Here is a 144,179-nt window from a genome sequence, read left to right as displayed (position 1 = left end):
TGACTTATTAGTTAAGACATCCCATAAGTTTTAATGGTGCAACAACCATGCACAAACTTAGTGATGATTTACAAATATCTGGTGCCACCTGATCCCGAACAGTGTAAGCCTTATTCTGAGAGGCAGCTGAAACCTTGTAGCACTGAAACCATCCAGACAATTGCAGTTGGAAATAGTTCTTGTTTTTATGTCTTAATTCTACAGACCACTCTGGTAAATAAACAGGACACCTTGCAATGTGCAGTTGAGTTTAATTAAATTGTTGCTGAAACTAGACAAGCTGCTGTTTGAATGTGTGTTAAATGAAACTTTACAACAAAAAGCAAGCGTTCTGTCTCAGTGTGTGGAGTTATTACAAAGAGATAAACTATCTTTGGTCCAATTTTTCACATGCAGTACTGAAAGACCACCCTGCATTGCCAAGTCCACTGGGAAGACTGTGATATATAGAAAACAAGTGCAATAAAGCCATATTAGAAAGCTTTGCATTGGTGTGACTGGGTTTGCGCAGGCTCGGCTGAAATCCACCACACGTGTCATCTTGACTTTTCTCTACAAACACAGACCGTCTGTCACCTTCACTGAGGTTACAATCCAGCCTGATAGACAGAGCAAAGCCCACCAATTTGTCAGCTCTTGTATTAAATAAGACATTAACCATTGAAGTGCAGCTTTAAACTGCCAGAGGACAGACTCCCTTTTTAAAGACTGCATCAGTAGAAAGTCTAAATACACTCAGGTGAAATGTCGTTAAAGGGTTCCCAGAGTTTCCTCCATGGCGAGTAAAGATGAACAGAGTAGGGTTTTTAGGGGCTCCGGGTATTACTTGAAGTATTTCCCTTTCAATGCGGGCCTTCCCAAGTTCCTTGTCCTCCAAAACAAATAAGATGATCACCAGGTAGCCCTCTCCCAGTGCATTCTGGGCCCTACAGGTCCTCCGTGTAGATGATACAAGGACTAGTATCCTCACTCGACTCCAGCTGCACCGTGGAGACAAACCAGCGACGGGAGCCCGTGGCGTTGTAGTTGAGCGTGGTGCGGTAAGTGTTCTTGGCGTGCTTCGGGTAGATGATGGTGGTGCTCTGGTAGCTGATGGGTTTCTGCCGCGGCTCCAGGTACACCTGGGACTTATAGCTCCTCCAAGTGCAGTTCCGCACCGCCACCACTGTCTCGCTGAAGGAGGTGGGCGTGGGAACGGGGGCGCAGTACACCTGGTCACGGTAGTGCTTGTCGGAGTCATACTTGACCTCGGAGTTGCACCTGGAAAGAAGAAGGTGGTAACGCTTTAGGAAAACACAAGTTGGCCACTGGGTGGCAGTGTTGACAAGAGAATAAGATAAGATAGAGATAGTGCAGGAAATTGCTAAAAAATGATTAAAATAATAATTAAAAACACAACAGTGTAATAAATATGAAGTGTTTAAGATACTGACACCAGTGCAAAACTTAATGGCTATAAAAGTAATCTACATTAAGTTAAAAAAGTAAAGTAGAATTGAAAATTAAATTACAACAGCATAAGAATAAAAAAGTAAATATGTAAAGTATATAAGAAGTAATACTAACACCAGTCATCATAGAATAGCAACTAACGTAAGATACATTTAGTAAAATAAGTAAACTTAAATAGAAAAGTGCATGCTATTGAAAAAGTAATAAATTGCACATTATATTGAAGAAGTAATATCAATATTATACCGTGCATATGTTTATAAATATATATTTATATATATGTGAATATTGATCAAAATAAGTGAACTAAGCCTCATATTGCAACCAATACTGTGTCTTTATGTGTCGAAGTTCCCTTACTTGATTTCCTGCTCTGGTTTAGGGTTGACCTCGATGCTTTCGCCGAAGAACACGGGATACATGCGAGTCTTTGGGTCTGTGCCCGTGGAGTTCAGCAGCAGGTAGGGCAGCTGTGCAGAGGAAACACAAGAGTCACAATCTCACAAAAAACATCCGTGAACTGCTGAACTGTTAGCAGCCAGCCTGCCAACGTGTCCATTCAAGAAATTCCAGTAAAAAAAAAAAATCCCAGCATGGTTGGGGGTTTCAGCAGAGCCAGCAACCCAAATTAAAAACAGTGCAGTCCCCACCCTCTCCAGGAAAACATGCTCCTTGATCCGCCCTCATGAGAACTCGCCTTGTCCGTGGCACGACTAATACTACAACAACAAGAAGCACAGCAGACCAGGGCAACACAGATAATTGTGTTAATTCAGATAATTGCTCTGTGTGGGTCCAACCCAAAGAAGTGTTGGTGGTAAATCGTGTTTTTTCTGGCTGGCTAGAGACGTGTGAACTTGACAGAGCCTGTGTGTGTGTGTGTGTGTGTGTGTGTGTGTGTGTGTGTGTGTGTGTGTGTGTGTGTGTGTGTGTGTGTGTGTGTGTGTGTGGACTGGAAATAGGCTTACAGATGTTAGGCCTACAGTAGTTAGAGAAATGTAAAACTAATATTAATACGAGTCTGTAGAACGGCTGGTGGGAGATGATGCCGTTAGGAATGATTACAAGGTGATATTAAAAGATTGCAGGGAGGTCAGAGGTCATCTCACTGAAAGTCTCGATTTTTATGGGTTCACATGATCAAGCATGCATGTGTGGGAGGGTGTCTCTCTTCCTCAAGTTCATCTTAACTTGTCACACATTGTTCACACACACACACACACACACACACACACACACACACACACACACACACACACACACACACAGAGACAAAGTGTGATGATTTCTGATGCGTAAAATACTGTTAAAACCAAAGATATTAGGTTCTTTTTTTTAAATTAGTTTAGGCTCTAATAAGTTCCTGTATGAATAATATAAACCAATACTGATTGCAACTACTGAAGTTCTTGTGGGAATCATTCAAATATTACTGTGTATTCGTTTGTATGGGATTCATTCAGAGCGTCTGTTTTAAGTGGCGTACCACACCAGAGTGGATACACTTATATTGTACTTAACTAACTGTATGAACCAGGTCTGTTTTATTACCGACCCTTGACCTCTGAGTGTCCCCTCTGGAGATATAAGGGGACAAACAGAGCTGCACCAGTAGAAACATAGAAACTGTCACACACTGTGAAGCAAGGTTGTAATTGACCGTTTGTGTGTCTCTGACCAATCTGAATCAAATGGCACCCCAACCACTACTCCGACACCTCTCACATTACACATGAGAGGCTGTCACATGCTGTGGTTTGGCCGCAGTTAAGAGCACATGCCACTACAGGGGACGAACGAGAACAGGCCAAGGGCACAGCAGATCGCTGTGTGAAGCTCGTCTTACCTACAGCCTACGATCATCACGCACTATCTGAGCGGTGGAGCTGAACTAGCACAGCTGCTAGTTTTACCACCCCAGACTGAAAAAAAATCATCTGCAGGCTTTTCATTTTCTGCTGCTGGTACTTCATGACCTAAAAAAAACTGTACGACTCTGTGATTGTCTTTCCCTCCGCTGCTCCGGCATGGAGAGCATCCCAGGTATTTTACCACGGTGTGTTTTGGCAACTTCTGCAAAGCAAACATTCGTGAATGGAGGGGAGGTCACCTCAAGGCAGTGGATCCCCCAGTATGCTCACAAAGCATAAACCCCACTGGAAGCACATTTCTGCCCAGGAAAAATAGTCTGCAGCTGAGCAACCCACACAATGTACAATGCACAATGCTGCTGAGAGGAACGCCAACTCAAACACACTCTTCCAACTGCTGGCTGTTTGGGGAAGTGAACTGACTTTGCATCCTGGTGTTTGCAAGGACGTTAATGTAAGAGCATCGGTATCACACAGTGAGGCAGATTTAGAAAAATGTCATAAGATCTGCCTCCTGTCTGTCCTCCTTTTTAATCCACCGACACTTGACCGGTATCCTCGAACAGGACATGAACACAACCTTCTGCAGCTCTGAAACGTCCCAGATTACACCAGCACATTCCTACATCTACTCCCTCTTGTTAATCCGTTCATACATGTATGTTAAGACAAGGATAATTATCCCACATCTGCATAAATTGAAAACAGACAGGGTTACTCCACGTTTAATTTAGAAGTGAGAGGTCATCAAGAACTTATGCAATGGCCTGACGCCGCGCTAACAAGCCCCTGCACCCCAAAATAGAACTTGAGGATTGTTGTTAGGTGGCATACAAAAACAACACATAAATAGATTTGGAAAGAGAAAAAAAATGTTTATATCTTCTCTCGTCCTAACAGTCATGTAACTTTAAAACTCTAAAAATCTATATCTGATGGAGAGGTGTGATTGTTTCCATACACACAGGCCCACAGACGGGATTAGGAACACATGCAGGAGCAGCCCCTATCAGGACTGATCTTTAAAAGGGAAACCACAAAGCAGAGACAAACTACTAATCTGAACCTTCAGAGGATTAGAGGATCTTTTCTCTTTCTCTGTTTTAGACTTCAGCAAACCAATGTCACGCAACTCCCAGGATGCAGCGCTGCATTTCTGAGGCCTCCCTCAGACACTTTAAAAGCCACCCGACGTGCGCAGACATGTTCTGAAAGCTTTTGAAAATGGGAGTGACCTGGAAATGATTTTCAATTAAATCAGCCTCGTCATGTGTGACACAAATCACTGGGAGTCAATGAAATGCATTTTAATTATCATCAATCTTAGTTTCTATGGAATATAACCTATTATGTAAAGTATCATGTCTGTCCTCTGAATAAGCACTAACGTTGCCTTAGGGTGACATTTAAATCACAGTTGTTGCACATATTGCAGTTTCACCTTTAGATATAATTATAATAAGTATTAGATTTATAATTCTCGAGAGTTATTTGGATTTTTCAGAAAATAATTCAAGAAATGAAAGGAAAGTGTAATAAAATGCAATAAAACAAGTTAATAATGTTTTATTCAGGACTTGCTGGTGTCCACGGTGAGATTTGAGTTTAGACTGAGCTCGATTTTTAATAGTGTTATTATAAATAGGGACACTTTTCATTGGTGACTGAGTCCAAACATATTCAGTTTAACATGATATAAAACAGAGAAAAGCAGGAAATCTCCGTTATTTTTGCATGAAAAATCAACTTTAACGATTAATCGATTATTAAAGTAGTTGCCGATTATTTGTCTGTCGATCAACTCATCGATAAGTCGACTAATATTTTCCTTTTTAGCTTTTCATGTAGTAGCGTTGGTATAAATGTTCACAGTTTGCTCGAGACACTTGGGGCCCACCAGGTAACAGATGAGTGGGACCAGAGTCACAGTTATGAAACGCAAATACTGAAGGTCCCACACATAACATGCCTATGGGTCCCAAGTTGGGGGTTGTCAATCAACCAGAGGTGATTACCAAGTAAGGAAGTAAGAAAAACTGTAAAAAAAACTATTCAAATGAAACAATCTGAGAATGAAATATCACTATTTGGTTAAATATCGGCAACTATTTTGATAATCGATTAATTGTTAAAGTAATTTTTCATGCAAAAATGGCAGAAAATGCTGTTTTCAGCCTCTCAAATATGGAGATTTCCTGCTTTTCTCCATTTTATATCACATTAAAACGGAATTGGACTGACGAAACAAGACATTCAAAGACATCCCCTTGGACTTCAGAAACTAGGATGGACACATTTCACAACTTTCTGACATTTTAGAGAATAAACGATTAATCGAGCCCTAGTTGCGAGTGGACTTTGCTTCGCTAAAGGTTACACGTCAAACAGATTAAGAAGTACTGATCTAATAAATAACCAATTTGTCTTTCTGTTTATTTAAAGTGGTTTCAATCAACAGTCTCTGTGGCTTATTTAAAGGTTTTATAGAGCTTAATTTCTATCTCACTGAGATCCTTCAGCCTTCTAATCAACATGGCTGACATGACGGAGCTTGAAGAAGAAGCCTGACAGTGTCCCCGTGTGAATCCATTATAACATTTCTACTGTCTCTTCTTGTAGGTGGCGAGGCAGAAACCTGATTACACTAGACTTGCTTGTGTACACACCTTCAGCGAGATGAGTGAAGTAATTAATGTTGTAAAGCTTTCTGTCATCACGCTGGGAGCCCCTGAAATCCTGGAAAGGACCCCTGGGAGTCCCTGGACCCCAGATTGGAAACCCAAGTGGGCCTAATTAACTCACTCACTGACCTTCATGACACCATGTAGTTAGGGCCCAGCTGATGCCCCAAACATGTTTACTGTCTTATTGAAGGAGTGACATCTTCAGCACAAGTACAGCATCAGAAGTTTAACTAAGGAATTTCTGACAGAGAGAGAGAGAGAGAGAGAGAGAGAGAGAGAGAGAGAGAGAGAGAGAGAGAGAGAGAGAGAGAGAGAGAGAGAGAGAGAGAGAGCTTCCAGATGTTGTGTGATTGGGACTGAAGTGAAATCTGTTTCTTGCCAAAAAAACAAAAATGCTCTCAGAATTTCAGTTTCTCTCGCAGCAGCGTCATTATTTATCCATTAGGTCTTTTTATCTTTTTATCCTTTAATCCAGTGTGTCAATGACACCAAACACACCCGAGTCACAGCTTTCAGATTACGAAATACTTTCAAATCATACAGTAAATACAGAGATATGTTTCTTACCAGTTTGCCTTCTCTGCTTTCCTTTTTATAATATCCATGATGGCTTTCGACGGGCGTAGTGCAGCTGCCGGAGCGCGACTCGATCAGACCCGGAGAGAGGGAGCAGAAGGGCGGACTGGGACTGGGGGGCAACCCCGAATCCGGACTGTCGAGCAACCCTTCCCGATTCTTTCCTTTCAGGCTATCATCCATCGCTTGTAAATGTAGGTGCCCCACCATTTCTGGGACGACTCAAGTCAAAAAAACACCCCAGACGAAGTCGCACCGACAAGTTGCGCGCTCCTACTTCGAAAAGACACAATCCTGGGCGAACTTCTGCGGACTTCTGCAAACAGAGGAGAGAAAACAGGAAATATGGATTTAATCATTGCCCATACCCTGCGGATAAATCTCCACAGAGTGCTATGAATTCAGCCTTTATTTCTCCTAAAACTTTACTGTACCTGTGCGTAGTGAAGTATCCACCTTTTAATCCCGAAATATATTCCAACTGGCGTGAAAAATCAAACACCAATTTAAAAACAAACTTCAAATTTGACACCAAAGTGAAGTCTCCACTATTCTTAATTAAAACAACTAAACACAAACGTAGTAAAACTCTCGCAAAAACCAAAAGTCGACCGTGCGTCTGGCACCGATCAGGATGAGAGCTCCTCTGCTCTGCGCTGCTCTGACTGTGTGTGAGACAGTGTGTGCGTGAGTTTGAGCATGTGTGTGTGTGTGCGCTCTCTCCAGTGGAGAGCTCCTTCTTAATGATCCTGCCAGGCTTTTTTTTCTTTGCACCTGGATCCAGTCCAGCCCTCATGATCTGGATCACTTCCATGTACAACCGACAGGGGCGAGCACGTCCTGCTGTTGTAGGGTGAAGTGTGACGGTTAGGATCTGCTGAAGTGCCCTCGAGCAAGTTATCCAAACCTTCTGGAGCTGGAGGGTTGGTTATATCAATAACTATAATCAGCAGTTAGTTAGTAATTGGCAGTTAGTAATATATAACCAACAGTAAGTTGGCTACATAATAATAATAGTAATAAAAGTTATTAATTAGTCATTCAATTTGGCACTTTTTATAATTAGCAGTTATTAATTACATATAAATGATTAGCAGTTAGTAGTGATCCATATTTAGCAGGTAGTTATTAGTTATATAGAGTTAATAATATGTCACAGATGTGTTAATAATTAGCAGTTAGTATTATCATTAGTTATTACCAATTAATAACATCATTATTCATAGTTGGTTAATTACTGTATAAATGAGTTAGTTAATAATAAGCAGTATATAGAGACATTATTATTCATAATCAGCAGTTAGTTCTGAATTGTTCCTCCTCTTCTTGTGTAAGACAAACGTGTGTTCACACTGTAGAAAATGCAAATGTCTTGTTCTGTATAAACATGTTGGTGAACTCTTAGTAGCCTATCATTAGTAAATATATACATTGTTAAATCCAACTTCTAACCAGATAACAAATCAATAAAAAGTAAGACGACGGATAAAGAAAACTAACAATACTAAAAGCAAATAGTCCGTTAGTGTCTTCACCTGTGTCTCGTCGTTCCTTCACTTCCTGGTGTATATAGTCTGTGTTTTGTTTGTCTCTCGTTGCCAGTTTGTCTTCGTACTTTAATGTCAAGAGTTCCAGCGTTAGTCCCGTCTTCCTGTTTCCTGTTTCCCATGTGCACCCTGATACCGTCTCTGCCTGATCCTTGTCTGCCGTGCTGCTACGCTGAGTTCCGAACCTGTTTCCGTGACCCGACTCTGCCCCTGGATTATCCCAGCATGCTTTGTATGTTTGGCTGCATACACGTGTACCATCGGCACTGCAAAGTTTCAGTAAAGTCTATTTCCATTTCCATTGTTCTGCCTCTGAGTCGTGCTATTGAGTCCCACCCTCCTGTCTTGATCGTACCGTTACAGAAAGTGCAAAAATACTACAGACAGACTTAAGTTATAAAGTGCACTGGAGAGATACAATCCACAGCTATACAAAACAATATCATCTGCGTAACGTCGAATGTTAGTTCCACATGCATTAACACGTGCATTTTAACTGGAGCTCATCTCATGGCCACAAAATAATTACAAAATTAGCTGGATAACTAAGTAAAAGCTCGAACTTCTTCCCGTCTTGAAAGTTATCCAAATGTTATTTAACGTTATTCAGACGCAATCCTTGTGTGTGAGAAAACCCCGAATGTTAATCCTTTTTTAGTTTCAGTCAAGAAATAATCAGTCAGCTGCCTTTGTGGAGTTTGTTTTGGTTCAGAAAGTATCTAGTCAAAGGATTATTAAAGGATTACTACAGTTATTTTTCATAAGGCCTGTGTGTATATGTGTCTTTGTGTGTCTGTAACCATCCTGCCTGGTGTATTTCAGGACTGGGTGGAGATGGGTGGGAACGCTGGGCATCCAAATGAGTGTATGGTTGTGAACACACACACACACACACACACACACACACACGTATTCAAACACAGAGCAGACCTGAGTGAACAAATGAGCCGACTGCAGCCATCACAGCATGCAGAGGAGAAAGAGTTGAATCCTCCACATAATGTCTGAGCTCTCGGTTCATACGCACGCTCTTACCAACAGCAGCGCTGCCAAAAGGGAAATCAGAGCATAAATAAGAGCCAGTGCGGAGCAGCACAGAGCGGACTGTGTGTCTTAAGTGGTTGATTGTATCTTTGATGGTCCACCAGCTCTCCGTGGTGATTACCACAGATTGCCAGGAAATCATGCGTGATGTTTCTTTTTGTTTTTTTCCAGTTCTCATAAAAACTAAGATAACTCTGAGTTCGCCTTTGTTGTCTGGAAGATATATTTAATTGCATTCCTGTTAAGCTTGTGCAGCTGTAATCTTGTTTGCTGAGAATTGTTTTCCCTCCTCTGTGTTATTGTTTTAAAGCCTCGGCAGGAAGCTGCGGAGCGGCGCTGGGAGTTTTACTGCCGTTCCCCGCGTCAGGTGTGTTTTCGTGTCATCATGTCCATCTTAAAGAGCCCATCATGTTGATCCTCAGGCATTCAAGGGATTAGTGTTGAGATCTGGTACAGATTAACCATAAAATACTGGGATACAGATGATGAGCGTGTTTGTGGGTGTAGGCATGTCTGTGAGCATGCCGACGGGAAGAGTTGCTCAACTGCAGTCTCACTGACCCGAAGAGACCCGGAGAGCTGTCAAAATGATCAGAGTGACCATGCTGAAACTTTGTTTTCGTCTTTTATACATACGTCTACTCTGCACACACACACACACACACACACACACACACACACACACACACACACACACACACTCACACACACACACACACACACACACACACGTTAAAGGGTCTGTTTCACACTGTTTGGTCTGTTTTCACTCTCCAGAGTGGAAGTGAATGGATTTCATTACAGCATTGAGAATATAATATTTAAAACAAATCAGTCTCAGTCTGCCCATTATACGATCTAAAGCAGGGGTCTTCAACAGGGGGTCCGCGACCCCCAGGGGGTCCGTGGAGGTACAATACAATACAATATACACAGTAGGGGGTCCCTGCACCACGATACACCAGAAACGTTGAAGACCCCTGGTTTATATGTTATATTGTTTCTATAAAGATATGTTTTTTTACTTTTTATCTTGAGCAACGCTAGCAGTGGCGTTCATGTTCCCCAGAGGAGCATTGTGATAAACGTGGTGATACCCTGATTTTTCATTTTAGCTATAATTTGCTTTATGACCAAATACCTGAAAAGGCTCAATATTAGCATGCTCAGCTAATATGGCGATTATTATACAGTGCTTGCTAAACATCAGCATATAAGCATTGTCATTGTTAGCATGCTGATTTGAGCATTAAGCTCAGAGTTAAGTACAGCCTGACGGAGCCGCTAGCATGGCTCCAGACTCTTAGCGTCGTCTATTGATGCTGCACGGATCATAATTGATATTCTATGCAAGTCCACTGTATTGGGATGGAGGCAAACATCTCTGTGATATGATGGATATCTCAAAGCGTAGCTAAATACATACTGCGTGCATGGCTCGATACTTCAAAGCCAACTACAGAAAAGGTTTTGTTGTTATTTAGATGAACTGAGCACATATCTTGTTAGATTGACAGGCAGATTCTGTTGTTACTATTACAACACTACTTTTTATCAATGGAAGAATATGACACACCTCACGCAGAGTGTGTTTCACACGTTCACATTTGTGACAGCTTCAGTTCACACCTTGAAAGATTCACCTGAGATATTTGTTCTGTCTGTTGTCTGGTTTTTATTGTGCATGTGTCAGCGTGCATCACCTTGGTTTCCCTCAATTAGCAACAGAGTCAATTTAGCTCTAAGCTGGTCACAGTTTAAACAAACAAATGAAGAAGTCATATGTTGAGCAGGTTCACTTAATGCTTTCTCCATGTGCTCTTATCCATCACAGGCTCCGGGAGAATCATTATTCTTTGAACAACTGTGACAGCTTACCTGTTTTCTCATTCTCATTCATTCAGTAAAGTATCTTTGACACGATATAACAAACCTATGACCTTTACATTATGGATGGTAGATGCGGGACATTATTGAACAGACACTTTTACCATTTGGGAGGGCCATCCCCATTATGTGGGAGTTGATTGAAGAGTTCTGCAATCAGGATTCTGCTCCTGAGAGCTTTGAGATCCCAGGAGGCTTTGAGGCAGACACAGAGGGGGGAGGACAGCCAGGCCGTCTGCTGATGATTCATTTTTTAGTGCTCTATCATCCTTCCCCCTCATAGAGCAATCACACACATCCTGCCACACTCACACACATAGACAAAAACGTGAGGACACAAACATGTTCGTGTGCGTAGAAGAAATTCACACACATAAACAGAGAAACGGAGACACACACATTCCTGATGTGCAGAACTCTCTGGCTCAGTTTCACTGCATTCACATAACGTTGCCAAGCCAGCTGTGCAAACTGAGTATGGAAAAGAAGGAGGGGGGGTAATACAGGTGTGTGTGTGTGTGTGTGTGTGTGTGTGTGTTTGGTTGCATGCAACAGAGCAAGTGAGGCAAACAGACACAAAAACAAATACACTCTTTTCGCACCTTATGACAGATTTTTCAAGTCTGCCTTTTCAGAGTGAGGAACAAACATTTTCTGGAGGTGTGCAGTGTGCCGTGCACGCCGGCGTGTGCATGTGCCGTCTGGAATAGCTCTCAATGTAAACAAACCACAGAGAGGCCGGCCCTGGCAGGGAGGTTGTTTTGAGCCGGCGGGGACGTCACTGTGGTTTCCACACACACAACGCTCTTCTTCACTCCCAGCCATGAATCGTCTCCATCTCACAGATAGGTGAACATTCTCCAGTTTGCTTTTCACACAATGTACACGTAAACACTGGCCGCTTGTTCGGCGTGCTCACATGACCCACACCTCTGCTCTTTTCTTCTTAGCCTGTTATATATATATATGTTATATAGTTATGAACATGCTTTGACTTGATGATGGATGAGCCTGGCATATTCCAAATATGACATCCAAACCTTAGAGTTCAGTCCATAATGCACCTCTCGTCTCTGGAGCCTGGCTGCATCTGGTTTTAATGTGTGGAGACCCCGGACTGGAGGAAGAAGACAGTCCTCACCCTACAGCTCCCTCTCTATCACCACCAAGCCTTCTCTCCTCCGTTCCCTCCCAATCACATATACTATGAAGATAGATGGTGCAATGCTGCACCCAGTCACAGCATCACCAGACCGTGTTACATCTGAAAACAACCCTTAATGGCTGCCTATAAAATGCTTCACTTGGTTGCTCATTAGATAAATGTATTTAGTCAAGTTTAACGTTGCTTAAAGAATGACAAGCAAAAGCTTAAAGTGTTCATTTGTAACATTTTGTTTAAAAAATGTCAATTTTGCAAACTATACTACCGTTATTCAATGTGGGGCCACCACTAACTTTGCAATTTTTCATTCATCAGAGGAGACTCAGGAGGGGGCCTTAAAGAGACAGGCACAAAACGGAGCTCTGCGTGAGAAAAATAATAATAAATAATATGTTTTTCCATGAAAGTACGTAGTATGTATGAACCTGAACCATTGCATGTCCCCTTCAAAATAAAGGCTTTAAATGCATATGAATAAGTGTGTGTCTTGGGGGTGACACAGTTGTTTTCCACAGTTCATTGCCACCGATCAGTCGCTGTGTAGCTCAGTGCAGCCTGCACACTCTGTGACTTACTTACGAGACCTCCCCGAGGCTCCACAGCTGTTGGCCTTGCATGCTAGCAGCTCATCCACTCTCAGCTGTAATCAGTGATTCACCTGCATGCCACTTCCTCTGACATTTTCTCTTCCTCACAGCTTTGTGTGAACAGTCAATAGGCAAACACAAGAACGGGTTTTGTTTAATGTGTCTGACTACTGACATGCTCGGTGACGCACATCCAGTGTATGGATCTATATTTATACGTGGATCTATATTCTTCTTGGATAAATATGCAGAGATAATGAAAAACGCATGAAACGTCACCAAAAAAAAGGCCTTTGTGTGCAGACAGTCGATAGTCAGTCTCTGATTTAGGTACGGTTGGTGCACATGAATCACAGATCTGTCAGACAAATACCAGGGAGTGGGAGTGTCAACAGTATCCACCCTGAGAAAAATGAAATGTGAGAGAGATACAATCTGTGCTTTCAGTCAGTTTGTCGATTTTCTGTGTTATTTATTGACTAAACAAGGTGTACAGTGGTCACAGGGAGAGCCAGGCTCAGCAGGGGAACAAACACAGCCATGTGAGCGAGTCGAGGAAGACAAGAAAGGTCACGGCAGGGGTAGAGGACGATGAGATAAGAGCTGTTTATGTTTCTTGTCCCATTCATCTCCATTGAGAGGCATTCATCTCTACACTTAGAGACAAAAGGCCCTGCCCTTTGCCCTGCTCTCTGTGTCTTTAAAGCATAAACAAGTCCCACTCCCGGGTCCTGAACAACAGCCCTGCCTGTTTGCTCAGTGTGTTTGCTCAGGACTGTGGTTTGGGTTTGAGTTTTAGCGCCGCAAAGGTAGTTCAAGGCACGAAATCAAACGCAACACTTTGAGTTCAATGTCAACGTGACAGCAGCTCGCCACAGAAACATGATATTTATTACCCCCGCCATTACACCAAAGTGATTCAGTCCACATTGTAGGAAGAACAAACAAGCTGTGACTTCCTCTTCAGTGTCAAAGGGATTTATTCTCGACAGTATTTTGTTCACCATGGAGTTCGCTCTCTGTTAAGTTGCCACTGCCCCGTGGGACTCTTTAATCTCCCCAAACCTCCATCTCAACGTGATGTGTGCGTCTCTCAGAGGTCATGAGTTCTGATTGAGAGCAGCTCTAGCGCGCTGCCATCAGGGACGGTTGTGTTTCCCATGGTGCTTTGTGTTTGCCTTGTAGCCTGCAGGGGTATAATGACAAGTGTGGACCACCCATGTCTGCTTTGGCCTCAATGTTATTTAAGGAATTCCCCCCAGCTTCAGTGTGTGTGCGTGTGTGTGCGTGTGTGTGCGTGTGTGTGCGTGTGTGTGCGTGTGTGTGTGTGTGTGTGCGTGTGTTTGTGTGTGAAAAAACCATAAGCCTTAGTTAATGTTTGCATGTATAAGTCAATGTGATTAACCTTTATTTTGAAAGGTTGACAGAAAGACTTAAAATGATTATTGTGTAATAACTGATGATTGATCATTTAATGTTTTTATTGCACAAAACAAACATTTATTCCAAGGTTGATGTGGGTATTGTTATTATTATTATTGGTTATGTGTGCAGTGACTAGTTAATATTTGTAATCTTCTAAAGTGACTCAGGACTAAAAGGTGCTTATTTGTGAGTATAATTACATTACTGTGTGTTGGAAATAATATAAATGTCTATGCATCACTTACTCATGCTTCATTAAGAGTTTAGCCTGTTTATTAATGTGAATATCTGAATAAAATATATAAATATAATTGCCTAATTCAATTTTAGTCTGTATATTATTATAATATATATATATATATTATAATAATAATCGTTTATTAAGTTATTATACACATGTACAAATCATTTGTAGTGTAAAATGTTTGTAATGCCCTTTTTTAAGATTCAACCTTAACGTACCATATATTTACAGGCTGGTTTAAATTATTATAAAGGTATTTAAAACTAGTCATATTGTCTATGACAAGTTAAGGTTAGTTAATATTAATAAATGTTAGGTAAATGTAATTACTGAACACAATAGCTTAGCATAAGTATTTAGCATTATCTCATAATTGCCACTTATGAACACCTCACTTACTAATACATTACAAGCCATTCATTAATTGTTTATATAGATTGTTTTTACGAAAGCCGCTGCTGACTTGAATAACTCAAACAGTATGATCTGAGTCTTGCCAGATCCTTCTCCCTCGCTGGGTACAGTGTTGCACGCAGTATCGTAGATCTATAACCACTCTCCGTGCCTCTGTCAGAAGCGATCAACATTATCATGCCCGCTCATTCCACTCGTTCTCTCTGCAGAGACTTTAAAGACACGACCAGCCAGAGGAGGTGCCGGGTGAACGAGGGGCAGGTTCCAGCAGCTTCCCGTCCCCCCAGAGGTCAGAAGATCTGCACCCCGACGATGACGACGACGCGCTTCCTGGCTGGGCTGGTTTCCAGGGGTACAGACTGCCGTCCATGTGTTTCTTTCTGCAGTGTCAACGCCGTACATGTGTTTCCAACTTGCCGAGCATCCTGGGTGAGACGTTCAGGAAGCCTTTTGTGTGGGGAGGTTCACTCTTGATGTTACATAGAAACTCAGGAAGCTGGATTTATTGGAAATGTGGTCTAAATTTAGGAAAACACTGGCATGCATTGACATTACAACCAGAGAAAAACGATGAACAATAGCCATAGTAGGACGTCTTGTATGTTTTCTGAATAATTCAGATTTAAGTTCATCTTTATGTTGAGTTGTCACAACATTTTATATCTATCTATCCAAAGTCACTCTCATTCAGTACCTCACACACTTTCTCTCTGTGCACGCCCACACATCTTCAGTCTGACACTGCCTCTCGAATGAAGTGCTGACCTTTGAACTCTCGGTGATGGACCTCTCTCCCCTGATTGACCCTTCCTTCCTTGCTTTCTTCCTTCCGGGCCCAGTCATGTCATGTGAAGTGGGTGGCCATATTAGGAGACATCTGTCTGTGGTTTCCAGCACATGTCAAACTTCATACCTTTGTTTGTCATGACAGTGGAAGGGTGCAGAGACACTTTCAAAGCTTTACAGTTGCATGTAGGACTGGAGGTGTCTGGGAAAAGCTTTACCAAGTAACAACATGAAAGGAAAGCAAATTCCTCACATTTCTTTCCCATCACATTTTCAGCTCAGGGATCCAACGTGAAAACCTCTTCTCATCTTAATATCTCATCACTTAACGTCGTTGATGGAAATCTTTTGAAAAGTCAGCGACTGACTGTAAAATGATTAGAGAATTTATCAGCGCTGAAAGGGCCTAAAGGATCTCGCTGACTCAGACGTGTCTGCTGTGACACACGCTGACAGAGGCTCTGGTTTTCTGCAGTCGCTGTCTGGCCTCGAGCCTCAGGGAGGATACACACACACACACACACACACACACACACACTCTGAGTTGTTGCTCAACACAGCTGTGGGTAAACAGGCTGTGTTTATTAGATGTCCGTGTCTCAACTTGTACACACACACACACACACACACACACACACACACACACACACACACACACACACACACACACAGAAAGGTAACAAAGTAAAAAATACAGAGTGGGCGTATTTGCAGTGCCACACCAAACGCTCTTGTCACAACTTGTTACACTGAATACAATTGCTCTCTTTCCCACATACAACATAACAACATGCACTTCTTTTCCACTGAGCTTAGAGACGTGCAGTCGTGTGGAAGTACGATAAGTAATTGTTACATCTGCATGAAGACAATCTGATCAAAAAGACACATTTAGATTTTCTTTTTTACATTAAACACAAAGCTGCTGAGAGAATCTGAGCTTTATTTCAGCTGATTATTGTGCAGGATGTTTGTCAGCACACACAAAATAACAGTGTTTCATATGTTCTTTAAAGAAGGAGTTATGAAATACTTAGTACACACATCAGAATGAAAACAAATATAAGGAAATGCAATGCAACAGCTAAAAACATCCTCCTGCAGCTGTGTGTTTGTTGGAATTACAAACCTACAAAGATATTGCACCAATCAAATGACCACTGCTGACATTATCAGTGGATACTGCATATAAATGATAAAACAATTACATTTTCTACCAAACAATGTACAAACATTCATCTTATTCAACCCTTATTATTCAATACTTCTGCTAAAAATGTGGATCAATGCAGAGAAGAGTGTTATGAGTAATCGTAGGTCGCAGAGACATGCATAGGAAGTTTAAAAAAAGTATGTTCACGCCTTAAGATGAATCAACAATTAACAAATCTTTTCTGGACAAACCGCTGCTATTTATTTCCTATAAATGATCCTTCTGTGATTAAAGGAGTCGAAGATGCTACTGAAGCTAATTTCTTACACAGGATACGAGGACACATTCATGTTTTGGCAGCGAGTCCGCTCAGCTGTGCGGGGCTGGACTGAGGTCACGTCCTGACCACTGTCCCACCAGTCCTCGCTGACCCTGACTGACCTGTGGGCGGCTTTAACAGGCAGCCAACAGCAGCAGAACATAACAGCTGCTGCCTCATTCAGCCTCCGTACGCTGTCCGACTATACAGCAGATCAGACGACCAGCCCTTCACGAGTCACTCCCCTCCACAACGGTAACATCCATCAGTCCCTGAGCATCCAAAGAGGAAAGTCATAATGAGATCTGTGCATATGTAAGCCATAAATAGCCTCGAATGTTGTGGCAAGTGCAACTCTGCCGTGAAACCGGGGGCCCTGTTTGAGCTGGAGAGGAGGGATTTGGAACGATGTGTTGCTACGCGCTGTGAGCCAACTGGTCCATTTTCACAGGCTGCTTTTGTCCCTCGCAAAACCCCAAATACCGCAAAGAAAAATGGGATGGGGTGGAGTTCAAAAGACCGCTGAAGTTTTATGTTCAATGGAATTAGAAATGACTTTTTAAATGGCACTCTTTCTGCCCTACTGTAAGAACTCGGTTAATGAATTGAATCTGCAGTTGCTGGCATGGGGTGTTCATTTTTTTTATCTGACTGATTAAAAATGTTGAAGTGATTTACAGCTGCAGAGGGAGTCTGGCTTGTTTTGTCATGTGGGCGTCTTATTTTGATTTCAGTTCCCCTCATCTGTGTCATCACTGCATCAAACTGTTACCATCTTGTTGAATGTATTGTGCTTGTGATGAAACATTGCATTTGAGTTGTGACTTGAACATACTTCAACTCCAGCGCTGCAGGCTCCTGCAGACTGACAGATCGACAGTTATCATGGCACTTGAGGTTTGAGATGAGAGGTTTATGTAGTCAGCACATTCCCTTCTTCGCTTTATGACTATCCAGCATTTATATCCTCTAGGGAAATATCATTTTTGCTACAAAAATGATTTCTGTGCATTAATGTAGATTTACATAAAGGCAGAAAAGAGATTACGTTCAAGGGGCACAGATTCAGACTCAGTTTGCAGGCTTTGTGTATGCCTTGTATTGCACAGTATTTAGGCTGTCTGGTGTTTGTACATAATGCTTTTGGAACACTTCCTTTGTGCAATTTAGAGTCCTTATGAACATTTTTGTGGACAGGAATAAGGGAAGTGGTTGCACTTATCTCCAGCGGTGGACTCACCTCATTAAGGTTTAAAACAACTGTGAATGTGTTCCACTCACTTTCGTCTCATCAACTCATCCACTGCAATTATAATACTAATGATGAGACAACTACAAATAATACAGCGTTTGCAATGCAATAAAATGCAATGCAATTTATTAAAAAGTCTTTGTCTCTAATATGTCAACAAAATAAAGCAATAATCTTGAACCCGGCTTCATCCAATGTTGTGGAATCGTATGCAAATTAACACATATTTAATAAGATAATGCCTCATTTTCATATTTAAACATAATATTTCAGAAAACTTGTAATAGAAAAGATTATTCTCTTAATGAAAGTAATCAACTGGGGAAGTTTCATTGTGATATTTATTAGTTGAAAATGTTACCCTATTCACGTGACGTGTGAGTTTGTTATTTCCTTCGAGGTAAAGGTTTATGGGAACACAAAGACATCATTGAGCCAAAAGCTGCATATGTGTATTTCCCTACATTATTTACATTGAACTGCTCAAAGCTAGTTTACATGTGTTTGTATTCAAATGTGTTGGTGTTAACATTCACATCATGCACACCCCCACCCCCCAACACTAAAAGAGCCGTGGCAGGAAACTGGTGAGTCAAGGGATTTTCTGAAGACACATTCTTGCCCCTCTGCTCCCTCAGCACTGAGAGGCCATAAACATGATGAAGATTTACTACTGATGCTGCTGATGGATGTATTTAAAACCACCACTCTTCCACTGCCAAATCACTGAAGTCTCTTCCTCAGGGTGCAGTTGAGTAAGGTCTGTCTTGTCCACAGTGATTTATCTGAACTGAGTTGACAATGTGATAATTGATAAGGAGCCGAGCAGAGAGGTTGTCCCGTCCTTCTGTATCGCCCTCTACGTTCACATCTTTACATCAAATTCCTGAAATGAAGCTTGTATGTGAGCAACACACCCTGCGATGCTTCTACTGGCACTGGGAAAGTAGTGTAGGACTATTTTAAGCCCGTTTACAAAACCTCCATACATGCTAATTTTGGTGGAAGACTATATAAGAAGAAGTGGATGTAGTGAACGTTTTAAGCCTCGGGTTTAAAGTTTTTGGCCGTCGCCATCTTGTTTTTTTGGCACTAAGAACAAGTGACAAAAACGCTGAACAAGACATTTTAGGCGACCAAAATCAAGCCCTAAAGCGTACCCTGCTTTCTTATCTATTTTACTCTAAATGGGAACACAGATTACAAAATGAACATGATGCTGTACTGAAGAAGACTTGAAACTAGCGATTGAGAACATAAACTAATTACCAAAATATTTACTGATGTAATAAATCAAGTGAGAAGAAGGGTCATTTTCTCATAGACCTCTAGTCAACCAGTGGATTAGAAGGAATGCAGGTTTAAAGTACTTCCTCCTCGGCTTCACTTTTCAGATTTGCTGCTTTTTTAACCTTATTGTAATTAGTCAAGTATCACAGATTAGTTAAAGGTCAAAGTTCTGCTCAAGGGGGGGGGGGGGGGGGGGGTGGAGGGAACAATTACAGTTAAACACACACCTGCCAATTATTCATTTAAATATCGAGCGGCATGTCATTTCTTTCTGCACTGACAAGAATGTTGCATGAATGTTCTTCTGTAATAGTGGGAAGTCATCTTCATGCGGTTGGATTGTTGCTCACTGCTACGCACAAATTTGATGGCGTGTGTGCATTCAAACATGCTAGCACAGGCATGTAGAGACTGGCGGTGGCTGAGCAGGTCTACTGTTTTAGGTGGGTGCTCGACACACACACACACACAAACACACACCCTTGAGCCGCTGGGTGAGGGTGGCTGACTGCAGACTGTGACTCACTCAGCAAACGTGACACCTGCGCCATCCAGGCCGTCACTTGTCACTGAACCACACCCTGCTTGCGCATAAACTCTGCTTCTGACGTAGATCCTGCAAAGTGAGTCCTGCCTGTCTGCCTCTCGAGGCACACAAATACTTTTTAGGCTCACCAGGTTTTTTAGGAGCATTTAAACTGCTTACTTTTCCATTGATTCATTTATCGATTTCCCCGGTCATAAATGGGCCAGGGCTGAATATTTCCTCAACATATGTCGAAATCCATTGATAGCATGTGGTTCCATTTAATGTAGACACGTAAAAAACAACAAGCAGGAAGCATTAAAACCATGTGAGGCTGGCTGTGCAGCTCTGCAAGGGACCCACTTCTCAATTCAGCCTGTGTACTCACAGCCCAAGACAGGGACACACACACACACGCACTCACACACACACATACCTGTTGAAGCAATTGCAATTAGACATGCCTGTGCTCCATATTGGAATAATAAATACAGCCCAGTACTGCAGTACTATACCTAGTTAATACTTCTCTTTCAGTCGTCTGTGCTTTATTAGAATAAACAGAAGTGGTTTGCAGGTTTGGGAAAGTTGACGTGTGGCAAACAGACGTATGAGTTTAAGCAGCGTTTCCATATATTTCTTCTGGTTTATTTAACTTTACTGCAGCTCCAGTTAAATACACAGAGCAGTGCAATCAGTGTGAGACAGTTTAGATAATAACTGAGATGTATAGTTCAAAGAATGGTGGTGTGCGCTCCTGACTCTATTTTAAATGTGCTGATATAATACACCCCACTCATGTGGTTCTCCGAGGTGGGGAAAACAAATGCTTACTTGAACTGCTGTTTGACCCGGCTCTGCCTGTGGACATCATTTATTTATGACACCCAATAGTGCGGACGGCTCTTAGCGAGATTCCCTCCATGGTAAACAGTCATAAAAAGCCCAGGATTTAGTTGCACAAACACAAATAGCTGACTATTCATAGCACTAATGAGAACTAGCAGGGACACCAGGAGGCCCTGAAACGTACAGTCGCCACTCGTAGAGTTATGGCACAACTTGGAGTCCCAGCTGGGGGTGTTATGACACTCCTGTATAACGTCCTCTTTTCTTGTTTTCTGTCTCCTCCCCTCATTCAGCTCTTCTGTTCTCTCTCCACTTTGTAATCTTCCCTCAAACCAACGTTCACTCTTCCCATCTGTGCTACAAATGGACGACATTTTCATCGCAGTATCACTATGAACTCTGCGTGTGCCTGTTTGTACACACACACTGATATGCCCTCACATAACCTTGTCATGTGACCCGTGTTGCCAATTGGATTATGAAAGTGTCAAGTCTCTCCCTCATAGTCAAAGCTGTTTTTTAAGTAAGTCATTTACTTGCCATTACCCCCCACAAACCACATTAGAGTGGTGTGTAATTTAGCAGCGCACTGATTGATTGGTCTGTTTATTTTTTCGTTTGGCCTGACAGGAATTTCAGACTTCAACTTTCAAATTCCTTGCAGATGGCCAGCCGGCCTTTTGAAGCCCCACTGTAATTAACCTTTGGAGGAGAATAACAAACCGGTACACAGGGGCACTGTGGCCTGGCCCAGCTGCTTTGATATGGTTCCTGTGTTTGCGCTGCCATGCACTGGATGGGAGGTGAACTCTGCTGAGGGGCACGTCACACCCCATGGGGTCTGCCTCCTCCTCCCGCCGCACCACCAGCAGCATGGAAAGAACTGTTATCGCCTTTCTGAAACATTGGCAACATTTACTTAAACAGAGGAGCTTGGCCATCAGCCACAGTCTTCGGAGCGAATATCATACCCTGCAGTCAACTCTCCCTGTTGCCTCAACTCACCCGTGAACATAATATTCCCGTTGAGCTTGACCTGATTGAGGGAATGAAATACAAGCAGCTGCCAGCCTCTCCCTCCTCCCTTTACTTCTAATCAGTTAATATATTCAGATCAAAAATCAACAGCTCCACAATCCCAGAAATACATCTGACTTACCAACGTGTTAAACCTGCATTCATTGATTTAATGGCTAGAACATTTATATAAAAGAGCAGAACTTATGCAAACCTGTAGATCGACGGGTGCGTAGGAGAAAACCAGGGGTCGTAAAAGCTATTGCTAAACATTATACTTATTATAGGGACTGGTCCCTATATGTATCAATGTATTATATTGTATAAGATGATAATGTGTTTTAAACCCTCACAATATCTCCATTTATTGAGCTTCACTGGAATAAAGAAAACATTTCCACTGAAAGATCTCTTGATACCTGTAACTCCTGTTCAGTATACTGAGAACACTAACGTTTTATTCTTCCTGGTGCTTAAGATGTCTCTCTGAAAACCAGAAAAGGCATATTTAACTCAAACAGTTGGGTCTGGAGGCTATGTTGGCTTTAACCTGCAACACTGTGGTGGCTTTTAATTAGCCGGGGCTTAACTGGGAGCTCCATCATCAACAGAGCGTGTCCAACACATGGCTGTTTTTCTGCCCATTAGACCTGCAGCTTTCCACTCTGCAGGCCCAATGGTGTAGCATTGCAGACACCATGTCAGTAATTAGTGGCAGTCAGTCATCTCTGCAGCCCCTGTGTATGTTACAAATGTGTGAGTAAACAGACCATTGAAATATAGATTTGCTTCTTGCACAACTGTGTTTTAAGTTGAGTAATATGTCAATGCTTGTGCTCTTGTGCAAATGTATTTACATTCCTTGTACTGCTTTGTCTTTGTCTTTTTATCACTTGTACTTTTAGTTTAGGACTTTGCTTTGTGATAGGTAATGTGATCCAAGCATATCATTTACTTCATTTTCTTAAAAGATGCCGATGTGGTTTGTATTTCACACCAATAATATAATGGGGGATATTTTTTGCTGGGCCACTTCTTAAGATCCTATCTGCCAGTGGCCTGAATTCTCACCCACAGTGCTACAGTTGTTTTTCTCCCCCTTCAACAACGTCTCCATGTGCATCTCAACAGGCCTGAGGAACAATGTTGGCCTTGTGAAGGCTTTCCATGCGTTTTCTGTTAAGTACGTGGCATTTCAGAGGAACAGACTCCTTTGAATGCTTCACAATGGCATTGGATTTTGTGTGTCAAAATGTGGGCAAAGTGGACTCGGGTTCATTTTCTGACAAAAAAAACCCCATACTCACTTAGATTAGAATTTACTTGAAGTCTGACATGTATGCACTTGGCTGCTTCCTTCTCCTCAGCAGGAGTGTTAAAGCATGTGTATGCATTGTGTGTGTGTGTGTGTGTGTGTGTGTGTGTGTGTGTGTGTGTGTGTGTGTGTGTGTGTGTGTGTGTGTGTGTGTGTGTGTGTGTGTGTGTGCAGTGGGAAGGTTTCCACTGGCCCTGAAGTGTTAGTGGTGTTAGGTGGGAGGCGGTGGAAAGAGGTGCAGCGGCTGTAAGCTGTGGACAGATCGGTGCTCCGTCCTATCTGCTGTGTATAGCTGACATTCTGGCTCAATGGGCCATTTCAACACCTCGACACTCTATCCACAGGGGACAGCAGACAGAGCTGCAGACCTCTCTCTCTTCTCTCTCTCTTTGTCACTCTTCTCTCTCTCTTGTCACGCGCTATCGCGTAGATCTCTGGGACTCCGGAGCGCTGCTACTATAGTCGATCTCTAGAGTCTAGAGTCGCTCTCTATCGAGTCTAGCTCTGATAGGGGCTCTAGAGTTAGGATCACGCCTTCTTGCGTCTCTCCTCTCTCTCTAGATCTCGATTCTCTCTAGAGAATTCTCTCATCTCGCTAATCTAGATACTCATCTTCTCTCTCTCTCTCTCTATCTCTCTATTCTCTCTCTTTCTCTATCTTTTCTATCTTCTACTCTACTCTTCTATTCTCTCATCTTAATTGTCTCTCTTTACCTGTCCTCTCCTCTAAAGGATTCTCTCTCTTCTGCTCTATCTCTTCTCTCTCTCTCTCTCTCTCTTCTATCTCTCTTCTCTCTCTCTCTCTCTCTCTCTCTCTCTCTCTCTCTCTCTCTCTCTTCTCTCTCTCTCTCCTCTCTTCTCTCTCTCTCTCTCTCTCTCCTCTCTCTCACTCTCTCTCTTCTCTCTCTCTTCTCTCTCTTTGTCTCTTTTTCTCTGTCTAGAAAGACAAATGTGCTTTTTTCCCCCTTTTATACACATTTCTGAACCGCTGTTGTTTTTTGGTTTATTGTATTTATTAATTTCACAGGTACAATGTCGTACAATAAACATAATTTTCTTCCCTCCCCTGGTCCCACATAAAGATCCTACAAATACAATAATAATTATAATAATAATAATATTAAGTAAAATATATATATATACTGTATGTTTGTAAAAATACACAAATAAAACTAGTGTGATATTATAAATAATAAAAATACCATAAAATAAATAAATATTAATGAAAATAAGTGAACAGGTGTTTTAATGGGATTTTAAAGGAAACCTGCTATCAAGAACATTATGATGTATTATGTATCATATAAATTTAGACTACAAGCAAAGCACCACCTGACTGCAGTTTCAGTTTTAGTGTCTTTCAGCTTGGTTTTATGGCCCACTACTTTACTATTTGGTTTCGGTTCACTCTCACAGTTCTCATCAGCGTAGTTTCCAGACGCAGCTGTTTTCAACTAAAAAGTTATAATAAATTTACTGTACTCTTCCTGCTCATCACCAAACTGCAGACAGACAAAATTAGTGACTATCTGGGGAACATAGTGCAGCGTTTAACAGCTTAAGAGCCAGATGTTCCCCTCATTCGATGGTGGAGACCAAAACAGAGCTAAAAAGAGAGAGAAAATAATAATAATAATAATAATAATAATAATAATAATAATAATAATAATAATAATAATAATAATAATAATAATAATAATAATAATAATAATACAAAATAAATGCAAATAAATGTGTATCTGATCTGTTTGGCATATCAATTTTAAATTATATATTTTATAATTTATTATTATTTTTCTCTTCTAGATGAATGACACATTGGAGAACCATATATGCCATACTCACAATATCATGTATAAAACACAAAAACCAAGTATTATTAGTTATTTCTATGAGACCTGAATATAAGGTGCACATGAGTAATAGCTGATGGAGGCCAGGAGAGAGACACGGGCAAAGAGACGGAGAGGGAGTGCCCTTCTGCTTGCTCTTCGCTCTTTTTATAACTCCCTGCGGGTACACGCAGGCTGGCTCCTGCGTGGCTGCCCAAGGCGTTCAGTTACAAAGAAGAATTTAATGTGTGCAAGCTTACATCAGCGGCCACTCGCTGCGAGTATATGACTGAGTGCAACCTGATGTTGTGACAGTGTGTGCCACCTTTACTGGCCGCAGGGTCACAGAGGGTGCATTTTTGGGAAGCGTATATAAAAGCAGTTATGTGGGCTACTGAAAGGACTATTGCATGTGAGCTATGCAAGTTTGGTATGTATGTTTTCTTTGGTTGCTTGTTTACAATGGGAGTGTTAAGGAGCACAGGTGTATAATTTACACTTTTCAACAGTGTTTCTCAAACCTATCTCTCTTAAACCTGCATTAATTGATGACTTCGCCCTCTTGTGTGCAGCACAATTAGCTGTTTGCGCAACAGATTGACGCATATAAAGTTCATAAGGCAAACGTGTCAGCGAACAGCTAACCATTTACACATCTAGCAGACACAGGGCAACATTAACTTCCATTTGGAGCCGTGTTTCTCAACACTTGATGAATGTAAGTCCGATATTTACTCGTCTTTTAGCTCTGTTTTGGTCTCCGCCAAGCTTTTAAGCAGTCCACCATGTTCACCAGCGAGTCTCTAACTTTGTCTTTCTGCAGTTTGATGCTGAATAGGTGTGTACAGTCAGTTTACCCGAACTGTCCGTTCTTAACATCCAATATAATTTACAGAATTACTTACCGGTTCAACTTTGATTTCTTTGTATTATAGACGTGTGGGCCCAAGGGTTTCCTGTGCAATGAGGGATGATTACTGACATTTCCATTGCACATCATTTCTTTTTTGCCACCAAACAAAGTGGTTTCGATAAGTGTCTGATTATCTAACCTGTTTTTCAGACTTCGTTGTAGCAGAGCCGACTAGTTCCCATCTCAATTGTTATATAGTGTGGCGGTATTACATTACATTACATTACAGTTCACAACAGAATAATATTATATTATATATATTTTTATTGGCCGAGCTGCAGTCGAAACTGGTGGGTTTTCAGTCTGCGACAGAAGGTGTCACAAACAACAGAAATATGCCCAAAACAATTATAGCCAAGTTGTAAAAAAAGGTTTTAGAGTAAGACAAGCAGGAAGGAGGAGCAGGTCGTGACCATGTGCTTCAGAATGTTAAAGGCCAACGTTTTGACAGGCTGAAGGCAACGTAGGTGGTCTGAGCAGGGCTCGGGTTCTGTACGGCTAATGTCCTATTGCAAAGTCAGCAAACACCCTCTGCCCGCACACATGCAAACACCACTTTACCTACACGCACCCACAACCACCATCAATCTCCCCATCTAAGGCACCGACACCCAAAAATCCGCTGGTGTACTGTCTTCACTGCCACCTCATCGCTCTATTTAAGCCTTTTTAAACTCTGCTTTTCCAGACTCACTCACTCCTTCATTGCAACCATTCCTTTTCTCTCACTCACTGCTTCTCTAATGTACCCCTGTGTGCCTAACAGGAATCCACTGCATGGCTCCACTGAAACCAAATCCTCAGAATGGGAGTGGGAGAGCGTGCTCGGGGAGGTCGCCCAGGTTTATGGAAGGTCACGGTGGAGCCCACCTAGCAATCTGGCCCCAGCGCTGATCAAACACATGGAGATGTGCTTTGATCATGTGCCCCTGAGGCGCTGCTCCATCCAATGTCCTGCAACAAGGTCTGAAGGTACGCAAGCATAACAAGGAGGAGGGGGGGGGGGGGTCCACCTCCTGGCTCGGTGCAACAGCTCCGCAATGGATCCTGACCTCCTGTCCCACCTCAGTCTTGTGACTACAGGACACGGGGATGGTGGTGGGCATTTGAGCCATGCCTGGAAGGTGACTCCTGGTGCCAGTGTTGGGTTTCAAACTCAACCTACAAAGTGAGAAGCAGAGGCCGTGAACTTGTCAAGGCAGTGAGTGAGATATAGGGGGGGAAAGGGGAGAGAGACAGTAAATGAGAGTGACAGAGAGAGATTGGAAAGAGAAGAGAGAAAGACTGAAAAGCAACTTCATAAACACCCCCGCTGCTTGCTATGCATGCTGGGCATGAATGTGTTTCAGCAGAGCGCTCGAGTCCTCCTCACCACTACTGACAGCCCACAAAACCAAAGACATTAATTTTGGGACCATGATGGATTCTGGCACTAAAACTTGAGATTTTATTTATTTTCAATTGGCTACATAACTTGTTATTAAGTATTGGCACTGAGCAAACATTTTTACCACACAAGCTTGGGTTAGGCTGCTGTAAAGGGTTAATGATTTGCAATCTGGTTGTACAAGTGGCACCTTTCTCACCAGCCATTACTCCATGCTACTTATGTGGAATAAAGTGTTCTCATTACAAAACTCTTGATAGAGGATAGACTCTGCTATAATCGGTGGAACTGATATTATTCTGTCACTTTAGATTTATTGTCTTCTTTAATGCAAAGCTGCCATTGTCCTGTATCATAACAGATGCTGGAGATTAGAGATCCCTAGTCCCAACAGGTTGATTGAAACACTTGAGGTGAATCCACTCCCAGCCGCCAAGCAGGAATGATAGGAATGAACTTCTCACCCACATCCTCCATTGTATTCCTGGGAAGCTGGCGGAGGACACATTTGTTTGAGAGGAAAACTTGTAGGGACTATTTAAGCAAATCCCTTTTCCCGTTTAGAAACCTGTGTTTAAATTTTGATGAGTTTAATTTCTCTGTAAAGTCTTTTAATTAGCAATTAACACAAAAAGAACAGCTGAGGCTGATGGTAATACCTTTAGTTTAGCATAAGTTGTGGCAGCATTAAACCATTAAACCAAAGCATTAAACTAGGGACATGAATGTGTGAGCCACATTTCATCTCATAGTAGAAATCAAAATCCTTAATGTGAACTTAACACACAATAAAGACAAACTCTGACCGGCTTTGGGGCTCTAGATATAAGTGTTTCAGATTCATCCTCTGGGCATCAAACAGAGACAAGACAAAGACATCTCACTAAAACCCAAAAATGTCAACCTCATGGTGGCGCTAGAAGAAGTCAGAGCATCACCAGTCAATAGTTCTGATTAAAATATGTACTGTATGTGCTGATGTCTGCTTGTATAGCATCTAAACCATCATTTTTTGCACACACAGAGTACACACTGAATTGTGTTTGAACAGAAATGAACCACAGCGTCGGTGTCCACTTGCACACAGAACATTCTGCTCTAATGTGTCTAGACAGCGGTAGAGTAGTAGATGTAGTCACATGTACCATTTATAAACAGCGAAGAGACAGAGACATGATAGCGTGATACAGCACTGTTGGGCTATTGATGACGGATTATATGACAAGCCGATGTCTCTGTGTCTCACACAGGGGCATTCCTGGCTCGCCCTATCACACTCCTCCCTTCATCCCCCGCTATATGTTTGTTGCTGGGCCTCCCCGGTAGTTGCCAGCTCAAATAGGCTAAACTTAACTCCCAGCCTACTATGAATTTTGAACATTTATTACCACACCCTTTCCTTGTCAGTGTCGCCTCCCTCTTCTCAAACACATGTGTTTCTGTGCCTGCCGCCAAACCAAAGCAGCAGTTAACAGAGAGGCTGCTGGAAGGCATGAGAAGTACAGAAAATAGGGCTGGAACATGTCCGTTAAATATACAATACAAACATAACGCTGGGAGGGTGTCCACCTAAAAATATCCAGGAACTCCTCCAACTATAGGACCAGTGGCACCATCCAAAAATACACGATATTGTTAGGGGAGGCTGCTGCGTGGGAGCAAGTGTGGATACACTGTAGTTTCTTGAAAACAAGTTCAGTAAACGTGCAGCTTCTAGAGAAGATAAATCACGCTTAATGAAATTTCCACAGCTCCTTGAAATATGAAGCAGTGTGATTATCCATGTGTGTGTGTGTGTGTGTGTGTGTGTGTGTGTGTGTGTGTGTGTGTGTGTGTGTGTGTGTGTGTGTTAGAAAGACAAAGGTGAAAGTGTGTTTACATATCCCAGGGTTGTTATCAACAGTGTCGACTGAGAGGGAAACCTAATCTCACCTTAACCTTGAACCTGCGTGGGACAACCCTGTTAAAACGCACCCTCCCTCAAAGTAAGTTTGACACATTTAATGTAAACACTTCTTATCTTTAGCTTTTCTTTTTTTAAAGTCGAGGAGAATCCAATCCTCCAATAGTCAGTTTGTTCCAAAAATGTGTCAAATCATTCCTGATGCGTCCAGATGATGGTCTACAACAATTAAACATTTGATTTTGTGCATGATTTTAATGCACTTTGTCTAAAAGGCACAGGTCTCTATTTATATGACTTGATTAGAGGGAGTTTTCACGAGTTTACTTTAGGTCTAGGTACATAGATAGATCCTCTTTCTTGCAGGAACTGGTGCGTCTTACATGTCTGGCAGCAGCAACAGCAGTATGTTTGCAATAAGTAGAAGAATAAGTAGACTAAATGAAAAGCACCACACACAGAAAGTGAAGAGTAACAGTCTGCAGCCCGGCGGTAAGGCTGTACTGCACTACCTACCTGTTTCAGAATCAATTCTAAGGTCCTGACATTAGTTTATCCTTGAATCCTTGTATATACCAAGGTAGAGTTTATATATATATATATATATATATATATATATATATATATATATATATATATATATTTATCTACAAACAATTTTGCGACCTCCGACCCCCTGGGGATCGCGGACCCCCTGTTGAAGACCTATGTACTATAGTATGAATGGCTGATATCCATAATAGATTATAACAATATTAAAATCAGTACCCATATGTTATACACATACACTATATATCAATTAAAACTGCTCCATTCTCTTCTACACTCTTATTTATTTTAATTTCTAACTTTAGTGGAGATCATTTGAGAATTATTAAACTTAATTTTGTTTTCAGTATCTAGACGTCTGAGGTCAGAAGAGCCTTCCACTAAATCACTACAGGTCTTGATTACACCATCTCAGAAAGGAGTAACCACCCAGTTGTGGCATTGTGTGGGTTCTCAAAACACACACCACAGTCCTAACTATACGGAGTTAAACCACTTTATCGTCACAAAATACAACGTTTGAAGAGAGTTGCAGCAGTGCTTGGATCGCCTGTATCAGGAAAGTCATAGCTAGTTAAAGGCTAAAGTGTAGAAATATGTTTTAGCTTTCTTTTAAGCGAGTTGGCGTCCCTAATATCTTTAGGCAGCGTGTTCCAAAGCTTTGGGGCGTAATTGACAAAGGCAGAATCCCCGATTTCCTTTCCCCCGTTGCTGGGAACCTCCAATAAACCAGCAGCAGATGACCGCAGTGTTCCTGAAGGTAAATATTTAACAAGGGAGTTAGCAATGTAGCTTGGTCCTCGCCCATTTAGGGCTCTGTATATAAGAAGGAGGACTTTAAAATCCATTTGAAAGGCTACAGGAAGTCAGTGCGCAGCATCTTAAACTGGACCAATGTGCTCTCCTCTTGGTTTCTTCCACATGGACAAGGAATATATATTTGATATAACTTGTGATGTGCACTGAGGTGCCTAAAAACAGCTGCATTACTGTCAGAAGTGGGCAACAGTCTGTCAGCAGGGTTTTATTTAGACTGATGTAAAGCTATATTATATATATATATATAGCCTGAGCTGGTGGGCAGTAAGAAATCAAGTGCCGATGACAGTCATGTAGTCGACCAAGATTTAGTGCTTTTCTGGGAATCGGAGCCTTTTATAAGACTGGGAGAAAAGTGACTGTGCTTCCAGAGAAGACATCCTCATATTTCTCTGTCAACACCAGCTTGTCCGGTCCAGCCGTGAGAGCGGACGTCCGGTGGGCCGGTCAGGCCCTGGTCATCCAGGGGCTCGATTACTTGTCTTCCACCGCCGGGCAGAAGCTGCGGTACCTGGGGGCTTCTGTGATGTTATTCTCTTGTATTTGGAGAGTAAGAAATAGTTTGTAATACGGAGAAAGAAAGAGAAAGCAGCAGCTGTGCAAACATGGATTCCAGCTTGTCTGCAGCTGATGGGGTGTGAGTGTTGGAGGGTCTGTGGACCAGGGAGGCTTTCTCCTCACTACAATACGCTCTCTGGTCTGCCGGTGTGTTGCTCTATCCTGCAGATCCTGATTTAATCTACACTCTACTGTACGGGGAAAAGTAGACTTCCTCTTGCCATCGTCTGAGAACTCCACGTAGCAGCAGTCTCATTCTAGAAGAGAAAGGTTGGTCATATCCACTGACCCATTTGGATCTGATTATTGAAATATGAAGTTAAGGTCAGGAGGAAATAAAAAGTGCACATTGCATTCGGATTCTTGAGAAATCTTGAATGCCTCTATAACGGTCAAGATGAGTCCAGGTGCAGGAAGAATGTCAGGAACCTCAAGGCTTTCTCCGGCATCTTTTTCCTCCCGCTGATTGCCAGAATAACTGTGACCACCACAGTGCACATTTTTCCTTTAATAATTTCCATGCGTCTCGCAGGGATTGAGAAAATTGCTGTCATAAGTGGTACACAGACATATGCTGTTCCCTCCATGTTAAAGTAAACACAGAGGAAACTCACCCTCTCTTTTGTTTACCCTGCTTTTCCAGTCGTCAAACAAATACAGCAAATTGGTCTTAATCAAAACATTGTGAAAGTGCAAATGATTTTTGAACGCAGCTTTCTTGTCATGAGCGGTAGTTTCAATTTGAAACATGTGACCGTCAGTAATGTATAGCATCTCTGTGTCCTCTAATTCTTTAACCCACAAAAACGTTTCTCTTTCTTCATTTCCCTCTTTCTCTCTCTGCCTCTCATCTATGCAGCCTCTCATTTCCCCCCCGGCCATGGCCATTAATTAGCACTCGCTCATAGGAAACAGATGACTTTTAATAAATTAGGGTCATGTTTTGAATTGCTTTAATACTTCCATTCCAGTTCCTAAGCAGCAACATGAAAGCATTCCTCTGCCAGTTCAACCCAATGGCCAGAATTCAGAGCGATTTGAAGAGTGGCAGGACAGCTGGGGTAGGAGCTGTGACACACACACACACACACATACACACACACACACACACACAGGCCCTGTGTTATCCTTTGGGCCACCACAGCTCACCATCTTTGACTTTTTCCCATGCGCAGTCCCTTGTTTTAATAGCCAGGCCGCCTGATTTATCAGACACTCCAGCCTACATTTATAATAATCAGTGCCTCTATCTGAGGGCAGTTCCTCATAACAGTTTCAGCACTCAAGATTAAGCCCAGGCCCCCATTGCCATATCTTACCTTACCCCAGCTTTCCCCTGGAGTCAACTCCTTCCAGACATTTTGTGGTTTCATCTCAAGTTCTCCACTTCAGGGAGATTTTCCTGATTAGTGTCACAGAGCTCAGTGGATGAAATGGCAGAGATTTCCCCCCTTTCTTCAAAATGCCAGGCCTTCAGCCTCTGTACAGCCAAATTCTTACGGTCCTCCATCATTTTACATCTATAGGATTTGTCATGCATGGCTTGCCCAGCTCTGGTCCTAACCAGGAGCTAAACAACTGCAACTCTAATCCTCCTTAAACAAGTCTCCCCCAATGTCACACTGTGTGTCCGCTCACTTTCTTAAGCGTTCATTAAACTGGAGTTGTGTGGCCTCCCGTGATTTTTTCCTCTCTCTCTCTCTCTCGGCAAATTCTGAGGCACAAGCGTGAAACTCTGTGAAACGTCTGAGTTGGACGACGGCCCAATCAACCCTGAAGGATTTATGTGCCTAGATGTTCCCTTCGATGCTAAAGAAAAGCAAACAAACACAAATCAGTTCTCGAAAGAGGCTAACCTCCAAACCACTGTTGTGTATTTTTAATGCACCTCATAAATCCATGTATTCACTCCTCCTTTCCCACTTTATTCTGGACATTAGTGACAAATCTATTACTGAAACAACTGAGTCATTACCCCATTTATTTTATTTGTAATCCACTTGATTTTAACAGGTCAAATTGCTGTATTAATGTCCAACTTTCTTGTTGGCTGCTCACAGCGTAACTAATCTGGGTATGGCTGGTGTTCTACTTCTGCACTCAGTCGCTTTCTCTCCTTTTCCATTTTTTTCATGAGGAAAAAAAACCCACCTTTATTTCAGAACCAGAGCACCAGGGGAGCTCGGTCCTCTGAGAGTTTCTCTGCAAGTCTTTACTTTACTTGGTCACTGAAAACACCAACTGCAACGGTTTTCTTCTCCTAATGAGACAGATAATTTCTTGGCTCACGCTGAATGTGGGTACTCTTTCTGACTGGCCACCTTTGGCTTCATGCTTTTGGCATTTTATAATACCACAAACCATAGGGATTAGCTTTAACTGCATAAGCCATTGACATTTGACTTGGTTTACAAAGCGTTATAAAAGTTTCTCTGTTTCTTTACTTCTCTGTTCCGTGTGATTCGACAGGCTCTCCACAAAAACGAGTCTCCATGTGTTCTTGATGGAAGTAATTGAAGGGAAAGCAGTGTATTTAACACCACTTAAAGGTTTATATTAATTACCTTACCTCCTCTGCAATGCAATTACACCATCCAGAGGATGTGAGTTGTTGCTTATGGCTTCAATGTTGTTGTTTCCATTGTTATGGCCAGTGCCTGCTTGACTTTCCAGTGACTAAGTGGCCTCGTGGTTACAGAAAACTCACGGATTAGATCCAACCAAGCAAGTTGTAAAATTCATCTCTATGCAGATGATACTGTTTTAAACTGTGTTGCTGAAATTAGCCACAGAGAAACTACACTTCTCCTTTCATGCACTTCAACATGCATTTATAAATCTTAAAATAAAACTTCATGAACATAAAATGTCTGCTTTTCTCCAGACCCAGACATCCAGATAACAATACTATGAATGTGCGAGTCAGAGAAACAGCTTCGAGTGCGAGGACCGTAGACTACATTTAACATTTACTGGTGATAATTCTATATGAAAAAGTAGTCCCTGTCTCATATCTCATTCTCCAGGTTGTTGGTCCATAAACCGTCTCCTGTGATTGGAACTGATCTGTGATATGATATATATTTTTGATGTAATAATCTACAGATGTCATCTGTCTGTGATCGCTTTGACTGAACCTGTACTTAACGTATTGTCAGTTTTATGTTTTATGAATTGATTGGACACAAATGTGTGCCAGTACATCTTCTTATTCAGACATTCATTTCTTTCATTAAATTGTTTTTTTTATGACTTGAAAGAACGGTATGTACCAGAAAACAAATAAAGATGGAGAAACTATTTTGCTAATAAGAAAGCATTTAAATTGAGCTAAGGGATGTTTACTCTACCCTCCATGCCGGTGCTCCTCGCTGCTTTCTCTATAGCTGTAAGAAGCATTTCTTGCTTCCCTCTTTATGCATAGAGCACATTCCTGCAGCCTCCTGTTCCCTGCTGCTGTGGAGGAGAGGAACTTTAACTGCTCTGCGTGGCATTTTACAAAGCAGGAACACACACTTTCAGTCGTTAACTTCACCATTTATTGCCCTAAAGTAGCCAGGAGAAAAAGGTGCCATATGCAGGCCTTTTCATTGTCCGTGTCCGCTGACTATTTTACACATATGGTAAAGTGGTTGAGAGAATACAGGGCTGAACTGTATGACTAAGAATTTGAGCTGGTTTTTTTTTCCAATCATGAGATGGAGGAATGCTTGCACAGACACCTACTTTATCCAATCAGATCATTTCTACATTCTGCAGTTGAGGAAGTGAGTGATGGGAGCACGATGAGGTGCTCAGGGCACAATTGGAGGAACTGGTGTAGCTCTGTACCAATCACACGAGCCGGACCAACCAGGTCTGTTGTCAGCCCCACACCCCACACTAAACAAATATACAACCCAGTCTGGTCCTGTTTTGCTTCCTCTCCCTTCCTTGCAACCTCCAGTTGCTCGGATGTCCTTGACTTTGTTCCCAATGTCTTCAACGCTAATTCTCTGAGGTTAGGACAATAAACACGGCACTGATGGGCCCAAACCCAGAGGAGGCCACACTTCCTGTCTGCACGAGTTGGTCTCTGGGAGAAAGACCAGAGGATTGACAGGAAAGAAGGTCAGGGAGACAGAAAAAGAAGGTGGAAAGAGAATATGTGTGTGTGTGTGTGTGTGTGTGTGTGTGTGTGTGTGTGTGTGTGTGTGTGTGTGTGTGTGTGTGTGTGTGTGTGTGTGAAAAAGAGAGGAATGTTATGCATGAGTGTGTATGTCTGTCATGCTGTAAACAAACCTGTTCTTTTCATCTCTTTCAGTCTGCTGGACTTCCTACAAACAACAACTGTTTCCATCCTTTCACCTTGAACAGAGCTCGTTTATTATCGGTCAAACTGCGGCAGATTTGGCTTCTGATGAATTCGTTGTTTGTCTTTCAGAGCATAAAGTCAAATCCTATTTCTGTCTAGAATTCTCCCACGCCTGACACTCCTTTTATACTTCAGGGGTATCTTTTAATATCTTAGATTATAAAGTGTATATGGGCTCCACCTTATTTTTGGATGGATGCAGTTAACTGTTCTTTTAAGGCTTTGTGAGCCTGAACAGAGCTCAAACATGTTGCAGGCTGCGGGCTGCCTCTTTTTCTCCTTCTGTCTTTCTCTCTGTCTTTGAGACATCTGGCTGCAAGCATCTTTAGGATTCCATCAATGCCACAGCAAGGGGGGAAACCCCACAGCTGAAAAGAGCAGCCTCAGCACTCTGAGCCCGAGCCAGCTCGTATCAACTCCAACAACCTCTCAGTCATCTAGCAGAGAGCTCTCTGAGCTATAGATCTGGCCCTGCCAAGAGTAGAGGAGCCAGAGGAATGAGGGGTGAGGTGCAAAGAGGGAGCTCAGTTTGGTCCTAGTAAAAAAAACTAGGGGGTCGCTGGTGTGCGGGAGGGGTTGTGTGTGTGTTTGCCGTCTTTGAATGGCAGATAGGCAGTTCCAGCTGTTGTGCTTCATCTAGGCAATTAGCTGTAATCAACTCTCTGAGCTCTCTGGGTGTTCTTAGACACTTTCACACGCTGGCACTCCACCGGATATCCCTCATCACCACATCCCAATCACACACACTGAGTTCTACCTGGAAACCAGAGTAATAGTGCGAAGCTTTGACCCCCTGTAGAAGTGGAGAATGTACAAGAACATGGGTATTTGTGCACATGTGTGTGTGTGTGAGAGTGATGTGCGGTGGTTGTTTGTAGCCAGGTCTCCATGGGCCTCTCCAGCCCGTGGCTCTCGCTCTGTTCAAGCCTCACCATGTGTTGCACACATGTTCCCATCAGCCCTGTGAATCAGTCTTTGTGCAGCGCAGCATCCTTCACAGCAGTTACTGTATTTCCCCTTGTTATAAACACTGACCTGGTCCACCTTTCCACCTGCGTGAAAGCACCTTCACCCCAATGTGCTGGACAAAGTAGGTGGGTATGCCCATGGGGACCTGTGCACATACACATTGTGGAGAAGTTCATATATGAGAACAATGGCATTGACACAGACGCAGAGAACAGGTTATCCTCTACCTTTCCCCGATCTACTGTGACTGATCCCTGTTACCAACGGGGATTACGGGATAGTCCTGTGAGCTCGCTGTGCCACTTCTCCTCCCCGCAGTGTGTGGGCCGGGTTGGCCTGCTGAGGCACCGCAGGCAGGGACGACTGCTGCTCTGGGCAACAGCTGCCAAACAAAATGGAGCTGCAAGAAATTCCACTCCAAGTTCCCATAAACAGGACTGAAATATATGATTTACATATTGCGAGGAGAAAAATGCACCTGCAGGGTTATCGTGTATGTTTACACATGTGTGAACAGAATGCCTTTAAATTCACAATTTTACCAGAATTAACACATAATTCATACCTCAAAATCTCATGCGTGCATGTTGGAGTTAATGGCATTCAATATTAAATCAAACAAATATCTTTGAGTTTGCATCCCCATGAGCAGGTCAGACACAAAGCTGGGAGGGATTCAATGCTTTGCAGGATGGGTACGTGCTGATATAGTGGCCTGAACCTGGTCTCATGGCTGCAGCTACAATGTTTATTAACGTGTAACTGACTGTATTGGTTACTGTTAGTCAGCGGTTGTCAAACAGCCTCCTTAACCTGAGCTCTTTGTCTCATGTCTCCAGCTGTCTCACCCTAAACCCCACTCATTCTCGCCTACACACGTACAGATAGACAATCCCACAGATAGAAACAAATCCACACACACACACACACACACACACATGCATATACTCAACTGACCCTTGGCCAGAATGAAGCTCAGCACATTCTTGCGGGGCATGTTGACACCCTGGCAGGATCTATGAGGAGGTTCTGGCATCAGGAGCATTTTGTTATTCCAACGTTTCTGCTTTTGTGAAGAGTAACTCCCCCATCTCCGAGCCACAGACCAAATAAGAATTCAGCCAAGTATTTCAGTCGCACCACATGCAACATTAGTGGATTTTGGAACTGTACATGGATGGACGTATATTATTACTTCTCTGGCTCAGTCGAGTTTACTGCCCGATGTATTTTCATATATTTATGCTTTAAGGTTTTACTGCAGTGCAAGGACTCTGCAGCGTGCAGACTACTGAAGATGTGGAATTCCCAGCATGGACTGGGCAACAGGTATACTCTGGACAGTCACAAACACATTCACACCTGCTTAATACATAAAATCAAGTATCATTAAATTATAGTTTACGCTGCAAGGATGGTTTTGCCAAAGGTAGCGATATCAAAGAGCAATAATATTTGGACTGTAGGAACCTAGAAAAGAATACTCGATTTTGCTTTGCACCCCTGTGACATTGTTGGACTCATAATGGACAGTTTAAAAAGGATTTGAATCGATGCTAAAGAACCAGAAATATCTTTTATTTTAGCATTACAGTGGTTTGCAACTGCAGCAGGCTGTACGCTACCTGCCCAGCAACAAACAGCAGACATAGTGGAGCGTTTAGCAGCTGAAGAGCCACATATTTCCCTCAGGAGATGAAAGAGAGTGAATATTGGAATTACATTAATCAGGGGGTCAGAAAAGTATCTCTAATCCACCGTGTAGTTTCTCACATATTTCTATCTATGTTCACTATTTTAAAGAACCAAAAGCAAGTGAATCTACCTATAAACTATATATTGAGGAAAATAAATGAGTAAATAAATGACAGATTTGCAATTTCACAACCGCTGCCATAAATGTCTCAGCTTTCGTGCCATTAAAACTCTAAAACCATTTGCTATTTCCAGCAACCCAGTGTGACTCCTTCACAGCCCGTGTTCCACTTTTCCTGATGTTTCACTACATTTCCCGCTCCGTGATGAACCTGCCTAATTAGTGGCAGCTTGTTGTGACCCAGGTCTATAAATAGGATTCCTTGTGCCTCGGGCCTCCTCTTAGTCAGGCCCTCTTAGTGGTCCTAGAATGTCTTCACCAGTGTGGGGCACAGGACGGCTAATGTCAAACACATGTGGAGAGGAAAAGGGGTTTACAGCGAAGGCAAGCAAAGATGCTTCATCTTTTAAGTGATAATTACTTGATTCCTACTCTGCTTCTCTCAGCGTTAGCCTTTGATCTCCTGCGAGTCAGCCTGCAAGACAAGCATAAGATTACAGGAGAGAGTAATGAGTCTAAAAGCCCCATACTTTACTGTTACATGTGTAATTAGGGAATCTCTCTCCCTCCCTTGTTCTCTGCTTTTTTTCCTGCTTCTCTCTTCCTATTATTTATCCTTTGACACTTGTTATTTCGCTCACATTTTATTTATTTTTGCTGCGTGTGTGTGTGTGTTTGTGTGCACATGCATGCCTCTTGACACATTTGCCACTGACTATGGCATGACTCAGATGCCAGTGGAACAGGGTGCGTCTCCCAATGCCAACTGCACATATTTTCGAAGTCAAGATATGCAAGTGTCTTTCACAGAGCCCCCTCACTTGTCAATGGAACAAGGGTCTGTAGGAAGGAAACTGAACTCCACTTATGAGCATTGTAGAGCTATTAACAACATTGAATGGAGTATTGTACTTTATGAGTATCCACTTTGATATGTATCTGAAATGTCAGAGTGGTTCTGAAAGAAAAAGCATCTCTGTGATGAGAATGTTTTTCTGTATCAGCTTTTTATAAATGGACTGAATTTAAGAAAGACAACTTAAGAGGCGATTCACCACTGCAGGCCTCCTCCCCCTGTCCTGCCTACCTCTCTCCATCCCCTGACCACTTCCTCCTGCCTTTGAAGCCGAGCGCCCTTCTTTGCTGCTGCCAGACAGGATACCCCACATCCTGCGAGAGACAGGAAGGAGCCCCAGACTCACAATCTGTGCTCCAGCAGCCTCCAGCAACCCCTTCACTTTACAGACTTGCAACAGCAGAAATGGGAACGCCAACGAGAAACAACAGCGAACACATTCTTGTCAAACTGAAGCGAAACTACTGCATCCCAAGGAAGTTAAAACAAAAAACAGACTGAAATCAGTTCTTGGAGATGCACCTCAAATCTGTGAGGATCTCAACAGCTGACACCAATTTGCCTGAGCCTCTTCTGGACGGGCTCGCCCATGCTTCAGTGAACACGGGCCAGACCTCCATCTGATGCAGACCTCGTAGTGGTTTTGGTTGCTGCACTGATAAACCACATGCAGATCAGGAATTTGGTTATTTTGGAGCTTTCTTCAACTCATACAAATGCACAGTCAGGGTCGGGCACAGGATCAGCTGAGATGGCTGTCGAAATGTAGGCTACTTATGGCAGGTGACGACGCTTCATCCATCCCAGCTGTTGGACCTGTGAAGGGAACATTTGCATGTAAGATAAATGCTTTATAGTGTAATTTGTACTCCTCAAAGGTGGCTAATGTTCCCTCCCACCACTGAGCTCCAAGTGTGCGTTGTTTAAGATCAAGCTTTATTTAAAGGAGACTTTCTTTTTAATGTTGACATGTATTTAGATTTTACTGCTAAATGTGATATACTGCAGCCTCACCCTTCACCACCCACTCGGTGAAGTTATCTGTTTGGTCCCCAATGCGGAACTTTGCAGTTTGAGGTCGAAGGGAGTCAACCCGAGACCTAACGCCCCACCAAAACTCCTCAGACTTGTCACTTGTTTTTGGACCGGCATGTCAGCTTGTCAGAGCATTTCTTTTTAACGCTGTGAAAACAGGCGCACACCCAAAATGGTTGGCCTCCTCCCAGAAAGTAGAGAGAGGGCGAACGTTGCCGTGAACAGAATAGCGCCACAGCTCTGGCCGAAAATGACTGATCCCTGTCCAGCGGCGGCAGTCTAACCCTCTTCCAGGAGAAATCCGCCTCCCCACCCTGTCAGCTTTCAGGTGTGGGAACCCCGTCTCTGCCAGGAAGCCATCAAATGCTGTAATTCAGACCGTTGCAGTACGGAGGTCTGAGAGCTGCTGTACAGGAAGCTGGCAGGGAAACAGATTCACACGCCACTCCCAGCTTTAAATGGCCAAGCTGGGGAGAGAGATGGCAGGGAAATAGACTGATGGGATGGACCGGCCAAACTGAACTCAGTGCCTCAGTGGATCAGATCACATGCTTTGAATGCTTTTGTTTGCAATGTCCATTTATATCTGCTTTTGTTTTGCTGTTTGCTCTGTGCTTCTCGTCTGTGAGGCTCTATGTGACTGAATTTGCTGCCCAAGGCTCTTTAAGTCTCCCCATGTGCCCCAAACAAAGCAAAGCAACCAGCTCCTGTTCCCGGTGACCTGTGGACAAAAGAATAAACTACAGTCTCAGGGCCTGTTACTCTACTCCACCTTCCTCTCCTTTAAGGGGCGCAGAATGCCTGTTTCATTGTGACACACACTTTCATTTTCGTTATGGCGATGACAACCTGTTTCAGAGTTGACTACATCTGCCTTAATTCCCAAAAGCTCTTCTACGTGTATGAACTGCACATGGAGTCATATCTGCTGTGTTTTGCTATATTGTGCAACGCTTGCCTTGCAGTGATGCTAGTGTAAGTCTAGTCGTTATAATAACAGTGAATCATGCACTTCTTTTTAAATGCAGAGCTCGGCCCTGAGTGTGTTTGTGAGCAGTGACAGGAGACATCTAGTGGCCTGTTTGGATTTTGGCACAGAGAAATTAAGTTTACTATATCATTTTGAACCAAACAAATAAAGGTTCTCAGTTAGTTTTCTCTTCTCCTCTTGAATAAAACAAAGATCCAGCAGGCAGGAGGTTTAGTATGTCCTAAAGGAGTTGTTACCCACCAGCATCCTGCCAATCAAAATCCATATCTTTGCCCTGCTTGTTCACATTATAACATTTGAGCCTCCTTGATATCGGTATCACCACCAAGCAAGGAACAGAAAAGTGACACGGCAGGAGAGTGCTGCTCTGAGCAATGGGAGTCAGCGAGGGGACTTTTAATACGCTGGCACATGGAGTTAATGTAAGCTAACCCCGAAGTTAAGGTTAAACTAAGCTCCCTGCAGACCGTGCACCCCACGCACTCTCCGTCCTTTCATCACGCTGATGGTTGCCATGCGGATTGTTTCTGCCACACATTATTCGGACTTCTTGCTCTAAAATGCTTGATTTAAATTGGCTTTTTAGATATTTTTGTGCATATGTGCAAATTTAAAATGCTACATATTCGTTCCATGTGGACACGTACAGTATAAGTTCTGAACTTAAGTACAATTTTAAAGCTACTTTACTTGAGTATTTCTATTTCCTGCTACTTCATACTTCTACTCCACTACAATTCAGAGGCAAATACTGCAGTTTTATTTCTCTTAGTTTCTTATAAGATTCAGATTAATAAAACAAAATAAAATCAACAAATAATGTATCACGTGTTATTACAGATTAAAACTGGGCAGTACACAGTATTTAGCTCATTAAAGCTCATTAATGCTTCAATATTTATAATCCAATAATATAAAAATATATTATATAAGTATATTTTGCTGCTTATACATTTATGCTTTTACTTTGCATGATTTTTACTTGTAACAAAGTATTTCTACACCGTTGTATTACTACTTTAAAGATCTTTGTCCACTACTACACACAGTGCTACAAATACACACGTGATGTGAAACAGAGAGTTCAGAAAACATCTGAATACTTGTGACATGTAGTTTTTCAAATCGCCCTTTAAAGCCATTAAAACTAAGGATGGCTTCTTCTCGGTGACAGAGGGCTGTTTGTTGCTCGGCCTCACGGTCTCTCTGCTCAGCATAGAGGCAGCAGTACCACGCGGTGGAAGTGGGTCAGTGCTCAGTCACACGGTGGCTGTAACACATACATCACGCGTGCACCTGTACAAACATACAAAGGGAGGGAAAGCAGAGGAGAGCTGGAATAGCGTCACCTTCCAAACTGGAATTTAAACCCGAATATAGGGCCACTTTTTACACACACAAAAAACTGTCTTCTGTGCCTTAACCACGGGTGCAAAAGACACGTCTGGATACTATAGGCTGACGTACTTATGAAACACATGACAGAATATGACTGCTGTTTGAGTAAAGTACATTGTGTAGTCTGTGGTCACTGCTGTCCTGTTTGTCTGACTCAGAACAAGAACTCTCGCCTGCACCAAAGCCAAGACCGCAGAGGCAATATATTTAACAGCCTTATTTGCATTCAACAGTTTATGTTCTATAGCGCTTTATAGTTCACAGCCTATAGCTTTCTGTGACTCAGCAATGTAACGACTCGTACAGATGAATGCCGATGCCAAAGCCTGTGTGGTTTTGAGAGTGTATGTTTAGGCATGTCTGGAAGGAGCAGGGTGTTATTTCATGTCAAAGGTCTCAGAGAAAAACATTTCTGGACACTGTGGAGGTGGTGGGAGACAGGAGAATGACGGACGAGCTGTCCTCTCTATCGGACAACATGTCCCACCCCCCTCCAGGACACTTTGTCCGCACTGTGCAGCTCCTTCAGTGACAGGCTGCTTCACCCGCGGTGTCTCATGGAGAGATACTGTAGGTCCTTTCTTCCTGCAGCGGTCAGACTGTACAATCACCACGACCCCTGGGAGACCGCCACACCAACAAAAGTCTATTCCACCACTGTGTGCAATAATCTATGCCTTGTGCAATATTCACTTTTTGTAAATAAAGGATTTCTATTATATCTAATAAGAGATGTGAAGCTTAAGTTATATTTCATTCTAGCCAGAGACAGAGTGGAGGGAAAACTAGTTATGACAATTAAATAAAAGAAACAAGTACTGCTAAGTTGCTTTGAAGTGAAATCAACTTCCCAAAAACACAAGATTAAGAGTCCACAGCCATGCTGCTAAATGCTAACACACTTACTAGCATTTGCTAATTAGGGGAACTTATTGGACAAATTAAAAGTTTGAACTGAATACGGCACTAGATGATTATTACAATTCGTTATGAGGGGAAACTGAACGTCTGTACCAGATTTCATGGCAATCCATCCAATACTTGTTGAGACATTTTACTCAAAACCACAAAAACTTGCTGGAGGCACACGAGGAAAAGAAAGTGGATGACAAAAGTCAGGAAGCTTCATCTTCTGGGGAACATGAATGTCTGTAAAATATGTGCCAATGCAACAAGTAGATAAGTGAAAGCTTTGACCGGCTGGTGGCACAGACTGGATTTTAAGTGTGGACCTTATTTTCTTTGGCAAATAAGCACATGTCTATGAATTAGGGGCAGCAGTCTTCATCTGTATCCTGCGTTTAAAGAGCCAACGTGGGAGGAAACCTAAGTCAGTCCTTGGCAAGCCTAAGATAGTTTGCCAGTGTCTTGATTGGCACTAGTTTGTTGGGAATTTAACAACTTTACCTCAGTGTGTAAATGTTTTTACAAGTTTAATCACATTGTCTGAACGTTTGTGATCCCAAATATGAAAAGGTGGCTGTCTCGCTGTCTCTCCCCCACGTCTGTCTTAGTCCCACAGCATGGGCTGTCATGTATGACCTCAAGTAAACAACTTCTTCAAAGTTTTGCTCTTTTAATGCATGACTAAATTGCTGCAGGCCTGTAAACTTTAACAGCTGTTTGGTTGCTCATTTGCACTTTCCTGTGTGGCTCATGTTTAGAGTGGAAAATGTCCCTGACAGCTTGCCTGTTATGAATCTACTTGTTCCCATTAAACCTTTCTTTATTTCTGCGGGATGTTTTTTTCCAGCGCTCGGACGTATAGGCCAGTCTCGACATTTGTTCTCATTGAGGGAAACTTGTAAAGAGAAACTCCTGTAAAGTGGTTCAGTAAAACAGTTTATGACTGCTAGTTGATTAAGGAGCTTTTATTCTAAGAAAAATACAGATCATTATGTTGCATCAATTTGATTGGGTGCACCTATTAACGCAACACATCACCAGTGCACTCTGCATGCTAAACAGGCATCAAATAGAGACTAAGAGATAGAGAAATCTAATTTTCCCACACCTACAGTATGGTGAACGCACTTTTTTTTGCAGGGTCTATTTTGTGTGAGCTGTTGAAGGGCGATAGTTCTATAATATTACCAGTGAACTCCTGAATAAGCAGAAAAAAACTGCTCAATTAGGGCTTTTTCACCTGAGCAAACAGCTGCTGAATACACAGGTTGGTGTTGGATATTGGCTTCCCCTTCCCCAGTTTTAGAGTGAAAGGTAAATATTCCACATTGGGATGTTGGCAGCCCCTGAAACAGTCCAGAGCAAAGCACCCTTCAGTCCTAGATCTGTTCAGTGCAATGAGAATTTTACCCAATGTATACATCTAAATATACTGAAAGTGCCAGCTGTGCACACAAATCACATCACCCTCAAATCCACAGTTTATATACTTCCACAGATCTTAAATACGCTGTCCCGTTGAAGCATTTACGCCTTGTTTATCAAAGATGTTGAAACGAGTGCATGGTGTGTACACTTGTTGTCCCCGTTGGCAGCCGCAGCCCTTCATTTTCAGTGCGGTAATAAGCGAGTTTACCTGCAGTAATCATCAGCGATGCGTCTGCGCGGCTGCAGCAGATGTGTCCTCTCCGCCCAGGAGACAGACTTGCTGTGGGACAGAGGGGAACTAGAAGAGAGTGTTTTAAATGAAGCCTCTTGTACAAGAGATACTTTCAATATAAGAAATCCAACATATTTCCTCTCCTCTTCCTTTTATTAGACTACTTTTAAAGTCTATTTTTCTGAGGTAACTCTGAGGTTATATAAGATATATATACCAATACTATACCATATAGGCCCATACTGTAATGCTTTTGTTCTTATCAACTTAGATCAGCTATTGATGCCTTCATTTTTAAAAGCCCATACGTGCTACAGTTCAAAATACTCAAAACCAGCAACACACACACACACACACACACACACACACACACACACACACACACACACACACACACACACACACACACACACACACACACACACAAAGTAGTAGGTAGATGTTCCAGACAAGGTTGTGTGTTTCATAGTCTGTACTTATTAAGTACTATATTTAGCTGTATTCATTTATTTTGTTCTTTGTGGACACGTGTTCTGTCTGACGGCCTCTGAAAGCTGCACTGGATGTCAGTTAAAGGAACAGTTGGATGAGAGGAGAATCCAGGAAGATGAATGAAGCACAAAGGTGAGTTCATTATTAAGTTTCAGAGGTTTTGTTACCTTTGGACTGAGCCAACTGTTTTCCCTGCTTCAAGTCTTTTTGCTATAAGCCAAGCTAATCACTCCAGCTACATATTAACCGACATGATTGAGTACACTGGGTATCGGTTACAGTAAAAGCACAATGAGTAGGATTTACCTAAAAAGCTATGTAGCCCATAGAGTCATACAAAAATGATCCCTCTCGACTATATCACAATCCCTTTTCATTTTGCTGTGTTTGGGACGTTTCTGGGTGTCAACCTCTATAAAAACTAATCGACCAGGTGCATTTTAAGCACCTATCTAAGAGGAAGCTACGAAAACCACGGACACAGTGCAGAAAAAACGCAAATAATGCGAATCAAAGCACCGAGCGGACAAAGCTCGTTCAAAAAGGAGAGTAAAGCTGGAGTTCTGGCGAGTTCAACTCTAACTGAATGTACAAATCCAACTAAATGTGAAACAAATAATAAAAATCTGATTATTTGCTGAGAGTTGGAGGATAAGAGTAGCATCACTCACACCTTTGTTTGCTGAATATGAAGCCAGAGCCGGGAGAGGATTACTCAGAAGCTAAAAAACACGTCTAAAATGTATTTCACAGTATTGGCTCCGACAGTAAATCTCCATCTAACTTGAGTGCCATACCAGAACCCTGTGAGGCTTGGTCTTTATATTGCGGTTGTGTAGTTTACACCTTCCATGTCACGCCGTGGCCAGACTGTGTGGTTTCTGTTTATTTATGTATGAAAAACACAGGAATATGTGGGCTGAATTAAAGAGACAGAGGCCCTGCAGACCCACTCTGAGCCCACCGGCAGCAGAACCAACAGGGCCACAGAAAGCCTCCATTACACCACAGCTTTATTTTTAGCCAACATTTTCAGCTCAACAAAGAAGTCATTCAAGTTAATCCAGGAGCAAATATTTCTCAGCGAGTTATAGAAATATATTGTGGCATGTATTGATATTTATGCTACTGTACAGTCTGAAGTCAGTGTGTGTGTTACATCAAGACAAAGATAGTGAAACATTTGCTCAAAGCCTCTACATGAAGTATCAGCTGGAATAAAATAAACAACGATCCCGCTCAATGGATATGACCGCTCCTCACTACTTCAACATTCGAACATTCTTCAGTGGCATTAGAAAATATTTGGAGAGGGAGGAGAGAAGGAGAGAAACCGAAGACATAAACACGTGGAGCCGGGAGAGCTAACAGGCACAGCACGACAACCTGCCAACAGGAGCTGTGGCTTCCAGGAATGTGCACAAACACACCGTCTCTCTATTGCCCTCAGCGCCGGATATCATCTGTGCTCCCATTTTCTCTTTCTGTCTGTCTCACCTGCAACTCGCAGACGTTTGAAAGTGAAAACTGATCTTTTTGAGTGGAAAACTGCTGAATGCAAATATTTTTCCGCCAATATATGCTACGTTTAGTTTGACATCTTTTGAAATATTGTCATTCGCTTTCTTGCCAAGAGTAAAATGAGAAGATTTATACCTCACTCAGGGGGAAATATAAAGCTAGAGCCAGTTGCTAATTAGCTTAGCTTAGCATACAGACGGGAACCAGGGGGAAAACAGCTAGCCTGGCTCTTTCAGAAGGTAACTAAATCCACCTTCCACAGCATCTAAAGCTCACTAATTAATGGGCTGCATCGTGCTTGTTTAATCAATGCACTTGTTTCTAGTCTTTGTGCTAAGCTAAGCCTTAAAGGGACAATTCACCCCAAAATCCATATTTGTCCTCACACGCCGGATTCAAACTGGACACGGAAGCGCTGTGGTATGTCAATTATCACGTGTTCACACCAAGAAGTGCAGAGGCCCTCCTGAGCTCACCTGAGTCAGCTCACATTACATCTCAGCCGAGCAGGACGCCATTAATGTTCACAGCCCGTGCTGTCACCAGCATGAGCCTCTCGTCCGTGAGTGGATGCACGCTACCTTCTGCACGGAGATACAGTTGGAGTTCGGTAGAAAGAAAATAGTTCCCTCATGAAGGAGAGAGACATTGCTGAGAAGGTTTTTTAAAGTATCTTTTGGCGCTTTGAGCACCACAAGCCGAGTACCATGTGGTTCCGTTATATTTGAGACCAAAACACACCAAGACAATCTAGATTACAGTAGCACTACATGTCAGAGGAATGCTGCTTGTAGCCTTATATTTACTGGAAAGACATGAGAGTTCTTCTTCTATAAATATATAGACAGGTTTCTGACGTAGCATTTTAATCTACAGGAGATCAAATAAACACCCTACAAATTAAATTCTTTATAGTTTCACCACAAACAAATATAAAATGCAAAATATATCATAAAAGTTCAATTAAAACTTCTGGTCTAACCTTGCTCTCCTCGTCTATTTTATTAAGTAATTACCATTTTTGGGGCAGAGGCTGTGATGGCAGCATGTTGTTGTTCCTGCCTCGTTCACTTCACCTTGACGGCTCACCAGCTGCTCGCTCAGCAGTGAGTCGACAGCACAGACAGCAGCTTAGTTTACACAACCCCCCAATTCCAATTTATCCCTCCATCGAGTTTGTGTAATTTATTTCATGCATGTCACCCCTGTCAGTATAATTTCCTTCCTCACACGCCACAACAGTAGTAACTTTTGGTCACAGACGATGACAGTTTTAGACCTTTGTGAAGTGATGTGCACTGTGAAGTCCACAGTTTGTCTTCACACCAGATGTCCTGTTGTCTTTGCACCATGTGTCAAGTCTGACCTTTTATGACTTTCAATATAATCCTGCACCACTGTCACCCAGGTTAATGTGTTGCATTTGTTACATTGCTGCAGGATATTAAGAGGTGCAAGTCAGAACACAGTGTTGTTGTTCTATAAGCATGTGAATGTGAACGCTGCCAAGCACTTGATTCAGTAAAAGCTCTGTTCCTCCCGGAGCGAAAACAAGTACAGAGTGATTTATGTCAAGGTGTGTTTATCACAGATATTGCTCCAGGACAATAAAATGGTATTTTAAAATTACAAAATTGCATGTGTCATTAGACTCAACACCACAGTGGTTTAGTTGTTAAAAGAAAAATCTGAATGAAAAGGTTTTGAATTATACAAGGAAAGGCATATATTTAGTCAATCCAGCAGGTTCAAACACCCCATTCAAATTGTTGATTGTTTTTTGAGTAATGTAAACTCTAAGTATTTCTGGCAAGGTGCCATTCATGGTAATGAGTTTGAGTGAGTGGCAGATAAAGACTCTTTTCATTGCACTGCAGCAGGCCCGTCAGAGAGTTTCAAGACAGAGCTGTGCCCCTGCCTGAATGAAAATACAGCATGGAAAGAATTTCTTGAAATGAAACTCAATCGCATTTGCCACGAAACAGCAGAATATGCACCGGAGGAATCATCAGCTGAGTCTTGAGCGACTTGTTAAAACAGTCCTTGAAAATGATAGAATAGCAAGCTAGCAATCAAAGGTAGACACAAACAAACAAACACGGGGCATCTCCATGAAAGGAAAGGTTATGTGGATTTGAGATTTTGAGACCTTGAAATGTTCTTTTGTCGCCTAGGAGCCTTATCTTCGAAGGTTGGACTGGCAGCCAAGGACGACAGTGCCGTTACTGAAGATGGTGTGGCGGTGGCGGCCATAATCCGTGGCTTTCCTGTACTGACTGGTCTCTCAGAGCCCAGTTGGTGTTGGGTTTCCATTCAAGCAGCTGAGCTAGGTTGTTTTGTGGTCCTCTTCAGTCCTCTTTGAAAGAGGATAGTCAAGTAGGGTCCCTCCATGAGGCCCTGAAGACCCTGCCACTGCAGACACACTAAAGAGGGACGTCCCTCTTTGCAGGCCGGCAGAGAGCAGCTGGAAGACTCTGGGAGACATTGGCAACAGGTGAACACAGCAGCAGCGTGAAGGATATCTGGCAAGTGTCTTGGAAGGTCTTGAACCAATGTAGGATCTCAGGATGGTGTCAATATGGGTGAAATATGTCTGACTCAGCAGCAGAATGAAACCAATGCGGGCTGCCTTAAACTTGTATTCTCTCTATTAGCCAGCAGGGGGGGGGGGACTCCACCGCAAGAAGAAGTCAGATTGTATAGAAGTCTATGAGACAATGACCCGACTTCTCACTTGATTTCTTACCAATGGGTGACGTCATGGTGACTAAGTCCACTTCCTATATATATATATGAGCTCAAACAGTGGGAAGAAATAAAAGACTCTGGTTAAAAAGCAAATGTTTTCAGTTCAGGAAGGTTCAGACAGGGTGGGGTGTGTGGAGCTTGTGAAGCAGCTCTCCTGCTGGGAGACCCACAAAGAAAGGTGAAGTTTTTCACTTACCCCTACAGGGGAAGTGAACGACTTTGGGAAGGGCCTTGACAGCTTGTTGATTGGACCTTTTCGTCAATCTGACTGATCTAGTGTTTCTTGAAGCGGGGAAGGCCTCAGGGTTGAAATGGTTTCGTTGTATTTTGCCTGGCCACACAGATGGTGGAAAATAGCTCTGTAGTGGGTTTTGCTTGGCTACGATGCTCTGTTTTACTTGGAGTCCTGCACCAAAGGATGAGTCGCCCAGTTTGACTGGAGGAGACCCAAGGCCTTTGGAGATCACACAGGCACTAAAATCCATATGTGAGATGTATAAACAGCAGCCAGTGTTTATTTACAGCATTTGAACATTCAGCATGTACCCCATGCTAGCTAGCTAGCTCCACACTCTGGAAAGAGGAGCTGAAGTCTAACATATGCTGGTAAGGGCATTACATGCAACACAAACTGAAACAAGTTGCATGAACATTTCTATGTCAATGCAATGCTATTTTAGTGTAATATAATTATTTTGGTTTAGATTTTGAGATCATAGGAATTCAATTATTTAAAGGAGGCTCATCCAGACCACTATCAGCATCCATGTAGATTAAAGGAACAGTTTGACTTTTTGGGAAATGCACATATTTGTAGAGTTAGATGAGAAGATCAATACACTCTCATGTTGGCAGCTACACTAAACATGAAGGTCGGGCGTTGGGTTCGGGTCTGGTTTAGAGGATTTCATCTCTCACAGGATTAAATTACACCTTCTTCGACCCCCAGTAGAACAAAGTCCAAAGTCTGGTACTCTCAGTACACTTTTAAAGACATGCCGCATACACACAGCGGGATTTACGACATTACTCTGCGAAGGATACATTGCTGTGTTTCACAGATCTCATGTATATGTATAGATGTATCTTTGCAAGGACACAAGCAGCCACAAGGACATTTCAGACAAATGACAAAACAAGTGTTTCAGAGCTTCTGTAACCTTTTCATTGACATGAAAGTTAGGTAGCCACTTTTTGGCACTGCTGGTGGCTAAAGTTGTATGGATGATTTGCTCATCTCTCCAGTGTTCAAAGATTCCAACCAGAGGTTTGAAGATGGGTAAACGTGGGCACATGAAACGGAGAAGTCAGCAGAATTCTCATCGTTATTGTGACTAGACACCAGGATTAAATTGAAAATCTACAACCAGTCTTTTATTTCACTGGAAAAACTTATTTGAGCTGTATGTCAGAGCAGTGATTATGGCGGTGCGCAGTGGATAGCTGAGGTGGTCGAAATAGGAGCCTGGAGGATTCTATGACTGCTCTGAATCCTGGAAAGACATGTCTGCTTCTGCTCTTCTTGTGGTTGTCGAGCAAACTGTGATAATCCAAGAGAAGAGTGTCCACCACAAACCTCAAAACGTTTTTGCACATAACCTTACCACCCAAGTTAGGCCAAAGCATTACTTTGTGAGAACAGCTCTGTACTTGAGGCTATACAGAGGTATGTTTCCTCTTATAGTCTCTGCACCTGAAACCTTAAACCTAGGAGCGCAAATGAAATCTAAGCTTGATAAATGAGTAGTGCAGTATACTGTTGTTGTTGCAAAAAGAACATAATACAGTCAGTCAATCATAACACTAATTTCTAAACTCCCTAAAAGTAATTCTACTTCAAAAAGCATTGACATAGGTGTTTTCACTTTCCAGTTATATGAAGTATACAGTTGGTGTCCCTCAAGGATCAGTGAAAGGCCCCTACATTATATTATAGTCTGTAGATTAATGATCTTCCACAACAGTCAAGGGATAGAAATGCGAATGTTTACCGATGACACTGTAGTATACGCACATGAAACAACTGCTATGGAAAGGTTCCCATTGTGGCTTGATCTAATATGTTAGTTTTAATATTGGCAAGACGAAAGGGATTCTATAAAACCCCTATACAGCTGTTTATGAAAGGTTTAATATACTCACTGAACTTAAACATCTGGATCCTACGGCGCAAACATATGCTCCCGATGACAACTGATAGCGGTCGTTTCATCGGCTGATAACATTCAAAGCTGGGGCTTTTAACAGTCACATCACAAGCACGGCATACAGCTTCTGAAATGACAAGAGTATTATCTTACATGCTCCTGCATTCTCTAAACTATTATTTTAGATGGCAAAATATGTAGGCTTTCAGATAGAATATTAAAAGCGTATTCCCTTAATTGCTATCCTTTGATTTATCCTGTGAGCCTTCATGTTTCCTGTCTATTTAGCTCATTTAAACTGTGTTTTATCACAGCGTGTCTTGTACCAGTACGCGTGGAAGGGTTGTACCATGGCACCCTTTTTCCCTGCCCGGCCTGGCTGTGCGGGCACCTTGAGTTACAGCCACTTCAAAGTTTGGTGTTAGTGGTCCATTAACCAATAGTAATTAAAGTGTCACTTTAAATGGCATGGAGTGCACTGCTCTTTCTTGACTGTAAAAAAAAAAAAGAAAACTGTAAAATAAAAGAAAATGCAGCATAGAAAGCTTGGTTTCCTGCAGTCCGCGCTCATTACCAGAATAAAGGCAGAGATATTTTGGCAGTAGCGTTGTAGTGATTCCATAGCAGGGCTTTCCATGTGGGCCCTATGTAACATGTTGGCTATAATTTCCTCTCTGTGTTCACCTATGTTTTGTCAGCTCGTAAATTTGTCATGAATTAATTGGAAGGTACAAAACTGTGTCAGAGAAGCTGATTGCTGTTGAAATAACCTTTACTTAAAGCGCTCATTTCACATATGCTGGCCCCTTTCTTTTCAAATGGCCTCGTATAAAGTCCAGATGCTACTGGCATTCATACTGCAGATACTGTGTAAGGACTTGAAACGACAAATACTTTCCATACCACACAAGCACAGAGCAAATCAAAATATTATAAGTCTCTGGGTCCATTTAGCATTTGACAGAGAGAAGATTTTAATGTCTGTTCTAGACTCAACATCTGTCGAAAACATGATGCAGCGGGAAGAGAAAGTCTGTACCCTTGTGTGGGTAAGTATGTGCATGCATGTACTGTCAAGATATTATTATTATTATTATTATTATTAAGTACTCTTATGATGGCAAATCAAAGAATTCAGCTAAGGTTAAAATGCCGGCCAATTGCATTTAACATGATTATACTATATATCCAGTATTAAAGCATAAAGTTAAAATAGGTTAATGCCATCGGACTGTCAGTTGCTTACTTTGAAGTTTTCACGTAAATGACAGTCAGTTCAACAGACGAGCGATTATGACTTTCTTTGGACAGACAAATAAAAAAAGGTCTTGGAAAATTAAATTAGGTTTTCAGAGTTTTAGAGGCATTCTGCTTTGCCAACCTCAATATAATAACTGTAAAACTATTACAACCTGAGAAGTGTTGGTATTGGCAGCTTGTCAGAGCAGGGGCAGTAAAACAGTGCCACTTGAGACCGGCTGCCATGTGCTTAGCTTTCATTTGTTATTCCATGAATCTGTACTATCTGTTCACAATCCAGAAAACTATACCAATGAGACACATTCTAGATTGATATAAATTAGTTTTGTGACACTCACTGATGTGTCACAGATGCCCAGAAGTTGTAACAAAAGCGTAATAGTTCACTCTTATTATTTTTCCAGCAGTATAACATATGACGTTTTGGGCTGACGTCCAGCACCCTCGCCACCGTCTGTATGGCATCACTTGGAACATTTTTGAGTGTTTCGAAAGAATGTATTTCCTGGCTTTCTTCATGAAAAAGCAGAACAGACTCGGCTGTAGATTGATATTCTGCTCTTTATGAAGAAAGCCAGAAAATACATTTGTACTGGGCTGTAAATCACAAACACATTTACGAGGCCTGCCGGATTGTTAGTCTGGTGTTGCTGGTCTTACCATGCCTATACCTTTGCACTACCATCATTGCCACTACTACCTCACGTTTTTGTATATGTGTATGCATGTGTATCTACTTGTGCTCTACTTGTACATACTTTCTATTTTGTTTTATTGTATTTTAATTCTAAATATTTTAATATTTTAAATAAGAACATTATTTGTGTGTGTAACGGGGACTAATCCTGTATTGTGTGACAATAAAACTAAAACCTTTAGCCTGGTTAGAGGAAATTAACACCTCAGGTGGAAGAAAAAGCTTTGGCCAGTTTGCATGAAGGACATTTCTCAGCTGGATCCGTCCCAGCACCGGATCACCCGTAGGCAAAGGCCAAAGAAACAACAACTTAAAAACTGGTAAAAGTCACAGCAGGAGTCCAGAGTCAATCCTGCTTGTTTTATTTGGTTGGTTTCTCTCGTTGAGCTACTTTTTGATATATGGAGATCTCTAGCAGCGTGTAAGTAAAACAAATCACCATGAAGGTAAAGGGTCTCTGTTGGGGAATTATTTTTCACCTCACTTTTCCTGAAGGTAACTTACCTTCTCCTCAACCAGTTGCTTTCTGCACTCAGCTGGGAAGCGTGCCAGAAACACTAAAAATAAAGAAATGAGAAGAATTTAATCCCTATCACAAACATGCCAAAACCGGGGAGAGATTAAAGGCTGCTTCCGAAAAATAACATTTCTGGAGGTGGACAATAATTCCATTTATTCCACGAGATATTTTCTTTTTACACGTGAGACTCTTTGTTACTGTAGGTTGGGAATGAAAACTGATGCTTTTGTTTTTGTTTTGTATCATTTTACGCAGTAGCTATGTCACTGAGGAATTTCTCTTGCCAGAGATAATTTAAGGGGATATTATAAGTCAGAATGAAAAGGCTACTGTTTCCCATGTTTTCATACCTCAGACGAGGAAACTCAAAGTCAAGGTGTTGATACCACGTAAGATTAGATTAAATGTAATTATTTCTCTTTTAAAAAAGTGCATGGGGAGCACTACATGGTACAAAGTATTATGAATAAATTCTAATATTTTTTATTAAATGCATATACTGTAATAAACATACATAACAAACCATTTAAATGTGTAGATTTGAATAAAATAAGCATAAACTATTTTATTTTTTTAAATGTACAGTGAAATTTACAGTTATAGATTTATTATTACTTTATTATTATTATTATTTTATTATTATTATAGAGGTTTCTTTTGCTTAGAAAACAACACTGCACATACATTTGACATATACACTTTGATGCTGATGCTGTCCATAAGGTTTTGTTTGATAACGTTCTTAATTTATTACCCTTTAGTATATTTCTTAACTACATCCATTTCTGTTCCTCACTGACAGACGTATTAAATCATTTCTAAAAAAAACAAACAAAGCTAAATCATTTCTCAAAAAGAAATGACACACACACAAACACTTGTTTGCAGTCTGGCATCTGACATAAACAAAATCGTTGCCAATTCAAATAGATGCATATCCACTTGAATAGTCGCTTTAGGTGTCCATTATTTACCTAACCCCACGCTGCAGCAGCATGCACAAGAATGCATAAGGAGTCCAACTAATTTGTAGGCAAAAAGGCTTCAATCGCAAACTGCACATTGTAGTTTTGGCTCTTATATAGCACCGACATATGCGTTGCTGAATGTTTAATTTTTCTGTTTATAACAGAAAGAATTAGCAATCTCCATGGACAAGAAAACACTAGAGAATAGACGCATTCATAGTTAAATATATAATATGCATACATTCATGGTCAATTAAAGCAATGTATAAAATAAGACAAATTACTGTGAGATTTGCTCAAAATAAACTAGATTAAAAACATAGTAGTATGAGATTGAGTGATGCTGTTGTAGTAACCCTCCTCTGCCACTGAAGGGCAATACTCCCCTCTGCTGTCCACCAGCTGTACTCTGTCCAACAGCTTTCATCTATTTTCATTCATTTACTTCATTCTGGTAGTTTGGCACAACATGCACATTAAATCTGACACTTTACAGTGTAATAAGCCTTAAGAAGTTGTCAGATATCTGACTTATTGCAGAAATGCTATATTCCGGTGCTGGCACTAGATGGCGTGAACGCATCACGATTGAACAGGTGACATATTCTGTTGCTATGGTGATGACGCTGGCGACTAAAAACTGTGGCACGTCCCTGACAACCGCTACTTCAACATTTCATGTCATTTAACGTTAGTAACGCCTGTGTTGCTGCTTGTGTTGTACTTTTAATTGTATCTTATTAAAGTTGTAATTGTAATAACTAATGTTTAAATGACATTATTAGAAATAACCGTGATTGGATGTCTTTTAGGCCAACGTTTAATTTCCCATGATGCATCGCTTTATTTTGTCTCGTAGCTCAGGGAGATGATAGGAAAGTGACACAGCCACCCTCCCCTCTCACCCGACCAAGGCGAGCCACTGACAGCATCACCGACATGCCCCGCAAGGCAGAAAGCTCTTAGCCGGTGAGGCTGGTCTGTTCAACTACAATATACAATCTTTCACAAGATATTCGACGGCTGCTTATTTTTAAAAATAAGGTAAGCTCTTCATAAAATAATGTAGCCTCGTTAGCTGTTCAGCTAGGCTCCATACGTACGTTACTTCCTGTGTGGAGAGATTGTTTAATTCAAAGGCATTTCTCAAATTCCTGTATTGTATTGCGTGTCTGAACACGGAGTATAGTTTATATGGTAACAGGCGTTTTTCAAATCGGCATTCATCCAAGCAGGTTGACTTCATTGACATTGTATTTTGTCTTCATCAGAAACATCTTCAATTGTTTAAATTGGATGGCAGCTGCTAGTATGTGCCCTATGTTGCTAAACCCTTGGCTTTTATTGAAATTAAGCCCCGTTTGGTGGATTCAACGAAGCCGAATTCATCAGAACACATCCACAATGCCAAAACACATTGTTGATATTCTCCGATTAGTGCATTTCCTTTTGTTTATAGCAGGTTATTATTTGTGTGACGGATTGTAAAGGGAGTTTGGTGTGACGTTGTCACCTTTCGATAGAGAATAGCTCATATTGGGGCTAGCTTGTCTTCGGTTAATGAAACTGGTCAGCTCCTCCCTGGACAGCTGCAGTACATGACATTAGCTGCAATGACAGCCTTTGTGATGACCGTAGGAGATGCAGTGATGGCATCCTACAGTACATCAGGTCATAAAAAGCAACAAACAGCAACAAGGAAAGTGAAACGTTGTGAAGTCGTTCACAGGCACCGCTCGCCAGCCCCGGGTTTACGACCACTGACGTTTTGTTTGATAATGATAAAGAAGGTCATGTCCTAAATGATATTGCTGTTTAAAGCTTGACAATAACGTGTGTGTGAAGTAATGATCCTGTGGCAGGTAATGTTAGTGCCAGGACCTGCAAGGGTTTGCTGTGAAATGTGGGTTTGGGGTGCTGTCCGCAATGCAGGTGCTGAAATTGAAAGTGCCGTGGAGAGTATCCCTGCCGGGTAACACGTAGCTTGTGTCCTGTAGGCAGTGGTTTTAATGGGTATACTGGTTCATTATTTATCTGTCTGTCATTTTTAAAGATGAATGTTGACGTGGCAGGCGTTTACATTTCATTAAACATAAACGTTCTAGAAGTATGTTGATTATTACAATATTACAACATTGACCCTAAACTACTAGCAACTAAATTAGACAAGACATGCTAAAAAGGGGGAAATTATTATTTTGTTACAGCAGAACAAAGGCAGCAATTATACAGATAAATAGTTAAAGTACAAGAATAAATAATACAATAATTAAATAAGAATAGAATAAAATAAAAACATACAAGAACATATGGAGAAAAAAATGCTAAGGTAAAGTAACAGTAGTGATTATTAGCAGCAGAGTCAGCAAGTCTATGTTAACAGTGTACACCAGACTGATGATATGATTAAGTAATGGCACTTAGCGTTTGTCTGAGATGTAATATAAATATAATATAAGTATGGACATCTGTGTGCAAAGAAACAGCTTCACTACAGGAAGACCAGTGTCTGCTAAGCTCTTGTTTTTGCTAAGGATGGGAGCTACTAGCTAATGTTTCATGCTGCTGCAGTTCATTGATTATTTATGTGCTCTGTATGGGGAAATGCTGGTTTGTGTATTAGGAAAAGAAAGACAGACACGTCATACTGTTTTGACATTAATCTCCGACTTCTAAAACAGACAGTTACTAATAGATTTGCATTTACCCCCTACATTGTTTCAGAACAAAGAGAGATAAACTTTATTGTCTCTCTCTAAATCCCTGAACTGCTTTTCCAAGCTACGGCATGAGCTATGTGTTGAGGTGAGGTCATGCCTTTGCTAATGGAAAGCTATCCAAGCTATTCTAGGAAAGAGCTGGGGTGAGAGATATGCTTGTAGCGCAGGGTTTATCGGAAGGACTCCATATTACTCATCAATAATATATTATCTCTACAGCCTTTATGATCACTCGCTCTATTTGTGATTACGAGTGTGTGCTTTGATTATCACATGCTTTCCTTTTCATGTGTAAGTCATAGGGGGGAAAGAAAATCACATGGAAGACTGTTAAAACTGGGAAGTGGGTCCAGCGTGGTGTCATGGGATATATTATTCATGTCAGTGAGCTGATGATGTAAGAGTGAGAAGCTCTGGGATGTTTTATTGAAGCATACTTATGTATGCAAGCAGAGGCTTTCTCTGCACTCAGGAGGGGATCAATGTGCTCTCAACTCTCAGCCAAGTACAGTGAAGATGCCGGGACTGACTGAGTGATTGTTTCTCGCTCTGGCTCGGCTCCGGAGACAAGGACATCGAGTGAAGGGAGGGGGGTGGAAGGTGGGGCAAGGCAGGGAAGGAGAAGGCCTGCTTGAGACTGGCTGCCCTCATGCCACACCCAGTGTCATTGTGATGCGTTCAGCTTTGATTTCTTTTTAGTGTTTGTTGTTATTGACCATGGTATGACAATGAAGAAGGATATTTTCAAGCAGAAAGAGATTTCATTCCTGCCATCTGTTGTATTTATTTACGCTCCAAGTAAAGAGAAGCTGTTCCACTTTAATTTCAGTGTAGGAAATTTACTTCATTTTCTTACCTATCTTCTTTGCTGAGGAAGAGTATTTTCCAGTGTATGTCAGAATAAAATTACATTTCACAGTGTAGATTAGATTAGTGTAACCACTTCTCACTCTCAGGGTCTCGATCAATAACTGTGTCAGTGATGGATTGATAATAACAGTAAGCAAAAACAGAGTGTGCCTATTTGCGGTCGCTTAGCCTTTCTCTGCTACGGTCTCGCCCTAGCATTAACCCAGCCTTATTAACGATGATGGCATGAACACCTGCACTGAATATTAATACATGTGCATCCTCACCTTCTCCTCAGCATGTTTGCTGCTCTGTTTAACAACAAACAAGGTTACAATTATACTTGCTTGGTTAGTTGAAGTGCCAAATGGCCTCTATTTTGCAAATGGGTTTGATGGTATTATCCAATAGTGATTAGTTGGAACATCTAAAGCAGATTGTTTTGTTTGCCAACTGGCAAAGACAAAGTTGGAGCACTTAGATGTTTATCGGCGAAGGGGTGAGAAATAACGGCCTGTTTGCCAGATGGATTGTCTTTTATTTATTGTCTTCTTCTCTCTCTTTTCCTCTGTCTCTCCGTGTTTTCTGTCACCTGTGTCTAGAGGTTGCAAGGCTGGCGTGTCTCTGAACATAATCAGCCATGGCTTCAGCAAATGTTACTCTAGAAAATCAGCTGCACAGTGCACAGAAAAACCTGCTCTTCCTCCAGCAGGACCATGCCACCACGTTGAAGGGGCTACACACAGAGATCCGCAGATTACAACAGCAATGCACAGGTGAGCGCGGCCACAGGTAGCCATCTCTTTTCTCTTCATGCTGCTCGGTAAAACCAGCACATTAAAGCAATATAGCTCAGCTACTGAGCAAACAACTAGCTAGCTTTTTGTAGCAACTGTTATTACCAGTAGTTAGTGGTTTGTGTTACTTTAGCAGCAAGGAAATCTTTCTGTCCATCAGGAAACGACGTAGATCAGTCGAGGCAGAGCAGCCGCAGGACATCGGAGGGAAAACCAGATTTTAATTTTTCTATAAAACATGATCCAGTTTCAACAGTCAACATTAAAGCCTTACGCACTTCTCCTGGGAGATTGTACGACCTGCTGACCAAAGTTACAGAGTGCAAAAACAGGCATTTGGGGCTCAGAGTGGGATTGAAAGAGGCACCATTGTTTATAAGTCTCTGTAGCATCAAGAGATGGTTTAGCGAGCTGCAGAGTGAAGAAGAGAGGCAGGTCCGTTAGTAACAGCAAAGCAGTAAATCAGAGGATTAAAACGTGATTTTTTATGATTGTTTTATGGTGGTTAAGTTCTAATGCACAAATAAAGACACACACCTCTGCACAGCCCTGCGTGAAGGTGCTGGATTCTGAACGAGTGCACGACAAATCCTGCTTTTATGCCGTGTGTGTGTGTGTGTGTGTGTGTGTGGCTTCGCTCGCAGCACACAGCAGCTGTGGGGAAACACTGGAGCACATATAAACACAGCATTCTCATCGTCAAATACCACCGCTTTGTATTATGCAGACGACGCTAAAAGGATGTCGGTGCCTGGTATCAGCAGAGCCATGTAAAGAGAGGCGCCGAGGGGCGTGACACAGCGGTGGAGTTTTTTACGATCAGGGGATGAGAGCCTGCTGCACACGCTGCTTATTGGCTGGGCGTTACACCCTCAGGAACATCCTGAGCACAGCAAAATAAGAAGAAAAGAGAAAATACAGGCATTTTGTATAAGTCTATACGTTGTTTTTTTAGGAAATTGCTGCATACTATACTCTTTAATGAACGCGTTGAGAGGATATCTCATGAGAACAGATGGAACACTAGAAAACAGCTAAATAAAGTATCTTCGAGTTCATAGATGGGACAGATGTTTAATCTAAATGGATATTGGAGACCAAATGTCAACAAGACTCTGTGGTGCCACTATTAAACCTTTTAGAGAGAATATGATGACTTATAGGAATTGCACTCAAGCATTAGTGAGTACACTCTGCACTGCAACGATGTGAAACCTGTATCGAGCACACCACCAGTAATAGATATTATCTTCCACAGAGGGAGGATATAAAGATGGACACGGCAGGAAAACAGGACACTGTATGCTTTAGCCCTGCGTTCCCATATCCTTAGCTAACCTATCACTAAGGCTGAGGTGGAACTCGCAGTAATCTCGTTAAATGAATACGCCGCCATATGGAAAACACTGACATCTCTTCCCCAAACAAGCTACGTAGTCTGTGTCAGGAGCATGCTGTTCGATAGCTGCCCTTTTGCAACCTCATGTGACGTAGACATGTCAGTAACCCTCTCCTTTCTTTACAGATCTGACATATGAACTCACTGTGAGAAGCTCTGACCCCTCAGGTAAGCCTTCATCATGCTGTATAGTACACACGCACATCCGTTTTGAAACAAGCATTCAATATCCAATGTCCTAACAGTTACCATCAAATTAGATTGACTTAACAATGATTCGGGTTCCTTTAACAAGTCTTTTCCACCTCGGCATGTCTCACTTTTTTCTTCAAACAAGTGAGCAGACAAAACTCTACAACAGTCAAGGCTATAAATCTGTGTTTTCTGCAAAAATAGGTGTCCTGAGAGCCGGGGGCTCTGTCCGTTTCCTGGTAACAAAGTCCCTCCCAGGAAGCATTGCAATGTCAGAATCCCTGCTGTTCATGAGAGCTCCCTCTGCCCATTGCTCACTGCCCCTCCCCCCACGTTACCATGGCCATGACATGGAGTCACAACACTGGTCTGATTCAGCCCCAGCTCCACTGTTTATACTTGAAGTACAGCAGAGTGGTTTAATTTATGTACATGCAACCCCCTGGTGTGTATAACTGAACAGGAAGCATGCTGCGTCTCTCCAGGATCTCTGTGTGTTGTAGGCTTTCTGACATGGCCCAGATCTGAGCAATATTGTTAGGGCCTCCAGTTAGAGGCACTATCATGTTAGCGTGGGACATCTCAGAGATTGGAGTGCAGGAAATGAGATTATCTGTCACAGCGCTAATGCACAGCCTGCAACCTGCTTAGCACAGCAGGGCTCAGCTGTTCCAACTGGGGTGAACATTTACCAGCCCCTCCCTATGTAAAGAAATGAAGGGAAAGCATCTTTCTAACCATCTCTGTATTTGATAGGAGATTGAATTTAGGGAATATAGACGTAAACTAGACTTGGAAACCTTCAGATTGTGATATAAACACATTTCATTTTATTCTACGCTTTTTGCACATATACAAACCCGGCTGTATCTGCTGTAACTGGGTGGGGCAGGGCAGGGTGATGAAGGTCAGAGGAGAGATGTGACCTTGTCGTCTACCCGAGCTGTAATGTGAGAGTGGAGCTTTCTGCCCACTGCAGATGAGTCTCTATAGGATCACACTGTCTCCGTCAGCTGGCAGACTGTCTGCACTTAATGTACTAATGATTGGTCCGGTCTGGTGGATATAAAAGTCTCTGCTCTTTGTCTCTGTGTATTTCTTGTGTGCACTTGCTGTTTTGCCACATGAATGCATCTGTGCATACATGTCAGAGCTGCTGTTTTAACTGTTTTTTGTTGTGTGTGCAGACAGCAGCGAGGTCCGCTGCAGGGAGCTGCAAAGGAGGTGTGAGGAACTCGAGGCCCAGCTGAAGAAGAAGGAGGAGGAGAACACAGAGCTGCTCAGGGACCTTGAGCAGAAGAACGCCATGATCTCCGTCCTGGAAAACACCATTAAGGAGAGGGAGAAGAAGTACCTGGAGGAGCTCAAGATGAAGAGCCACAAACTGGCTGTTTTGTCCGGGGAGCTGGAACAGAGAGCGAGCACTATTGCTTACCTAACCTCACAGCTTCACGCCACCAAGAAGAAGCTGTTAGCTGGCAGTTCGTCTGAGGCCAGCCCCAACGTTAGTCCAGTCACCTCATACAAGCCCACGCCTCCACCAGCCAAGGACAGGCAGCCTGAAACCCCACGCCGCCGCATGAAGAAGAGTCTCTCCCAGCCTCTTCACCCGGAGTTGACCGAGGTGTATCGGCTCGGCTCGGACAGTAGGCGGCTGGTTCTGCGGGAGACGGTAGATGCCATGCCCGACCCCACACCCTTCCTGCAGGCCGGGAGAGACTCTCCCGAACCGCAGGTAGTGCGAGAACGGCCTGCCGTCATCCCTCCTATTGCCTCTGAGCGCTCCGCTGTCACTCCTCTGGGTGCTTCGGCCAGCCCTCGTCACAGCCCCGCTCGGGACCGGCAGTACAGGGCTCATGTGGGCGTGGCGCACCGCATCCCACATGGCACCTCTCCCCTGGCTCCACCGCAAGCAGAGCTGGAGACACTGGCGGTGGACCAGGTCAGTGACGAGAAGGTTGTGCGGAAGCGCTCGGGAACTGACAGGACAGTTTAACACTGCAATGCTAACATGCATATAAACGCACACACACATCTACTGTATAAACACTGCAAGAGCAGGACGGAGCCTGACCCACTGTGTAGCCTGCTTTTTACACAACACTGCAATATGAAAAGAAAGTACATTATCATTTTGTTCATGATATTCCATACTTGACTTGTTTTTCTTGATATAAATTATAAAATGACAACTATAAAGCATGCCAAATGTTTCTTATTTACAACCCAATGAGCTCTTGTATTATACACATCTTGACCTTTTGCTTAGACTTTCTCTTCATTCTGTCGTTTGTGGTGCATACAACGAATTCTCTGCCAAATATCTGCATCAGTGCCTGCTCAACTGGATCAACAATACACAAGCTGTGTAGTGAAGTCATGGCTCATAGTTATCTTTACATATCTCTGTCTGCTCGTTCTTCTCAACAACAGTCTGGACGTATCCACAAACTATATAACAAGAAGTCTGCAGCTGCATAGGATAGAACTGAAATTATTAAACTAATACTCCCCGAATGTCTTTCATCTTCTTGTGATATCAGTATAATAATGTTCCTGTAAGTACAAGCTGCAAAAAATGTGCAATCGAGATTTGTTGGCGAAAGGTGAAGAAGCTGTAATTTCATCTTTCTTATGTTGGCTTGCAAAACAGCAGCGGTGCACATGTGTGAATGTAGTATGACATGATAGTGAACAGGGCGTATATGTGTGAGTGTGTGTGTGAGTGTGTGAGTGTGTGAGTTTCAGAGAGACTTCAAAGGCCATTGAGAGAATTAAGTTTTGGCTTAAACAATATCCACTAATGTTATTTGTGATACAAGGGCATTTTTGAAAACTCTGCTGTAATAGGATTTTGTGATATTATTACCTGTACTTTATAAAGGCTGTACATTTGTAATGAATTCTTTTTTAATTTATTGTTTAATAGAGAACACAAAGGCACCCTCACATATTGACAGTAGTCACTGCACCTCCAACATGACGGTAATTATAATCAATTAATAACCTGCTTTTCACATTAGTATCACTTGTCCTTGAAATAAACATATGAATCAATACAATAAAGCAAAGCTTTTTTTCTGGTATGTGTACTTGGTTTCTTTTTGTACAGATGGGTGAAACATTTAAGGAGAAGACTTGTAATAAATGTCTTCAATGCATATATTGTACAAGACTCTGGAAGTCTCATTTTGTGTTTTGATGGATGTCGAAAGCTAAAACATCTCCCGTAGATGTTTAGTTTGATTGTAAAGGGCAAAGATTATGATTCAGACTCTTTCAATGCTCTGTAACTACTAGTGTAATTAGTTACTGATACCAGGGTGTAAGAACAGGAGTGATAGTGTATGTACAAGGGACATCATAAAGTGAAGTGCACAGAGCTGATTATCAAGGAGGGGAAAAGAGGCCATTACACGCTAAAGATTATCAAAGCATTCAGTATCATTAATATCATTACGGTGATTTACAGAAACAACTTAATGTCACAATGAAGATTCTGCAGTTACTGACAAGAACCATCAATCTCATTGGAAGAGCAGCGAGCAAATGTGTTTGTACTTCCACCCTTTGGCCACTAGGCGTCCTCCTTCAGCCACAGTGATGGAAGTAATTATCGTGATACATCCCAACATTTATAATAATAATAATAATACATTGTTTGGAAAGTTTTATTCTCCTAAATAAAATGAAGGGTCACATGTGGGCCGACCAGAACCAGGATTGATAATGTGATTATAAAAACAACTCCATGTTAACAGTAATGGCTAAATAAGCACTAACGTTTAAATGAACATTTGATACAAACACTTTGCAAGTCTTGAAACTAGGATCTTGAAACATTATCATCCCCGGTGTGGATCAATACATCGGAATTTCTTACCTTCATTATTCCAAAACACATTTCGATTAGATTAATAATCTGCAACCGATTGCAGAATGGTCTCCACCTCTAAACCATCCTTCATATGTTTCCTTAAGAATCTTATCAATCCAATCTGCCAAGGCATGTATCCTAATAATGTTCTTTTTATTATTCATTATGGCTTGAATCAAATATATTGTACACAAAGTTTCAATAGCAGAACTAGAATTTATTAGGAATTAATTTTAAAAGTATAAAGAAAGCTTGAAAGTATCAGAAAAGCTACTTTAGCTCTATTTAACTGCAGTTAATAATTATCTGGTTGAGTCATAAATATCCGTGTGAAGGACAGTGACCCCTGGTGGCCAAAGCTCTGTACATACTTTAGTAAAACAAAAAAAACAAAAAGTATAAGTTGCTTTGTTGACATATAAAATACCTTTGACAAAGAAGTGATTAAAATAAAATTTATTTTGAGAAACATATTTGGTTAAACTTACTTAAGATAAACTTCTCGACGCTCACAGCTCTGTTGAAGTGAGACTAAATATACTTATTGATTAAATCATTTGGCATAATATTCTCTTTACTTTCAGTTTAACATTTGCAGTTCAAAGGCCACTTAATACACTTTACAGGACCGTCAATGACGGACAATTAAAGACATCGATAAACACACACTACACACAACAGATATACTTTGTTCACATTCTTGTCAAAAATACCACAAAAATAAAAGCATTCCTCGTGGCGGCATACCATCGAGAATATCTTAAACTGCTAAAATGTTCACTTTCGACTTGTGGCCGGATGGCAGAGAAGCTTTATTCTTTTTAGCATGCCTCCACAGAAAAGGCATTTTAAATTTCATTAAATAAAAGGAAAGTGTCTTGTTTTCATCCTGATATATTGATTTTACAATTATTATTTAGCAATTGCTAATGTAGTTATTCAGTACTGTATTTTACTTCTGTGAACGCCGGCTCACAGAAAATGTTTTAAGAGATATAGTTTGATATGTTGATGCTGATGTTTTGGCTGTGCCATCACTGTGCAGGCTCTAATCTCTTGGCCGGCGATGTCGTTGTCGTCTTCTTCTCCTGTTGAAAGCCTGGACAGAGAAGTGACCACGTGTTACTTCAAAACGTTTATATTGCAGTCCATTAGAGAAACGGAGAAATCTGAAACAAACCTGAATCTGTCAGGGTTAACTTGTTCAACTCGTCCTCCAGCTGCTCAGCGGTGATGTCCAAGGGTCTGTAAGGTACCGCAGGCAGAGAGCTGAGCAGGTCCGTATCCGGGAGGCTCTGCTTCCCGAAGGGTTGCAGATCATTTGTTGGAACTTCAGGGAAACCTGGGACAGTATCCGGCTTTGACTCGTCCAATAAAGACTTCAGCTCCTCCTCCAACTCATCCATGTCTACATCTACAAAAAAAACATGACAAGCTTAGATCTCCTTAATCATCATATACACGATGTATAAACGATGTGGCACTAACAGTATGGCATACCTGCGCTGGTCACGCCACTGGATAGAGTTTGGTTCACGTCATCTTGAGTGTCACACAACTGGTTGAATCATAGGAAAGATTCATTAACGATGTTGAAGTGTAACATACAATTCATTAGTTGTCTCTAAACGAACAGCTACTGTACCTCCTGGATCTGATCAACGAGGCTCTCAGCACGTTCCACAGTCACATCCTTAAGAGAGAGTCTCAGCGCCGACACTCCGGCCTGATATGCTTGCATAACCTACAAACATGTTCAGCACACAGTTACATATAATACCAGGTGACCCCTTTTACTACAGCACAAACCGGCAAGACGAGCAGCGAGGGAGTACGTCTTTAAATGGAGGATAAAACAAGGTTTATTGTGTCGTTAATGGTTGACCGAGAACGAAACACAATGCTCTGCTGTATGTGAAGTAGGCAGGTGTAATAGCACATGTATCAGTCGTAATGGTGCGAACCCGAAACACACTTTACAGAAAACTACACGGGGAAAATGTTGACGTTCATTCTGCCTCTTACCATCTTATCAGTCTGTGACTGAGCTACTCTGTCCAGGATTCCTCTGATGGACTCCAGTTTGGCAAACAAGCTCTCTGCTCTCTGTTCGACCCTTTTGCGGCCTCTTAAACACCTCAGTGCCTGTGGGATGGAGCGTTAAATATTACCACTGAACCCAGTGTCGGGACATTTGGTTGCGCAGAATAAAACGTTGTTCAGTCGCTTGTTATCGGTACCTGTGATTTCTTCCCTTCCCGGAGCAGCACCCTTGCTTCCTCTTTGCACCTGCACTCAGAAAAATGCAAAGCTTTTAGCAATAATCACAAGAAAGTCTGACTTTCAGAAGCATTTAAATGCAATGACTAGTCCAATACCTGGAAATAAAGATGGCTAACGCACACAATGACTAAATGACATACAGTAAATGTAATAATATTGTATAGAGTACTTCTCAGCTTCAAGGGCCAGTTTCTCCACCCGCTCTTCCAGAAGCTTCTCACTACGCTGCAGCTTGTAGATGCCCATATCCACATCGCTGACCGGTGAAATGTGATCTTGCCCAGCCTGACAAAACTTGACAATCTGTAAAGAAGACACACGAAGACAGTTGCAATATAGAACATTAGACCAGCAGTTCTTAAACAGGCTTTGTGGTGAAATAAAACCTGCAAAATGTCTCTTTTAAATGAGCAGTTTACCTTCTCGCCTTCATGCAGGGAAACCGTAACTTTCTTGTCCCTCTGCAGCTGCAGCAGAGCCATGCACAGGGTGCTCTCATCAGCACACACGTCGGAGGAGAGAGTACAGAGCTCTTGAAATGACAGGATGGAGCAGCTTGCAAACTCACTGCTCCGGTACACTTTGAGTAATTCTTCTGCTTTCTCCTGGAAAACAAAATGTAAGATTGACTTTCTCAAACTCTCATGAGGCCTCTCTACTGTTCAGGAAACTTAACACTCTTTCAGTACACGACATAAACATTCATCAGATATGTGTGTTTATGTTCTTGCCTTTTTCTCAACCATCATTTAGCAACACATTTAATCCCCAAACTAATTCATTTAATACTCGACAGGGTGATCATCTTCACCTTCCCTTTTAAAAACCAGTTCTCCCTCAGATATCGTGGTCTACAGATTTGAAACAGAGTACACGTTACCAAGAGTTTATTTTTCGTTCCTTTTTTGTTATCATTTGCATTTCTCCTTAAATTGAGAGACGGTCCGTTGTATAAGACAACAGCTTCTTGGCCTTGACTGACACATTTCTTCTTGATTATAAACAGTCTTATGTGCTTGAAAAACAAAAACATCTTCAGCTTGTTATCTAATAAATGTTATTGTCTGGCTGTAATACCAGAGCTAGGGAAAGAGAAAGTATGGATGAAGTTGACCTGTGTTCAAAGTCCTCCAGACACTGACACGTTTCAGTTTGTATTCAGATGCATACTATATTTAATGTAGATGATTAATTTGTATTAAAGTTTTGTACAGAACATCTGTCTGAAGGGATAAACTCAGATTAAATGTAATTACTGCATGGACTGCATTGTTTCTAAATCACATCAGGAAACACTGAGTTTAACAAACCTTCACTAGTTCAATGACAACAAAGGACTCCTCCAAAGGCACCTGGCTGCTTCCCAGAAGAGTGGAGAAGGTCCATTTCAGAGGCTTCACCAGCAGCAGGCCGACACCCCAGGACAGCCAGCCACAGTCCATGTTAGCAGCAAACTCTGACTCCCTCTGGATCTTCCCACATCTGGCAGAAGTTAAAAACACAAGCGATGTAACCAGGCGGACCCACAGAGACAGAGACAGTCAGCAGTGACTGGCACAACAGCAGTTACCTGGCCATGGACTGGATGACAGTCGCCAAACCCAGCGGGGATCTTTCTTTCCTCCTAAAGGTCTTGTTCAGCTCCTGCAGACTGACACACACGGTGCCTCTGTCCCGGCTACCTTTCACAATCAGAGCCGTCCAGAAGTCCATCTTACTGTCCCAGTCCGTCGTGTTGACATCTCGGTTCTCATTGAAGTCTGAGAACATAACATTCATCCGCTCGTCGTCTTCCCATTCGGGTGACATGTCTGCGGAGTTAGACATTGTTACGTCAAGCAGACGGCTCGCGCAGCTAACAGCTAGCTTAAAACCAAGTTAGCGTTAGGTTAAGCTAGCAACTCCCACTACCTGCCCTCACTGTTACCAGAAACAAATACCACGTAACGTCAAGTAACATGTTAAATGATCGTCTGTTGAGGGAAAATGTAGAGCAGTGGCTCACATGTCGCTGTCAGCTATCAAAGCGAGCCCTCACTTCACCATGATGCATTGAAATCTCGCTAACACTAGCTAACGTTTCACATATCAACAACAACATATGGTCGCGCGCGATTTATAACTCAGAACCGTGCAAAAAAAGCGGAGATATATGTCCAATAAGGAAATCCTTTAACTCCACCCACGCAGACACCCTGAACAACAAAGCAAGCACACCTATAAACTCTGCTCACATTTAGTTTGCGCCCTTTATGCGCATCTCTTCTCCAGATGCGTTGTTTTAATTTGAGTTTCCTCCTACTTTTTCTGATGTCAGTGAGTACAAACTGTTTTACATGTGGCGTTGCTTCATTATTTGTTTTATTATCTATATAAATTACAACTCAAAGGGCCTCCTTACACTATTATCCAGATTTAAAAGCAAACACACACTGATGTGGTACCAATTGTTTAGCATTCATTTGTACTGCGATACAAGATAAACTACTCGTGGCTGCAGGAGGCTTGTTTTGGAGTTATCTTGTTTTTTTTTTTTTTTAAAGCAATTCTGACCATAAAAGACAGGACACAGGACTTTTTAGGGGCCATACACTTAATTTAATCATACCCCCCTTCCCAACCCCCCCTTCAATGTGCAAAAGAATGTATGCATAAACAATTAAATACAGTTTGTGACTATGTTACAAAACATAGGAACGGATTAGAACTTCTCATAACTTAAATAAACATTCTCCGATCGTGTTATAGCTCCACAAATAACGTCTCTCAAATTGGTTATTCGTTATAATGCCCAAGTTTGCAAAAGCCCTAAAATATTCTCTTATTTCTGACGTTCTCAAAAAAAGATCCCACTGTTGGGGAACATTTTGTGATTTGGGAACTATAACAAAATCAAGGATAACGTCTTTAAAAACTTAAATTCTAAAGAGATACTAGGTTCACATTTTCAGGCATTTTAGGGCCTCTCGCTTAATTTGCTCATGCCGGCTCTGATCCCATGGTATTATTGCAGAATTGAACATCAAAGTCAAATATAAACATAAACATAATCAAGGATTTTAAGTATTTCAATGGTAAGTATTGCTTGGTTTACATAGTTATATCATTTGTACCGTGCCATGCAAAATGCTACACAGATAAACTACACTGTGTAACCTACAAAACCTTCAGTAGTCCGTTACAATATCCAGTCTCATTCGATGAATAATTCATAAGTCAATGCACATGCACATCATTTTCACATTAGTAAAGTGCAGTATACAATATAATACTTTTGAAAAATTATTTGCCTGGATATATGGTTGGCAGAACAGAAGCAGTTATGCGGCAGTGACACGACACTTATGTTGGCATGTTACTGATGCTATTATCACTATTACTTCATTCAGATGTTCAGGGATAGTGCATAAAAGTAGATAAATAGATTAATTAGTTGCCTCGCTTAAAACGTCAGGTAAAACAGCAGACCTTTAGTGACATGGCTTAAACATTTTGCAGTCTTTCATTTATTTGGCACGTGTTGATTAATGCTCAGAAACACCTCCTGTCGCTCTGACTGTAGCATGTCTACTTGGCACTGAGATCCACCACCAGGTGCTGGTAGGCCAGGGTGTTGCCTTTGAAGCTGGCCGCCAGCAGAATGTCCTTGTTGTCGACGGATACCAAGCTGAACGCTCGTGGGGCTCTCATGTTGAGCTCCTGGAAGGGCTGAAAGCGCTGAGTGAGGTCATCCCACAGGTATACTCTGGAGAAGGAGAAATCACTTCCAAGAATGAGGTACTGGCGGAGGCCCACTGTGAAAGGATACACTGCCATTGAGCCCCGAGAGGGAAGAGTCTGGATCTCTACGAAGCGCTGCCCTTCCCAGCGGAGGATCTTGGAGTCACCTATGAAGCGTGTGAGGCAAAGGTAGAGAACCTTCCTCACCCAGAAGTGCTTAACCATCTGCACATCTGCAAGCTCTGTGATTTGGGAGGAGAAAACAAACTGCTTCTGGCCTCGGTTCCACTGGTAAACCACCGGCGGCTGAGAGGCGCTGGAGAGGATGAGGTGAGGCTTTCCCCCAACATCAAGGAACTCCACATGGGTGTCCCGATGCCAGGGATGGAGGGACTGGTGGGTGTAGAAACCATTGCTGTTCCAGCGATAAATGCTGGTGGAGCCTGCCTTGGAGCTGTCTGCTACTACAAAGTACCACTCTTCATCCAGCTGGAAGGTGTCCACGAAGTTGGGCTTCCTCACGCGAGTGGTGTCAATGTCTTGGATCTTTACAAAGCGCTGTGGGTCCTCCTCCCACCTGTGATAACAAAAACTTTGTCATAGAAGTCCTACAGCTTTTCACATTGAATGAATATTTTGGGAAATACACTCATTTGCTTTCTTGCCAAGAGTTAGATGAGAAGATTGATATCACTCTCATGTCTGTACAGTGAATGTGACTAACTAATTACATTTACTCAAGTACTGAACTTAAGTACTATGTTACTTTACTTTATTTAGGATCCCTAGTAGTTATTACTGCAGTGATAACTATTATATCATTTTGAAGTCCATGTTATGCTACTTTATACATCTACTCCACTACATTTTATTTATACAGTATATATAATTTATATATATATATATACAAATTAATATTTAGATATATGCAAATTATATATTTATATATATATATATATATATATATATATATATATATATATATAAACAAATTAATATATAGTATATATATATATATTATATATACACAAATTAATATATATATATATATGTATACAAATTAATATTTATTTATATATATACAAATTAATATTTATATATATATATACACAAATTAATATATATATATATATACAAATTAATATTTATATATATATACAAATTTATATTTATATATATATATACAAATTAATATTTGTATATATATACAAATTTATATTTGTATATATATACAAATTTATATTTATATATATAAAAATGTATATTTATATATATATAAAAATGTATATTTATATATATATACAAATTTATATATATATACAAATGTATATATATATACAAATGTATATATATATATATATATATATATATATATATATATAAATACATTTAAAAAAAGAATATATATATATATACATATCTGCATAATGAGTACTTTTACTTTTGATACTTTAAGTATAATACAGTGGTATTGCTACGTAAAACTTACTTAAGTAAAGACTTAACAGCCGGTTAGCTCATCTTAACATAAGAACTGAATACAGGGAGAAACATCGTGGCTCCACCATCAAGAGAATTCTCATTTGTTTAAACCAAACACGACATTTCGCCATTTTACAAAGAATTATGTGTGTGACTATTTCTTGGTGAGGAGCAGTTTCCAGGCAATCAGCAGAGCGAGTTATTGGTCCAAGCCAAGAAATATTCTGAGATAATAAACTAGTTATCTTTGGAAAGAGCCAGGCTAACTGTTTCCCAACCTTTCAAGTCTTTATGCTAAGCGTCTGCTGGCTCCAGCGACATATTTACCGCACAGACGTGGAATCAATCTTCTCACCTAACTCTCGACAAGAAGGCGAATTAGTGTATTTCCCAAAATGTCAAGCTATTCCCTTTAAGGTTATGTGGGTTTTTTTTAATAGAAATTCAAAAGGTCACTCGCTGTTTGCAAGATTAGATCGCAAGCCTTACTTGTAGATGTGAGATCCACCAAAGAGTTGAGCTACAACCATATAAAGGCTGTTGCTTATCACCACTGGTTTGCAGTACACAGCAGAGCGAGCTGCAAGAGAGATGCACAGACGCAAAAAAACATTTAAGATGAAATATTTTAAACAAAGAATGTTTATACTTGCATGTACTGCAACTTACAGGTGATGTTATGAAACATCCTGAAGACCATCTCCACATGATCCCATACAAACAGGGTGCAGAACCCTGAATCAGGCTGAGCGAAGGCCACAAACTGGTCATCATTGAACTCATAGGACTCCACTGACACAGAGTGGAAAGGGAAGGTTTCATAAACAGCAAAATCTATGGGAAGACGACGCAAAATGACAACACTTATAAAACAAGAAGTTATGCCGTGACAACACCATAAATGTCCGAAAGGGAGACGGTGAAACCTGCGCTGATGCAGTTGAAGTCTCGTGGTGTGAGGTCGTGGATTCTGCGTCCCTGGAATTCAAAGGGGCTCGCACAGTAGATGGCAGGGACAGAAGTGTTGGTCTTCTCCATCCAGTCGACCAGCCATTTAATTTTACAGTCGCAGCGGAAAGAATTCCCACGCAGGTCTCTGAGCAGCAGATAGGGAAGAGAGATAATCTCAGTTTGTAACTAAACAATGCTCAAACGTAAATCTTCCAAACCTAACAGGAAGGAAAAAGCAGACAAAAGCGTTTTTCTGTGTCACTAATATCTCGAGCCAGACAGTCCAACGAACCCTCAGGGTGCTTTGCAGTGACAGATTGTCGGGTCAAAGCTCGCGGGTTGTCAAGACGGCACACTTACAAATCTGTGAGGATGTCTAGATGTTTGAAGAGATCTCTTGGCAGCAGCTGCAGGTTGTTGTTTGAGAGAGATCTGGAAGAAACAAAAACATGAGGAGACATGGTTATCATCATGTCTTCTTGCTTGTATAGTGTGTAATTATCTCCGCCAGACAGAAGGCACAGTCGTAAGCCTGTGGGGAGATCAAGCATTGGGTCGTGTGTGTGTGTGTGTGTGTGTGTGTGTGTGTGTGTGTGTGTGTGTGTGTGTGTGTGTGTGTCACGGATGTATAAAGAGAACTGGATACAGGCTTGGAGGCAGGAGTCTGTTTATTCCTATGAAAGTTCAACACCTGCTTCAGTAGCAATCTGCTAAAAATAGAACTTACCTAGTTGCTAAAGTAGTTCCTATTTCAAATGTTCATATTTTGGCTCCATCAGACAAAGTGTCTGGGTTTCTTCATCCTATTAGCTTAAACAAAATACTTACAGATGAGTCAGGGATTTGAGTCCTCTGAGGGTGTACTTAGGAGAGAGCCTGGATGTCGTTATTCTCAATGAACCTGCGGAGAGAACAAACCACTCGCATGTCAGACAGTGATGACAACCTGTGCAACTCAGCCCGTGTTATTGTATTAATTATTATTGTATTGTTGTGTTGGCATTGCAGGGCACAATAGGAGAGACGGTAAGCAACAATTATGTCAGTAATAACACTCTGCATCTGGTGGATTTACAATCTGAACGCCATGTTTTAGTCAAATAAAGATGTGACCATACAGATGCATGTTTTATTATTGTATTGTGTGTTTGCTAGATCCTATTGACTCATGCAATCAGTGGTTTGGAAACAAAAAAGTGATAAAAATAAGACACTGAGTGCAGCGAGTATTACAAAGGTCTGTGTGTCAGCATCATCTGATCCCGCTCTGTCTACGTTCCATCTATTGATAGTCAAGGACATACGGCATGTGCAGACTCTTTAGAGGTGGCTGGATATGAAAGTGCGACTTTATTAGCATTCACAGCGGGTAGCGACGATAGTGGCAGTGATGCAGAGAGGCCTGATGGCTGGGCTGCAGCCAAAGCCACACAGCAAGCAGCCCGAGGCATGGCCATCAGGGAGAGCTGTGTGCTCCAAGCCATCAGCTAACTACTCTGTAAAGCCCATCAATTCACAGAATGGCATATTCAGCTTTATCACACTACAGAGCGTGCAGTGTGCTCGCTGTCGTAGGAGGATTTATTTTCAGTTTTGCTTTTGGCACGCTTTGCCATACTGCAGAGTCCGATCCTGAAATCTTACAGTGAAGCCTTGAGGTTCGTTCTTTGCAGACAAAATAAATCTACCTAGACCGACCGCAATTAATCATTTACAAAGGTAACCGATGCATGACAGAAAAGAAAGGAGTGCAACACTTTGCTTCAAAGCGATCTTATGTAACCTTTGCTGAACAATTACAGTAAAACGAAAAGGAGTAATAAAGCGGAGAGAGTTGAAGACAGCAGTAATGTCTGCTACACAGGAGTGTTTGTTTAAAGTTTGCTAACATTAGCCACCATTACCTTCCGATCACACCAGGCCAAGTACTGAGTGTATTGACCCGACCAAGGGTGGGTTTCACAGCTTATGAATTTAAGTGCGTGCGTGTGTCTCCCTTTAAATCTGAACTTGTACATTAGTACATACTTTATTATATTTTCAAAAAGCAGCAGCACCAAAACAAAGCAAGAGCACATGTGAGACACTTACAGGTACTGCAGGTGAGACAGACCAGCAAAGGCGTCGTCAGAAATCATGGTGAATGTGTTGGAGTTCAAGAGCCTGCAAGAAGGAACAAAGATAACGTAGATACTGTTCAACGAAAAGCTACAGGGCTAAACAACCGACTTCCATTTGTCGCTGTGCTAATTATGAGATGGATTTAAAAGAAGTGAATACACTGCATTCATAAAATCAGATAAAGTCTCTCATCTAATACACACACAAACACACGCAGACCTACACAAAAACAAACACACACGGACGTGACCACACACTCATGATTGCATCTGAGTAGATAAACGACCCTTTGTCTGTCACAGCAGAGCTGAAGGGAGTCAGTGATTGGCAACGACACTGATACAGAGCCACTTTACTCTTATTACTGCTATGTCACCACTGTGTTCAATAAGCATTTATTTCTAGTGGCTGAAGTCACTTTCATTGTCACTGCAAAACAAAAGCGTGTCTGCCTGCGCTACAATATCGGCTGTGTGAAAACATATGACGTGAAGTGAAGTGACTGCATTTCATCTGCTGGGAGAGATACTGAGTTAGGAGTGTTTCAAAAGTTGTGGAAGTGCTGTGTTGTGAGTCGGGACACTCACAGGAACTGCAGCAGGTGAAGGTGCGAGAAAGCTCCCTCTGGGATGGTAGTAAAGGCCGCGTTCACCATCGTCCTGTTCAAACAAACAACATCAGTTATCATCAGAAGTGTGTTCTTGTGTATGCAGATGTGTCAACAGTGTGACGTCATGTGTTTTATGAACACTTCGTGTGTATTTTCTTTAATGTCTTCTCTCAGGACACGTGTAAATATCAAGCTGAGCTAAATCTTTTCAAAACCAGGACACATAAGTTCCTTCTTCACTTCTTCTCTATTGTATAATGAGGCCACCTCCACCAGCCTTTGCTCTGGATTTCCCTCGACTCAATATTCAATTCACAGGCGATGGGGGTCAATGTCACATAAAAGGGGCCACCTTGTAATCTTCTCAGCACAACATAACCTTCACCCATCATGTGTTAAGCTTTCCATTTCATTACATGAGCTGCATTTTATTGAGCGTGTCTCTCTTCAAGATTACATCTCAGAGGAGAAGCAGGTCTCCTGCAGTGAGATATCTATTGTTAGTTTTCCTCCCTGGAGCTCGACAGGATTGTACTGCTGTGCTCCTTCAACTAAGTTCAGCATATGGTACAGTAAAGGGACATTTTTATTATTGTGGTTATGTAAAGCTGTCTGGTATACCTCTCAAACATACATGTATTCACTTTTAGGTCATTAAAAGACATCTAGGATTCACACATCATTACATAATGGAGGGTGACGTAGCCATCTGTACCAGCCTGCACATATCTCACACTTTACAGGTTATGGTGAGTGAAAAGCACACACACTCATACACATAGATGTTGGACTCACAGAGAGATGATTCCAGGGGGGAAGCTCTTGGGAATAGCCCTGGTATCCACACAGAAGGCACTGTCTTTGGTGCAGGAGCAGGTCGCAGGACAGCGGGGTATCTTGGGGGCTCTCCTGGCGTCCGATTCCCTCGGCAGGCACACATACAGGCACAGAAGCGACACGCAGACCAGCCTCATCCATCTCTGTCCGAGCTCCAGCATCCTTGGGCAGGAGGACCAGCTTCTTGAAGTTTCTCCTCAGGGGCAAGTGGCTTGTTGAGAGACGACGGTGAGCCTGCCTACAACCAGAGCAGTTCTGATAATGCTGAGCGCAGAGTTGAGCATGAGAGAGAGAGAGAGAGAGGGGCTGGGTGAGAGAGAAAGGAAGGGAGGGGGAGGGGGAGTAAGTGTAGTCCTGTGTATCTTCGCTGGGTGTGGGTGCTCTGCAGCTTCCTTGGATCTGTGCAATCTTTCTCTCAGGAGCCGCTGCCAGAGTGCACACTGCAGGAATGACGAGCAGTGCTGCTTTCTCCGCACTACGACCTGTAGGCAAGCGTAGCTGACAGTGAATTATTTACTATCGCACACGCAGGAAGAACAACAGCAGCAGGGGGGGGAGAGAGGTGTGAGGAGGTTGGGTCAGTGCTGATGGAAGATTTTACTGCCATGTTCTGTATATGGAGCTGTTATCAGGTGTGAAGTCGCGTCGGGCTGCTGCAGGCATGAGAGCAGACAAGGAGGCATCAAGGATGCAGGGAAAGAGTGTGTGTGCAAGCATCCATTTGTGTGTGTGTGTGTGTGTGTGTGTGTGTGTATGTGTGTGTGTGTGTGTGTGTGTGTGTGTGTGTGTGTGTGTATTCTGGCAGTTTCAAACAGCAACCAGTGCTGAGACTTTCTCAAAGCATGAAGGTACACAAAGAACACTACCTGCTGATGAAGACGATCTGAAAACCAAATGCTTAACAAAACACATGTTTTCTGCACCAGAGAAATGGCTACATCTTATGGTTTATTAACATTTGTATTTCAAAGACACTGCCTCTTAGATAAAGAGTGATTCAGTGATTAGGTATTACACTTCCATTAAGTTGGGGGACTTGCAAGAGACAGATTAAAAAGGAATGGTCTAAATTAAAGTGGCAGAAGCTGAGATATCCTGAGTTTTGGTTTGTAGTATGGTTCAAGCTCCACTGGGTCCTACAATTCCCACAATGCAACGCAAGAGCGTCTTACCGGACCCACGGCTTTCAAACGTCTGGCTTCAGTTTGTAACTTTCTATTATAAATTTGAGATATTTACCGCATTGTACCCGCAAATTAAATTTTAAATTTCCTTTAGTTAAAGACATTTTCAAACAATGAGGTTTTCTTATCATACTATATTCAGGCCTTTGGGCACATGGGACAACTTTTCTATATATTTAATGATATTTTAGGAAAGGTCAGTCGTCCATGTGCCCAAATACTAAATATAGTATGATAAGAAAATGGCTGTATAGAAACTACAAGGAGCACAATCAAGTATTTGGTATTTATGATCTCATAACAAGTTGAATATCAAAGATATGCACAGATATGCAGTGTAAAAATGTTTTATATGGAAGACAATGTTAGCGTTTTTCCCCATTTTTCAGTGTGATTTATGCAAATTTCAAACTTATACTGTTAAATACTTCCCCACAGTATGTCCGTACCAGCTTTCGAGACGTAGACCAATTAGAACAAATGTTGTGGTATTGTCTTTATCATATTAAATATGGAGTTTGTGCACACATGGGTTACAAAGCTCCGTCAGAACCACAGAAGACATACAAGGCTGACTCATCATGAGACGTACTGCTCCTTTAATATTATCTTAGATTTTAAAAAACGTGTCTTCTTATACTTATACTTAGAACACAAGACGTGGCACTTAGGAACATGTTTGCCCTGTGACTCCGGCTCATGACACCAGAGAGCGCTGTGGACCACGAGATGAAGTCTCTCCAGGCGACTGTGGCTGAGTAGAAGAGCTGCAGCCTCAGTGCCAGGCATCGCCAGCCTGCCCTCACAACGACTCTGTTGTCACCAGCAAAGTCTCACCACATTGTTCCCAACCCAGACAGGCAGCGGGGATCCAGCATGTGGGTTTAAACTATTCACACAGTATATAACTTAGCAATTAACTGATTTAGTTGTTCCTTTTTATTCTTCCATAGCATAGTCCCATGATCTCTCATGGAAGCTTACAGTAAGCTATGAAAGGAAATAAAACTTTTTCGCTTCAGGGGCTTCATTTGAAATCTGTTCGATGTTTTCTTCATCTTGGGACACTTTGATGTGTATCAGGGAGAGTTTATCTAATGCTTTTGAACAGATATCTGTCCATCCCTCAAGTCTGGGAAACCTCACTGTAGACAAAACATTTGAAGTGACAGTGATTTCACATGTCAGTCAGTTACACAGTTATGGGTGGCGTCTCTTATCCAGTTAAGGAATGCCATTTCCCGTACAGCAACTATTTTTATGGCTTATTTTTCTTTTGTGCTTTGCTGCAGTGTGTTTGCGTACGTCTTTTTGTTCTTACTGTAGTTGTGGATTCATGCCAGTTACGCTCAGTGAGGAGCAGTTAATGCCTGAGCTTACTCCTTTCTGAGCTCCACCCAATCCAAACCTCCGGTGGGAACCAGCATAATTGCATGGCACAGAGACTGGAGCATGAAACAGCAGCTGGAAACCCTAACATGCCCCGTGTGAGGCAGAGGAATCTGAAATGCTGCTGAGATTAATCCACAGAATTCTCTCTATACAAGTATACTTAAGTAAATGACAGGTTTCAGTCTAAAATACTGTTTTGGAAAATGTGCAGTGGAAATAATCACATTAAATAATGCTTTTTGTCTTCAGAACAGTGTTCGTTTCTGCAGCTAATTTAGATTTAGTCACATTTTAGTCATTAGTCAACTAAAAGTCTTTACATTTTTCAACTTTTTTAAATAGATTAATCGTTAATTGTGTAATTTTTCATGCAACAAAGTCAGAAAATGCTGTTTTCAGCCTCTCAAATGTGGAGATTTACTGCGTTTCTTAGTTTTATATCATATTAATCTGAACATCTTTGGGTTGTGAACTGACAAAACGTTTAAAGACATCACCTTGAACTTTGACAAACTGGGATAAAGCTAATTAAAGCGATTAATGGATGCATCTAGAAAATAATTAGTAGATTAATCGATAATGAAAATAATTGGCAGTTGCCGCCCTAAATAAGAGTAAAACCAAAAGAGTAAAGTTGTGGGCCGGACATTTAAAGTTCATGTTTCCACTTTGTCATTTATACATTATTTTAAGGTAAATAAATGCCTCGGTGAGGACACACCGATGATTCAATGTGTTTCTACAGGCAGTGCAGCCTCAGCACATCTCCGCCTTGTTTCATATCAACTTTTCAAGCAATAAGAGAAGTTCAGCCAAGCTACCACTCACTCCGAGAGTTCAGCATTAGAGGGAACACTTGGCCGTGCCGAGTGCTGAAAAGTGTTTCTGTCTCTTGTGCCAGACTCACTATCTCATTGTATCCTCTGCTTTATGGTACGTATGCATTATAAAATCTTTTCACCTCGCCATCGGCCGTCCATCAACCTTGTTTGGACTACGTTTCCGTCACAACCACGTTCAACACTGGCTTCGTTCACTTCAGCTTCAAACCCTCACATCCCACTCTGATTATGGGCCAAAGAGCCTGAAAAGACCTCTCTGTCTGTCTGTTTCCATTTCTGTTTGGCTTTCACGGTTTAGCCTCCTGGCTGCACAGGAAGCAGGAAAAACTAAATAGGAAGAAATGCGTTTCACCTCAGTTCTTTTCAGGGAAAATCCCGGCTGCTCCAGGCAATGTGTATCATACAGGAGTCACAAAGATGTTAAGACTTCAGTCAGACATGTACGCACACGTTAAGGTGTTTCTCTACTGTACTGTTGGAGACATGGCTGCACCTCCTCTGCGTGTCTTTACACAAAGTGATTAACAGAGGTGGACAAGGGCACAAATAAACAGGCGATTCTGAGGCAATGAATCATTAACTTAATCTCCATGCGTCTTCATGAGGCCACTAGCTGATAGATGCCAGTAATTTAGTTGGCCAGGTCTGAGGACAAGTTGACGTCCTCCTCGGTGAGTCAGGACCAAAACATGCATTCACACGTGACCAAGAAATTCAATAAGGAAAGTGTTTGTCGCTACAGGCCTTGCTGAGCACAAATATGTCATGTTAGATGAGTCTGTCTTTAATAAGCAATCGTCGGGCTGCAAAAATGCCAATACAATTCACAATTATTTCACATTAGACAGAAGTTTGTGCCTCGGGCGAGTGTCTTAAGAGCGGTGAAACCTGTGAAATGAAACTGCAGGATGTGGGCTACTTTAAGGATTTTATACCAAAGTGTGCCAAGAAAACAACAGTCCTCAAATTGCTCTTATTCCTCCCCTCGCTCTCTAAGTGCGGCTCAGTCACTGGAAGGTATGTCAGCCAATCTCATCCCGGGCTCAATTCAATTAAAGAGAGTACAAAGACATATGGCTCTGGGGCGCGTGATATGATTAGAGTTCTGTGCACAACGACGCTGCTGCTTTGATTCATACCCCCTCTTATCTGGTCACTCACAGTGACGGGCTGAAACAACTGAGCCAAGGAGGGCTCCCTCAGGTGGGCTGCAGTATCCTCAAGGGGCGATAAAAGGCCTCCTGAGCTAATCTCCAACAATCAACAGGTCACATTGTCATTATCTTTGCAATGAAAACACGCTGCAGTGACAAAACAGACACAAAATCATTTCTTTTCTAAGACAGGGATTTTCTGTTGATCGTCCCATTTTGGGACTCAGGGGATCAAGAAAATCCTCCAAACCGAAGGCCATGCTGCTATCTTAGTTTTCATTCAGGACAATGCAGAGGAGCAACTGTACCCCAACCCCCCCGCCCCCGCTCATCTTCGAGCTTAGCTGCCATAAAAGACAGGTGATACGCCTCATGGGACAGGGATGTGTCGAAGGAATGCGTGTGCAGGTATCCTGCTGCCTGTGGGGACTGTGGAGAAAGGCCCAGCGCACCAGTTGATCCTGTTTGATAAAGGCCCTGACAGGCCCAGATTATATGTCTCAGCCTGGAGGAGGTGTCTGTGTCTCATTCCTGCGCTGAAGAAAGTCGATCTGGTGGGAAAGAGGCGGGGCCATGCCTGTAGGCGTCAGTTTTTGTATGGACGCCAACACACACCTTGGCGGGCAGACACCACTACCACTACTCCCCCCCCCCCCCTCCCTCCTCTCAACCCCATCTGCTCGCTCAACACCAAACAAACACCCTCACCCATCTCATTTACCCGACCACACCCGGGCCTCCAGACGCCATAAATCCTCTTTCCACAAGATATATTTTTGCTACCAGAAACTTCTCGTCTGACACTTTTGCCGACTTTATTTGGATTAAAGTCCATGAATTACAATGTGCGTACAGGTACTTATACGTACACTTACTGGGTATCTACCGCTAGTTACCATAGAAAGCATAAAGGGAATATGGTAACACATTTGTGTTTTGTGAAATAAAAATAGAGACTGCTTTATTGTTGTACATATTCTGTAACTGTCAATGTTTAATGTTGAATCTGTGTCTTTTGGTGAATATACGGGAACTTACGATAGAAGATTCTCAATGTTTTGTCCTGATAGTCACAGTATTCTTTATACTTTATGTTGTTTAACAACATGAAGTATGTGTAGGGAACAGATACTTCTCCCACAAACTTATTTGTTTTTTGTGATGTGGAGAAAATAAGGAAAAGGGCAGCGAGTCAAAAACAACAGTGAGACACGCAGTGAGTGACAGGCCGTGCCCCAGGCTCACCCCCTCTGTTATGTCTGTCCCACAGAACAGCCAGGGCACCGGGGGACCTGTCATATAGACAGCCGTCTCACAAACAGGGGCCCGGCCCTCTGTGGAGACGGAAACATCAACAACCAAAGAGCACGGACGAGGAGAGGACACAGACTGCCTTCGTCTGTCATTTCTGCTTCACGAGGGCAACAGAGGGTTCAGCACAGACACTTTGACATCCGGTGACAGACCATTTAGAAAATATCATTACAAGGATTACATATTTTCTTCTGCTGAAAAACATGTTGTCAAGAGTGAACACCCAAAACCACCGTGGCCACATTTAGACACAAAACAGCTGCTCGCCATCTTAACTATTGTTAACAAGGGTGGGGAATCTGCCACAGCGAGAAGCAAACAGAACATTTATACTCCTCCGATTTGAAATCAACAAATGATGGTACACCAGAGCTGAGCCGGTCTGCTGCGGTTAACCACACACACACACACTTCATGCCGGCGGTCCCGTTTTTTATGTGCTCGTCATAGGGAGGAATGCAAGGACAAGAGACATTTCTCCTTCACCTTGTACATGGACACTGGCCAGAATGATATTCATGAGTTCCAGTATTGCTCTGATGTAACCCTCTTCTCTGTGCACTGACAGCTCCCCTCCACCAAACTCTCCTCCATCGCTCCCATAAATAATCAGTTCATTTGTGAGGAGACAGAGGTGCACAACAACGGGCTGATGTCACCACTTCTTGTTTCCTGGAGGCTCAAATAAGTAGAAACACACACACACACACACACACACACACAGTACCATCATCAACACTGGCGTCACCCTTCCAGCCCAGGACCCTCTCTCCTAACTGCGGCTGAGAATGATACTCTGATTGACGACGTGTCTCCTTCACAGGGGGGCAGAGAGTTGAAGGGCAGGTCATCTGTCACCTCTGACAGGAAACGCACAGGGTGGAGATTAATGGTGAAGCTCAGGCTTTTCTCTAGACCTTGGGATAATAATCCCAAACTGGAATAAATCAAACCATCTCTGGTAAACACGCTCATAAAGCAATTCATCCAACAGGCCCCGAAGGAAACATGGGTCTCCTCCTGCACAGATTACTAACCTTTAGTTTGCAGATGTTGATTTTTAGTCATTTATATCTTCAAGATGTGACGATGCATTCATGGCCTCGGGAGGCAACCAATTCTTGTTATTATGCAATACCTAAGATAGTTAAATGACCAACTTTGATCAAATTAGATTAATTTAGCTAAGAGGATAGTGACATGCACACCTGGACAAGCGTGACAGTCAGTAAAAATAGCAATATAGATTGTAAATCATTCAGTTAAAGTTAAAAGGGTTAGCCAACACCAGCCATTTACCGTCATACTTTTCCTTGGATCATTTCAAAAATATAGTTTAATCTTGCTAATCTTACTTACCCAAGCTTTCATGTTACATGCTAGCTGCTCTCTGAGGCTGAGCTAACGGCTAGCATTATGCTAACATGTGTAGGCTACATTGACAATGCTAGCATGCTTAATTTTATCTTAATCTAATGCAGCTGTTATTGTCCAGCCATAGGAGTTTTTCTTGTTAATGCTAACTACCAATACTTCTGTTTACTCTATGAAACATAGCATTATGTACAACTAACAGGGAAACGACGCTAATGTCAGCATGCTAACTTGCTAGCAATGACAATGCTAACATTCACCATGTAGCCTACACCATCTTAGTTTAGTATGTTAACATGTTAACATTTCCTAATTTCACTAAACACAAAGTAAAGGTGAATGTCTGAAGAAGGGCAATTCTTTCAATAGTTGTCAACATAAAAAAAAAAACATTTGTCAAAATGTACTGAATGAAAAGGCCTATGGGTCCCTCTGGTAGCTCACCTGCTAAAGCTATGTACACATCTGACCTGCGACCCTTTGCTGCATGTTCCCCATTTCTTCCCGTCTATCTTTTGTTGTATTAAAATAAAAGGTTAGGGTTCTTTCAGAAGAAAAATAAATGTATGGGGTATTAAAGCTGTTCTTATTTGAAGGGTGGTAACACTCATCCACAATGCACAATGTCTTAAAAATAACATGTTATAATGGGACACATTATCTTACGCTGACCAGAATTGAGCAAGGGGTGTTGCTGGAGCTTAACATACCAACGCTTGAATGACTACAATTCCAGTATTCCCAAATCAATTTCCATTCCCCAATCAGTCATCAGATCCTCTGAGAAGATAAAAACAGGACATGGCGGTCGCGTCTTCTTTCCTCTCAGGGTTAAGAAACCATTTAATTAGATACGGTCATCACGACGGTTGACAATAAACACCTTCTTCACGCTGATTGAGTTCATAAATGACGGCCGTCAGAAGAGCACTACATGGGACGATAGCTGGTGAACTTTGCTCTAGCGAACTCTTCCTGTGCCATCTGTCAGAAGTGATAACACGCTGCACCTAATGGCACCTGTGCTCCTCCGCTCTGCACCATTAGCAGGTTATAAAGCGAAGCCTCTCCTGCGCCTTTTTATTCTTAAATAGAGCTCTTCATCATCACCTCAACCACGGCACAGATGATACGGTTTATTACACCTACTCCGTTTCCCAGGAATGGATGATATTTCTCCCAAAAACAATAAAGTCATACGTTTGTTTTTTTTTATCCTCGAAGGCCATAAATGTTGGGTCTTAATTTGCAAATCCCAGGATTCATATAACTGTTGGAATAAAAGTAACAAGCTCTCTATTAAATAAACTGTGTTCCGCCTCTGCTGTAAAACGGTATGCACAGAAGGCTAACTGCATTGACCCGAGCTGTAAGCGCTGGCTTTTTAGAAAGGTCGAAAACCAGTCTCGTTTGCAGATTTTAGCCTGTTGCGTGGAGACTGCAATCCAGGTGATGCATCAGCTAATGGCAGGAAGCCAGAGCCAGACACGGGCATCAAGGTTGGTGTGGCTGATGGATGGAAGTGTAGCACCAGCACTTGCCAAGCCATTCCCACGGCCATAAATTACATGTTTACTGCCGGCTGTGGCTCTCTGCGCACGCCAACATTTCTTCTGATGTCAGCAGCACATTATCATATCTAATCAGCCCCCAGCAACCCGTGTTAAATGGGTGGGGGATTGAAGTGGCCATCGTTACATCTCTGTAAACATGATTTACATCACAAACATGAAAATCTCGATATTTATAGACCCGTTTATGGAGTCGAGTTCAAACTCTGAAAGCTTTGGCGGTTTGTTTTTCGATAGCATTTTTATTTAATGTAATCCTTTTTACGATGACATACGTGTTCTGCAACCCTTCGTCAGAAGTTATATGGCAGCAAATGTAACTCCTGTTAAAGCATTTACAGTAGAAAATAAGTTCATCACATAGAAGGCATGCACAGTGAAGTGCATGATGTTGACTGAAGCAAATTACTCTGGATTTAAACAAGCATGGCGTGCAACTAGGAATATTTACAGTTGTGACCATCCTTGAAGCAAGTGAACAATCTCGAAGGAGACAAGATATCATTTTACACACACATCCAGCATACACACACGCACACACACACAGTCGCACACACACACAGTCGCACACAGATATTTTCATAAATCTTTCTCTTCTGATGGAGAGAAACCCCAAACACTGAGTTACACTGTATTGCAGGTTTGTGTCATGAAAAGCACTCTTACAGTTAAAAAATAGAAAACCCAATATATATTTTTTTCCATTGATGATTATGCAGTAAATTTAGGGGAATAAAAAAACAAAAACAAAAAACTGGCCATGTAATCCTCAGCAATTTTAAAGACATTCTCATGTAACAACTGACCCTACAGACTATGTTAAAAAATGGATCAAACAAAAGTATCCTTGTACAAAAGAAAATAAATCAATTATGGTAATAAAAATAAGAGTACAATGTAAATATATATATTCATATTTATAATTTTCTAACTGTATTTACAAGAGGATAGTGAATGATGCAGAGGACCACGGTGCTGCATGTCCCCTGGTAGTATATTCTCTGGATTTGGTCTGAAAAAGCAGAATATTGTCCTTATTACTGATGCAAACAACCAAACAAACAAAACGAACAAAAACCTGACAAAATCATAGTCAGTCCTTTGCGATTCTCCTGACCCGTGGAACGCCCAAAGTGGAGAGAAGAGTGGGAGTCTACTCCTTTTTTTTTTTTTTTCTGACACCGTGACAAACTGCCGATCCCGTTAATACAAAGTGCCCCATAAACATCGTCACCACCAAGAACCGGGAAACGGCTGCACTCCTCAGTCCATGTGATCCAACATGTTCTACGAGGTGTCTCTCTCTCCAAGCTCCTTTCTCACAGAGCACGGAGTGTTTTGTTTTTTTTTAGCTTCATCTCTGGGAATGTGGGGAAGAGTCCAACCCCATGAGGCAGAGAGCGGAGGAAATGTCAATGTTTGTCTGAATGGAGATTGAGGTATCAGCGTTTCTTAATGGCTGCCCCGTTGGAGTGGGGAGGGAACTTTGGCAGGCAGGGCTCCTCAGCTCCGGCATCGTGGGAGAAGACCGAGTCCTCGCCCGAGGAGCAGGTGGAGCTGCGAGTGTCCGGGTAGCTGGGGGAATATTGGTCCAGAGGCACCGACAGCTCCAAATACTCCTTGAGGCAACAAAAGGGAGAATTGGTTAATCTTTCAACATCTCACTTCCAAAGAAACGGACATTTCTGCTTCTTCCATGTACGATGAGGAGAGGAGGACTGACCTGGTTGGATGTCATGGCCAAGCAGCGATCCAGGTCCTCTACCAGCTGTTTGAATGTGGGTCTATGAGAGGGCACAGCATTCCAGCAGTCCCTCATCATCATATACCTGCAGAGATCAAGGGATGTATACCTGTTAAGATTCAAAACAGGACCCCGACCCCCCCCCCCCCAGGTCATGATTTCTGGAAAGAGACGTTGCTGTTGACTTATTTAAGTGTGCCATTTAGTTACATTATAGTCGAGAGAAGGAAGACATCTCTACGGACGAACCCGCCAACACACACCCAAACAATCAAAGCTGATCAACAGCACTAACAAATGTGTTTTTGACTGTCCCTTTGATGCTGGGGATTCATAAAACAAAAACAAATGGTGACACAGTCCAAAAACAATATGCTCCATTTGGTGCTCACGCAGCCTGTGAGCATTTTGTTTTATTGGTCGTCACACAAACAATGAAAGGATCATGATTACGTTGCTAAGCTCTTGGAATAACTAATGAGAATATTAATGGCCACCGTTTGGGAAGCGACTGACATTTAAAAGCCTCACACATCGTCACTTCACCATACACTTGTCTTAATCTCTTGGCGAGTACGAGTCAAATCAGAAAAGGATCGTTTCAACCACAACACACATCTGGTTCAGAGCGAGTCTGGTGGTGACACCAGACTTTTATTCAGTTCATGTGGCAGAATAAATGGGACACATATTTGGACTCACTCTCACCCCAACAACAACAACAAAAATAACAACAACAACAACAACAACAACAACGACGAACATTACAGGGTTGTTTTGATGGTGAAGTGACCACAGGTTCTGCAGTGTCAAAATAAGTTAGTATTTCACAATAAAATACCTTTTTAAAGACCATTACAACACACCTGGCCGTGCCGTACCATGGCGTGTTGTAAAGGTTGGAAAAGTACTAAATAAATGCAGGTTATTTACCATTTTGTATCTCCCCCCCTCTTAGTTTGACCTCGCCACACAAGGAGATATTAACATCTCAAGCAGAAACACGAGAGTCCGGAACATGATTTTAGATCGTTTCCTTACATTTCATGAGTGCACGTTGACGGCTTGTCCATTCGGTGACCTTCCTTCAGCAGCTTGAACAGCTCTTCCACTGGGACGCCAGGATACGGAGAGCCTCCCAGGGTGAAGATCTCCCACAGCAGCACCCCGAAGGACCAGCTGCAGACGGGAACAGACAGGAGCGTCTACACTTCTGCACGACTAAATGTTTTCCCTCACATTCCATCAGGACTTGAATTGGAAAAAGTAACGACGCGTGATACTCACACGTCACTCTGGTGCGTGTATATTCGGTCAAACAGAGCCTCGGGGGCCATCCACTTGACTGGTAAACGCCCCTGTGGAGAAGACGCGCGTGTTACAGCTGTGCACAGAATTAAGGTTTGTTGAGCAAATGATGAGAAAACTCACGTTGGTGGTTTTCTTATAGTAGTCGATGTGGTGGATATCTCTCGCCAGGCCGAAGTCGGCTATTTTCATCACGTTGTCCTCCGTGACCAAAACATTGCGAGCGGCGAGATCTCTGTGGATGCACTGACGCACGAATGAAAGCAGACATTACTAGAACTGAACATATTGACTATTCACGTTTCTGTAACGCCATTATGGAAAGGTGGGAGTGGTCGGTTGTACTTTGTGGTTACCTTTTTGGAAGACAAATACTCCATGCCTCGGGCCACTTGGTAAGCACAGGACACCAGGTCTTTGATGGCCATGTTCTCCACGGGAACCTGGTCCGGGTTGTAGCAGTACTCCATGCCCGGTGGGCGCCGAGCTCGCAAGTACTCCCGCAAGTTGCACTTGGATGCATACTCTACTATCACATACAGAGGACCTAGAACAAATGTGAAGCGAGACGAGAATCAATCATAGAATCATCGCCGTGTTACATCAGTACCTTCGCTACAGGAGATCGTGTGGGTTGTTCGGCAGATCATCGGCAGGTTTATGGAAAAACTACAAGCCTGCTGTTCATGAAACTTGGTGGAAAGGTGCATCATGGGAAACATTAGAACCCATTAAACTTTAGAGCGGATCTGAATCACGGGGCGGATGCATTCATCGTCTTTCACAGTCGCTAACATTGAGAGGTAGGACACGGCCTCGGCAGAGGTCTGCGCTCGTAGAGAATAGAGAAGATGGCAGCACTAAGGAAATGATCGTACATTTCTGATGGCGTCACAAAAGATAAAACGGTGCCAGGGTTAGAGGCAAGTAAATGAACATAACTTGCACTAATTATCAGAGGTTAGAATTCAGATTCAGAGGTCAGATTCCTTTCGGTTTCTTCGTCAGGGATGATCGGAGGGAAACGGCAGCAGCGCTGGTCGATTCAAACTGCGAGCTCGGAAGCTAGTGTCAGAACGGTTTACTCGTGCTGTTCTACACATCTCTCAAAGTAACGTTCACGGCTGTCTGAGGGACAACTCTGTGTGTGTGTGTGTGTGTGTGTGTGTGTGTGTGTGTGTGTGTGTCAGGTCAGCTGCAGACCCCTGACTGTCTGGTCCTACCATCCTGTGTGCAGGCTCCCAGCAGATTAATGATGTTCTTGTGCTTCCCAATGATCTTCATCATCTCCATCTCTGAAATCAGGTCTGACAGGTCTTTCTCTGTGGCGTCAGCTGGAGGGGAAGAGAAATAAATCATATTAGGGCAATTAGTCGACGTTGTGTTGGTGAAACGGCCAAAAAAAAAAACGGCCTCACAATAAATCACCCGACAAAGTATTTACACCAACATTGCAGCTCTTGCCGAGTTCGTCTTGGGGAATGCTCCCTGGGGAAAGGCAATTAAAGTAGGAGACAATAAATGCTGCTTTCCCTGCATGCTCACTCCTCTGTGCAGTTTAATGAACACAGTTTTATATGGGATGTCAACGGCTCTCATAAATCTTTACTCTGCTCATTTGCACAGTGGCTGCGATCCAGTGGCAGATGTCTCTTAGTATCTGTTCATCACAGTTTCGGTGTTTGGGGAGTTTTCTTGTGTCAGCGTCAGTGACAATCCATCCAAATCTACTGTATACCAACATTACACTTACATTTCAACATTTTGACCGCCACCTTGGTCACGCGGTTCGGCTTCTCTTTGTCGAGACCTTGCGCCTCTCCCATCACCACCTGACCGAAGCAGCCTTCACCCAGAGGCTTTCCAAGAACAAGTCTATGGGACACACACACACACACAAGTTTGGTCTTTCATTTTTAAGCTGATTTCAAACTGAATTTAAGACACTTTTCTTTCAATTTGCACATTGCTGCCCTGTACAACCACGTTGTCCTGGTGCAGTTTAAGTGCACATCATCATCAGCTTTTTGAGGAAGAGTGAGAGAAACTCTCACTTTTTATGGTGCAGCTGGTTCCTGTCACAGCAGACTATTTAAAACCAGTAACTTTCCTTTCAGAAGGTCACTTTTCAAGCTTCGAGGCAGTTTTGTCTGCGACATACCTGTCCCGGAAAAGCTCCCAGCGGGGATCCTGGGGCAGTTCATACTCCGACACCCCGGACAGCATTGGAGATCCGCTGGAAGAGAGGCGGGACGGACGGACCAGCATCACTCCAGAGTGGATGGAGGAGCTAGAATCTACAGACACCTGAGGAAAAGAAGACTAAAATTACTCCCGTCATAGTGGAACAGACACCGGTGGCAAGAGCTTATATAGGTAACAGTAGAGAAACAAAGCAGACAATTAAACATACAGAGTAGGCGTCCCCAATAATCATCATGAGCATGTCAAACATGCTTAAAACTCTTAAAAATGGTAAAATCAATAACATTTTTATAATCATTTTAAAATAAGGCTTTGTTTTATTTTATGATCTAAATAGCTTTTTCCAGGTCACATGTGATGATGAGCATCCCGATCAACTACTCGCCCCATCCCCGACAGAGTAGTTAATAAACGTGTTACATTAGAACCATGTAAAAACCACCAGGTGTACTATTCCAATGGAGAAGAAGCACTCCTCCAATACTTACCTGATACAAGACCTCAAGGAGCTACAATGAACCTGAATGCTCTTTGAAGGCTTTAAGTTCTTTGTTAGCATAAACCAAAAAACTTTAAATGTACAGGGAGCCAAGCAGCTCAAATACAGTGTGATGCTTTTTAACTTGCATATAAACTCAACAATTGGCATATAGGTCGAGAGAGAGAGACAGAGAGAGAGAGACAGAGAGAGAGAGACAGAGACAGAGAGAGAGCGAGAGACAGACACAGAGAGCGAGACAGACAGAGAGAGAGACAGAGAGAGAGAGAGAGAGACAGAGAGAGAGAGACAGAGACAGAGAGAGAGCGAGAGACAGACACAGAGAGAGAGACAAAGAGAGCGAGACAGACAGACAGACAGAGAGGAGAGATGAAAAGGTATAAATATTCCAGACCCCCTATCTACTTTCTGTTACCTGTCTGCGCAGCGGGATGCTCTTGGCCAGCTTGTGGACGGCCAGCTGACTGTTGAAGTCGCTCTTCTTTGAGGAGGTGCGAATCTTTACAATGATTGCGATGGCAATCATGACGGCGATGAAAAAGAAGCCCACGCAGTAGATGACCACCTCCAGGTAGGTGTGGTTGGCTGGAGGATAGTGCGGGACAGCTAATTGGGGGGGGGGGGGGGGGGGGGGATGCAGGGAGGGGGGTCAGCAGTCATCCAGGAAATCAAAAATAAAACTACAGAATGTCTGAATTTATGAACCCAGTCACACCAAACATACCCATGCTTTCAAATCACACAGCAACACACACACACATACACACACACACACCTGCCCCGTCTAATAACCAGAGCCTTTGACACAGACGACACACACGTGTACTGTAGCTTCTTTAAAGAACCTACAGTTTGATTCAGAAAAGCCCATTTGTTTTTAAACATATTCATTTAGTGATTTGGGTATATAAGAGTGTAACAGTGTGCAAAGGGTCTGACTTTTATACAGCGCATCAACACGTCACACACACATCGTTTCAACACATCATTTCTACTTCTTAAAAAAACAGCCTAACTCTCATCTCATGTCTACGTGTAGGTCTAAAAGCAGCGCTCAATACAGCAGTTTACCTGCTCGACTTGTACAATTCTGGCTCCAGTTGTGATGCAATTTCAAACGAGTTTTGTGTTGGTGCTGGTAATAAAACACTAAATTCAGATCATGTTTTTTTCCTCCCATTTAGTGAAAACACCAACGTTTATTCGTACCAATTGTAGGGATGTAATGGATTCTAGAATTCAGTGGAAAACACAGTTTGATGCACACCTTGGCTTGGGATGAGGCCGTTGAGATCATTAATGACGCGGCGAAGCTTTTCTTTATTCTTGAACATTGCATACAATGTCTTTTAAATCCACACGTCTCACTCCTGTCTGCTGTATTGCTATAAACGTATGCTTTATTAACAACGTCACTGTTTATTCTTCAATGCACGATTTCATTTATTCAACAGCTTGACGTGTTCGGGAAGTGATGTAACTTAAAGTTATTCTAGTTGCCCATTTGCTTTTTTTTCCAGACTGGATTCAAATGCGGGGTTTTTGCATTTAAATTTCAGCTGCTAAATAACTCTCCCAATCGCACAAAGTATTACCACTGAGAAGTATTATCACATACAACTAATGTGTGCTCTACATCCCAAAACCAAGGGTGCCATACTGACTGAAGTGCACCGTTACACCCCTAACCAACACCAGCAACACAAGTGAGCTGCACTTGTGTGAAGAGGCTGACTGACAAGCAGCTTGATAATTGGAACAAATGCTCATTCCAACCCTCAGAGGAATGAGACACACGTCCACTACCGCGGGCCAATTATCAAAGCCAGCCGCTGTGCTCACAGCAGGAAATGACATCAGGGATACATGTCATTTGTGGCGCTTGTCAAAGAAAATCAGCTTTACACCAAATCGAATGCAAACACCAGTTAAAGAGCAGAACGGAAAATCTGATCAGAGCTGCCAAGCAACCCCGCTATAAATGTGAACTTCTACCTGGCTGAGACCATTAAATATACTTCTGTGCTCTTGTTTTTAAAAGCAGCATATGTGTGTGTGTGTGTGTGTGTGTGTGTGTGTGTGTGTGTGTGGTTTGTCATGGTAGACAGGTAGAAGACAGCTCTTGGGTTGTTTGGCATTTGCAGATTGCGTTTAAGAACCAGCAGAGCATGGCTCATACTCTCCCATCTTGAGAGTTTAGATGGAGCAGGAGCCATGCTGAGGACAGAGAGAAGGAGTTTTAGTGTTTGTAACTCGCTCTGGCTTCCGCCTCACATTTTTCTACAGAAATAGAGTCAGACTCTTTGTTTTTTTTTTTCTTTCTGGCAAATGTGAAGGTGGACAGCCGGGCTGGAGTTGGAAAAGGGAAATAATGGAAATATAGGAGAGAGACAGAACCACTGATACCTTCAAAAACGGTCAACCATGCAGAGTGATGAGAGTACCCGATAGAATTGCCCGCCAAGCAGGTGTACTCCCCAGCGTCATCAAAAGACACATTTCTCAGTTGGAGGACTTCCATTTCCTTGTCCGTGGTGTTAAGGCCAGCGGTCTAGAAAATAACAAAGGAAGCAGACCCAACAAGAGGCCCAAGAGGGGAAAGGTAACCATGAGTAAAGGATTCTGAAAGAGAGAAAAGGGATGGAGGAGCGTTCTCCTCCTCGATCCAACACCATCTGCCCAAAAAGTACCACGAGAGCCCCTGCAGAGGACTCCAGTATCTGTTAGTGGAGGAGCTGGTTAGGTTGACTCTGCTGCTGAACCCCGCATCACCACATCAAATACCTCAGTCTCATCTCTACATGCAAGAGATGGGCAACATGGAAAACTCCACAGCAGAACAGGGCGCACTCACTCTCTCACTCACACTTTGTAAGCATGAGATAAAACAGAAGGTCTGGGAAACATAGGAGGAGGACGGCTGGAAAAAAACAAAATAGGGGGGAGAGAGCGCCGTGAGCCGCGCATGGAGGACTTTGAAGGGCAAGGGAGCGAGAGTAACAGAAGAAGATGGCAAGAGAGGCCCTTATTATTAGGAGGGCACAGCACAGGCATGGGGCAGGAATGAGAACGGGTCCAACATGAACCCGAGACTAAACACTTTCAACTGTTCTGCTGGGAATTTTCCATAGCGTCATTTACAGTCAGGAGCACTGAGGCAGGAGAGAGGGAGGGAGCGACGGAGGGAGGGAGGAGAGAAACAGCTGAGGTTGTCTCGAGTTATACGGCCCTAGCGTTTCCAGGTGGTCCACTGTGTCGTCCCTGTGCTGCTGCGTGGCGGTTACCTGTGGGCTCATATCTGGTGACAGTCAGCCAGGCCGACTGATTGGCCTCTCCTATATAATTGGACACTTTACATATATACTCTCCGCTCTCCTCCTCAGTCACATTGTAGAGGGTCAGCACCTGAGCGTCCGAGCTATTGACCCCAGAATGCTGGAAATAAAAACATGTCATGTGCAGCACAGACAAAAAGGAGCAAGACACACAATCAAGACACACAATCAAATTAAGAGCAAAATGTTCAGGAAAAGTCATTTTCGTTACAACAGCAAGATAAAGTTCATATAGTCGGACCCAAAATGCATCACATCAAACATTTGTCATAGAATTTGCACTTCCCCGTCTGCAAATACAATCCGAGTCTAGGTGTCTATCCTGATCTCTGTGATGCTGATGCAAGAGGCATGCGGTCAAATATACATTTAGAGATTTTACAATGTGAGGAACAAACGTCAAATGTTTTAAGAGTTTTGAAAGATTAACCAATTAAAGGCTCTTTAATTAAGATTAATGCATTTTAAGACTTTTTAAAGATCTGCAGGAACCCTGTATGTTCTATAAGATGCACCTTTTACAGAAAGTATCTAAGAAGACATAACAATAGAGGACAATATATAATCCAAACTCCTCCATTTTCCTTTTTAGCATCACAAAATAATCATTTCAACGGGCTTGTTGCGGCACGATTGATCAGAGACAGCTCCTACCTTGAGCACACGGACATACGGTAAGCCATCAGGACCATTTCGGGTGCCGTTGAGCTCAATGTGCTTCAGCCACTGGATGTGAGGCTGAGGATCGCTGAACACCTTGCACTCAAACTCCACGTCGCTGCCCACCACTGCGGTGCGATTCGCCGGCAGACCCGCCTGCAGGATCGGCCTGTGGGGAGAGCGCTCTGCAAAACAACCAAAGCATACACAAATGTTAGTTTAGAAGAAGTTTGGTGAGCGGCGAATCGACCGAGCAATATCCAAGACAAACACGTGTAATCGCTCTAACAGCACACACACGGCTGACTGATGTTCAAACACGGGCCAAATAAAAAGCGAGGCTTTCTTTACGGGAAATGTCCAGAGCAGATGGCAAACAAGGTCGCCTGGAGAATTCAATCTGATATTGTGTAAAGTACAGACGATCATTTCTTATACTGAGAATTAAAGCAGCCATTTCCTAATCGTTAAGAGGCATTATTAAGAGTTGGCCACGATACGTGGAAGTTAAGCACGTCACCTGAAGCGGTTACTGTTAGAGTAAATGTTCTTGCAGCTCCATGTTGATGACTGATGAGTCTCCAAACTAAACTTACAAGCCAGGAATCTGGCAGAATGTCAACTGTGCCGGCTTTTCTCACCAAGACATTCGTAGGCACTTAGCACTTGTGACGAAACTCTCCCCTCACTGAAGCGATATCCCTGCTCATCAGGGTCTAGACCCGGACTGAGGTCAGGCTGGGCTCAGGGGACCGCAGTGACGGAGGAAGCGGGGCCGTTATTTATAGAAGCAGCGGCGTAAGAGCGAGACACACAAGTCTTAGAGGAGCGATCGCTCGTCTGCTCTGCGTGGATCCAGCAACGCTCTCGAGCCTCGTGAATATTCAGCAGCCGACTGAACCAGGATCAAGATCACAGTCGACACTCACCGACTACGTCGAGCTGGTAGGTGTGGTTGATGCTGCCGTACTGGTTTTCCACCACACAGGTGTAGTTTCCCTTGTCAGACGGCACGACAGATTCCATGATGATGGTCCACATATGGTCACGGACCTACAGGTTTGGGAAAAAGCCAAAGTTACAGTGGCTGCACTTTGATCACCAAAAACTAAAAACGCAGTCCAGACGAAAGTCCTGCTGACATTTACACACATGTTGAATTTGATTATTTCTTCACAAACAAAATGTTCCTGATGGTAAGAATTGTCCAATCAGTTCTTGAACTCAAAGCTAAAATGTTTGTCAGATTTAATGAACATAAATGAGGCCGGCAGCGAGCCAATCACGGCAACAGAGACGGAGCAAGACTGCGTTTAACAGCAAGAATCAAAGAACTCGTGTTCTCTCCATCTGCTTTCTCCCAATATGAAATGTGGTAAATCAAATGTTGTTCGTTTCAAAGCAACGGCTAACAAGGTCAATGATGTGTGATGTGATGATAGCAAGATAACGCACTACTCCCTCTTCCTGTGACAGCACCCGATGTTACACACAGCGGCTCTGTGTCCCGCCGAACAAAGAGGAGAACGGGTACATGTTTTATATACACATCTGCCCCAACTTGTCTTATTAGCGCCAACTGATGTCTGGCTCTTTTTTCTTTTCTTTTTTTCCAAGACATGTTATAGTTTTTCTTCCATAAATCTGCCAAGACCGGCAGTGTGTGATTAACCAACGAACCTCTGAGGCAACGGCAACATCAAACATGCATATACACAAGTCTGAGGCGTACGGTTTCCCTCATTTAGCTAAAGACGTGATGAGGGAGTCCAGCTGCCTGCTGCCAGATGTGTTGTGCTTGGCTTCATATCCATGTGGTCTACATTATTCCCTCCCTCCTGCACGTCTCCTATGCAGACTATATGAACAATAGAAGCCGGGGCCATAAAAGCAAGAGTGTGGGAGGGATGAGAGACGTCCCCGGCCATTGATGCAGACCTTTGCACCTCGACTGAAAAAACAGCAGCCAGATGGTTAAGTGTGCTGCCTGGCTGGGTGGGGACGAGAGGAGCAGGCAGCTGGGAGGAAACTCCTAAATGTGTCCCAGCTGGGGAGGGAGACGGGCTGGGGAAGCACGAGACAAGGCTGGACTAGCATGCACCTTGATGGGAAGAGCAGATGCAGGGCAGGAGGGGGGGGGGGGGTTGTTTCTTAGAGAACATGCTCAAACCTCCCACACTTGTGAGGCGGCTGCCACTGAACACAGCTATTCACAGAGACGTCAATGTAAAGGTACAGAAAGCACAATCTTTACAGCTGATTAATGATGACTTACGCTGCACCGTACATCTTTTCCTTTTTTACATTGGAAGCTTTTTTTACTCTTAACGCTCTGGAGATGGAAATGTTTGGATGCATCTAGTCGGAAACAATCCTACGCAGCCACCGCTGGAATCTAATTCCACAAATCGCATACTACTGTCATAATACTGGCATTAAAGCTCCGATCCAATCTGAGAAACACATACATTATGATAATCTCTAAGAGGTCATAATGCCATTTACAGTAAATGGGACACAACAGATCCGGTCCCTCAGCTGCCACACCTCTGCTAAGTAAATCCAGACGGGAGTAAACCGTCTTATCAACCATTACAACCTCGCAGTTTATCAGCAGTTAGGGACACATTTGAATACAGCTCGCCAGGAAAAAGGGAAGACGTTAACAAAAGGATTTATCATAGCACACATCCTGCAACACAGATAGGGTACGTATCATGTCAGGGCTTCCATACTTTTAGTCAGCGACTGAATTGCTTCAATACAATAGAGTATCAAAAAATGTCATTCAAAACCAAATGTCAAAACCTAAAATCAGCGTTTAGGGAGCCAATAAGCATGCAGCACGCTGGTACCGAGATCTAAGAATGCCGATTGGCTGTGTAACGTTAAACACCGCAGGAAAAACAGCCTTTAAATATACATTTGTAAACGTACTGTACAAAGTTGAAGTGGATTTTTATAAAATTGCCATCGAAAGAAGTCGCTCAGGAACGGGTAACAAAGTCAATGTTTTGACACCGGGGGTATTGAAACCTTTTGAACGATACCCAGACATAATCACGGTCGATGCACTGGCTGTAATTACAGAAATGCACCGATACCCAGAATGAGGACAGCCAACGTCATCTTTCACCAAGCGGAGGGCTAGGAATGCCCACCCGGAGGCATTATCACTACGACGTTCCCTCTTTGTGGCATAAGGTTTCATCGTGCATTGTTTCTCAGGTCAAATGTGAAACTTGCCTCTGCTTTCCACCCGCAGGAAGTATTTCTTCCTTCAGGGGGGGGGGGGGGGGGTGAGATCACTGACGCATCACAATGAGCTCTGAGTGACTCAATAAGAAACGCTCAGGAGGGTGTAGTGTCTTTAAGAAGAAGGGGAACACAAGTATTGTCTTAATAACCTTGAAGCCTCCGATGCGATGGTCCCTCTTGAACTCTTTGCCGTTCTTGTACCATTTCAGAGTGGGCGTCGGGTTACCGCTGGCCTGGCAATCGAAACTTCACCGTCTTACTGGCGGGGACAGCGTGAAGCTTTTTCTCCATTTTTTCTGGATGAGCCCATTGAGGAGACATCGCTAAAGAATAAGACAGAGAAAAGACAAAGCAGATGAGTAACAAACACAAGTATGCGTTTGATTACAGGATGACCTCTCTGAGCAGCACCACCGTATCTTGGTGGAGGCGTGCGCGCATCCCTGTGACCCTGGGAGCTGCGATGTCAGGGGGCAATAGGGGTCTCCCGGGTCCCAGTGGTCCCAGGGACGGGGACCGACAGACACCACATGAATCCACCAAGAACGATGTGCAGTACCTCGACCAGGACAGGGAAATATATAGGCATTATAGTGACTCAACTGTGAGGACTGAGACAAGGACAGAGCGCGTGTGTGTGTGTGTGTGTGTGTGTGTGTGTGTGTGTGTGAGACAAAGAGAGGGCGAGGAAGAGAAGGTCGACGATTGCACACAAATGTTCTGCAAGTTATTAATAACTGTCACTTTCTGACCCGCTCTGCCCGAACCTGTGATCTGTTCTAGTAAACGTACACAGGCCGGTGCATCACTCGTGGCTGGGCTCGCCCTGAGAGACGGGGTAAGAAGCCATGAGTAATGTCTGGACTACTTTGCTTCGCCTGCTGCCACCGCAACCTGGCAGAAAATGGATGAATGTGTTACATAATGCATGTTTCTACATTACAGTCGCAGGGCTCGGCGGTACTGGATGGGGAAAGTTTCATGTTGTGTACTTTAGGGGGAGATAAAGCTCCGGGAGTTAAGAGTACAAACTCGAGGTCAGTGCACACTTGGCAGCTGCTGGATTCTTTGCGGGCAGTGGGAGCCGGATGATGAAGCCCGAGTGTCTTAATTACTCGACAGACAAATTGGAAGACATCTAAGGTCAACCACGGTTAGTCACCGCAGGGACATTCCTCATGTAGAAGCTGTCACCGAGGTAGTGAAACCCCTCTGATTCAGAGAGAAATCATTCACCAGAGTGTGACACACACACACACACACACACACACACACACACACACACACACACACACACACACACACACACACACACACACACACACCTGAATCATGAAGCTTTCAAATCACTGACCAGTCATGACAATTACTCACAACCCTGTGACTGCGGGCGAGCGAGTGATGGCCGTTGGTTGCAGTAGCATTAGTAAGTTGAAGAGATGAGCACACTTACGCAGCAGTTTTTGACTTCCCAACAGTTTGGCTTCCTCTGACGAAGACTCCTCGTCTTCATCGTCATCCTCAGATGAGGCCAGAGTATCAACTAGTGAAAAACAAAAAGTTACAATTGCCATCTCATGACCATCATCTGAAGTGTGTACTTCTACACTAAGAGGACAAGAATGTGCCGACTTTACCTGTGACGTTGAAGTAGCCGCTGTGGTTGCCGAAGGTGACGCATGCGTACAGTCCAGAGTCCGTCAGCTCCACCGTCTCGATCTCCAGCTGGCCACTGCGGATGCGCGTGTGCTCTCCGTCCGCCACGGCCACGTGGTCTTTGGTCCAGTTGACCGCATGGAGGGCGTCTTTGGCAGAGCAGCTCAGCTCCAGACGATCCCCGAGATAGAGCGTGAACAGCTCCGTTTGCGTTTCCACAGAGACTACCAAGAAAATAGCCGTGAGTTAACTTGTGATTATAAAAACACAACGGCGGCTCCATGAGCACACGAGGTTAATATCATTAGCACAAACTTACTATACGATACGATACATGCAATTCATTCACAATAGGATCACCACCAAAGGAAATGCACCACAGTGTGTCTGGAGAGCTCTCATTTGTACTGTAGACACATCAAAAAGTACTTCAATTATAAAACAGGGTCCAGGAGACGGGAGAAAAGTCCTTCCTTGATTTCCTCCCGGCAGACCGCCTGCCGTACCTCTCCTTTAAATTAAATCATATCCCAAATTAGTTAAGGCCCCATCGTCAGGGAGGCAAGGAGCTACTTGGGAAAGGAAGGCGAAATTCAATTAAGAGGATTGAAGAGAGGGGGAGGCGTCACGCAGCGAGACACCTGAGCCCCCCTGTTCGAAATGACTACATAGTCCGCAAGGGGGAGGGGGTAACCCGATTACGCTGACACGTTGTCCATCACAATAGTGTTGTTTGTCTCGTTACAGAAAGGTAAAGACGGTCGCTGGACAACGTGCTGCACATTCTTGCTCTACAACGTACACAGTGTTGTTTTGGGAAACAATAAACACACTTGTTTTGCCTCTTTGTGTTTTTGGTGCACGTACCTTGTTAAAGTAATAAAAGACAAAACGGCCACATATGAAGCCGGAACCAAAACTGAGTCCAATGATTATTTGTCGACTGACTTATTGATTAAATCAACTAATAGTTTCAGCTCTACCCGTCGTAGTTCTGTTGTTTTAGAGAGTAATCCCCTGTGGCAGCTGTTTTACTCGTCCTCCTTTCCTATATAGTTTCCCCCCCCCCCCCCTGGGATTAAAGCACGACAATGTGAACTACAAGATCAAATGTCAAAGCGATAAGCGACCGATCTGAAGCGTTCTCAAAGCTCACTGCGTTTGTACACACACACACACACACAAATCCCAACAGGAAGCACATCCATGTCGCATAACCTCAGGACAACATCAGCAAACCTGACTAATCCCTCCCCCTCACAACAAAGGCCTCCTAACAATAAAGGGGAAGAGGGAGCAGGGAGAGCGAGCCACTGAGCATGTGCACAGGAGCGAGCGAGCGAGGGCCTGCAGCGGCAGGTTCTAGTGCCAGTTGCTATGGTGACCCCACTTGGGCCTAGTAAAGGTATTTCCTGGATCACATATGTCTGACAGGCCCTTAATCCCAGCAGGGAAAGGGGCCAGGGGGTAGGATCAACTTTCTCCTCAGAAAGCAAAACCAAAAAGGGGGGAAAGCAGAAGAGGCATTTAGTGATGGACACAAGCACAACGTCTCTGCACGGCAGCGCTGTGCGTCTCAATAGAGATGCCACTGATAAGACTGTGTCAACATCCCAGCTGTTAATCTGGGCGCAGACATCATAAAAACGCCCATAAAAGAGCAGCACAATTAGCTTGTTGCTTTATTGTAGGCCAGTCAGGAGCGGTAGCGCTTCTGTGGCGACCTATTTTAGAGAAGATAAAAAAACACCATGCAGTCAAATCAACATTACCACCGTCTGTAAAGAAGACGCTAGGAAATGTGATGCTAACAAATACAGCTGTGGAAAAACACTTTGACTTCTGCGCCCTGGCGCTACTTCCTGTCTCAGTTTACAAAAAGTCAAATGGCTGATGATAAACTATTAAACTTTTAATTAAAACTGGGTTGTTTTTGAGACATTACAAAAACAAACACCCCGACAAACAAACAGTTTACTTTACAGAACATGTCCGACCCTTCACACCGAGGCCGCTGCCAAGTTTCCAGCATTCACTTTGAATCTGAGGAGGTTTCATCCCAGTAAATCCCCCTGCCGCTCTGATTGGATTAAAATGGATTAAGGGCCATATTTTCTGAAAGCAACCCATCTGGAACGTGTTCCAGCAACTATTTGGGAGAAAAGAATTGATTGACATCATTTAAAATCAGCCTAATGACATAAATCATGAGAAGGAATTTCGTGAAGAAGAAATCAGGTTTTTTTTTGGGTGGAAAAAAAGCTCACTAGTCTGTAAATACAAGACCAACTAAAGAGTTGGCGCCAGTCTATGGAACCTTCTCTGGCTACAAGATAGGAAGCAATATGCCGCGTGAATGACTTCTGGGATTTCCTGCTCTCACTGGAGTGATGGTTGAATGCAGTGAAGTCCGGCTGGGTGAGGCTCTGCTGTGGCACACACAGAGAAATATGGCGATGGGAGAGTTCCCTCTGCTGATTTGACCACAGGAGAGGATGACGTGTAGAGGGGATTGATAGGAGACAAAAGGCAGGACGAGCAGGAAGTAAAAGAATGGGACAAAAAGAAAACACAGAGCGAGTGTCCCTCCTGAAAGCACTCCAGTGGAGGACCTTTTCATTCCTAAATGAGCCGCTGACAATCAGCATGGATTAACACTCGGGAGCTACAAAGATTACTGTGCAGCGCAAAGCTGTTCCAGTGTCATTCAAACAAGTTGAGCTACATGGCTTTAAGTGGACCAACGCAAGAATAAAACTTTATGTTGATTCTTCTACTCAAACTCTGGTTCCTTTAAAGACAAACCTGCACACAGGCTCCAACAGGCTCCAGACACACCGAACAAAAAGTGTTTGCAAAGACATGTCGCAACATAGACTGGAGTAATCCATTACCCTCAGACAGCACATGCGTCGCTGACCTTTCCAACCCCATTTTCCCCCCCCCCCCGAAGGTACGATAGGTTTTAGTGCATCTAGCTGCCGGACAGGAGTGAGCTTCGACACCATGTTTCACTGCTCAACCTCGATCCACAAATAGCTTTGCAGAAACCCCATTCGCTCGCTTTCCAGCCCTTTAAGGGTCACACTTCTTTCATTATTGTATTCAAACGAACACAAACGTTAAATTCAGAACGCATGGACTTGTAGAGATGTCACTATAGTGCACCATCAGGATATAACGCCACTAAACAGATCAGTCGGTGATCTCGCCAACTGGGAGAATATAAATTCATCCTTAAAGTCAGTTCACTTGTGTTTCCCTCTCTCAGTCAGCAGAGCCACAGTCCTCTGGGCCGCCATGTCTGGGAGAAAGTCTTTCTCAGGACTGTGGCAGCTCTACATTTGAAGAGCCCTCCACTGAAGGGTCAGCGGCTCGTTTACTTTGACTGACGGCAGAGCAGCGAGTCAAAGATCCTCTGGGAACGCCGTCGAAACAACGTTCTGACGTTTCACCGTCGCAACCAAAAAGATTAAGACAGAAAGTTAAGTCGCTCTGAATGATCTCACGGAGAAACACTGTAATCGTCTGAATGGCTGACAATTCATTTGTTAAGGGAATATTCTTTTCTTGTGCAAACGCAAAAACAAAAAGCCCCCCCCCCAAGACAAACAAAGAAGCACGCATAAAACATGACCATTTCCATACAACGCTTTTGTTTCCCCAACCAATACAAAGGGAATGCAACCAAATGCTTCTGCTGTGATTGTTTGTCGACAGCTGAAACCATCCGTCACCCAGCAGGGGAGCGGGGGGAGTGAAGAGAAGTCGGTGGGGGAGCAGGAGTGAAAAAGCACAGAGGCGCATAGATAGTACCTGGCCATTTGGTGATTAAGAACTGGGTGGAGTGTAAATGCATCAGACTCCCCCCCCCCCCACCCACCATGGTGGAAATTTATGGCTCACCTTAGAAGACAAACATTCTCCTCAGAAACCCAATCCTTCAGGATGAGGGCGGGCTCAAAGGAGCATCTTCTTTACTTAAAAAAACCCCGGCTAATTTATGGTTTCCCTGGCAGTTAACTCTCCTCTCAGTGACAACAAATACCTTTTCATTACAAAGGGAGGAGCGGAGCAGGGACTGCGAGGTAGCAGGGCTGCCCTTAGGCTACAGATGGGAGTCATTTACTCCTCCCCGTCCCACTGTCGGCTTACACACAGCCGCAGCGACAGCCCAAGAGAGACCCTCTTGCTTAATTACTCTAATTATAATGCTGAGCTTTATCATATTCTGCTGCTGCTCCCGACTTCCGACTGCAAAGTGTAAACATCCAAACTCATCTACCCACAAGTCCAGGCAGCGATTACGCCGCTGGACTGGATCCAAGACACACATTTTTAGGGATTCGATTTCAGTGCCTCTTTCCCCTTTTTCAGAACATGTGCAACAGCCAGAGCGGGCTGAATTCTTTAGAGGGAAGTTGTACCGTCCAGATTAAGAACAAAACAAAAGAAAAGTTCAGTCTGTACGATTAACACATTTATAATAAGCCCTGCGGTACGAATTGGTTTAGTTAAACAGGAACAAACAGAAAAGGTGTTATTAATAGTCTGAAACACGCTTGTGCTACATCTGACGCAGTTAAGTGCCCTCCAACATCAGACTCAGCCACATGGGGGTGGTGGGGGGGGGGGAACACTGACGCTACAAAGCACAGACTTCACCGAAGCCTGGAGTGTGTTAGGGTTACATTCCTGCTCAAAGAACAAAGCTTTCATTATCAGCGGACTGTTTCTCAAGGCAAGAGTCGAGATAAGTCAGACTTAATACGTTTATAAGTTCAAACAGTTACGTGATATTTAATAATACTGCAGTGTACAGTCTTACCTTCATCACTGCTGGCAGGCCGGCACTGGGTCCTGGAGACTTGGGAGAATAAAACCAGACACAGTAGTACACTTGGTCTCATCAGCATCCTGCTGAGGGAGCTACAACTGTTGGCTGTTCTGCGACTGGAACTCCATTCAGACAGTCGGAGCATCAGCAGCGGGTCATTCACAGTGCGACGCTGAAAAACAAACAAAAAGTCATAAAAAACTAAATGAATGCATGACGACCACGTGAGCGAGAAGTCAAAATGAGCTCAGGGTACACGTTTGTGAGAAAGACACAGACGTAATGGAGAATGTGTTCTGGGGCTCTCGTAATAAATACCGGACATGTTTACAAATGAATGGCAATCTATAGTTTTGTTGACAAGGAAATTCCTCACTCGTCAAAAGAAAAGAAGAGAATATTCTGTATTTCCAGAAGGTTCAAGGTAAGCATTTAGGCCTGCATGTACGAGAACACTGATAAGAAGCTGCAGCGCACCAGCCTCGCTCCGATAGCTCGAACAAACACTGGACACATCTCGCTCAGTTCTTAGGAATTCAGCATTTTTGTTTTCACAAGGTCCGTGCAGCTTTTCAAGTGTAAGATTCAAGCACTTTTCAAGCACCTTTCAAGCACTTTCAAGCACTTTCAAGCACTTTCAAGGTAACTCATTCAGATCTTTTACTTTCTCAGGGTTTCGCTCCATGTCTGCTGTGACAACAACAAACACCAGTACTATATCACGACGATATTGTACCGTTTAGTTTTGGTGCTTTTTGATAATTGTTGCTTAAAGATACTAAGAGGGTGAAGTTACAGAACAGCTTGAACAGTCTAGCAGGTTGAGAAAAATGACATAATCTTTCTGTAATGCAGCTTTTAAAACCAGGGAAAGACTTACGCCACATTACCATATCCAAAATCAAAGCCCATATCTAGTCTCATATCACGATGAGTATTTTCCAAACTTTCCAAGGACTACAAAGTAACTATTGAAGTATAAAATTATAAAAAGTCGTAACACTCAAATGTTTCTGCCACTGTTGGGGTTAAAGAGATGTACAGTACCCTCCAAAACGGGGCAGCGGGCGACCCTCACATGCACATCTGCTTGCATCATCATCCCTTCTGCAGCATCTGGCCACAGAGATTAACACTTGCCCCCAAACCCCCCCTTGAGGAATTTGTTTAAAGACCCCCAAAAAAAACCTACAGCCTGTTATGTGACACCCTTGTAGAGAGAGACTGCGCCGGGCCATCGTTTCCACGCTGAGAGATCTATCACCTAACAGTTAGTTTTGGTCCCCAAGCCCAAATTGACCCCCCCCCCCAATCCACCCCTGCAACCATTTGCTCCAATGAGTTGCCAGGAAGGGTCAAACTAATGCTAGTTTTTACATACGTCAAAGGCCTCATCAAGGAAGACCCTACAAATCAAGCCATAAATCCAGAGTATCATCGTGTGCTCTGTAAAACAGCAACATCTGGGTCACACAGAGCGACTCACACAGAGTCGTGTTGCAGCTGTGCTTTCCTTTAAGAGGTAATCGCTTGTGTGAGTGTTCGCTGAAACATCGTGTCCTCCTCAAAACCAATTCAATTTCACTTTCCAAGAATGGCCTAGTGTTCCAGCAGCTGAGCTGGGTCAGGGGGGTCCGAGGGGGATAAAGAAGCTTGGTCATCGCGGCTCTGTAAGCAGTGAGTCAGTGTTTTGGGAACGCTCCAAAAAAAAAAAAAGGTGCTTCTGCTGCCAGACAGAAGGAACCGCAGAGAGCGTCCGAAACCACGTTCCCCCCCGCGGCCCGCGTCACTACGACGACCGTCAATAATTGAGCGAGGCGGAAGCAGCTTCTTCAGAGGATGACACAACACTTTGTCATCGTCGGCTCCCGTGGGAGCACGAGTTTTACACACACACACACACACACACACACACACACACACACACACCTTGAACTTGGGAGGAGTTCAGAGACGAGAGCGACACAGTTGAGTCGGGTTGTAGCCTCGTTAGCATGATACTCATTTAATATTCTTAAATCTAAATGTACTGTGACTTTGTACCGACAGTCACGATCTCATCTTATTGTTCTACAGTAAAATAAACCGCCTCAGAACATACATCGAGCTGAACTCAGTAACCACATATGAGGGTTCAGTGGCAGATAATATTTGTATTCTTTAAACGAGACAGTCGGTTTTACAGAAACAACACCGGGGACACCAAAGCGCTGATCTCCCCAGCACTACAGTCCCTTACTGGGAACATGTGTCGACTGGTTCTGGTGGATTAAACGTCTAAACCCGTCAGAGACAAACTGAAATACACAGATTCATGATAAGAAATGATATTTATACCACGCTTTACTAGAGGATACTTGTTCCTCGCTTTCTAAAACATTTTACTTTTCAGATGGTGATCATCAACACTTGTTGGTGAGTCATGAAAAGTCCATTCATGAGTTCCTTGCTCACCTTTTCCAGGGATCAGTTTTATAAATGTATGAAACAAAAAGGATTTGTTTAAAGTGATCCATAGCTGATGAACAGCAGCTGCTCGGAAAATAAAAACACTTTCATTTGGAAGGATTAAAACATTTCGCTCCGTACAAAAAATCCCAAAGCTCTTCAACGGCAAATAAAAAAAAGAGGGTCCAACTAAACAGATTAAAACACGCAAGACACATTTAGCTGCTCTCATTATACGAAGACAAAGGTTACAGGCCGAACCCAAAACATGGCCTGCGCCATAATTACTGTTCACTGCCATCCATGCATAAAATTCCTCAGCTCCCAAATTGTGGAGCCCCCTGCGCTCCCAGCCAGCAACAGGCCGGTCTGCACACGGCTGCAGCTCAGCAGACATCAGACCGTCTCCTCGAGGCTTCTGTTTTCACAAAAACACACTTTTCTTTGCAGCCTCACAAACTCAATCAGTGCTTTGCCACCAGTGTGCCGTGGGGGGGGGGGGGGGGGGGAGATCAGGTGTCATGAGATTACACTGAAATGTAAAGACCATCAATGTCAAGCCATCCGACACACACATTAGGTTGACTCCAACGTCTCTCAGGATGCATTAATGTGTGTGTCTTCCCAAGGGAGGTTACATCTGGAGCACAACTGGTGAGGTTACCGACATGCACGAGGTGTATCTGAATTAAAATCAGCCCAAAACATCAAAGTACACCCTAAACCCTCTTGAAAAACTACTAAAATATCAATCTGAAGGTAGACTACAATCTACACACTAGTACAATCCACCCTCTCACACAGCAGTGCACGGGTTTCTTGATGGATTTAGTCACGATAAACACAATTCCTGGAAGTTAAAGACACAATAAGCAGCCTGGTAAATTAAAGGGCAGGTCTATTCCTCACATCCCATCATATGGTGCAGGAGAAAACGCGTTTCCCTCCTGCTGAACTCCCCGTGGACACGCTGCTCTTCTAAAACCATCCATCTTCTCCCTCTGCGTTTATATCATAACATTTAGGGCTTTGCAGAACATCAGACTGGCCCCTGCAGACCCAGACTTCATGACAGATGTAGTAATGATGGCCGTCCTCTGAGAATGTAAGGATGTTATTTCACTTCGTAAGTCCACCAATGATTTGAAAGGAAAATAAAGTTGTTAAGATGTGAATTGAACCTTTCCTGGTTATGTTTTAGCCTGTGGAAGAATAAAGTGACACTGGAACAGGATCATTTGTGCAACTGATCCATGAAACTCCAATGTTTTTGTGTTGTTAAGGAGATAATGCCATCATGTGCAGTTTCAAACATTTGCTTTCTAAGTTTCACCCTCAGTGTGGGAGTATTTATTCACGTACATTATCTCATGTGATTACAGGCGCCTGCTGGGACTGTAGATAGAAACCCGGGGAAGCTGTTAGCAGGAACATTTGGGCCTTGTGCTTTACTGTTTGTCCTCTTTATTTCCAAGCATGGAGGAGACTGGAGGTGTTACTACGCATGAAACGCGCTCTCTAATCTCCAAAAAGCAAAAAGCAAAAAACACCAAGATGCCCCATTTTTTTTTTTTTTACTCATTTTCAGATCATAACATATTTTCTAAAAATCAAAACATGTGTCAGAAATAAAGTTATTAATCTAAGAGCCACACTTAGCTGCATGTAGGACATGAGGTTCATCCAGACAAGAAGTGCAGAAGTGGAACAATATTAACATGTGAGCGTGTACACATGAAGTAAAAGAGTGGAGGGGTAATAAGACTCACCTTAGTGGCGGGGGGCTGTGAAGCAGCCAGTGTCGCTCAGATGAGGAAGACTCCGGAGATTGGATGCAGAAAAACTTCCCAAAAAGCAGTACATCCAGACTTAAATGTGTGGTTCACGAGGATCTCCAGGATATTAACGTTGGACTAAAAAAAGTTTGCGCATGCTTTTTTTTTTGTTGAGAAAAGCAGAGAATGTGGGTCCCGAGAAAAAACACGCAGATAATTCAACGGAGCGGAAAAATAACTTCCGAAATAGAGTTTTTTAATTGTAACTTCTCCCGGATTTACTTTGCAACAGTGTCTTACCTCACACAGGTGACCTAACCCTGCAACAGCACCGAGGAAACTACGTGCAGAGCAAGTCTGCGTGCTTTGGGTATTCCCTTTATCCCAAAACGTTTCGCTCGCGATGAAATGAAGTCGCCTCACGTCCGAAAACTGTTTCCTAAAGTTGTTTCAACTTCAAGTCTAATAAAAAACAAAACACCCCCGCAGAGAAAACGTCGCTCGGTGTTGTATTTCTACAAAAGTGTGGGACTAATGTGAATCCTAGAAAGTCTTTTTGACGATTCCTGGCGGAGAAATGCTTGTTGAACAACGAGAGACCAGGCTGCTCCAAACCTTCCCCCTTAAATCTGAGAATATGCGCATCCTCCGGGCCACCGTCAACACCCAGGTGGAGACACGGACCACTTCCGGTCTCTGACTACAAAATAAAAGCCAGCAGCGGACACCATTGTGCAATTATCACTGCCATGTGCAATATACATTTCTTTATAATAGATTATTGTAAGTTACCAATACTTAACCACTTTTATATATTCACTACCATTTAATGATGCTACTTATTTTAACATACTTCTTATTTTACTTTGTTGTCTTTGCTGTAGTAATGTAAACAAAGATATACTTGTGTAGTTAATTGTGCAACATTTTAGGGGATTAATTTTTTTAAACACTACATTTTGCAAGATTAAAGGAATATTAAAGTGGGGAGGATGCATTTATTGAACATATGTGTTGTGGTTGTTGAGAGATAAAAGCACCATTACAGCAATGTGTTGCAAACATAACCTTTATTTTGTTATTTGTTGCAGACCAGCTGTTGCCACATCAAAACATTGTGTTCATGTTTTACTGACTTCAAGGTTTAATCACATATTGATAGAAAATTGTCTCACAAACACCATAAAAACAAACACCCATGAGAGTCACATAAAATTGCATTAAACACAAACATAGTAAATAAATACTTGTGTGGCATCATTTTGTTGCTCTTCAAAGTTGTTTTAATGTGTTTCCATTTATTTATAACTTTTTCGAGAAAATGCAATACAATCATTACATGGAGGATACATGTTCCAGTTTTCATTGTAAAATATATTATATTTACTGCAGTAAATATATACAAAAATGTAATATATTTGACAACAAAGTAAAAGATTCAGGGAAAGGAAAGAATAACTAAAACTTTCAGGGTCTACTAAAGAAATGTAGGAAAATTAAAGTAATGGTTTCTTAACCACAGTGTGCACCGTAATGCAATTTGAATTATTTTCACGCAACATATTCACTCCCTATTCAATGCATTGTCTGTTTCAACGTGATGTTTGTTGTTTTGCTCCACACAAATGCTGATGTGTTGTCGCGAAAGCGCAGCTTTTATTTTGAATGTCCAAACAGCCGGACTTCCGACTTTATTCCGGCTGTGACTTTCCAGCTTGTCGCAGGTCTGCCCGGGTTGGTAGAAACCTGGCTCCCCCTGCCATCCACAGCACCAGAGCTCCCCCAGAGCCCCCAGAGCTCCACCAGAGCTCCACCAGAGCTCCCAGAGCTCCACCAGAGCTCCCCCAGAGCCCCACCAGAGCTCCACCAGAGCCCCACCAGAGCCCCCAGAGCTCCACCAGAGCCCCACCAGAGCCCCCAGAGCTCCACCAGCTCTCCACACCGCGCTCTCTTTGCATTGTGGGATTTGAGACTAGACGATACACAGGATAATAATGGTGACTTTAAATAATTATAGCGCTCCTGTGTTACATTACAATTACCATAGTGGAAATTAACTACATGCACTCATTTCTACAAACTCAGTCCTGATTGCATAATACATACGAATATTAAATACATGTAGAGTTAAATAAGATCTCTATAAGGTCATTGAAGACTGGAAGAGTTCATTCTTATTGAACACCACTTTTACTTTGAAAGGACACTTTGGGATCATTGAGAAAAGTCTCATGAAGACATAAAAGAACAATAATATATATTGTTTTGCCTTTTACAAAGAACATGGTTACCACATATTCTTAAACATCACATTCAAGTACTTTTCAAGGACGTTCCAGGTCAGTTACCTCAACAGCGCATTTGACGTTTTTACACTTTTACAATGAGAACTAACAGGCTTTACAGAAGCTCACAGAAAAAACGTTCAATTTCTAGTTTTGCACAAAACATATAAATTCAAGCACTTTCAATGACCGTTCAAGGATTTCAAGGACTTTTGGGAACCATGAAAGAAGCTCTTAGTGACGAAACTAAAAGTATATTGTGCGTTAAGGCCACGAGAGCAGAAGCTGATACGTGAGAAGACCAAAGTTTCTAAGTGTAAAGAGAAGTTCACCGACTGAGCGAGAGCGGGTAATATCACGAGTGTGTGTCCGAGGAGGGAAATGTGGTATTTACCGGAAATCAGATAACCAGCCTGAATACTAATTCACTGACATAAAGCACTTTCATCACCTTCATGTTCAAAACAACTATAAAATAGCTTTATTGTGCTGGCGTAAAGATCATATACTTTGGCAGCATTTCAAAGAGCATCGGAATTTAAAATGTATCTGCCGGCTCAGCACAAACACAAATTTGCACCGCCTGATCAAACGCATAGTTCATACCCGAAGAGCTCATATGGTCTTTGATTTCATGACACAATTGACAAATGATTGACGACTGAAGCTGCAGAGACACATGAGGCCCGGCTTGGTAGTTAGATTAAAGAAAAGGGTGACAAAGAAACAGACTTGTGTTTCAACATGTGTTCGACCTTTCATCTCCCACGAGCCTCGTGTGGTGTTAAATCACCAAATGTGGTGACTTTATATTTAACTTTATACTTTATTGGAGATCTAAATGGAGTATTTTGAGGTTAGTACTGAGGAGTCGCATATAAAGACAACTGAGCAAAGTAATAAAGATACTCTCTTCTACCTGTCCTCCACAAACACCTTCGTATTGCTGTTTTAGTGATCAGCAAACACACGACTCATCAAGACGAGATTATACGGTAATAACTCTAATGTCATATAATAAAGTGTGAGAGCAAAACAGAAATACAAACTTCACTAAAGGAAATGTATCACGCGGTAACAAGGTACGTCAAATACTGCACACGCCCCGAGAGAAACAATATATCAAATACATATAAAGGAGAGAATCATAAAAGCCATAAAACTAAATTCATCAGCGTTTATGAACTCCACGAACAAGCTTTAACTTGTTCCTGCTGTGAATTAATCTAAAGTTATTATATTTGTCTTGTTAGCTGCTTTGTCGTTCTCACACACTTAATAAACTCACATGCAGACGCACGTTTTCTTACATTTATGTTAAATTCTTGCAGCCGACTGATCGTCTATTTAAAGGGCCAGCGTGCAGAACGTGGGAGGATCTATGAGCTGACATGGAATATAATATTTATTTGTTTAGTGTATAATAGAATAAGTAGAATGAGCCCTTCATAGGGAGCGAGTCCTCTTCTGTCGCACCTCCATCTTCTACAGTAGCCCACAGCGGACAAACCAAACAAAAGGGGGGGGGGGGGACATTAGCTACAGAGGCCAGAACTCCTTTTGTGCCAGGCTGTTTTACTTTTGCTGTAAAGTTGAGCATTTTATGGAAATAGGCTCCCAAGCTCAAGTGGTCATTTGATGAACTGCCACTTCTTGTTTTCTATGTTGTTCTCTGACACGCTTCCAAAGGTGGGGTGAGCGCAAACGGCAGGCACACTGCTCCTTTAAACTGTGAGCTTTAGACGTCCTGGTGGGCACATTTAGTTCCCTGTGGACGGAGCTAAGCTCGCCCCATTATCTGTTCCCAGTCTTTATATTAAACTCAGCTCACCTGCTTCACGTACACACACGAGTGGAAGGCCAGACTCTTGGCCAGTTAGAGTTATAGTGACTAATGCTGAAGCACACGTCACACGTTTACACACTGAGCCATGCAGCAGATGGAGGGTGAATCTGTCAACCGCACACATACCAGAGGAAAAAAAACTAAACAAGCATGTTTATTGGGGAACTAATAGTGAGAGTTAAACGTGCAATGTGCTGCCATCAGCCACATCTTACGAGTTCAGAGCATCAAAACACGGCGGAGACGACCTTTGATGCAACGGCCGTTTGAAAGCCAGACATTTTAAAGACGCTTCTTTTTGGTGTCACTGATAAAGAGTTCCCCCGGGACGTGCAACGAGCTGTTAATGATTTAGAAACGTTCTGCAGAGGACAAGAAAGCCTTGGCAGGAGTCATAACATGTGGGGATTGTTTATTCATCGGGTTGCTTATTGTTTTCTCCTGATGATAGGGGAGGTGACTGATGTATCTGAAACTCTGCAAATCTTTCACCCCCCCCCCCCCCGGTCTGCTCAGCGAAAGCTTTTGGGTGGTAAGATTTGTTTCAAAACAGATGAGAGAGGAAAAAACTACAACGATTGCAGAGCAATAAAAGATTTTGGTTGTTTCTAGCGGCACAGGGGAGACGTCTTGATCACTGGCACACGTGAGAGAACTTGTATGATGTGGGGCATCGTTAATCATTAACCCGACTCTGAGATGTACACATGCCGTGGTCGCTCAAGAAACAGACGGCGCTGAACTGAAAGGCTCTAAAACGAAGGCATAACCTTTCTGATTTGTTATTAATAATTACTTTGCATCTGAATGGAGATGCTAAAGAAATCTCCACAGGTTGTTTACAAAAACGATGAAGTAATGTCACTGGAGGCAGGAGCACGAGCACGTTCGCTTTAAAGTCAGTTGAACCTTCGCTTGACAAAAGCTCAGTCCAAACACAAGTGTGTTTTAAGATGAGGAGGGGCATCTCTGACCACTCCTCACTTCCTTTCAGCGTAAGGAAATACGCCGGACCCTGTTAAAGCCAGGAATACCTTATGCAAAAGCAAACTGGAGGAAGGCTAAGCCACACATCAGCATGGGGACAAACAGAGAGTCATGCAACAATATCTGCCTGCAGGGACGCTTTGCATGAACATTTCCCTAGGAGCTTCTTCATCGCCCCAAAGTGCTGTTTTATTGTCCTCGCTTCTCCTGTTTGCATTCCATTGTTACTGAGCAAGTACAAATATCCTCCTTTATGCAGAGAGACCTCAGACAGTCCTTCCACTATACGTTGTTTGAGCCCAGCCCTCATCCGTCCATCAGCAGCGCCCCTGTTCTGCGCAGGGCCCCCCCAAACTCTGCTCACCACCCCCAGCCTGCTCTTTGACACGACGCTGTTGTGGCTTTCCGGGCCTTTATGCTGGCTGTTGTCTGAGGCAGATTGAAGACCCTTTGTGTGCGTCAGCCTCTGTCCTGAGTGGCCGCGAGGAACCTGCTGGGCTGCGAGTGGAGAGACAGGAATGCGCATATGAATGGGCCAGTGTGTGCCGGGCACCTGCTGACAGAGGGACGGCGTGCCTCTGTGAGTCTTAGTTCATCAGCGTAACCATCTTGTTCAATTACACGTGCAGCGCGGTGTTGCGTTCCCCGGTCATTCACACTGAATGGGGAGTATTGTCACTGCAGTTGTGAATATTTGTGCCGTAGGGGAGGTGGTGTCGGCTGCATTGTTTTAGGTGTGAATCATCACCATTACCAAAGCGCAGCTCCTCACGTCTGTTGTACTCAAACTATATTTCCCATCACTGAAGAATCTGATCGATACAAAACAAAGGCTGGCAGGATCTTCTCTTTACATGAAGTGTTCCTTTCATGCTCCATTATCCTTCGTCTGCTCATTTATAGACAGGTAGCCACTAAACATAGTCCGTTACAGGTGCATTTAAAGTGTTAAAGTATTACCAGCCAAATGTATTTAATCTATACTTTATCTACTCTACATACAGCGCAGGAAAAGGCTCCTGTGGGAGTGGATTACAGATTATTATATTGGATTACTGTTACTAACACATTTTATTTCTTTAGGAATATATAATAGAATATATATGCACTCTTTTTATAAAGTATGTTGTGAGTAAACAGTTGATTAATGTAGTGGATTCATTTGTATATTAAAGTAGAAAATAGGATATTAATTGTTGCCAAACTTTACGGGACTTGTTTGTTTTTAGGAGCTTTTAATCTCATGAAAACAAAGTGAAGCTGAATGACACATGTTGAGCACCATAAACCTGCACCAGCATATTTATAAACCACATTGTAACTGGAACTGGATGTGGAAAACATTTGCCTGTGCTGCAAGCAGATACATATAGTAGTATTCAACTTTGTATAACTGTCCCAGTTCATGTTATCTCAGAGTCTGCATGAAAACCAACCTTCCTGGCAGGTTTACTGTGAAATATATAGTCTTAAAACTTCTTAATTCTCAAGTCTTTGCTCTGAACGACAGAGGAGAAATGGGGAAAAGACATGCAAAGGACGGACGACAAGTAAACCTGTGCATGTACCCAATGCTGGAGAAGTGAGGAGCACGCACAGCAGATTGTTCCTCTGCACATTTGGCAGATGATGCACGATAATCTGATTTCTAACAAGTGTGATGGGACCTCCATATGTGATCCCAAAAGCTTCATTAATTGTCCTCTGACTCATATGGTTCAGTTTATGGGTTTGTTTGTCTGGCCCTGCTTTTGAGAAGATTACATCTCCATAATCAATAAAAACCAACCCGTCCACCACAGAGTCAGAGGAATACCATCTGGGAAAATAAACTTTCCTCCTCAAATATGCCCACAATAACAGAGAGATCACAGCGTGATCCATGAGCACAGCTTCCAGGGGAAACTTCTTCATGATTATGGCAGAGACGCTGCGACATTGTCCAGATGTGTTGCTTGAGTTTTAGCCCGAGTGTGGCTGCAGGAACCCAAATTCCCCGGACATACAGGACTGTCTCAGAAAATTAGAATATTGTGATAAAGTTCTTTATTTTCTGTAATGCAATTAAAAAAACAAAAATGTCATGCATTCTGGATTCATTACAAATCAACTGAAATATTGCAAGCCTTTTATTATTTTAATATTGCTGATTATGGCTTACAGCTTAAGAAAACTCAAAAATCCTATCTCAAAAAATTAGAATAGTTCCTCAGACCAAGTAAAAAAAAAGATTTATAACAGCAAAACAAAATCAAACATTTGAAAATGTCCATTAATGCACTCAGTACTTGGTTGGGAATCCTTTTGCACGGATTACTGCATCAATGCGGCGTGGCATGGAGGCAATCAGCCTGTGGCATTGCTGAGGTGTTATGGATGCCCAGGATGCTTCAATAGCGGCCTTTAGCTCATTAGCATTGTTGGGTCTGGTGTCTTTCAGCTTCTTCTTGTGTTTGTGGTGTTTTGATTATATCTACAAAAGCACGTGTGACGTTGTCCCGATGGATCACATGATAAGCCCGATGTTTCCCACAGTCACTGCGCTGGTGGCCTGGAAGAGCCGCGTGCAGCCTCTGGACTCACGGCTTTCGTCACCCGCTGACCTGGAAAATGGGAGCGTAAGATCTGCAACATCACTTCGACCGGCAGACGACATGCTGCTTTGAAGTGGGAGTGGGCCTAAATTGGATTAAGCAGCATCTCTGAGGAGCAGCTCCCGTAGATTTGATTACACACGCCCCCTCACCCAACACCCGCGCTCCTGCTTCCCCTGATGCAGATGAGACGAAGCGGGGCGGTGCTCCGTGCCAGAGTCTGGTCCTCCACTTCTTAGTGTGTGCCCATCTGCCAGCCATTTACCTGATTACTTGGGGATAACTCAGACAGCTCGGGCTGTGCCAGGGCAGCTGGGAGGCAAGAGAAGGGCATTAGTTGTGTACACGTGGACACAGGGAAGATAAAGGACCAGCTGACCCTCTGTGAAAACAAGCGTCCCGATGTCCACAACATGGAAATAACTGACATCTAAGTGGAGTAAAATAGCAAATGATATATTTCTCAGTGTTGAACGAGACACAGACTCATTTTACAGCTTTGACACACTAAAGCTGAAGCGCTGTAATAAAAACCACTGACTTCAAATCCTCCACGCAAACATGGCACACAGACCACCTTCTATTTCTGAGGGGGGAAAACATCCAGCCCTGGTTTAACTTGGACTCATTATGGTGGAAGTGGGTTCCAGGTCCAGGAAGTTTCATTGCTTTCCAAATAAATCTGACTAAACAGAGCTGTAATCCAAATTCCTCATCTTGTGGAGTCCTCCTATTACGAGAAAGCTCTGAAAAGCTAGGCTTAAAAATCACACAATATCCCCGTAGATATCCCCGACGTGTTGCAACAGTTGTACTGGAGTTAAGTAGCAGAGTTAATTGAAAGAAACGTGCTTACAAAGCTGCTTATTTTCAACCACCACACACCAGCCTCTGATTGTTTCCACATAAGGGGGGGCAAAGCGGCTCTCAAACTCAAACCAGCCCGTGGAGAAAATGATTTTAAAAAAAGAACGAGGCCCTTCCCTTTAATATTCCTCCGCTTTTACTGAGTGACACAGAGGGTTTTCATTACCTCGCTCGCTGCTCGCAAATCTTAGACATCAACTTTGATTATGTTACATAGAAGCTGGCAAGGGAACAATCGGGAGGTGCTGTGGGCGGGTGTGAGAGTGTGTGTGCCAGTCAAAATTACTGGTTTGATTCAAATAGCATAATATGCTTTGTTCCCCTCTGCTATTGTGAAAACAAACAGGGATATACTCCAACCGATCTCCTCAGTGAGCAGTAAAAAACACCAAACCCTGCTATTACCGACTTGTGGCACTCAAAATGGGTGATCCTGTTTACAGCTCCTCAGCTGTGTGGAAGGAGGAACTCGTCACTGAGTGTAAACAGCTCTTTTAGTTTAGTTCTGCGAGCTAAAATACCCCAATCCCACCCCCCGCCCCTGACACCCCATCTCCTTGTGCTGTGTGGCGTCAGCTGCAATGAGCTCCAGATGTGGCCTGGCACCCCTCCAGTCACGGCACTGGATGTGGTTTGAAGGTAGTTTGGAAACACCACCCACCAGCGGACCCAATGAAAGTTCCTCAGACTGCAGCGAGAGGTTTGTGTTGCGGCGTCGTCGTGTTTGCGAGGTCTGCAGGAGCGCGGGAGAAGTGCAGCACACAGTGCACATCTGTGCAAGGCTTGCGGGGATCTGCCTCTTGCACGTGCATGTGTTACTTATTGAACATGCTGTGAATAAGTAAGTATATGAGACAATAGTTAAAGTATTTCCATCTGTTTCAGTAGATATGGAAATATCAACATCCTTTATTCCCCCACAAGCTTCCATCCTTTGTTCCCTGTGAATGTAAATGCCAGTAATGTGCTCGGCCTTTGATGAGCTAAAGAAAGGACGAGTTATCTCAAGACAAAAGCTAATAACGGCTAACGCTTAAAAATAAAGATTCTGTGTGACGGTGAAGCTATTATTGAGTTTTGCTTTAATCTTCCCTGACAGCTCACATTGATACACAAAGAGGCATCAATAAGCTCGGGAATAATAATTACTGACAGTTCACTGGAAATACAAAGTTCAACGATCAACATCTGCTTTCAGTGTAAAGTGTGAGCGACTCCCGAAGCAGTAGGTCCAAAATGATTTGCTGAAACACTCAAGAGACGTTGAACTCGTACGGCAGAAGCAGCTGAGACATGTCACGAGCAAAATATGTAGGCTGAGCATCTCGAAAAGTCCATCTCAACTTCATTATTCGTTCCCCTCGTATGGTGGCACGAACAGAACAGTGGTGTCCACCGCTGATGTCTTACTGTCAGCTGCAACAGTTGCACTGATGCTGTTCTCTCCTTCTAACAGTCACCCCGTTTAGTTTCCCAACAGTGTGCCGTGAGGATCGAATGAGGTCACTGTGCGTGAGCTGCCAAGCTCATTCACATGTTGCACAGGGGGGGGGGGGGGCTGAAACACACACATGCTGCTTTTAAGACAATAGCTCCCCCTGCTGCCACGTGTCAAAAAGCACCGGACAGAAGTTTTAATACAAAGTGTGTCAAACATGTTCAAAGAAAACATTCTTTATTGCTGACGTTAGAGAAAACAGTGTTTATAAAACATATAGTTATATATATAGTTATAGTTAAACATATAGTTTTGTGTGAGAGACACGGTGTCATCATGCTGCATGTAAATTAATGTTTTCTGTGCATTCATTTCCATAGCCTATAGTTGTAACTCTTTTCTTCTGTCTTGATATTTACTTTGTTTTTGTCCTTGTTGTGTCTCGTACGGTTCTGCTCTCCATGTGTTTGGTTTGCAACCCCCACGATGTAGCCAAATGTAGTGAATCCAGGTGGAGATGAGTGTCATCCTGACTTGTGCGGGCCTCACCTAGTATGTTTTGAGCTCATGTCATTTGTTAGAGTTCAGCATGCCCCAGATGCAGCGTGTCTGTCGTCACTGAGGGGGTTTTAAGAGCTCCTGCAGATCTCCCTGCGGTGCCAGCTGGAAGGGTAGCTGGAGCCTCTTGTTCACCTGGCTGCAGAGTGCAGCACTGTGCTCCAGCAGCAGCTGACACACCTCTTCATGACCTCGTTCTGCAGCCTGCTCAAGCATTTAATAGAGCAACAAGTACAGACGCCAGGTTAAAAGATCATCAAAGTGTCTCTCTGGAAATCTTTTATTTTCTTATTGTTGCTGGCAGTTCTGTACCTTATGTAATGGGGATGCACCGTCGTCGTCACAGAGCATTGGATCTGCTCTGTGCTGCAGCAGGAGTCTAACCACATCCAGATGACCGCAGTAGGCCGATCGATGGAGCGGCGTGGCTCCGCCTGGTGTCTGGGGAGATGCACAAGCACGATTCTCAAGGAGAAACTTGCAGACGGCGTGATGACCACTGCAACCTGCATAGTGCTGAGATAAAAATACACAACAAGTCTGTGCCTTTTTGGACCAAGTACTTGACCCTCTGCAGGTCCCCATCCATTGCAGAAGACCAGATACCTGCATAGAAGAACAACACAGTACTGTAGTTGAAAAAAACAATTGTCAGCCAAAGTGAAAACTAGTTTATGTAATATATTCTATAAATCTACTTTAAATATATCTAACAAGCCACCACATGCATGACACACATGAATGCAAACCTCGTTCAAAATCCATTTCACTCAGCGTCTGGTGAACACTGGGAGAGGAGGCTGGATGGGAGCAACACGAACAATGTTGTCTATCGGACGCCATTGTGTCAATAGGGATAACACAAATATAAAACAAAACAGTTCCAGATGGATTCAAACCTGAAGCTGGACACTAGTTTTTGAGTTGCATGCATGCATTGTATTGTGCCGTTTGACAGTTCCGTGTTTCTTCTTCTATCTTTAAAAATGGTCGACAACTTTGTGGTGCATTACCACCACCAACAGGCCTAGCTTTGAAACACACAAGCCCGAACAATTGTGAATTAAAGTTTAACCGAATAAAAAAAGTAGAAATTAGATATAGTTAGAAACAACGATGTTATTCTTGTTATCCAAAACCAAAAAACCTCCAGGGCTACACACGTTTGCACCACCAGACAACCCGACGTGTAAAACAAACGCGCCTATCCGACCAATCACAGAGCTGCAGGCAGAAGGACCCCTTCAGGTGCTCTCTGATTTCCCAGTTGTATAAAACAACCTGCGACACGTTACTTTGTGCTGTGACTGTGTATTGATCATTGGTGCAAAGGATCATTTATATATCACCAAAAACTACACTACAAAACGTATTCAGCACTTTTGTTATTAATTGATTATATGACTTAGCTTTTCCCTTTTAATGTCCGACATTGCAATAAGTACAATTTATTTATGTGGTATGCTGATAATAAATATAACATTTGAGACTGTAATTGTGAATGTGGACGATAGGATGAGGTATTAGTTGCAGTTTAAGAAAGGTTTTTAAACTCAAAGTGGTGTCATCTCAACAAGAAAGTGCAATATTTATATAAATATGCTTTTTTCAAATTTCCATTATGAACATATTGTTGTCATACAAAATACAAAAACTACTCATCACTTTTGTTATTAATTGATTATATGACTCATCTTTCCCAATAATTTGGACATTATTGGGAAAGATGAGTTTGCCATGAGCCCAATGTATGTATGTCATACGCAATATTTCAATTACTAACATATGTTTGTCATACTTTATAAATTATTATATGCGTTATAATACCTTCCTTAATACATTTTTAAAATCTTAAATAACTTATTGAAAGCTTGCACTTAACTAACAGATGCAGTCCATGAATACATGTAACATTTGACTTTTTATTTTGTTTTAGGTTGTAGCTGTATACGGGACCTTGTCAGACCTGCTATCAGTAGCAAGCAATAAATTAGGAATCAAAGCTGCTTCTTTATACAATGGAAAGGGTGGTCTCATAGATGACATTGCCCTTATAAGGTAAGATCACATGATGATAACAATAATAATAATAATTATAATTATAATGCATTATGAGCATGCAAGATTAATCTGTGATGCATCTGTGTTTCAGAGATGACGACGTGTTGTATGTGTCAGAAGGAGATCCATTCATTGGTGAGTGCTGTGGCATGTCTGCTGCAGACATGGGCGGATTATGAGTTAATGGGCCCCCCGGGCACAAACATGCAAAAGCCCCCCCACCACCACCTCTTCTACATAGGAGGCAGACTCACGCTTTATAGTTGTTTTGGTGTTTATCTGTGTCTCTTTGTAGTAGGGCTGTTCTTGACCACGGGGGGCGTGTGCCTGGTAGGCTCGTTCAGTAAACCATCCATGGCTGCAGGAGCCATTTTCAGTTTTAAGTGTGAATATGGTCTCAGACACTCAAGTCTTTTTCCTCTTTTTTATATCACAGACCCTCAAAATGAATCCAAGGTTACATCTGATCAGCATGGAGCTCACACCGATTGGCTGACCCTTAATATTGGTGGTCGTCCTTTCACCACCACCAGGTATCTGCGTTCTTACTGCCGTTTTCAGGAGTAACACACATTATAAAAGACTTGTGATTGCTGTACCACGGTGTATGTTCTGCTTTCATTGTGTTCTGTGTGTGTGTTCAGGAGCACCTTGGTCAGCAAGGAGCCAGAGAGTATGCTTGCTCACATGTTTCGAGACAAAGGTCAGTTAAAACTACAGAGCCGACGATTTCATTTTTGTTTTATGTGAGGCCTCTTCTTGACACTTTGTTGATCGTGCTCCAGATGTGTGGGGGAACAAGCAGGACAAGCACGGGGCTTACCTGATCGACCGCAGCCCCGAATACTTTGAGCCTATTCTCAACTACTTGCGACACGGTCAGCTCATCATCAATGAAGGCATAAATATACGAGGTAAGCTTTCTGACGAACCCTAAATGGAGAGAAGCCTGACGAGGGTCGTCAAATGTAATCTGATCAAATGTGTCCTCCAGGCGTCCTCGAGGAGGCTCGCTTCTTTGGAATTGAGCGACTTGCCGAACAGCTGGAAGTAGCACTTAAGGTAATACGACGTTTGGAAAGTGAATCGTTTTGATTTGGAAACACTCCCTTGAATGCATCGTGACTTGCCGCCCTTACTTTGGAAACAGAACACACAGCCACCGGAGGACCACTCTCCCATTTCCCGTAAGGAGTTTGTTCGCTTTCTTCTGGCAACACCCACCAAATCCGAGCTCCGCTGTCAGGTACGGCTGCACGAGATCCATTCACTCCGGCATCTCACTCCACTAAGTTAACATTTGACGACATTACTCTCACTGTCTTTTAGGGTCTTAACTTCAGTGGCGCGGATCTGTCCCGACTTGATCTGCGCTACATTAATTTCAAGATGGCTAATCTCAGCCGCTGCAATCTGACACATGCCAACCTGTGCTGCTCCAATCTGGAGCGGGCGGATCTTTCTGGAGCCAACCTGGATGTAAGTGTGAAAGCTCTTTTCTCCATGTGCTCATGTGAGCAGCAGAATGTTCTCAAAGCTGTGGGGAAGCGAACATTTCCTTCTCGCCTCGAAGTTGTGTGTCATTTGTGTGATATTTTTAATTGTTGGCGTCCCTGCTGGTTAACAGTGGACCACTTCACACCTGCTGCCCACTCAGATGTGTGGAGGAAGGGCCCTTCTGTTCTTAAACATGTTTGCCAAAGGCACACACCGACTCGCATTCACCTCAACAATAGAACAATACACACTTTCTCTCTCAGTCTGGAGACTGTTCGGGCTGCAACTAACAATTATTGTCATTTATGAATTAATCTGCAGTTTATTTTCTGGATTAATCGTTTAAAATGTCAGAAAGTATAAAGAAAAATGACTTCTTTCTTTATTTATTGGTCGACTAATTGTTGCGGCTGAAGTGACTTTGTTATTATTGTAGGGTGTAAGTCAATATGAGCTTAAAGGAGCATTACGAATGCCTTTGTTGTCTTCTGAAGGGTGCTAACTTACAAGGAGTGAAGATGCTCTGCTCCAATGCAGAGGGAGCTTCTCTCAAAGGATGCAATTTTGAAGATCCGTCTGGATTGAAGGCCAACCTGGAAGGTAATCCCAACGCTTAGTCACAGTAGAAGCCGTCAAACACTTATAGTCGTGCGTTTTAAACCAAATGTTGTTGTTATCAGGCGCTAACCTGAAGGGGGTTGACATGGAAGGAAGCCAAATGCCCGGCATCAACCTGCGTGTGGCCACTCTGAAAAACGCAACGCTGAAGAACTGTAACCTGCGGGGAGCCACTTTAGCGGGGACGGATCTCGAGGTGAGTTAGACGGGATTATCTCGACAAACATGTTGACTAAGATGTATATAATATATAATATAAGAGCTCAAAGTAGAGCACGGGCCTTCTGCACCTCAAGTGATGACAAATATAAACATCGAATCGTATTTATTGACAGTGAAAATAATTGTCTTCAGGGACATCGCAGGTTTTCCACCCGTTTGGAAATAGAAAGCATTAATGTCATTGCACAGAATACAACCAAATTAGGAATTTAATTGCACTTAAAAGACACAGAAAACAGCAGCCGACAACACTGCGTCTAAGATAATAATAATAAATAAACACAAATCAAATCTGCCCTAGAATAAGAGTATTTACTGCACTAGAATAAATATAGTTATTGCTCTATTATGCATTTAATTATTGCATTTAATCCCGTTTTACGGTTTCTTCTCTGCTGACTTTGTTTTGCAGAATTGTGACCTGTCCGGCTGCGATCTGCAAGAAGCGAACTTGAGAGGCTCCAATGTGAAAGGAGCCATTTTTGAAGAGATGCTGACCCCTCTGCACATGTCCCAGAGTGTCAGATAAGTGTGCACACAGTGCGGACGCTGTGTGTGTGGCCCTCTCCCTCCAGCCTCCTACAGTGTACTTCCAATCTCTCTTTACCTGTCCTCCGTACAGGTAGTTGTATGCACATCCCTGGCATTCCACCTATATTATGTTAGCTTTAAATATCTTGCACTAGGAGTTATTCAGGGTCGTCTATGTATGTTTGTACGGTTTTTAAATGTTCAGCTGCGTATATCACCAAAACAAAATAATGTTCCTCGTGTATGTAGATGTGTCTGGATGCAATCCAATGGACTATAATCATTTAATGTTCTACATAATGTATATTCACTTACTTGACGTGTTAATGGGAGTCACAATCAGATCATTTGCGTGCAGTCAAGTTCAGAGCACTGAGCTTCACTGGATGCTGCTGTAGCAGAAACAGAAGGTGGCGTTTACCAATAACTGTGGTTATATATTCCTCTTTAACTTCATTTAGCTGGATGCAACATATTCTAAAGGAAGCAATGCAAGCCAAAGCCATAACGATAGCACAGTCTAGCAGCTGTTAGTGCAGCGTGAGACTATGCGACAGGCTAGTTTTAAACACAGCTTGGGTATGCAATACATGAGGTTTCTCCGTTCCTACTTTTAAATCTTGTGTTCTTAAGAAAAGCTTTTCCTTGTTTGTGAATCTACCTCTTTTGTTTTTTTTAATCCGGTGGGCGAGTGATCCACAATTTGCATGCATTGGACTGTGGCACTGCTCATTGTAATGTTGACGTACGACATTCATTATCCTTCAGTTTCCCATTCGGAGAAAACTTTGTAACAGAAAAAGCCATTTTCACGTGTTCATGTTCCGATGTATCGACGTATATCACTTAATCATGCTTTGAACTTATTTGCACAAGTATATGTTCACTTATTGTACCTTTTTTTTGCTTATAATCTTATGTAAAATGCATTGTTAGAGTATGAAGGGGTTGTCAATTGTGTGTGTGTGTGTGTGTCTGTGTGTGTGTGTTCGTCTCTGACTGGTGAAGTTTCTCTAGCTGTAGCTCAAAGCTGCTCTGATGCAATACTGTTCGCTCAGTCCAATGGTAGGTACCCAGCCTGTGAGAATGATGAAGGCAATCATATTGTGTATTTTCAGCGTGAGCGTGAAAATCAATGGAAGAGCTTTAGTTATTTATTTTTGAATACATCTCACTGAATGCAATATGGGGCAATGGTTGCTTTGTGTTTGAGACGGGGAGCGGTGTAGGTCTCCCTACATCTATGATTATTGCACTTGACCGTGGAAATATATTTCCATGAATGACTGTTATAAATAAACTGCTATGAAGAAGAAGAAAACAGCTTTGTCGTCTGGTTTTTAATCCTTTATGGTGTCTTTTAGTCATGAAAGTGGCAGGAAATGGCTAACTTCTTAATCTTGTAGGTCGCCATTAAGTGTTGCTTAATCCCACTTTGTGCACCCCCTGTAGTGAAGTGTTGGGCTAAAAGGAAGGGAAGTGACACAGGCTTGCATATAAAGCTTGCATAATAGTGTGCAGCAGAGAAGAACAAGTCAGTGGAGCTGACTGCCGTATACACAGAAGGTAAGACATTCAGAATGGCTGAGAGCCATGGCAGTATCTGGGGTGAAACAACACAGGCTTATATGTTCAATATTCGTTCCTCAGAATGGCTCCAAAGAACTTGGCACTGTGGCTGCTCCTTGTGGGCGCAGTGTTGCCACAGGGCCGCGCTCAGCACTGGTCATACGGACTGAGCCCAGGAGGGAAGAGGGACCTGGACATCCTTTCAGACACACTGGATAATGTGAGCATGTATTTCTCGTCTGTCCTGTGCTCACATGCAGCACATGAAGGATGTTTTGTTTGTTGTATTCTGATTGTATTGTTCTGGTTTTGATTCTTTCTACAGCTCGTTGAGGCGTTTCCTCACGTGGACACGCCCTGCAGTGTTCTGGGTTGTGCAGAGGAATCACTCTTTCCCAAAATCTACAGAACGAAAGGATTTCTTGTAAGTTTTGCTCATTTGTAATTCTGTGTTTTGTTTTCTATCACCTCATGGTTCTGATAAAGTTTGAACTTATTCTCACAAGTGTAATCTCTTGTTCTCTTTCAGGGCAGCGTCCCCGGCAGGGACAATGGGCACAGAACTGATGAACTGAAAACTGAAACTGAAAAAATGATGATTATTTGATTCTACAATAAATGATTATATTAACATGTCACCATTGTTGTGGTTTTTGCTCGACACGAACACTAAATTCAGGATGTTTGATGGCCTTATTGTACACCTTGTTTTTGTCCATATAACTGCTCGTAAGCAGGAAGACCAGAGTGTATTTTAAGTTATATACATATTTATATATATATATATATATATATTTATTTTTTATATATGTAGATATATATATATTTATATATATATAATTATATATGTAAATATATATAGATATAGATATATATATATATATATATATATATATATATATATATATATAATTATATATATATATTTTTAATATATATATATAATTCTATATTGTCAATACATTTAATTTAATTAACAATTAAATTGTGAAATTAAATAAGAGTCAGCTTTCTTAAATGAAAAGGTTGTTATATACACGTTGGAAAGCGATTATGTTTTTTTAATTGACAAACAGTTAAAAAAATTGGGCAGCTGGACCTTTTGCTTTTAAAGAAGTGAAAGTGACGCACAATAGTTAACAGGCTTTACATTTGTGAAGGCATAATGTGAACAATATGTATTTATTTTAGTGCCTTTGTGCACTGTTTGATGGCAAACACCAAGTTTGCTTGTGATTACACCAGTTAGGTTTTATTGTAATATTAATTTAAATGACTGAATGGGTGAGAGACGTGTGCAATCCCCTTGGGGATTATTTTGGACATGTCTGTCTCGAGTGACAAGACTTCATTTTTGACTTTCTACACAGTGACTTTGTCCCTCAGCTTCAAACAGCAGTACAATTAATCCGCTTGGATCATTTAAAAAATAACATTAAATAATCTGCATTTTTCTGTTGTGTCAATAAGAATGTCAAGGTTCCAGAATATTATAATGAGCCTCTTGTGATGCATGAACTCCAGAACTATCTGCTCCTTAGTATTCTAACTGGTTCTACACAGACTCCTCATTTTAACACAGACCCTGCTGCAGGAAGCACGTCTCGTCTTCAGTGGAAAACCCAAAACAACGACTATCCGCTGTTTCTTCATACCCTCCGAGATCTGTGACAGGCACTGAGGAAGAGATGAGGTCAAACTTTACCAGCTGACAAACATGTTGTTCAGCATTTCTTTGTATATATTTAAATATTTCATTTTCCTAGAGAAACCGTGTGTATTTTCAAACATAAGTTAATGTGTCAAAGTTTAAAGTGTTATTTCTCATCCGGTCAGTCTGTACAAGTGATTATAAGATAAGATAATTGTTTCCTCTGAGAACCTTAAAACAGATCCTCCTTTCCTGTTGCAATTGCTGACTTATTGCACTGGTGCAGGTTTGTTTGAAAAGCCTGATTTGTATTGTTTTCAATCTATTTTATTGCAATATTTACTGATTAATTGTAGCCAAATTGTGTGTCTCTTTGAGAGGTATAGCTCCATTTTTATTTGACCGCAGATGTAAAAGGCTGCTGCACATTTACTGTCACTGCGTGCTGAGGGCAAAGACATCGCCGCTGTTCTTTGCGTGGCTGCAACGGGAAATCAGGAAAGATCATTTTGTTTCTTATCCTGCATCTCCCTCCTCCTGTGAACTATCTGTCCTCTTCCTCCCTTATTCATCTTGTATCTCCCTCAATCATCCATCCATCTTCACCTCACTTCTGTCCTACATCTCCTACTTCTCTCAACGACATTACAGTCTTCACTCAATAAACTTTTTCATCTTTGTTCCTTCATCCATCTTGTCTTTCATCTTCTTCCTTATTATATCCACCTATTGTTTCCTTTTAACTGCTTCCCTCTCCGTCCTTTCTATCCTACATCTTAATTTATTTACAAAGAATGAAGATATGGGATATCCACTCTTCCTTTATCTTCCTTCCTTTATTCCTCTATCTTTCTTCTTTTCCGTTACAACTTGTATTGTAATGTAATGTCATGTGATGTATTGTAATGTAATGTCATGTGATGTATTGTAATGTGATGTAATGTGATGTAATGTATTGTATTTTACTTCCTTTTTGTTTCACCTCACTTCTCTATCCTTCCTGTATGGGACATGTAGAGCCCTTTCCAATCTTTATTAATCCTCTTTCCTTCAACGATCCATTCTTCTTCTCCTCCTCCCCTTCTCACTCCCATTGACTCTTCCTCTCCTTTATCTTCCTCCACCTTTCCTCTCTTCCCTCTCCTTTGCATCTCCATGCTTCCTATACCCTTGCTGTTCCATCTTTTTTTTGTATCTGTCATCTTCCTTCCTCTTTGTCCCTTTACCTCTCAACCCTTCCTTCATCTTCCTCATCTTCTATCTTTTCTCCCCTTCCTCTCATTTCCTTTACATCTCTACCCTATGTATCCTTTACTTCTCTGATACTGAAACGGAGGGAGACTGAAATTGAGAGTGACTGACACTGACTGAGAGAGACTGAGACAGACTGAGACTGAGAGAGACTGAGACAGACTGAGACAATCATATTCTCAATCTCTCTCAGTCTCAGTCTCTCTCAGTCTTAGTCTCTCTCTATCTTCGTCTCAGTCTCTCTTAGTCTCAGTCTCTTTCGGTGTCAGTCTCTCTCAGTCTAAATAGAGAGACTGAGAGAGACTGAGACTGAAACTGAGAGAGACTGAGACTGAGAGAGATGGAGACTAAGAGAAAGTAAGACTGAGAGAGACTGAGAGAGACAGAGACAGATAGAGACTGACACTGAAAGAGACTGAGAGAGATTGAGACTGAGAGACACTAAGAATAAGACTGAGAGACTGAGAGAGACTGAGAGAGACTGAGACTGAGAGAGACTGAGACTTAGACTGAGAGTGAGCGAGACTTAGAGAGACTGAGAGAGACTGAGAGAGACTGAGAAAAAGAAACTGAGACTGAGACATACTTAGAGAGACTGAGAGAGACTGAGACTGAGAGAGACTGAGAATGAGAGAGAATGAGAGAGACTGAGACTGAGAGAGACTGAGATAGACTGAGACTGAGACTGAAAGAGACTGAAACTTAGACTGAGAGAGACTGAGACTGAGAGACCGAGACTGAGGGACATTGGGACTAAGACTGAAAGAGACTGAGAGAGAAGGAGACTGAGAGAGACTCAGACTGAGAGAGACTGAGAATAAGACTGAGAGAGACTGAGATTGAGAGAGTCTGATACTGAGAGAAACTGAAACTGAGACTGAGAGAGACTCAGACTGGGAGTGAGCAAGACTGAGAGAGACTGAGACAAAAAGACTGAGACTGAGACATACTTAGAGAGACTGAGACTGAGAGAGACTGAGACTGAGAGAGACTAAGACCGAGAGAGACTGAGACTGAGAGAGACTGAGACTGAGAGAGACTGAAATTGAGAGAGACTGAAATTGAGAGAGACTTTGAGATACTGAAACTTAGACTGTGAGAGACTGAGAGAGAAAGGGACTGAGAGAGACTTAGACTGAAAGAGACTCAGACTGGGAGTGAGCGAGAGAGACTGAGACTGACACTGAGTTTGAGACTGACACTGAGAGACACTAAGACTATGAGTGAGAGAGACTGAGAGAGAAGGAGACTGAGAGAGACTGAGAGAGACTGAGACTGTGACTGAGAGAGACTGAAACTGAGAGAGACTCAGACTGAGAGAGACTGAGAATAAGACTGAGAGAGACTGAGATTGAGAGAGTCTGAGACTGAGAGAAACTCAGACTGGGAGTGAGCGAGACTGAGAGAGACTGAGACAAAGAGACTGAGACTGAGACTGAGACATACTTAGAGAGACTGAGATTGAGAGAGACTGAGACTGAGAGAGACTGAGATTGAGAGAGACTGCAACTGAGAGAGACTCAGACTGGGAGTGAGCAAGACTGATAGAGACTGAGAGAGACTGAGACAAATAGACTGAGACTGAGACATACTTAGAGAGACTGAGACTGAGAGAGACTGAGACTGAGAGAGACTAAGACCGAGAGAGACTGAAATTGAGAGAGACTTTGAGATACTGAAACTTAGACTGTGAGAGACTGAAACTGAGAGAGAAAGACACTGAGAGAGACTTAGACTGAGAGAGACTCAGACTGGGAGTGAGCGAGAGAGACTGAGACTGACACTGAGAGACACTGAGACTATGACTGAGAGAGACTGAGAGAGAAGGAGACTGAGAGAGACTGAGAGAGACAGAAACTGAGACTGAGAGACACTGAGACTATGACTGAAAGAGACTGAGAGAGAAGGAGACTGAGAGAGACTCAGACTGAGAGAGACTGAGAATAAGACTGAGAGAGACTGAGATTGAGAGAGTCTGATACTGAGAGAAACTGAAACTGAGACTGAGAGAGACTCAGACTGGGAGTGAGCAAGACTGAGAGAGACTGAGACAAAAAGACTGAGACTGAGACATACTTAGAGAGACTGAGACTGAGAGAGACTGAGACTGAGAGAGACTAAGACCGAGAGAGACTGAGACTGAGAGAGACTGAGACTGAGAGAGACTGAAATTGAGAGAGACTGAAATTGAGAGAGACTTTGAGATACTGAAACTTAGACTGTGAGAGACTGAGAGAGAAAGGGACTGAGAGAGACTTAGACTGAAAGAGACTCAGACTGGGAGTGAGCGAGAGAGACTGAGACTGACACTGAGTTTGAGACTGACACTGAGAGACACTAAGACTATGAGTGAGAGAGACTGAGAGAGAAGGAGACTGAGAGAGACTGAGAGAGACTGAGACTGTGACTGAGAGAGACTGAAACTGAGAGAGACTCAGACTGAGAGAGACTGAGAATAAGACTGAGAGAGACTGAGATTGAGAGAGTCTGAGACTGAGAGAAACTCAGACTGGGAGTGAGCGAGACTGAGAGAGACTGAGACAAAGAGACTGAGACTGAGACTGAGACATACTTAGAGAGACTGAGATTGAGAGAGACTGAGACTGAGAGAGACTGAGATTGAGAGAGACTGCAACTGAGAGAGACTCAGACTGGGAGTGAGCAAGACTGATAGAGACTGAGAGAGACTGAGACAAATAGACTGAGACTGAGACATACTTAGAGAGACTGAGACTGAGAGAGACTGAGACTGAGAGAGACTAAGACCGAGAGAGACTGAAATTGAGAGAGACTTTGAGATACTGAAACTTAGACTGTGAGAGACTGAAACTGAGAGAGAAAGACACTGAGAGAGACTTAGACTGAGAGAGACTCAGACTGGGAGTGAGCGAGAGAGACTGAGACTGACACTGAGAGACACTGAGACTATGACTGAGAGAGACTGAGAGAGAAGGAGACTGAGAGAGACTGAGAGAGACAGAAACTGAGACTGAGAGAGACTGAAATTTAGAATGAGAGAGACTTTGACTGAGAGACTGAGACTGAGAGACACTAAGAATAAGACTGAGAGAGACTGAGAGAGACTGAGAGAGACTGAGAGAGATTGAGACTTTGAGATACTGAAACTTAGACTGAGAGAGAGTGAGACTGAGAGAGAATGAGACTGAGAGAGACTGAGACTGACACTGAGTTTGAGACTGACACTGAGAGACACCGAGACTATGACTGAGAGAGACTGAGAGAGACTGAGATTGAGAGAAACTGAGACTGAGAGAGACAGACTGATACTGAAACGGAGGGAGACAGAGAGAGACTGAGACTGAGAGAGACTTAAATTGAGAGAGACTGAAATTGAGAGAGACTGAGACTGATATTGAGAGAGACTGACACTGACCGAGAGAGACTGAGACAGACTGAGACTGAGAGAGACTGAGACAGACTGAGACAATCATATTCCCAATCTCTCACAGTCTTAGTCTCAGTCTCTCTCAGTCTTAGTCTCTCTCTATCTTCGTCTCAGTCTCTCTTAGTCTCAGTCTCTTTCGGTGTCAGTCTCTGTCAGTCTAAATAGAGAGAGTGAGAGAGACTGAAACTGAGAGAGACTGAGACTGAGAGAGATGGAGACTGAGAGACACTGAGAGAGACTGAGACAGAGACTGACACTGAGTTTGAGAGACTGAGACAGACTGAGACCGAAATTGAGAGAGACTGACACTGAAAGAGACAGAGAGACTGAGAATGAGACTGAGAGAGACTGAGACTTTGAGATACTGAAACTTAGACTGAGAGAGACTGAGAGAGACTGAGACAGAGAGAGACTGAGACTGTGACTGAGAGAGACTGAAACTGAGACTGAGAGAGACTCAGACTGAGAGAGACTGAGACTGAGAGAGGCTGAAACTGAGACTGAGAGAGACTCAGACTGAGAGAGACTGAGACTAAGACTGAGTGAGACTGAGATTGAGAGAGACTGAGACTGAGAGAGACTGAGACTGGGAGTGAGCGAGACTGAGAGAGACTGAGAGAGACCGAGAGAGACTGAGACAGAGAGAGACTGGGAGTGAGCGAGAGAGACTGAGACTGACACTGAGTTTGAGACTGACACTGAGAGACACTAAGACTATGAGTGAGAGAGACTGAGAGAGAAGGAGACTGAGAGAGACTGAGAAAGACTGAGAGAGACTGAGACTGTGACTGAGAGAGACTGAAACTGAGAGAGACTCAGACTGAGAGAGACTGAGAATAAGACTGAGAGAGACTGAGATTGAGAGAGTCTGAGACTGAGAGAAACTCAGACTGGAAGTGAGCGAGACTGAGAGCGACTGAGACAAAGAGACTGAGACTGAGACTGAGACATACTTAGAGAGACTGAGATTGAGAGAGACTGAGACTGAGAGAGACTGAGATTGAGAGAGACTGCGACTGAGAGAGACTCAGACTGGGAGTGAGCAAGACTGATAGAGACTGAGAGAGACTGAGACAAATAGACTGAGACTGAGACATACTTAGAGAGACTGAGACTGAGAGAGACTGAGACTGAGAGAGACTAAGACCGAGAGAGACTGAAATTGAGAGAGACTTTGAGATACTGAAACTTAGACTGTGAGAGACCGAAACTGAGAGAGAAAGACACTGAGAGAGACTTAGACTGAGAGAGACTCAGACTGGGAATGAGTGAGCGAGAGAGACTGAGACTGACACTGAGAGACACTGAGACTATGACTGAGAGAAACTGAGAGAGAAGGAGACTGAGAGAGACAGAAACTGAGACTGAGAGAGACTGAAACTTAGAATGAGAGAGACTTTTACTGAGAGACTGAGACTGAGAGACACTAAGAATAAGACTGAGAGAGACTGAGAGAGACTGAGACTGACACTGAATTTGAGACTGACACTGAGAGACACCGAGACTATGACTGAGAGAGACTGAGAGAGACTGAGATTGAGAGAAACTGAGACTGAGAGAGACTGAGACTGATACTGAAACGGAGGGAGACAGAGAGAGACTGAGACTGAGAGAGACTTAAATTGAGAGAGACTGAAATTGAGAGAGACTGAGACTGATATTGAGAGAGACTGACACTGACCGAGAGAGACTGAGACAGACTGAGACTGAGAGAGACTGAGACAGACTGAGACAATCATATTCCCAATCTCTCACAGTCTTAGTCTCAGTCTCTCTCAGTCTTAGTCTCTCTCTATCTTCGTCTCAGTCTCTCTTAGTCTCAGTCTCTTTCGGTGTCAGTCTCTGTCAGTCTAAATAGAGAGAGTGAGAGAGACTGAAACTGAGAGAGACTGAGACTGAGAGAGACGGAGACTGAGAGACACTGAGAGAGACTGAGACAGAGACTGACACTGAGTTTGAGAGACTGAGACAGACTGAGACCGAAATTGAGAGAGACTGACACTGAAAGAGACAGAGAGGCTGAGAATGAGACTGAGAGAGACTGAGACTTTGAGATACTGAAACTTAGACTGAGAGAGACTGAGACTGAGAGAGACTGAGACTGTGACTGAGAGAGACTGAAACTGAGACTGAGAGAGACTCAGACTGAGAGAGACTGAGACTGAGAGAGACTGAAACTGAGACTGAGAGAGACTCAGACTGAGAGAGACTGAGACTAAGACTGAGTGAGACTGAGATTGAGAGAGACTGAGACTGAGAGAGACTCAGACTGGGAGTGAGCGAGACTGAGAGAGACTGAGAGAGACTGAGAGAGACTGAGAGAGACCGAGAGAGACTGAGACAGAGAGAGACCAAGACTAACACTGAGTTTGAGACTGACACTGAGAGACACAGAGACTGTGACTGAGAGAGACTGAGACTGATAGAGACTGAAATTGAGAAAGACTGAGACTGACATTGAGAGAGACTTACACTGACTGAGAGAGACTGAGAGAGACTGAGACTAAAACTGAGAGAGACTGCGACTGAGACTGAGAGACTGAGATTGAGGGACACTGGGACTAAGACTGAAAGAGACTGAGAGAGACTGAGACAGAGACTGACACTGAGTTTGAGAGAATGAGACAGACTGAGAGAGACTGAGACTGAGAGAGACTGATACTGACACTGAGTTTGAGACTGACACTGAGAGACACTGAGACTGTGACTGAGACAGACTGAGACTGATAGAGACTGAAATTGAGAGAGACTGAGAGAGACTTAGATTGACATTGAGAGAGACTGACACTGAGAGACACTGAGACTGTGACTGAGAGAGACTGAGACTGATAGAGACTGAAATTGAGAGAGACTGAGAGAGACTTAGATTGACATTGAGAGAGACTGACACTGACTGAGAGAGACTGAGACAGACTGAGACCGAGACTGAGACTAAAACTGAGAGAGACTGCGACTGAGACTGAGAGACTGAGATTGAGAGAGACTAAGACTAAGACTGAGAGAGAATGAGACTGAGAGAGATTGAAACTGAGACTGAGAGAGACTGAGAATGAGACTGAGAGAGACTGAGACTTTGAGATACTGAAACTTAGACTGAGAGAGACTGAGACTGGGAGTGAGCGAGACTGTGAGAGACTGAGAGAGAAGGAGACTGAGAGAGACTGAGACTGATAGAGACTCAGACTGAGAGAGACTGAGACTGAGAGACTAAGACTAAGACTGAGAGAGACTGAGATTGAGAGAGACTCAGACTGGGAGTGAGCGAGACTGAGAGAGACTGAGAGAGACCGAGAGAGACTGAGACGAGAGAGACTTAGACTGAGAGAGACTGATACTGATACTGAGTTTGAGACTGACACTGAGAGACACTGAGACTGTGACTGAGAGAGACAGAGACTGATAGAGACTGAAATTGAGAGAGACTGAGAGAGACTTAGATTGACATTGAGAGAGACTGACACTGACTGAGAGAGACTGAGACAGACTGAGACCGAGACTGCGACTGCGACTGAGACTGAGAGACTGAGATTGAGAGAGACTAAGACTAAGACAGAGAGAGACTGAGACTGAGAGAGACTGAAATTGAGAGAGACTGAAATCGAGAGAGACTGAGACTGATATTGAGAGAGACTGACACTGACTGAGAGAGACTGAGACAGACTGAGACAATCATATTCCCAATCTCTCACAGTCTTAGTCTCAGTCTCTCTCAGTCTTAGTCTCTCTCTATCTTCGTCTCAGTCTCTCTTAGTCTCAGTCTCTTTCGGTGTCAGTCTCTGTCAGTCTAAATAGAGAGAGTGAGAGAGACTGAAACTGAAACTGAGAGAGACTGAGAGAGACGGAGACTGAGAGACACTGAGAGAGACTGAGACTGAAACTGAGAGAGACTGAGAGAGACGGAGACTGAGAGACACTGAGAGAGACTGAGACAGAGACTGACACTGAGTTTGAGAGACTGAGACAGACTGAGACCGAAATTGAGAGAGACTGACACTGAAAGAGACAGAGAGACTGAGAATGAGACTGAGAGAGACTGAGACTTTGAGATACTGAAACTTAGACTGAGAGAGACTGAGACTGAGAGAGACTGAGACTTTGACTGAGAGAGAGACTGAAACTGAGACTGAGAGTGACTGAGACTGAGAGAGACTGAAACTGAGACTGAGAGAGACTCAGACTGAGAGAGACTGAGACTAAGACTGAGTGAGACTGAGATTGAGAGAGACTGAGACTGAGAGAGACTCAGACTGGGAGTGAGCGAGACTGAGAGAGACTGAGAGAGACTGAGAGAGACTGAGAGAGACCGAGAGAGACTGAGACAGAGAGAGACCAAGACTAACACTGAGTTTGAGACTGACACTGAGAGACACAGAGACTGTGACTGAGAGAGACTGAGACTGATAGAGACTGAAATTGAGAAAGACTGAGACTGACATTGAGAGAGACTTACACTGACTGAGAGAGACTGAGAGAGACTGAGACTAAAACTGAGAGAGACTGCGACTGAGACTGAGAGACTGAGATTGAGGGAAAATGGGACTAAGACTGAAAGAGACTGAGAGAGACTGAGACAGAGACTGACACTGAGTTTGAGAGACTGAGACAGACTGAGAGAGACTGAGACTAAGACTGAGAGTGACAGAGAGAGACTGAGATAGACTGAGAGACTGAGAGAGACTGAAACTGAGAGACACTGAGACTGAGAGACACTGAGAAAAAGACTGAGACTGAGAGAGACTGAGATAGACTGACTAGACTGAGACTGAGAGACCGAGACTGGGGGACACTGTGACTAAGACTGAGCGAGACTGAGAGAGAAGGAGACTGAGAGAGACTGAGACTGATAGAGACTCAGACTGAGAGAGACTGAGACTGAGAGACTGAGACTAAGACTGAGAGAGACTGAGATTGAAAGAGACTCAGACTGGGAGTGAGCGAGACTGAGAGAGACTGAGAGAGACTGAGAGAGACTGAGACTGAGAGAGACTGATACTGACACTGAGTTTGAGACTGACACTGAGAGACACTGAGACTGTGACTGAGAGAGACTGAGACTGATAGAGACCTAAATTGAGAGAGACTGAGAGAGACTTAGATTGACATTGAGAGAGACTGACACTGACTGAAAGAGACTGAGACAGACTGAGACCGAGACTGAGACTAAAACTGAGGGAGACTGCGACTGAGACTGAGAGACTGAGATTGAGAGAGACTAAGACTAAGACTGAGAGAGAATGAGACTGAGAGAGATTGAAACTGAGACTGAAACTGAGAGTGACGGAGACAGAGAGAGACTGAGATAGACCGAGAGACTGAGACTGACAGAGACTGAGACAGACTGAGACCAAGACTGAGAGAGACTGACACTGAAAGAAACAGACTGAGAGAGACTGAGAATGAGACTGAGAGAGACTGAGACTTTGAGATACTGAAACTTAGACTGAGAGAGACTGAGACTGGGAGTGAGCGAGACTGTGAGAGACTGAGACTAAGAGAGACTCAGACTGGGAGTGAGCGAGACTGAGAGAGACCGAGAGAGACTGAGACCGAGAGAGACTGAGACTGAGAGAGACTGACACTGACACTGAGTTTGAGACTGACACTGAGAGACACTGAGACTAAGACTGAGAGAGACTGAGACTGATAGAGGTTGAAATTGAGAGAGACTGAGACTGAGAGAGACTGAGACTAAGACTGAGAGAGACTGAGATTGAGAGAGACTGAGAGAAACTCAGACTGGGAGGGAGCGAGACTGAAAGAGACTGAGAGAGACCGAGAGAGACTGAGAGAGACTGAGACTGAGAGAGACTGATACTGACACTGAGTTTGAGACTGACACTGAGAGACACTGAGACTGTGACTGAGAGAGACTGAGACTGATAGAGACTGAAATTGAGAGAGACTGAGAGAGACTTAGATTGACATTGAGAGAGACTGACACTGACTGAAAGAGACTGAGACAGACTGAGACCGAGACTGAGACTAAAACTGAGGGAGACTGCGACTGAGACTGAGAGACTGAGATTGAGAGAGACTAAGACTAAGACTGAGAGAGAATGAGACTGAGAGAGATTGAAACTGAGACTGAAACTGAGAGTGACGGAGACAGAGAGAGACTGAGATAGACCGAGAGACTGAGACTGACAGAGACTGAGACAGACTGAGACCAAGACTGAGAGAGACTGACACTGAAAGAAACTGAGACTGAGAGAGACTGAGAATGAGACTGAGAGAGACTGAGACTTTGAGATACTGAAACTTAGACTGAGAGAGACTGAGACTGGGAGTGAGCGAGACTGTGAGAGACTGAGACTAAGAGAGACTCAGACTGGGAGTGAGCGAGACTGAGAGAGACCGAGAGAGACTGAGACCGAGAGAGACTGAGACTGAGAGAGACTGAGACTGACACTGAGTTTGAGACTGACACTGAGAGACACTGAGACTAAGACTGAGAGAGACTGAGACTGATAGAGGTTGAAATTGAGAGAGACTGAGACTGAGAGAGACTGAGATTGAGAGAGACTGAGAGAGACTCAGACTGGGAGGGAGCGAGACTGAAAGAGACTGAGAGAGACCGAGAGAGACTGAGACCGAGAGAGACTGAGACTGAGAGAGACTGAGACTGACACTGAGTTTGAGACTGACACTGAGAGACACTGAGACTGTGACTGAGAGAGACTGAGACTGATAGAGACTGAAATTGAGAGAGACTGACACTGAAAAAGACTGAGAGAGACTGCGACTGAGAGAGACTGAAACTAAAACTGAGAGAGACTGCGATTGAGACTGAGAGGCTGAGACTGAGAGAGACTCAGACTGAGAGAGACTGAGACTAAGACTGAGAGAGAATGAGACTGAGAGAGATTGGAACTGAGACTGAAACTGAGAGTGACGGAGACAGAGGGAGACAGAGATAGACTGAGAGACTGAGACTGAGAGAGACTGAGACAGACTGAGACCAAGACTGAGAGAGACTGACACTGAAAGAAACTGAGACTGAGAGAGACTGAGAATGAGACTGAGAGAGACTGAGACTTTGAGATACTGAAACTTAGACTGAGAGAGACTGAGACTGAGAGAGACTGAGACTGAGAGAGACTGAGACTGGGAGTGAGCGACACTGAGAGAGACTGAGACTGAGAGAGACTCAGACTGGGAGTAAGCGAGACTGAGAGAGACCGAGAGAGACTGAGAGAGACTGAGATTGAGAGAGACTGAGAGAGACTCAGACTGGGAGTGAGCGAGACTGAGAGAGACCGAGAGAGACCGAGAGAGACTGAGACCGAGAGAGACTGAGACTGAGATAGACTGAGAATGACACTGAGTTTGAGACTGACACTGAGAGACACTGAGACTGATAGAGACTGACATTGAGAGAGACTGAGAGAGACTGAGACTGACACTGAGTTTGAGACTGACACTGAGAGACACTGAGACTGTGACTGAGAGAGACTGAGACTGATAGAGACTGAAATTGAGAGAGACTGAGAGAGACTGAGACTGACATTGAGAGAGACTGACACTGACTGAGAGAGACTGAGACTGAGACTGAGAGAGACTGACACTGAAAAAGACTGAGAGAGACTGCGACTGAGAGAGACTGAAACTAAAACTGAGAGAGACTGCGATTGAGACTGAGAGACTGAGATTGAGGGACACTGGGACTAAGACTGAAAGAGACTGAGAGAGACTGAGACTGAGAGAGACTCATACTGAGAGAGACTGAGACTAAGACTGAGAGAGAATGAGACTGAGAGAGATTGAGACTGACACTGAGAGTGACAGAGACAGAGAGAGACTGAGATAGACTGAGAGACTGAGACAGACTGAGACCAAGACTGAGAGAGACTGACACTGAAAGAAACTGAGACTGAGAGAGACTGAGAATGAGACTGAGAGAGACTGAGACTTTGAGATACTGAAACTTAGACTGAGAGAGACTGAGACTGAGAGAGAATGAGACTGAGAGAGACTGAGACTGACACTGAGTTTGAGACTGACACTGAGAGACACTGAGACTGTGACTGAGAGAGACTGAGACTGACATTGAGAGAGACTGACACTGACTGAGAGAGACTGAGACAGACTGAGACCGAGACTGAGACTAAAACTGAGAGAGACTGCGACTGAGACTGAGAGACTGAGATTGAGGGACACTTGGACTAAGACTGAAAGAGACTGAGAGAGACTGAGACTTTGAGATACTGAAACTTAGACTGAGAGAGAAAGAGACTGAGAGAGAATGAGACTGAGAGAGACTGAGAGAGACTGAGACTTTGAGATACTGAAACTTAGACTGAGAGAGAAAGAGACTGAGAGAGAATGAGACTGAGAGAGACTGAGAGAGACTCAAACTGGGAGTGAGCGACACTGAGAGAGACTGAGAGAGACTGAGAGAGACTTAAGGAGACCGAGAGAGATTGAGAGAGACTGAGACTGACACTGAGTTTGAGACTGACACTGAGAGACACTGAGACGATGACTGAGAGAGACTGAGAGAGACTGAGATTGAAAGAAACTGAGACTGAGAGAGACTGAGAGAGACTGAGATTGAAAGAAACTGAGACTGAGAGAGACTGAGACTGATACTGAAACGGAGGGAGACTGAGAGAGACTGAGACTGATATTGAGAGAGACTGACACTGACTGAGAGAGACTGAGAGAGACTGTGACTGAGACTGAGAGACTGAGATTGAGGGACACTTGGACTAAGACTGAAAGAGACTGAGAGAGACTGAGACTCAGAGAGACTCAGACTGAGAGAGTCTGAGACTAAGACTGAGAGAGAATGAGACTGAGAGAGATTGAGACTGAGACTGACACTGAGAGTGACGGAGACAGAGAGAGACTGAGATAGACTGAGAGACTGAGACTGAGAGACACTGAGAGATACTGAGACAGAGACTGACACTGAGTTTGAGAGACTTTGAGATACTGAAACTTAGACTGAGAGAGACTGAGAGAGACTGAGAGAGAAGGAGACTGAGAGAGACTGAGACTGAGAGAGACTGAGACTGTGATTGAGAGAGACTGAAACTGAGACTGAGAGAGACTCAGACCTAGAGAAACTGAGACTGAGAGAGACTCAGACTGAGAGAGACTGAGACTAAGACTGAGTGAGACTGAGATTGAGAGAGACTCAGACTGAGAGAGACTCAGACTGGGAGTGAGCGAGACTGAGAGAGACTGAGAGAGACCGAGAGAGACTGAGACCGAGAGACACTGAGACTAAGAGAGACTGACACTGAGTTTGAGACTGACACTGAGAGACACTGAGACTGTGACTGAGAGAGACTGAGACTGATATAGACTGTAATTGAGAGAGACTGAGAGAGACTGAGACTAAGACTGAGTGAGACTGAGATTGAGAGAGACTGAGACTGAGAGAGACTCAGACTGGGAGTGAGCGAGACTGAGAGAGACTGAGAGAGACTGAGAGAGACTGAGACAGAGAGAGACTGAGACTGACACTGAGTTTGAGACTGACACTGAGAGACACTGAGACTGTGACTGAGAGAGACTGAGACTGATAGAGACTGAAATTGAGAGAGACTGAGAGAGACTGAGACTGACATTGAGAGAGACTTACACTGACAGAGAGACTGAGAGAGACTGAGACTAAAACTGAGAGAGACTGCGACTGAGACTGAGAGACTGAGATTGAGGGACACTGGGACTAAGACTGAAAGAGACTGAGAGAGACTGAGACTGAGAGAGACTGAGACTGAGAGAGACTGAGACTAAGAGAGAATGAGACTGAGAGAGATTGAGACTGACACTGACACTGAGAGTGACAGAGACAGAGAGAGACTGAGATAGACTGAGAGACTGAGACTGTGAGAGACTGAGACTGTGACTGAGTGAGACTCAGACTGAGAGAGACTGAGACTAAGAGAGACTGAGAGAGACTGAGAGACACTGAGAATAAGACTAAGACTGAGAGAGACTGATATTGAGAGAGACTGACACTGACTGAGAGAGACTGAGACAGACTGAGACTGAGAGAGACTGAGACAGACTGAGACAATCATATTCTCAATCTCTCTCAGTCTCAGTCTCTCTCAGTCTTAGTCTCTCTATCTTCGTCTCAGTCTCTCTTAGTCTCAGTCTCTTTCGGTGCCAGTCTCTCTCAGTCTAAATAGAGAGACTGAGAGACTGAGACTGAAACTGAGAGAGACTGAGACTGAGAGAGACTGAGACTGAGAGAGACTGAAACTGAGACTGAGAGAGACTCAGACTGAGAGAGACTGAGACCATGAGATACTGAGACTTTGACTGAGACAGACTGAAACTGAGACTGAGAGAGACTCAGACTGAGAGAGACTGAGACTGAGAGAGACTGAAACTGAGACTGAGAGAGACTCAGACTGAGAGAGACTGAGACCAAGACTGAGTGAGACTGAGATTGTGAGAGACTGAGACTGAGAGAGACTCAGACTGGGAGTGAGCGAGACTGAGAGAGACTGAGACCGAGAGAGACTGAGACTGAGAGAGACTGACACTGAGTTTGAGACTGACACTGAGAGACACTGAGACTGTGGCTGAGAGAGACTGAGACTGATAGAGACTGAAATTGAGAGAGACTGAGAGAGACTGAGATTGACATTGAGAGAGACTGACACTGACTGAGAGAGACTGAGACTGAGAGAGACCGAGAGAGACTGAGACCGAGAGACACTGAGACTAAGAGAGACTGACACTG

The 144,179-nt window shown here is 43.0% G+C and overlaps 8 protein-coding genes across 9 annotated transcripts in view; 3 read left to right on the top strand and 5 right to left on the bottom strand.

Annotated features, from left to right (window-relative positions):
• Positions 1-8,229, bottom strand: part of rflna (refilin A) — a 9,688-nt gene extending 1,459 nt beyond the window's left edge. The window contains exons 1-5 of one of the 2 annotated variants that reach the window (XM_029439007.1): positions 8,119-8,229; positions 7,018-7,064; positions 6,575-6,899; positions 1,813-1,922; positions 1-1,260 (exon numbers count right to left, since the gene is read on the bottom strand). The exon at positions 1-1,260 is cut by the window's left edge and continues 1,459 nt beyond it. In XM_029439007.1, the coding sequence (XP_029294867.1) occupies positions 927-1,260; positions 1,813-1,922; positions 6,575-6,793 (663 nt within the window). In that variant the 5' untranslated portion in view covers positions 6,794-6,899; positions 7,018-7,064; positions 8,119-8,229 and the 3' untranslated portion in view covers positions 1-926. Of the gene's footprint in view, positions 1,261-1,812; positions 1,923-6,574; positions 6,900-7,017; positions 7,277-8,118 lie in introns of those variants that run through there. The other variant, XM_029439006.1, reaches the window with a different exon arrangement.
• A 48,332-nt stretch (positions 8,230-56,561) lies between these two features.
• On the top strand, positions 56,562-64,743 carry ccdc92 (coiled-coil domain containing 92). The gene is made up of 4 exons (XM_029438996.1): positions 56,562-56,746; positions 59,874-60,047; positions 61,594-61,635; positions 62,847-64,743. Exons 2-4 carry the CDS (start codon positions 59,912-59,914, stop codon positions 63,653-63,655), a joined length of 987 nt encoding a protein of 328 aa, XP_029294856.1. The 5' UTR covers positions 56,562-56,746; positions 59,874-59,911; the 3' UTR covers positions 63,656-64,743.
• A 1,234-nt stretch (positions 64,744-65,977) lies between these two features.
• On the bottom strand, positions 65,978-69,931 carry chmp7 (charged multivesicular body protein 7). The gene is made up of 10 exons (XM_029438974.1): positions 69,390-69,931; positions 69,130-69,301; positions 68,239-68,424; positions 67,989-68,122; positions 67,777-67,825; positions 67,562-67,681; positions 67,182-67,280; positions 67,037-67,094; positions 66,717-66,950; positions 65,978-66,635 (listed from the first exon to the last, which is right to left on the bottom strand). Exons 1-10 carry the CDS (start codon positions 69,644-69,646, stop codon positions 66,571-66,573), a joined length of 1,374 nt encoding a protein of 457 aa, XP_029294834.1. The 5' UTR covers positions 69,647-69,931; the 3' UTR covers positions 65,978-66,570.
• Positions 69,932-70,437: 506 nt separating this feature from the next.
• lgi3 (leucine-rich repeat LGI family, member 3) lies at positions 70,438-77,968 on the bottom strand. The gene is given in 10 exon segments (XM_029438971.1): positions 70,438-72,116; positions 73,511-73,601; positions 73,691-73,855; positions 73,948-74,117; positions 74,333-74,404; positions 74,801-74,838; positions 74,840-74,873; positions 76,064-76,135; positions 76,681-76,752; positions 77,499-77,968. Coding segments are annotated over 10 exon segments (1,647 nt in total). The 5' UTR covers positions 77,702-77,968; the 3' UTR covers positions 70,438-71,386.
• An 8,625-nt stretch (positions 77,969-86,593) lies between these two features.
• fgfr1a (fibroblast growth factor receptor 1a) lies at positions 86,594-110,776 on the bottom strand. Its single transcript, XM_029438957.1, is given in 19 exon segments — positions 86,594-87,990; positions 88,095-88,200; positions 89,157-89,294; positions 89,403-89,473; positions 89,547-89,669; positions 89,780-89,970; positions 90,647-90,757; positions 91,177-91,298; positions 91,585-91,730; positions 92,543-92,733; positions 94,534-94,678; positions 96,117-96,307; positions 97,052-97,175; positions 99,530-99,619; positions 99,621-99,703; positions 100,834-100,923; positions 101,018-101,260; positions 105,865-106,045; positions 110,091-110,776. Coding segments are annotated over 18 exon segments (2,496 nt in total). The 5' UTR covers positions 106,019-106,045; positions 110,091-110,776; the 3' UTR covers positions 86,594-87,813.
• Positions 110,777-120,333: 9,557 nt separating this feature from the next.
• Positions 120,334-122,185, bottom strand: ankrd39 (ankyrin repeat domain 39). The gene is given in 4 exon segments (XM_029439008.1): positions 120,334-120,875; positions 120,984-121,209; positions 121,211-121,277; positions 121,421-122,185. Coding segments are annotated over 4 exon segments (534 nt in total). The 5' UTR covers positions 121,515-122,185; the 3' UTR covers positions 120,334-120,728.
• Positions 122,186-122,586: 401 nt separating this feature from the next.
• On the top strand, positions 122,587-126,921 carry kctd9a (potassium channel tetramerization domain containing 9a). Its single transcript, XM_029439000.1, has 11 exons — positions 122,587-122,729; positions 122,824-122,867; positions 123,169-123,265; positions 123,377-123,435; positions 123,518-123,646; positions 123,727-123,794; positions 123,883-123,978; positions 124,062-124,211; positions 124,724-124,829; positions 124,910-125,043; positions 125,482-126,921. Exons 4-11 carry the CDS (start codon positions 123,408-123,410, stop codon positions 125,596-125,598), a joined length of 828 nt encoding a protein of 275 aa, XP_029294860.1. The 5' UTR covers positions 122,587-122,729; positions 122,824-122,867; positions 123,169-123,265; positions 123,377-123,407; the 3' UTR covers positions 125,599-126,921.
• A 121-nt stretch (positions 126,922-127,042) lies between these two features.
• Positions 127,043-127,807, top strand: LOC115013052 (progonadoliberin-1-like). The gene is made up of 4 exons (XM_029439014.1): positions 127,043-127,166; positions 127,251-127,389; positions 127,495-127,593; positions 127,699-127,807. Exons 2-4 carry the CDS (start codon positions 127,252-127,254, stop codon positions 127,774-127,776), a joined length of 315 nt encoding a protein of 104 aa, XP_029294874.1. The 5' UTR covers positions 127,043-127,166; position 127,251; the 3' UTR covers positions 127,777-127,807.
• Positions 127,808-144,179: the final 16,372 nt, after the last annotated feature.

This window comes from Cottoperca gobio, chromosome 9 (assembly GCF_900634415.1).
Source record: "Cottoperca gobio chromosome 9, fCotGob3.1, whole genome shotgun sequence".
Classification (NCBI taxonomy): Eukaryota; Metazoa; Chordata; class Actinopteri; order Perciformes; family Bovichtidae; genus Cottoperca; species Cottoperca gobio.
This window is presented reverse-complemented; position numbering and strand designations above follow the sequence as displayed.

Excerpts from the sequence above, each read along its gene's own strand:
- ccdc92 (XM_029438996.1), top strand. The coding sequence starts at position 59,912 with ATGGCTTCAGCAAATGTTACTCTAGAAAATCAGCTGCACAGTGCACAG. Across the intron at positions 60,048-61,593 it reads ATTACAACAGCAATGCACAG|ATCTGACATATGAACTCACT; the intron begins GTGAGCGCGGCC and ends CTTTCTTTACAG. Across the intron at positions 61,636-62,846 it reads GAGAAGCTCTGACCCCTCAG|ACAGCAGCGAGGTCCGCTGC; the intron begins GTAAGCCTTCAT and ends TTGTGTGTGCAG.
- chmp7 (XM_029438974.1), bottom strand. The coding sequence starts at position 69,646 with ATGTCTAACTCCGCAGACATGTCACCCGAATGGGAAGACGACGAGCGG. Across the intron at positions 69,302-69,389 it reads GTCATCCAGTCCATGGCCAG|ATGTGGGAAGATCCAGAGGG; the intron begins GTAACTGCTGTT and ends AACTTCTGCCAG. Across the intron at positions 68,123-68,238 it reads CCCTGCATGAAGGCGAGAAG|ATTGTCAAGTTTTGTCAGGC; the intron begins GTAAACTGCTCA and ends TCTTCTTTACAG.
- kctd9a (XM_029439000.1), top strand. The coding sequence starts at position 123,408 with ATGCTTGCTCACATGTTTCGAGACAAAG. Across the intron at positions 123,795-123,882 it reads AGCTGGAAGTAGCACTTAAG|AACACACAGCCACCGGAGGA; the intron begins GTAATACGACGT and ends CTTTGGAAACAG. Across the intron at positions 125,044-125,481 it reads TAGCGGGGACGGATCTCGAG|AATTGTGACCTGTCCGGCTG; the intron begins GTGAGTTAGACG and ends TTTGTTTTGCAG.
- LOC115013052 (XM_029439014.1), top strand. The coding sequence starts at position 127,252 with ATGGCTCCAAAGAACTTGGCACTGTGGCTGCTCCTTGTGGGCGCAGTG. Across the intron at positions 127,390-127,494 it reads TTTCAGACACACTGGATAAT|CTCGTTGAGGCGTTTCCTCA; the intron begins GTGAGCATGTAT and ends TTCTTTCTACAG. Across the intron at positions 127,594-127,698 it reads ACAGAACGAAAGGATTTCTT|GGCAGCGTCCCCGGCAGGGA; the intron begins GTAAGTTTTGCT and ends GTTCTCTTTCAG.